General features: G+C 46.7%; 3 protein-coding genes across 5 annotated transcripts; 1 reads left to right on the top strand and 2 right to left on the bottom strand.

The window, feature by feature from the left end:
- Nucleotides 1-4,096: 4,096 nt before the first annotated feature.
- Nucleotides 4,097-31,225, bottom strand: LOC133345076 (beta-1,4 N-acetylgalactosaminyltransferase 1-like). Of its 2 annotated transcripts, none has more exons than XM_061555528.1 (11): nucleotides 30,996-31,225; nucleotides 18,736-19,020; nucleotides 17,888-18,064; nucleotides 15,696-15,802; nucleotides 15,487-15,524; nucleotides 15,052-15,232; nucleotides 14,845-14,931; nucleotides 8,897-9,084; nucleotides 8,193-8,333; nucleotides 5,730-5,967; nucleotides 4,097-5,330 (listed from the first exon to the last, which is right to left on the bottom strand). In XM_061555528.1, exons 1-11 carry the CDS (start codon nucleotides 31,079-31,081, stop codon nucleotides 5,116-5,118), a joined length of 1,743 nt encoding a protein of 580 aa, XP_061411512.1. In that variant the 5' UTR covers nucleotides 31,082-31,225; the 3' UTR covers nucleotides 4,097-5,115. The 2 variants fall into 2 exon arrangements, with proteins under 2 accessions (XP_061411512.1, XP_061411513.1); XM_061555529.1 differs by lacking the exon at nucleotides 30,996-31,225 and adding an exon at nucleotides 26,303-26,433.
- A 19,164-nt stretch (nucleotides 31,226-50,389) lies between these two features.
- LOC133345075 (serine/threonine-protein kinase tousled-like 2) lies at nucleotides 50,390-63,851 on the top strand. 2 transcript variants are annotated; one of them, XM_061555527.1, is made up of 21 exons: nucleotides 50,390-50,647; nucleotides 52,180-52,259; nucleotides 53,526-53,600; nucleotides 53,857-53,932; nucleotides 54,054-54,097; nucleotides 54,192-54,284; nucleotides 54,459-54,560; nucleotides 55,044-55,136; nucleotides 55,282-55,392; nucleotides 56,969-57,105; nucleotides 57,375-57,560; nucleotides 57,732-57,798; nucleotides 58,140-58,237; nucleotides 58,492-58,573; nucleotides 59,242-59,333; nucleotides 59,422-59,511; nucleotides 59,660-59,829; nucleotides 60,100-60,238; nucleotides 60,349-60,460; nucleotides 61,629-61,736; nucleotides 62,144-63,851. In XM_061555527.1, exons 2-21 carry the CDS (start codon nucleotides 52,185-52,187, stop codon nucleotides 62,312-62,314), a joined length of 2,121 nt encoding a protein of 706 aa, XP_061411511.1. In that variant the 5' UTR covers nucleotides 50,390-50,647; nucleotides 52,180-52,184; the 3' UTR covers nucleotides 62,315-63,851. The 2 variants fall into 2 exon arrangements, with proteins under 2 accessions (XP_061411511.1, XP_061411510.1); XM_061555526.1 differs by having other exon boundaries at nucleotides 50,391-50,647; nucleotides 53,523-53,600; nucleotides 62,144-63,849.
- Nucleotides 63,852-64,400: 549 nt separating this feature from the next.
- Nucleotides 64,401-140,932, bottom strand: LOC133345074 (fibronectin-like). The gene is given in 56 exon segments (XM_061555524.1): nucleotides 64,401-65,064; nucleotides 66,417-66,532; nucleotides 70,525-70,631; nucleotides 70,903-71,028; nucleotides 78,506-78,676; nucleotides 79,382-79,520; nucleotides 83,732-83,898; nucleotides 85,818-85,907; nucleotides 87,192-87,225; nucleotides 87,227-87,372; nucleotides 91,050-91,137; nucleotides 93,086-93,276; nucleotides 94,713-95,189; nucleotides 95,747-95,860; nucleotides 96,264-96,467; nucleotides 96,738-96,911; nucleotides 98,946-99,056; nucleotides 100,058-100,226; nucleotides 100,940-101,034; nucleotides 101,147-101,230; nucleotides 102,542-102,689; nucleotides 103,642-103,733; nucleotides 104,584-104,643; nucleotides 105,010-105,084; nucleotides 105,560-105,728; nucleotides 105,863-105,957; nucleotides 106,439-106,735; nucleotides 107,088-107,319; nucleotides 107,321-107,376; nucleotides 107,946-108,035; nucleotides 108,180-108,365; nucleotides 108,769-108,849; nucleotides 109,874-110,045; nucleotides 113,641-113,732; nucleotides 114,563-114,715; nucleotides 115,211-115,381; nucleotides 115,495-115,584; nucleotides 116,338-116,529; nucleotides 117,711-117,980; nucleotides 118,742-118,828; nucleotides 119,414-119,674; nucleotides 120,867-121,166; nucleotides 123,723-123,902; nucleotides 124,601-124,690; nucleotides 125,103-125,271; nucleotides 125,809-125,930; nucleotides 127,970-128,113; nucleotides 128,601-128,729; nucleotides 129,205-129,384; nucleotides 129,744-129,923; nucleotides 130,516-130,842; nucleotides 131,142-131,342; nucleotides 131,696-131,881; nucleotides 133,791-133,916; nucleotides 138,978-139,599; nucleotides 140,864-140,932. Coding segments are annotated over 54 exon segments (8,739 nt in total). The 5' UTR covers nucleotides 139,534-139,599; nucleotides 140,864-140,932; the 3' UTR covers nucleotides 64,401-65,064; nucleotides 66,417-66,439.
- Between the last annotated feature and the right edge of the window lie 3,247 nt (nucleotides 140,933-144,179).

Raw genomic sequence — 144,179 nt, 5'->3', positions numbered from 1 at the left:
AAAGTCGTAATTTTATCCACTGCTGGATAAAGGCCTCCTCACATTGTTTCCATCCCTCACAGTTCTGTATCTCACTTCTGCGCATGGTCTGATCCGTTGGGCATGTTCTCTCCTTTGCCTGCCATTCCATTACTAGTCTTATCCATCATCCATCATTCCATATGGTTGTATGTTCTGCCCCTAAGCCCATGTACTCTTCTAAAGTCAACAAGTTGACATTGTTTATCAATGGTGGAAGTGGGGAACTTCAGTGCTTGTTGCCACTCCCGCTCTCAAGGTATCTTTCTTTCATCTTCATTTACTTTACATTTCGGTTGTTTTTTTATTACTCTTTAAGTTACCAGTTGTTATTCTTATGTTGTATTTTTATTTATTATGTTTAATCACCATTCAGCTCCGTGGCCTTCCTTTAGTATTGGCATATGCAGCCTGCTCTTGCCTCAAGGCATCCAGACATGTACAATTACATATGTAGTGGTAATGATGGAGACTCAGTCTTCTCTGGAGGCAACACATTTATTTATAACAACTATAACGGTAACACAAGGTCCCTGGCACAAAGGGGTATTAGCGCCATCCTCCCAATACCTTGGGGAGGTATAGCCTCTGGGCTAGTGTGTCCTAATCACTGGGACCACTTACTCTATATATGTAGTGGTTTAACGCGCACCAAGGGGGGTAATTGTAAACACGTGTGGGCTGGGAACAGTGGGGTCGTACCTGGACAGGCTGGTGTTGCTGGGGGACAACGGAGGAGATGGAGACGGCCCGTTAGGCAATTATGGATGCAGGGCAGTAATTGGCCGGTTGTTGTTGTCAGGGACAGGGTGGTGCCTCTAAGTCTGGGAATGGGGACAGGTGACGCCGGGGTGCGGGGTGTTAGGGGGGACGCCAGTAATTAATTGGAAATTAATAGGGACGGGCATAAATACAGGAGAGTCAGAGTGAGACGGGGAGTTGTGCTGGGAGCTGGACGGAGTCAGTCGGAGCAGGAGAAGAAGAAGCGTAGAGTAGCAGTGGAGTAGAAGAAGCAGTGTAGGGTAGCAGTGGAGTAGAAGAAGAAGTGTAAAGTAGCAGTAGAGTAGAAGAAGTGTAGAGTAGCAGTGGAGTATAAGAAGTGTAGAGTAGCAGTGGAGTGGAAGAAGAAGTATAGGGTAGCAGTAGAGACGGAGAAGCTGAACGAGAGAGATAGTCGGAGTGAGATGGAGAAGCCGAGAGAGAACGACAATTGGAGTGAGACGGAAAATCCGAGAGAGAGCGACGACTGGAGTGGGACGGAGAAGCAGAAAGGGGAGTCTGGAGAGACGGAGAGAGAGAGGGAGGAACGGAGCGAGCGAGGCCGGCGGAGCACGGCGAGCGAGCGCAGAACTTGCTGGAGAAAGGTGGCGAAATGTGCTGTTTGGTAAAATAAAGTGACGACAGAAAAGGAAGTTGTCCGCGTAAAGTTCAGCACTACATATATATCAACCCCCCGGCTAGGGGGACCTAGGGGAGGCTAGCTGACCCGACCCAGCCAAGGACCTCGGGCCCCGGCCACTGGCCCACTCGGTCCCGGCCCTTAGAAGGACGTCGGGGTCCTGGGGGTTCCCAGGGTCGTAGTTTAAGCTGGCTCTTCAGTCTTCAGCTTGATGACTTATATACAGTTCCCAGGATCACTCCCCTCCTGGCCACGCCTACTCTCTGGAACCTTCTGGAGGGACCTGAACTATTGTGTAATCCCCCAGCCCCCACTGGGGGCCAGCGATGTGTACCTCCAGTTGTATATCCACAATAGCTACGAAACATTGTTTACATTTTCTAAATTACTCAAGATGTGCCAAATAACTTATCAACAGTGTACAATCACAAATGACAGGAGTTCTAAACAATTTTGTATGATCTCATAATATAAGTAAACTAATTTTGTAATTCAGCATCATAATCAACAGAACGATATTTACTTTAAATCAATCTCCATGTTGCTCTAAACATCATCAGAAGGCATTTGTTAGGTTCTGTAACACACAAGGTAATTCTTAAAGAAGAGGGCTCGCATCGTACGACTGCGAGCTTCCTTGGCGTGGCGGTATCTGTTGTACTGTGCCATGTTTCCCTTCTTGGGGGCGTGGTCGATGGAGATGTCTCTGCACGTCCCCACTCTCAGCTTCCCCAGGCCATCGATAAAAACTCTGTTCAGCAACCGCCAAAAGGAGAAAACACTGAAGTTCAGTGTTAAGAGTGCAGGATGGTGACATCATCCACCAGTCGAGTGTGCGTCGCTTGTTTACAAATTTTTGAGTCTGGCGGACCCCTGGTTATTGCTGTGGGTGTGTAGTAATGATATACTGTGTACGCGCCATCTGCTTCCCAGTGAATGTTAAAGATCCATGTAGGCCAGCGGTCGGGAACCTATGGCTCGCGAGCCATATATGGCTCTTTCAGTGACGGCATATGGCTCCCAGGCAATTTTGAGTTGAAAAAATAAATAAAAATCAGTTTGGAACTGATTTTAAAATACTTGTGATATTGCTTAATAATACTGTGTCATTTTAAAGTAAACAGAAATTAGTTTTGAAGATAAATTTCACGGGTCACGCCTGCATGAAGCTCAACCTCACCACGTATGAGCCAGACTACAAGGCCATCAGCAAAACCATGCAGCACCAGAAGTCGCATTAAAAGTAAGACATATTTAATTTATTATACGTTAAAAATACTATATGGCTCTCAATGAAATATATTGAGAAAAATTTGGCTTTTATGGCTCTCCCAGTCAAAAAGGTTCCCGACCCCTGATGTAGGCCATGGTGTATTGGTGTCATGGTGCAATATTTTTCAAATTTAAAAAAATGCCAATTGGTATTACAAACAGCAATCATCGCCCCATACTGGCAGACCATTTATTTGGATAACATCAGGTGTAGCTTTAAAACCTATGTACCTTAGCTGTAACTTCATACGTGTGTAAGGGTCGTGTTGGGACACGTTGGGTTGGATGCGAACACGGAGACATGCCAAATTAATCAAACATTATATAAAGGCGGCAGGAACGCAACTGGGAAGAAGGCAGGGGGAATGGCTGAGGACTGCATGAGAGGGATGTTTCATGAAAGAAGGAGCTAGAGAAACTTTCTGGAAAAAATCTGGTGGCAGAAGATATATAAGGGGTGTGTGACGTGTGCCTGGGACTCCTGAGGAGTGCGTATGTTGTATAGTGTGAGGAATTTAAATGAAGGCCCTAGACAAAGTTCGCCACGTGTGGGCTCCCAGTTACTTGTACATAGGTTGCTCTTTCAAATGTTGTGAGTAATATAAGAACGTTTGGAAGCTTCTAATCTGTGGCATACAGTATCGATCGAATGTGCAGGTGGTGCGATGGTACTGGGGCCTACATGACAGAGGGTCATGGGCACTGGGCTATGCAGTGAGAGGAACTCGGACAGAGGACCCATGTGAACCATGTAAAGGTTTAATGGGAATTGTCCCTCTCGGCAGGTTGCCAGATATCAATTAAAGCATTATTTAGAAAGGCATTGGCCAGGCACTGATATTTTACCATCTGCTTACCAATAGGTGGTGGGCTCCTGTGGGCTGTCAATTGCTTTCAAATATTTACAGTTAATTAATATATATTAATGGTTAAATTGTGAGCAAGTTGACATTTACTTAAGTTCATAATCCTCTTTCGTTACACTTAAAAATGTAGATCTATTAATGGAAAAGCTCATGGGAAATTGAGGGGTGAGATTCATGCTTGTATATAGGACACTTTTGTGACAAACCAGACTGATGACAGTAATATAGGCCTGAACTCTAAAATGACTCCAAGATTTATATTTTGATTGGAGAGCCACCCATCATCTTAAATCACACAAAGGTACTGTGGGGATATAAAACTTTCTAAAAGCACTTGACATGTTTTATTGAATTATATTGGCATAAAGATTCATATTGATATACCACTTCATAAACAAAAACAATACAGTGTTTTGTCTTTCATTTAGTTTTAAATGTCATCTCAAGCAGCAAATTAATCATTTTAACGAGTCATAAATTATATTCCCATATAGAAAGTGAATTAATACTATAATTGCTCGTAAGTATATGCACATTTGTAAAAAAAATGTTGAGCTGTTAGAAAAAAATATTCACCATGCTTTACAAAACAGTAGTGGTTTTATTTATGTGCTATTAACTTATTCATTATGAAAAAGAGTCCCCAACATAAACAGTGAAAATTCCATCATAAGCAGCAGGGCAAAGTTGCCCCTCACACACGCCACACTAAAAGTGTTTTTTCACATGCACACTTCAAACAAAGAGATTTAAACACGATAATTGTTTTTTTACCCTTTTATCTGGCAACAAAACTGACACATTTTTTTACAAGGAGTCATGTTTGCATTGACCACAATACCTGCGGTCGGAATGCAAACAAAAAACACAACTCTGATAATGTATGCACTGTTCTTGAAAATTGGACAGTGCATACATTATCAGAGTTGTGTTTTTTGTTTGCAATGTATGCACTGTCCTTGAAAACTGGACAGTGCATACATTATCAGAGTTGTGTTTTTTGTTTGCATTCCGACCGCAGGCATTGTGGTCAATGCAAACACGACTCCTTGTAAAAAAAAGGTGTCAGTTTTGTTGCCAGATAAAAGGGTAAAAAAACAATTATCATATTTTGCTACTGGCAAAGGAGATTCCAATGGTGTAAAAGATTTAAACACATCATTAACATTCACATTTTTTTTATCCGAAATTGTTATTTTAATCAAAATAATCCAATATATTGTCCCCATTGCCCAGTAAACTAGGTGGTTGTATGGCGATTCTTTCCACTATATCTTTCCCTCACAAAAACCTCAACAAAGTCCTCATTGTGCTTAACACACATCTGTTTCGTGAACAAAAAATAATCCTCTTATTCCATTGGAGTGTTTAGTTATGACTGCTGAGTGTATATAAGAGCAACGATATCAGTTTTTTTAGGCAGACAGCTTACGTGTAAAAAACATGCCCCAAACTTGTTGTTCAGTCGGTTTAGGGACCGATTGGTAACATTTTAATATCTCATTGCTGCATCCATCCAGGCTCCTCCAGGTTCCTGGACGGATGCCTTAAAAATAGACATTAATCCTTGCTGTAGCACTTCAGGCGGTTCTTGAAGTAAAGGGAGCGGAGCATTCGCTTGAGGGCTCCGTCTGCGCCGCTAGCGTAGCGGAACTCGTTGTACTTGCGGTCGCTGTCCCCCTGAGTCCAAGGCAGCTTGATTTTGGAAGCGTGATTCACCGAAATGTCGCTGCATGAGCCCACGCGAAGCTCACCCAGCCCATCGATGAAAAACTCTAAGGTTCCGCAAATGCAGAGAAACAAAGAGGAACATAATTGCGTGTACATTTATAGTTTTCAACAGATTTTTTTTTTTACCATATAGAAAAAAGTTGATTGTTATAAAAAATATATATTTGTTGAATTAACCAAAATAAAATATTGGAGCATAATGGCATTTTCCACACAAATGGTACATTTTATGTTCATGAAATCCTAATTTTAGCTCCATCAGAAACATTACAAAAACAAACATTACCTTTAATAAGCCCAGAATTATTTGTGGGAAATTGTTACTTTAAATGTAACCGTACATGTATACATGTACGTATACTTAACACAAAATTAACGGACAATTTCCGGATCATGGGGCATTGATTTCATCGTGTTTATGCAGCGTGCGTGAGGGCCCGTGCCTGTGTGAGCCACGCGGTTGAGTTGAGGGTCGAATCCAACCCGGCGCACGTTTCTCGTGTGCGCCATGAAGAAGTTCACCACTCCGTCCGTGAGCACGCAGTTGGGTAAGCCGGCCAGCGGGTGGTAGTAACCACGGTGCTGGTGCAGACAGTACCCGTCGGGTCCTCCTGCTTGCACCTCCAGCTTGTGCTGGAACGTGGTCTGGAAGCCGGTCACCTCCCGTACTGCTCCTCCAACCTGCAAGCAGAATGGTTTGTGCATGAAACAGCACCGCAACAAATCTCATGGAACTAGCGCAAACCACGGCATACCATCACAAATGTTGACTTATGAAGAAACTATGCAAACAAATGCAAGGGCATATAACAGCAACCACCAAGTCCACTCAGCTCCACATCCTATTGTACCATATCACTCCATCTCTTCTCCAGTCGGGGTCGCGCCCATTTAGCCCCCTCTATCCAGCTGAACAAAAGCTCTTTAGGCACGCGGTGGCTGGGCATGTGGGCTACATGACCCAGCCAACGCAGCCTTGCCTGCTGGAGGAGCTCACCGATGGGACTTTATCCCGATCTTTCAAGGATTTGTGAGTTCCTCACACAATCCAGCCTGGTTAAACTCGGGATGGATAGTAGGCAGGACAGCCAAAAGGTTTCTAACCCGCTAAGATATTTCATTATGGGAGGTCCACGTTTCGCAAGAGAACTGAAGCTTCGTGTGAAGCAACAGGTAGCTTCCACAGAGCGTTACGGAGCCGAGTAAAAGATAATTCCGCTCGACTGATTCGCAGAACTCTGCTGTCAAACCACAGCCTGTCATGAGCACACTGACCAGGTACAGTATGTAAAACTCTCCACACTTTCCACAACTGCCCCATCACCAATTGGGAGTTATGGGGGTGGAGTGTCTGATGGTACAAAATACCCAGGCAGGTGCTTAGTTTTGGTGGGGCTGATGGTAAAGCCCCATCTCTTCATGGCATGCTCCAGGTACAGCAGCTGCGCCTCCAACTCCTCCTCTGAGTGAGCAGCAATCACCAGATCATCGGCATACATAACATGGTTGACCAATAGGGAGCCATCCCTTGACCGCACCTGGACGTCGATCAGCCTCCCATTATATCTGTACCAGTTGGAAATACCTCTTGGTACAGCGATCAAAGGCTTAATGAACTACATGGTCGAAATAGATGTTAAATAATGTGGGAGCCAGAGGAAATCCCTGTCGCACCCCAAGGTGAATATGGAATGGCTCCGACTCCCGGCCACGTAGTTTTACCAGGTCCTGCTCACTATCATGAAGGTCCGTAATGATTGTGAGCAGAGAGTCAGGGACTCCGAAAGCATGAAGAACAACCCAGAGGTCAGGCTTACTGATGGTATCATATGCCTTGACCAGGTCAATAAAGCAGAGATGTAGGTCTTGTTGGAATTTCCTACACCTCTGCTCTAGCAGAGGTGGGGCTCCGCAAGCCTCTCCTCAGCGTGCCTGGCAAGGCGATGTTGAATAATGCTTGCCAGGACCTTTCCCGGCACACTGAGGAGGGAGATGCCCCTGTAGTTGTTACAGTCTGCACGGTCCCCCTTCTTAAACAGGGGGACCACCAGGGCATTCTTCCAATCCTGTGAAACCAATCGAGTGGTCCAGACTTATTATGATGTCATGTAGGGCAGTCTGCAAAGGCATATACACATACACTCGCTAATTGTATGTGCATGTGTGTGCATATGGATTCTTTCATTTGTATAATTTGTAAATTACTCCAATGTAGGACCCTCTGGAAACGTGTTCCGAATCTGTGAGACGTTTTTTATTTAAATATTTTTTAAAGCAGATACCTTGCTGAGCTGTTTTCCAGGAAAATTATTTTGAAAATTTTGGCTAAACATTTTCAAAAGAAGGCAACTTAGAACGCTAGAACTTAACACAGATAGATGAGCACCCTACTTACTGTACTGCTTCCTATAGATATTTAATTGACCTGCAGTTGGATTTTTTAAACAAAGGGATTGCAATACAATTTGACACACAACAAATACGGGAGCAGGGAGCTGGGCATGCATGAGTGGGCTTGGAAGGAGGACTTTTATTGTATGACACATGGCTCATTGTGTGATCCACTAGCGCCACCTCCAGGTGACGTTCTTGCAGGTGCAGTCTATGCCACCACATCGAGCAGGTAGTTATCGGACTGATGGGAAATAATTACTTATTTAAAAAATCAACGTAGACCACATGGGTCAAAGGCGCATTTCACAGTGCCCATCTTGATTGGAAGTTCTAGTTCTGCGCCTGTACTATTGTGCAGGTTGTCACGATTATGCTATATATTTCCTGAATGAGCTCCCAGCACATAGAGTGAAACGTTGGACATCATGCCAAAGAACATGCAGTACAACCCAAACACACACACATCAGAGAGCTTGAGCAGAAAACAAAGGGGCAAGTCTGGGCAGACGCACCACGTCCAGTGAAGTCTTCTCCAGCACCTCCACCATGCGCTCCAGCTTCGTGTTCTCCGAGAAGAGGAAGTCATCATCCACCCACAACAGGTACTTGGTGCTCACCTGGGAGATGGCAAGGTTCCTGCCGGCAAACCAGCCCTGTGTGGGCAAGAGGGAGAAATGTCAGACTTTTCTGGTGACTTGCCAATTCTACTTCGCATTTTGCCATCACGAAACGTTAAACAAAGTTAATTTAAAAACAAAAATCACATTACATTAAAGTGAATTGATGCTCCAATGAGCATAGGCTAGTGATTTTAAGTTCGTGGCTCTGAGCCACTAACAAACTTGCCGGCCTGGAAAAATCATATTGTAGGGGCCAGGCTGTCCAAAGAAAGGCTCCTGTTGAATTGAAACTGGTCATCATTCTCGTGAGCACTTAAGAGTCAAAAACGTTGTCACAGCATTGCCTGGTAAAATGTCAGACGTGGTGAAGTCCAAATGAAAAAACAATTAGGCTCCAACAATTCACCCGCCTTGTAAGAACTGTAAATCATTTCATTTAAGAATCGATTCTATTTTAGCATTGTGGTGCCGCTCGTGGCTGGAGTCATCACATTAATCCATTACATAAAATAGCATTTTTAGATATATCTATTTTTACACGTGTGATTTAATGCACGTGCTTGAGAATTGTTACAACCCTAATAATCGGTGCCGACCTTCCCATAAGGCATGATGTACTGCTCCACACCCGGCTCGCGGAGCATCTCGACGTGCTCAGAGTCATCCGCCACGATGATGGTGATGTCCGGGTAGAATCTCCGGATGCTGGCAATGAGCCCCTTCAGCTTGTCGTAGCGCAAGAACGTCTTGGTTACCACCGTCACGAGGTTGCTGATATTTCCATCTGTTTTAGAAGGGTCGCAAAATTAGCCCCTAATTGTCTTTATCTAATCTCATATTTTTTAAACAAATCTTGTGATTAACTTCATATCTCGTGTTCATGCAAGTTGCATCTTATAATCGCTGTGGATGCATAGACAAGCTGGAGGGCCGCCAAGTGGTGAGTTAGTGCCAACAATTGCTCTGCAGTTCCCTATACGTTTATATTCTTTCAGTTAATAAGTGAGTATTTATAAACTAGGGGTTGTTCGGGGATGACACATGCACGCAAGGACTTGATGCTCCGTTTTGAAGTTTTAAAATGAAACATCTTTGAATTGTATTATATTTTTAATTAGATAATTGTATTTCTTCATTAAAAGCTTATATCATTTTACATCTGGAAGACTTAATTGAAAACGACATTTAGTGTGAATTTTCTCTCATCGTTAGGTAGATGGCCTTGCTGGGGGTTCGGTTCAATGCGGACTTTCACCTGTTTGGAATTGCGGGATCGAGATAAGGCGACATAGAGCTGGTCGTGCGAGAACACCGCCGTCTGCTGATCGATTCCAACGTAATCGAATGTCTGTCCCTGCACCTCCGTCGTTCATGCAGGGGGCGCGTAGGTTTGCAGCGCCCCCTGCATGAAAACGACGGAAAGTGCAGCGTTCATCACAGATAGATAAAGGTGTGCGCTTATATAAGAGTATCTTAAATACAGTATAAATGTAATTTTTTCTATGTCTGTCCGTCTGTCTGTGTGTGTTCACACGCTTGCAAAGGATTTGGCTCTCAAACGGTGGGGTTTACATAATCTGTCTATCCGTCTGTCTGTGTGTGTTCACGCGCTTGCGAGGGATTTGGCTCTCAAACGGTGGGGTTTATGTAAAAAAAAATGTGCCAGGTACCACACCGTAAGCCCCACGGTTGGCAAGCGCTATTCCTTTTCCACGTCCGTCACCTTTAAATTAGTTTAGTTAGCGATTTTGTGCGATTTTTTATATTTATATAGTTTTTCTGCCCGGCGCGGAGCAAAGCATGCAATTGCACAAGCGCAAAACACTGACAGGAGTTGTTCCTAGCAACGCACACACGATTGCTAAAAAATGTCATTCGCGTTAACAATGCTTAAAAAAAATACACAAAACACTGAGGTTCATTCTTCACAGTCGTATGTCCTCTTCTCCAAACCCCCACCCCAATGCGTGCAGTTACTGATATAAAGTCCGTAGATATTAATATTATAGCACTTGCATAGCATTATTTCAGCGCGGGTGGGGAGAGCGGTCCAGCACCCAGCATGGCAATGTGTCACCTCCTCCGGCTGGGCAATCTAGGCGAGGCCGTGGGCTCTGTACGGGACTAGGCCTCACTACAGTAATGTAATGTACACTTTTATTTAATCTTTCGCAAATAACTCAGGTTAATTGTTTACTATTATGAAACTTATAAGTTGTCAAATATTACAATAAAAATGTTTGTGTGCAGAAAACTAATATTGCATTATTAGGTTGTTAAATATTTTCTTTTTATGTGTTTTTATGATGCTGCGATGGTGTACTGCGAGTCTGTGCTGTGGCCTGCTGCCTGCTGATTAATTAACTTCAGTGCACTGGCACTCTATTGTCTATACTGCTAATGTTGCTTTTGGCCATTATGAGTGTATGCCAGTCTATTATCTGTTGCCTGCTTCTTTACCTCACTTAGTGTGCTGCCAGTCTTTCATGTCAACTATATCCTGCTTTTTCAGCTGCTGCCCGTATTGCCAGCTTTTTTATGTCGACTGTAGCAATGCTTACGTCATTGAGTCAGCGTACTAGCAGTCTATAATCTAGACTGTAGCCTGCTTCTCAACTTACCTGTGCATACTGCTGCTCTTTAATGTACATTTATTTCAGCTTATTTCTTCAATGCATTCCTTTTGTTTCCATTGCTCACGTCACGCTATTTACTGATACGTAGTACTGCGATGCTGATTAATATGTTATACTGCTAAATACGTTGGACTTTCTTAGCTACAGCCCATTGCATTTCGTCTATCGTTTTGTTACATTCGTGCTAGCATCACCCATTAAAATTTTGCTGTACCGCACCTTTACTTTCCACCAAAGCAGGGAGCACGCAGGGAGGTTCAATGCCCCAAATATTGTTGACCTTGCTTTCTTACGGTGGGTGAGGAACATTGTGAGAGAGACATTGTTCTTCCATACCAAGAAAACACCATCGCACGACTTCCTGAGACTAACAGAGCATACGATGCCCTACAATAACACATTTTCTTGTCTCAAGGCCAAGATGGGTACCACGTCAACATTCCTCCAATTACAAAGCTGCAGGACAAAGACATCCTCACAAAACTGTCTCCTATAAAACAACTTATATTCCTTCATGATTACGGACAGAGGAGGAAACCACATATTATGGTGCGCCAACCTCTTTCACCAGTATGTTGTCGATGAGTATGCCAACATTGAGAGTGAGCGCCTTCTTTACATTCAACTGAATCAAAACCGCCTGAGTGTGAACAGTATGCTCATACCTGGGACGCCATCAATGCTGAAGGAGATGCAAACGCTCAAAATGTGGGCAGATTAGTTATTTTGCCTTCATCCTTCACAGCTCCACCAAGATACATGCATGAGAAGACTCAGGATGCCATGACGTACATCAGCCAATATGGCACGCCCCATCTCTTCATCACATTCACTTGCAATCCCAAATGAAAGGAATTTCAGGTTTACCTTTATCCATACCAAAAGCCACCAGACAGACATGACATCTTAGCGAGGCTCTTAAAACTCTAAGTTTATGACCTCATGATGCTTATTACGACCAACGAAGGCGACGTCTTTGGATAGACAAGCAGTAACTTGCACACCATTGGGTGGCAAAAACGTCGTCTTCCTCATGCTCACATTTCACTATGGATGAGGGAAAAATTCATGCAAGTCACATTGACACATTTATCAGTGCTGAGCTATCCCACCCCTATCAAGACCCTACTCTTTTTCTATGTGGTCTGCAACCAAATGGTTCATGGCCCATGTGGCCAGTTCTATCCAAATGCGCCATGTATGCAAGACGACAGGTGTACCAAGAGGTATCCACCGAACTACTTGAAAGACACTCAGTCGGCCCATGATGGCTATCCTCGATATCGTCACAGTAATATTGAGCATGGTGGATTTCAAACAATGCTCACACCTGCCACTAACTCAGAAATTAAGGTTCACAACCAGTGGATCGTTCCCTACTGCCCTCTTCTGTGCAAGATCTTCCAGGCCCACTTTAATGTGACATTCTGCTATTCTAAAAAAAGCCATCAAATATGTTTGCAAATACATCAACAAAGCCTCTGACATGGCTGTCGTTGCCTTACAAAACAGAGGGGCAAAGTGTGCATGAACTAAAACTTTTTTCCAAGGAAGATACCTCAGCAAAAATGAGGCCATTTGCACATTTCTTGGCTTCCCCGTCCATGACCGTTCCCACACAGTTGTCCATTTGGCACTTCACCTCCAAAATGGTCAACGCATCTACGTCACCAAAGGAAATGCCCAACAGCAGGCCCTGGCGTTCTTTGTTTGGTGCCAAAGTGACCCATTTGCTGCCAACCTCCTCTACCATTAAGTTCCTTCCTACTATACATGGACTGCAAAAAAAAATGTAAGCGACGTGCTGCTGACGGTGAATCTGATGCCTTAGGACAAGTCTACACAGTTCATTCCAACAATCAGCAGTGCTACTTTCTCCCAATGCTTCTCCATGTTGCCAAAGGGCACAATCTTTCCAAAACCTCTAAACAGTGGAAGGAGTTGTCTGTCAAACATACAGGGATAGCTTGCAATCTTCGTGTAATTCTTGCACATGATCACCATCTTCATAAAGCTATGACAGAAGCTTCTGTCGGTCAGTCCCCTTTCCAACTTGACATTGCTCTGCTGGATAAATCTTCAAGTTTGCAGCCCATCTGAACCCCATGGGACTGTGGCAAAAATACAAAGAGGGCAATCCTCCACGGAGCTCAATAAGAAAATATAAACCTCGACGTCAACTTTTCTGATGTCATCTTCAAACAGGCCCTCGTCCTCCTTCAGGACAAACTGCACTCCATTGGTGGAAAACACCTCACGTCTATGGGACTACCAACACCCTACAGGGACAACCTGCATGCCCTTGTGAACTATGCTATAATGCTTTCGAGCTTCTTACATTTATTCGGAAAATGTACCTAAGCTGATTGATGCACAAATAGAAGCCTACACGAAAATCTTGGAAGACACTGACACTACAAATCCATTTATTTTTTCCTTTATGTACCTGCCAGTACTGGGAAGACTTTTGCTTTCAAACTGCTCCTTGCTAAGGCTCGCCAGAGAGAGAAAATTGCTCTAGCTGTGGCATCATCGGGGATTACTGTGTAAGTCGATGTGTGTATGTGAGTCGATGTGTGTGTGTTTGAGTCCATATGTGTGTGCGTTTAGGTCCATGTGTTTGTGTAAGTCGATGTGTGTCCGTGTGTGTGTGTACGTAGATTTGTATGTGTATGTGTAAGTCCAGGAATGCGTGTCAGTCCATGTGTGTGTGTCAGTCGATGTGTGTGTGTTAGTCGATGTGTTTGTGTGTGTGGGTCGATGTCTGTGTGTGTGTCTAAGTTGATGTGTGTGTGTGTCTTTTTCGCCCGGGCAACGCCAGGTACTTCCCGCTAGTAATTTATAAATGTGGGAGGAAAGTGGAGTACCTGGAGTAAACCCACACATGCGAGGGGGCGACACTATCCCAAGCAGGACAGATGATATGTCCACACTCTGCTGTACTGCATTCTGCTGGCGAGCCAGAGTATTGCACCTCGATGACCACGAAAAGGGATTTTCGCAACGTTTGTCATACAGTATTTTGCGACGATACATCAACCCTCGCCTCCACATTGAGTGAGTGTAAAGTATGTTTTATTTGTTATAGAGTGATTTTAGTGTATAGTACATTTTTATTGTGATATAATTATGCTATCGAGTGTATAATAGAGTGTAATTATTATAGTTTTCTGTCATCTATCATGCGTTATAAATGCAATCGTGATGTTATGTTGTGTATAGTACATGTTGAATATTATACTGTACTATGATGTTAGTAGGTAGGTGTACAGTGGTTTTTCTTATGCGCCAGGGCTCTAGAATCCCCTGATGAAGAATATCTACCGTTAAGAATGGTAACGTCATAAATTCAATAAAATAGTCATAGGATACCAATTCTGATGTAATTTCTGATGTAATGACAAAGCACAATGCATGGGGGCCCGTAACTCAGCATTTCCAAACTTTTAATTCTACATATCAGACCCAAAACATTCTAAACATAGTTTTTGAAAATTATTTCCTTTATTTTTGACTTCTTCAAGATATGCTACACAGACCGATAAATTATACTTAAGTGGTTATCTAAATAATATAAAAGCATGATTGCTCTCCGGTGTGTTTTCGGGTTTTACCACACGTTGTTCAATGTAAAGGTTGACACTTCGCTCCATGTGCTGGGAGCTCCGTTAGAAATTTAGTTCATTTTTCTTAACAAGCAATATGATGGCTCACTTGCACATGTCCTCTAATCCTTGTGTTTCTCCTCATATCTCAATGTAAGTCCAAGCACATGCCTCTCCATGATTCTTTACACATTTCTTGCACACAAACTCGACTATGATGGATTCATTATTTAGCAAAATATGTCCATTGACAAATATGAGAAACAGAATTGAGAACATTTTAAGCTCACAGTTGTCACTCACCAGGACCAGGGTCGTAGAGCCAGGGCAAGCTCTGGTGCGCTACAACGATCGGTATCTCAGCTCTGTGTTTCCCGCTCTCCAGCTGCACTGTAGACAGAGAGAGCGAAAAGGAGAGCAGCGCTCCAGTCAGCAGAGCGCGCCGGCACGCGAGGTCCACGGTGCCGTGGTTGGACGTTCAAGCAGGGCGTGTGTCGCTTCTTGCCATACCCATTTCGGAGGTGCCCGGCTGGTACACCGTGTTGGTGTACGTGACCGTACGCAGCTGTAGGTTGAGGTTCTCCAGGTGGGAGCTGCTCAAGGAGAGGCGTGACTCGCCCAGCCCTTCTGCCATCACCTCTCCCACCTCCGCCACTGTGTCCAGCACCCCCAGTTTCGCGGACAGCGTCACCTAGTGGGGGGGGGGGGGGGGAGGACAGGAGCCCATCAATGCACAAGGGTGACAATAAAATCTGCAATAATCTATTTTCTGACAATTTACCTTGGGAATAACATGAAGTTCTACTCGTGTGCTCACAAGTAACACTGCAACTCTTTTATGCATCACAATGGAATTTATGTTTTGAAAAACGTACAGGAACATTCAATGATCTTGGCACCTTTAGCCAGATTTTTCTGCTGACGTCATGCACGAGTAACACCAACCTTTTTCATTTCTTTGTCACCATTATGTAGTCCTAATCCTGAAAAAGAGAGATTTATTTCACGTAATTTTTTTCTTTCTGACAGATAATATTTTATACAAATGTAAATAAACTATACATATGTCTATGGATTTCACATTCATTCACATGTGTGTGCTGCTTAGATATTTGGGATTGATAGAGAACCCTGGGGTCCTCCGTGCCTCTCACCTGGTATGAGGATGGTCTGCAGTGGTGCCACCTGCAGCCCCTGGGTCGGGTAGGAGAGTGGCGAGTTGGGCTCTGCCACCAGCATCTTTTTCACGGGGAGTGAGTGCCTGTGGGGAAAATATGCAAGAGAGGAGGCTCAGTGACACGCCGACACCAGCAGCAGCTTTCCACCCAGGCAGATCAGATTTGACAACCACCTGCAAGGAATATGTTGACGTCATAACAAAAATACCAATAAGACTTGGTCCAATAGGGACTGAATCCAGATGTACCAACTGCAGACACTTACTTCACCTGGAATGGTACATTCTACAAACAAAATGAGGGTACCCCAATGGGTTCTCCCTTATCGCCAGCGGTAGCGAATGTTTTCATGGAGAAATTTGAGACAGATGCCATCCAGACATCCACCCTACGTCCTTCCCTGTGGAAGAGATACGTAGATGACACGTTTGTCATCTGGCTACATGGCCTGCCAGCACTGAACCAATTTCTCAACCGCATCAATTCCATACACCCATCTATCAACTTCACCATGGAAGTGGAAAATGATGGCAAGCTAGCATTCCTGGATGTTTTAATCAAGAATAAACCTGATGGCTCGTTGGGACACTGTCTATAGGAAGGCCACCCACATGGATGCCTATCTAAAGCCTGACTCCCACCACCATCCAGCCCAGAAGAATTCCCTCATCAAAACACTACACCATAGGGCCTGTTGCATCTCCGACCAGCACCACCTCGCCAGTGATCTGGAGCATGTACACCAAGCCCTCAGAATGAATGGATATTCTGACCGTACAATCCGCAAAGCTGTCTCCCCAGCCATGGGGAGACAACCATCTGAGGATCCAATCAAAACCATCACTTTGCCATACATTAGCAGGGGTTACCAAAAAGATCTCCAAAATCTTAAACAAACACAAGATCCAGGTTAGTATTCTTTGGTTCTTTCGGTAAAGTCACGTAGGTATAAAATAAAATAAATCACGACGTTTCAGGTGCAACACAAGCGTCGGTCATAAGCTGAGAAAGCATGGTCCGCTGCTGAGGCAGACTGTTTTAAAAGGTTTTAAATGGGTGTAGCCCAAGGGTCATAAAGAAGTGGCCGGGGCTAGTGATGTTAACGTGAGAAATTAGCATGTAACTGTAAGATAGGAGAGCGGCCTCCTCGACGAGGACACGGAAGTGGCTATGTTAATGTGAGAGATTAGCATGATGTTAATGTGAGAAATTAGCATGTTAATGTAAAATCGAAGAGTGGTGCAATCCAAAGGCATGAGAGCAACCCAAAGGGTGCAATCCAAAGGACATGTGAGCATGAGGGTACAATCCAAAGGCATGAGAGTGCAATGTAAAGGACATGTGAGCATGAGAGATCTAAGAGAGAGGCATAGAGAGAGAGACACAGAGAGTCGGAAATAACAGCTGACATAGGCAGGTAGGATGAAAACATCACAGTCAGTTAAGACTTTACCTGGTTAATAACATCCTTCCAATGCTCTTTGGGTCTTTCGGTAAAGTCACGTGACTTTACCGAAAGAACCAAAGAGTATGGATCCTTGCAGTCACGAAAACTTCAAATCTAGAATCCTTCCAATGATTGCTCATTTTGTACCCATTTTCTCGGTTGAAGTTGTCTGTGTTTATATATCTGGATAGCTTCATGAACACATCTCTGAAGATAGCCGGTAGGTTTGCAGAGTACCTCCGTCTTAGAAAAATCTATTTCGTGTGAGCCCACAGCGTTAAAACAATGATCAGCAACGGCAGAGGTATTGGTCCTACCGTGTTTCAGATCTGCCTTGTGTTCACGAACGCGGTCCGAGACATGTCGTTTCGTTTCCCCAATGTAACTGCTGCCGCAACCACAACTCAGTTTGTAGACACCAGGGTATTGCATGTCAGGAATTACATCCTTTACAGATGGGATTAAATCACGGATTTTGTGTACTGTGTTGAGCAGCCAAATACTCTAAATGCATGTTTCTAAATGTGGAAGAAAAAACTGGAGGACCGGGAGAAAAATCCACGTGACTACGGGGATAACACACAAACTCCAACTATACAGGTGTTAGGGTTAGAATCAAATCCACGACGTCCTGTATACCAGGCGAGGCAGTTAACATCTCGCCACTGTGGCACCCCCGTAACATCTAAAGCTAGTACGGAGCCTTGGTGACAGAGCACACCTGAGCGCGAAGGTCAAGTACTCCCGCTGCCGGCGCCGGCTTGTGTCCTTCAGCAGTGGCACCTCGAATGCTGCCTCCAGCTGCTGGACCTGCTTGTGGGGCAGGAGGCGGTCGAGACCCGGCACGGGCAGCAGCGGTGCGGAGCTCTCGCATGTGCACGTGTTGCTGGGCAGTAACCTGCGGGGAGCGGCACGGGAGCCGTACACGGCCAGTAACATGCAACAACCGCACGGGTCAAGTACATTTTATTCTTGCTTACACGCGTGGTGCCTTTCTGGTACAGATCTTGCCCCCTCAAAAGTGCCATTGCCACATTAATATCCATAAACAAAAACAATGAAAATTAGATACAATAATAAAACAACATATATACCATCCATAGTTTAAAATGTAAAAAAAGCCAGTTGTGGATGTGAGTTAGTTGTTATACATTGACCAGAGCCGGAGAATCACACACACCTATGTTCAAATTGTACTTGTGGGCGGTTTGACAAATGCAAAGAATACTTTTTTAAAATGTACGTTTAAGATGTTTTTTTTATCATTCTTTCATTTATATATTTGATACATATTTTTGTAAAGTTCATGATTTATCATGGATTTTTTATCAGATTTTATATACTCTACCTTAATAACAAGTGTTAGACGGGTCTTGCTTGGGACGTCTGGTAAATAACATTAATTAAAAAAACATACTTGTTGCACCAAATCCGGTAAGACATCAAATTATTTTGTCGAAAGTCGGTAACTTCCATTATTTACCAAATGCATGCTCCATCAGTCAGCACTTTAAAGCATAAGGCATGGTCAGAAGGGCATAGGGACATCAGAAACACGTGTGCACTCACGTCAGCATTTCCGACTTTATCCGGTAGGGAATGTGCAGCTCAGTCAGTTGAGGCAGGGCAGCCGCGATGCTAGACATGTGGGCGCTGTTGCTCGTCACGTCGTGTTCGCTTGCCAAGCCCACGTCTACGGGCCGCCCGAGCTGTCTGCGGCCACCCCACAGCGTGTGCAGGTTCGGACTGAAGTAGAGCAGCAGCCCGGCCAGCGTGGCCGTGAAGAGCACGCGCCGAGACAGGCGCATCTTACGCACAAGTGTCAAGTTCCACAAGCTCCCACAGGACCACCGGCTGTGGGCAAATGTTTGTGGGAAGAAGCAGAATGCGATGGGATGCAGTGTTACTGCTCATGGTCCGTTTTAGCATTAGGCAGTTGCACAAAACCCTAGAGACAAAGAGAAAAAAGCTTAAGGCTGGGGCCTTCATCCTACATTTCTAGCAATTGCTCTCACGTCCTTGAAGAGTACATTATTGCGCATTCACCATCAGACTTATTTACGAAGTGTCTCGGTGCTCAAACAAGTGTTGGAAAGGCTGATGTCCCATTAGCAGCCCAAAGTGGCATTCGTTTTTCAACTCCTGAAGCAGGACATTCCAAGTCAACCCCCTTAACAGTGGTTTGAACTCGTGACCATTCTACTGTGAGTTCAGAAGCTCGCTATAGTGCAACCCAAGTGACCGTCTTCATTGAAATTCAAATTAAGTCATTAAACATTTCACCAATTGATGAGTACTTCAAATATAATGCTATTCAATGGTCAGGGCATGGGAAACAAAGTTTGGGTTGTTGCAAAAGCCTACTGCCTCAAGTTAATAGAGAATGTGGGCAGAGGAACTACAATTGAGAAGAGAGTGTTGTCCACTGTGTGAAATCACTTATGCCAGGTGCTACCAATAGAATGCAGGTTCTGCCTCAAGGCAGGTATTTTGCTCCACGGCAGGAGTGGGGGTGTGAGTATACAGGAATTTCCTGTTTTGAGGTTGAGTTTGGTCACATGACCAGGAAGTTACGATTTGACAATCTTTCAGCCACGAGGCTGGCGTCCGTCATTACACAGAGTTCAAAATGGTGGCACACATCGTGTCCCAGTGAAGACAGCTGTAACTGTACACTGTGCGACTTTAAGAAGCATTGTCTGTACGTTCGTTTATGTTCTTATAATACTGGGAATGCTGTTATAATGTTAGAATGACCGTTATAATGCTGTAAATGCCTTTATAATGCTGTTAAATTGTTATGACAAATACGAGGCCTAGTTAACAACGAAGCCTGCAACTTGCCTTATTGTGAATGTTACTTGTAATTCAATAAGTCGAGTCAAACTTGTACCCAAGTAACTATATTGCGATCTTGAGAGCAAGGATGACGAAATGTCTCATCCACAGTTCAGTGTTATATGTAGTGCTGTACATTTGGGGTGCAGTGTGATGATTACACGATGTGCCTTTATTTAACACAGTAGCTTATTCCCTTGTATAGCTGTTCAGTACTAATGTAGGTGCCTGGTCTATCCAGGATCTATTGTTGAGTTATGTTATCTAAGACAATGTTATGGTGTTGTAGTGTTCATTCATTGTATTGATATTACCAAGTATTAACATGTACCGTATTTGTGCTGTTTTTCCATCAATTTTACCTCGCTCAATTCAGCGAATTACGTTTGGAGTCGGATGTTCACCCTGGCTCTGAAGGTTTACTGGATGCGAGGTTAACTACTCGGATAGCGGTGCAACGCAGCGCACAGCGAGGCCGAGACAATGCAAAACACCACAAATTTGGCATCCTTCATACTGCACAACTCATTTGCTTTCATGTGACGTTCGTCCACAAATTACTACTATAATAGCCCAGAAATGTCCGTAACGTACGTGACGTCACTCCGGCATGCCCCCCCCCCCTCATCTCCATATATATAAAAGCAAAGTTGTGATTATGTGTGTCTTTTCAAAATGTTTAGCGTACTTCCCGACATGCAACAAACTTGAAATTTGCCATGTGGGTACTTTCCAGACTGTACACCATGCAAAATACTTTTTTGGGGGGTGGGGGGGGGAAGCTCAATAATGCATATATTTTTTGCACGGCAAGTGAGCTGTGACGTCACATCTGTCATGTGACCCGCGCATGTGGAAGCGTAACGCATTGTAGTGTAGTGGTTAGCGCGCTGTGCTACGAACCCGGCGACCTGAGTTTGATTCCCGCTCACGGCCACCACTGGTGATGATTATTTGAACCGGTCCTGGGCCTCCCCTAGGTCGACTCAGCTTCAAACGAGTAACTGGTGTGGTGTGTAAACATCGCCACTGGGGGGACAAAGGTGGTCGGGTGTGGTGAATCCAAGTCCTGGGCAAAGCCAGGTAGTAAAGCTAGTTAATGATAAAATAATCATGAGAAGGGTGGATTTTCACACGTGGAAGAAGGTCGAGCGGAAAGATATATTTTTTCGCAAAGTCGCTTCCAATATGACGTTTCTTTACAGAAAGTGACAGCCAAAAATATATATACGCAGCATAGTGCTACATCCGTGCGTGACGTCACTGCAAAAGAGGCCCCCCCCTCTCCTCAATAATCATGAGCGGGTGGATTTTTACACTCCCACAGGTCGAGCGGAAAGACTTTTTTTTTTACGAAAATTCGCTTTAAATTGTACGTGTCTTTATTGAAAGTTAATCAAATAAATAATGATATGCTGGAACACAGTGTATTTGATGTCTTTATTTATTTTTTCAGCACTTGAAACAAAAGGTAAGTCAAATTTTTGCTTCTAAATTATGATAAAATAGATACATTTCTCCATTTTCCAGACATTGTATCGATTTCAAATGTATTACAACCCCAGCGAGCGAAAGCAGAACAAAATAAAGTATCAGAGCAGTGATTTTGAACTAAATGAAGGTGAGTTAAATGCAATGTTACAGTGACATGAAGTGATGGTCTTTTATAACACTTTTGTGCAAGAATCACTGCCATTAATACAGTAGAAGAGATTCACGCAAAATATCGTATACCAAGGTTTCATTTCAGTTAACAAAAATATATTTACGTGCAACAATTCCGGAAAAAAATTACATTCACGCAAGAAAACGTAAATGTACATCTTTAATATTACAGCTTCTGTCCTAGGACGGCCAAAAGGCTCATTTAAGGTCAGTTAAATACAGTGCTACAGTCACATGAAGTGAGGTATTTTTAATGACAAGAGTTTGTGCAAGCATCACTGCAATTAATACAGCACTACAGTTAAATGCAGTGTAGCGTTTGATGACATTATTTCGTGCAAGATTCACTACCATGAAATTTACACAAGATACTATTATACTGTGCTCAATTTTATCGTAAATATTACAGCTTCCGTCCTAGGACGGGCAAAAGGCTAGTACATAATAACAAACAGGAAGCAGAAAAGACTGCATTGCCTTGGTGAATAACAGATTTCTCTCTGATGGGACTAACAAACTTTTTCATTTAGAAGGCTGGCATGGCAATGACACTTTGTAGGGCATTCATTGATAATGTAACTCTTCAGGATGACGTTACTGTCTTCATGAAATCTCACGAGCTGTTACATTTTTTTACAAATGTATTATCATGTTTTAAGCCCTCAGCTTGTGAAGCCACAGGTGACTGCATCGATTTCCACTGAGTTTAAAGCGTTATTCTCTGCAAATTATTTGCTGATGCTGCATTGGCAGTGGTGCACAAGCACAAAGAACAAAAAAGAATCTACACTATGGGGACCTCATTTGCCAGTAAAAATATGATAATTGGTTCTTTACCCTTCTATCTGGCAACAAAACTGACACCTTTTTGCAAGGAGTCATGTTTGCATAGACCGCAATACCTGCAGTCATAATACAAACAAAAGAACATAACTCTGATAATGTGCACTGTCCTTGAAGTTGATTGGTCCACACCCGAGACAGCTTTCCTTCGAGCCTAGTCTCATATGGGTTGGACCAGATGACGCCAAAAGTGCGCCTTTTGGCGTCATCTGGTCCAACCCATATGAGACTAGGCTCGAAGGAAAGCTGTCTCGGGTGTGGACCAATCAACTTCAAGGACAGTGCACATTATCAGAGTTATGTTCTTTTGTTTGTATTATGACTGCAGGTATTGCGGTCTATGCAAACATGACTCCTTGCAAAAAGGTGTCAGTTTTGTTGCCAGATAGAAGGGTAAAGAACCAATTAACAAAAAAGAACTCGCATTCGTCAGTAATACCGCCTTAAAAGGAAAAATACAAGCGACGTTTTGGGCAATAACCCTTATATGTGCTATGAAGAGGGGCCATTACCCAAAATGCCACTTATTACGTATATTTTTTCCTTTTCAGGCAGTTTTATTGACAAATGTGTTCAGTTTTTGTTGTTTAGAGTCTAAGCACAGCGGCTTGAGGAAGCCAGCAGGGAATAACTCATGGCTCATCATGACAATGAAATGTTTAACTTCACAAAAGCATTTTTTTGGGTACATTAAGAAAAATAATAATGTCCTCACCAAGGAAATGTACAATTTGAAATAACTAGTAGCATGTGGTAGTCAGCAACATTTTTAGAGGTTAAAAAGAGGTATGCACACTGGAAAAGGTTGTGAAATGCTGTACTACAACGTTTCACAGTAGAAACATAACTGTTCAATTGTGTCGCAAGATGCATCGTAATCGTATCGTCGTAAACTGGAGACGCCTGTTATGTTTCAAAAGTTTTATTACTGAGATTTAAAAATGCATAAAACCACGATTTAATTGAATATGAATGTTTAACAAATGTTATGCACTCAAAAAAATGCTTTAAAAAATTCTGGGCAGAGTAAAGAGAAAATCACATTTGCTCCATTACAGTATGACGCTTGTGTTTTATTGTATTGTTAATTATTACACGGATTTTTTTACTCTGGGGAAAGTTTAATCGATAGAGGGTGATACAAGGAGTATATTACAGAATTCATTATTCTCCGTATTATAAAAATAACTTTTTCCCTGTAATTTAAATCACAGGTTTGGTGGGGTGGGTCTTACTTTTCTGTGCATATTATAATTCCAGTGAATGTGTTTGTTCGCCGATTCGAGATGGCATATACATACAGTGAGGGAAAAAGTATTTGATTCCCTGCTGATTTTGTACGTTTGCCCACCGACAAAGAAATTATCAGTCTATAATTTTAATGGTAGGTTTATTTGAACAGTGAGACACAGAATAACAACAACAAAATCAAGAAAAACGCATGTCAAAAATGTTATAAATAGATTTGCATTTTTTATGAGGGAAATAAGTATTTGACCCCTCTGCAAAACATGACTTAGTAGGTGGTGGAAAAACCCTTGTTGGCAATCACAGTGGTCAGACGTTTCTTGTAGTTGGCCACCAGGTTTGCGCACATCTCAGGAGGGATTTTGTCCCACTCCTCTTTGCAGATCTTCTTCAAGTCATTAAGGTTTCGAGGCTGACGTTTGGCAACTCGAACCTTCAGCTCCCTCCACAGATTTCTATGGGATTAAGGTCTGGAGACTGGCTAGGCCACTCCAGGACCTTAATGTACTTTTTCTTGAGCCACTCCTTTGTTGCCTTGGCCGTGTGTTTTGGGTCATTGTCATGCTGGAATACCCATCCACGACCCATTTTCAATGCCCTGGCTGAGGGAAGGAGGTTCTCACCCAAAATTTGACGGTACATGGCCCTGTCCATCGTCCCTTTGATGCGGTGAAGTTGTCCTGTCCCCTTAGCAGTAAAACACCCCCAAAGCATAATGTTTCCACCTCCATGTTTGACTGTGGGGATGGTGTTCTTGGGGTCATAGGCAGCATTCCTCCTCCAAACACGGCGAGTTGAGTTGATGCCAAAGAGCTTCATTTTGGTCTCGTCTGACCCCAACACTTTCACCCAGTTGTCCTCTGAATCATTCAGATGTTCATTGGCAAACTTCAGACGGGCATGTATATGTGCTTTCTTGAGCAGGGGGACCTTGCGGGCGCTGCAGGATTTCAGTCCTTCACGGCGTAGTGTGTTACCAACTGTTTTCTTGGTGACTATGGTCCCAGCTGCCTTGAGACCATTGACAAGATCCTCCCGTGTAGTTGTGGGCTGATTCCTCACCGTTCTCATGATCATTACAACTCCACGAGGTGCGATCTTGCACGGAGCCCCAGGCCGAGGGAGATTGACAGTTCTTTTGTGTTTCTTCCATTTGCGAATAATCGCACCAACTGTTGTCACCTTCTCACCAAGCTGTTTGGCGATGGTCTTGTAGCCCATTCCAGCCTTGTGTAGGTCTACAATCTTGTCCCTGAGATCCTTGGAGAGCTCTTTGGTCTTGGCCATGGTGGAGAGTTTGGAATCTGATTGATTTCTTCTGTGAACAGGTGTCTTTTATACAGGTAACAAGCTGAGATTAGGAGCACTCCCTTTAAGAGTGTGCTCCTAATCTCAGCTCGTTACCTATATAAAAGACACCTGGGAGCCAGAAATCTTTCTGATTGAGAGGGGGTCAAATACTTATTTCCCTCATTAAAATGCAAATCAATTTATAACACTTTTGACATGCGTTTTTCTGGATTTTGTTGTTGTTATTCTGTCTCTCAATGTTCAAATAAACCTACCATTAAAATGATCGACTAATGGGTCTCGAATGGGACGTTTGCCTGATATATTAGACGACGTAATGGTGTTCAGACGATCCTTTCAAGAACACCTACACTGACTGAGGTTGGTTTTCTCAGGTATCAGGGAAGCACGTTTGAAACCTAAGCCTTCTAAATTCCATCTCGCACAGCCTTCTGTCAGATACCTGGGGCAGATAGTCAGCGCAACAGGGGTGGCAACTGATCTCGAGAAGGCACAGTGTGTTAAAAAATGGCCAATCCCCGTATCCATGCCAGATGTCAGAAGATTTATAGGTTTTGTTTCCTATTACCATCGATTCATACAGGATTTTGCATCCATTGCAAAACCCCTACACGCACTCACAGCTAAAGGGCAGAAGTTCCAATGGGGTACGGAAGAGGACAGAGCTTTTAAGCCCGGCGGCTCGTGGACAACAACGCCCTAGTGCCCCCCCATAGCAACACACATAGGCCTTCACCCCAGCAGTGATTAAATAGATCACGACTGATAACAAAGCGACCCGTGCAGGCCGATGGGTCAAATACAAAGATCCTCCGTGTAACCTGTAACATACTGTTGGGGCAAGTGCTGTTAGCGAGCACCTATGAAGGCCGGCACGGCACACGAGGGGGGTGGGTGGTCCAGTACCCACGCTCGCCCGCCTTTCTCTCCCCCATAGAGGCGATGCTTACTGCACACCGCACCAGGTACCCGTTTGCGGCTGAGTCGACCAAGGGAAGGCCCAGGACCGGTATAAATAATCGTCACTTATGTTGGTGGCCGTGAGTGGGAATCCGACCTCGGGTGGCCCGGGTTCATAGCGCAGCACTAAACCGCTACACTACAACACACGCACACACATCTACAATTACACAGTCGAACAAAAAAAACGTTTACAACTCTATATGCTTAATACGCGTCTCCGCGCGGCTCCGTCGAACGAACACACTGTGGACGGATGTGAGCACCTCACCATTGATGACAGCTTTTGGAAGTCGGGCTTGCCTTTCTCGTGGGCAGAGGCGCGATTATATTTTACATAGGACTAGCAGGAAGTACCCGGCGTTGCCTGGGTCTTAAAAAAAATATAACAGCAGTGTGTACTGACTGTGGTGGTACCTGCTATGATTACAGCAGTGCATACCGACTGTGGTGGTACCTGCTACATCTTGCGACTGTATCGTAGTAATAACTGCACGCATCGGGGTGGGGGAGACATCACACAGTGAATATTTTTATAGCATTTTTAATTAACGCGAAAGAAAATGTTCCCCCCCCACCAAAGGCGCATGAGTTGGTATGGTCGGATGCGCGTGATAAAAAAATCAATATAATGTCTACTGCCTAGAGTGCTAGCATCTAGCGACTGTAAAAATGAGTAACTGCACGCATCGTGGTGGGGGGGGGGGGACCGAAGACGCGTGAGTTGGTATGGTTGTGCACGCGTCGTAAATAAATAAATGGTCAAGCGCACAAAAATCGCTAATTTAACTAATTTAACGTTGACGGAAGTGAAAAAGGAATAGCGCTTGCTGACCGCGGGGCTTACGGCGTGGTGCCTGGCTATTTTTTTCCGTATACCCCACCGTTGGAGAGCCAAGTGAGCGACCACACACAAACCCACAAACGGACAATTTTTGACTTTTATATTTCTAGAGAAGAAGAAGACTAGATAGAAGAAGACTAGAAGATAGATAAAAAAGAGAGAGAGAGAGAGAGCGCCTGCGTTGCCATACGTCTGCCGACGCTAAAGCCGTTCACTTATTAAAATGTGGCACATTAGGAATGGACCACTCTTTTAATTATTTCCTCGTGCAGCAAGGGAGTAAAGCATGGTTTTGTGAAAGTCCTTATGTGCACGTGTGTACACCAGCATGCGAGAACTGAGTTGGGACTGTGGGTGGCTGGCAGGGTTATTGATTAACCGGACTTGTACACCAGTCACAAGGTTAATGGCGACTCGGTTGAGGATTGCTGTGTGTGACACACGTGCCGTTGCATTTTACAGGTAAAAGACCCAAAGGTTGTTTTTGATCGTCATAGAATTGTTCTAGACTTGTTCTCGACTTCAGGCTTGGCTTTGAATTGTTAGTTTGTGATATATATTCAATAGGAGGTGTTTTAGCACTGTGCACTGTAAAGGATGACGCACTGTAGTTAATACTTGGAATTATCTAACCCTAATACTGTTTATTCTATAACCATGCCCATGTACCCAGAGTATGACTACTTGCAATGCTATTGAGAATAGAACACATGTATAGTAGTAAGTTGTACAATGGTGACAAGTACAGTACGTATGCTATACACATACAGTACAGGTAATGGGTGTAAGATACCGATATGAGTGGATGGTATAGACATACAGCTTAGGATTAAAGTAAGATTCGAATAGTGATGTGCAAAGGTTATTGTCAAAGACAAAGATGGTTTATCAGTAGTAGCATTGGGTTTAAGAGAAACTTTTAATGATTAACCTGACTTGTCCACCAGCCACGTGATTAATGGCGACTCGGTTGAAGATTGCTGTGCGACACACGCTGTTGCATTTTACAGATTGACCACAATAAATGTGTTTGCCCTCGATTTGGAGCACCTGCCCACGTCCTTCATTTCGAGTGTGCAACATAAATCGTGTTGTGGGTTAATACAGTGGTAGTGTGGGTAGGTAGGTCGGTCGGTAGGGGGTGGCCGCGCTGCATCCGTGACGCCTCTGCACGCGTTTTTTTGCGCAGTTGAAGGGAGCTGACGTGTGGAGTTGTAATCTGGGCTACCCTCACACCTAGTATCGCCTTAACAGACTATTGGGCAAAAGTGCTGTTAGCGAGCGGCACCCATACCTGTCAGCCCCTGTTACAGAACAATTCAGACCTTATTGGTCACCCCGTGCCCCGTCTAAATCTTAACGTTCACCATCACAAGCGAAAAACACCAAAGAAATTGACACAAAATGTGCCCGTATTGAAACGGTTGTACACCTTACGGACCTGAAAACTCAAATTTCCCTGTACACGAATACGGGGTAAACCGTGTGGGTTGACAGCTATGAGCACCTATGAAGGCCCGAACAGTACACGAGGTCGGTGTGGAGGTGGTCAACACCCACGTTACCAATGTTGGTGGCCGTGAGCGGGAATCGAACTCGGGTCGCAGGGTTCGTAGCGCAGCGCGCTGACCGCTACCACCACCCACGCACAGAGTACTTGCCTATACAGATTCACACACACAGTACATACATCACACATACTATGTATACACGTACGCGCTGTACATGCACACGTAAACAGATTCATACAGTACATACATCGATAATTATACACACACGATTCATGCATATATACACATACGCACATAAACACATGCAAACTGATGGACACATACACAGTATATAGATTCACATGCAAACTCGTACGCACACAAATAAGCATGTACGCAAATACTCAAACGCGTACACATAAACACGTGCGAACGTTACATGCGTTTGAGTGTGTACTGCGCTATGCACGTCGTAGGTGCTCGCCTCCATAGGTGCGACTCGATAACAGCACTTGCCCCAACAGTATGTTAAGGCTATAGGGGGGATCTTTGTCTTTATGCTATGAACCCGGCGGTTGCTTTGGGTCGGCATTGCGTGGAGGAGATGCACGCTGTGTGACCCTTAACCACTTCCTCCCACGCGCCCATCCTTATCGATGCCTCCCCAGCAGATTTTCCTCCGTCCAACGTCGTTTAATTTCCACGGTGTTTGTTCTACAGCGGTTCCATTATGGTCGGAATTTGACCGGAGTTGTGTAAATTTGGGTTGCAGAATCGCCTTCGCCCGATCATTGCATGGCCGAATAGTAGTTGGCTCTCTCGGTCGACGCCATCGGTGCAATGCGGACAGGGTCGTGTCTGGGCCGGGTCGTACAGCAACATGGTCGTGAGAGAGGGGGCCGGAGTTGGTGGCGTGAACATAATAAAGGACGGTGCCTCCTGCGACTACCTCGTCTTTGACTGAGTGTGTGCGCCGCAACGCCAACCACAAACACACGCCTCGACAAGGGAGAGAGAGAAAGAAGAGACCTACGACACTACACATGTTTGTTATCCAACACTGAGGTGTCATACGCTGTTTTGCTGGGAGAAGGCAATCCAGCAAAGTGTAGATCAATATAACCTGTCCCTTATGTGTGGGCAGAGCCATCTATATGGTGAATCGGGGTGACCGCCCCAGGCCTCGCGCTTTGGGGTTGGGGGGAGGGCGCTTCGACATCCCGGTTTCAGATGCAATACTTGCGGCTTAGTTTGCAGGCGTCGGGGGACCCACACAGCGTGCTTTGCCCCAGGCCCCGCACCCCCCCTCCCTATGGACGGTCCTGTATGGGGATAGTGTCATGCCCCCTCACACGCGTGCTCCAGTTTCTTCCCACATGTACGAAACACCGTTAATTGGTTGAATACATCTATAGAGGACTGCAGAGCTTGGGAAATTGTTGGTAGCGGCGGTTCACCACTGTGCTGCCTTCCAGCTTGTATGTCGTTCGGCAGCGATGATAGTAGGATGCAATTTGCATGAAAGGCGCTATGTGTCAAATTAAACTTTAGTCTTATTAATTGGTCCGGACCATCAGGGCAACTGAAGTGAACAAGCGACCTCTCAGCCTACCATTATAATTTTGTGCGATTTATGTTAGCAGCCAATGAATTCGACTCACTATGCATTGTGAGCAAGAAGACAACAGAGATCTATGTATCGAAAAAAAAACGAATTTACATGTTTGTCACGGCAGTGCCAAGCGAATTATTTAAAATAAAAAATAATCCGCTCACTAATTCCACCACGGCATTGGATCCCGATTAATAAACCCATTAAAAACACCCCACAACGATGAGACGGATGAAGTCTGCGCGTAGTGTATTGCGTTTCTACCGAATCTCGAGTCGTGAGTGACACGCCGGGCGTTGGGGGACGGGGGGAGGGGTCGGCTCGTGCGTGCCGCAAAGCGCAAGAGCGCCGCAGTGTTCACGAATTCACGGTGCGCACAATAGCAGCGCGCGGGGCGACCGGCATAACGGGCATTCCGCTGCCAGTGCGCGTAGCCTCCGGCACAATGCGAAACATTGTGGGGCTCGCGTCATGTGCGCGCGCTCAGCAATTAACGCCCCCCGTCCCGTGTCATCGCGAGGATGCGGCGCATGACAAAGGGGCCGTATGGTGGCAGGCGGCCGTGATTGCGCAGGACAGGAAAGGGCCCCTATCTCGCGCGGAGTGAATGAGCGCAGGAGGAGGAGGAGGCGGCATCCGTAGGGTCCGCGCGGTGGTGCGTGCGGTTCCCTCCACTAGCGGTGGCGAAACGTCTTTCGCAAAGGCGTGCGTACCTTGTGCGCAGACACCCATGTACGTCTGTCGTTATAAACACAAGCGCACGTGTGTGTGTGTGCCTGTCATCGTCAGCAGCCATGGTGTGTCCACTGCTATGTCGCTGTATATATTAATATGTGCAATAAATAAACGAGTATCTGCGTGTAGATGTGCTATACCGCAAACACAAAATGCGCTATCGCGCGTACACGTTTCGAATTCGTAATAAACGGCGGCGAAATGCTCCCCGTTCGTTTGTGGCACCCATCCACACGCACGAGCTCCGTGGCGCGTGTTAATGTGCGATGCGGCGCGCGGTTACCATGAGCAGAGCGGCTCCTGCAGGGCCGCGCAGACCCCAACCGACGTCGTCAGAGGAACTCGCTCCTTCATGTCCGTCTCGCACATCCTTCTCACATCCTATTCACAACGATCCTCGCATCCGCGGCAGTGCTGCATTCAATTTGCCGAACATCGACGAGTACAGCAGCAGCCAGATGAGAGTGCTTCACCCGCACAGCTTGCATTGTGTGCGTCTCACATCCCCAGCCATCCCCCCTGCTCTCCCCCCTCTCTCAACCACAAAGCCGTCCCTCCCCCATTCCCCGCCCCCTCTATCGCTCCCTCCCTTTCCACACGCGCACTCACGCTAAACAACACTCCAACAATACTACCGCCAGGAGCTAGATTCGACGGTTGGATTGTGGGGCCAGATTCCAGGGATGGATTATGGGGCTGGGTTTGAGGGTTGGATTGTGGAACTGGGTTTGAGGGTTGGATTTTGGAGCTGGGTTTGGGTGTTAGATTTTGGGACTAGGGTTGGTGGTTAGATTGTGGGGCTGGTTTTGAGGGTTTAATTTTAGGGATGGGTTTGGATTTTGGAGCTGGGTTTGGGGGTTAGATTTTGGGACTGGGGTTGGTGGTTGGATTGTGGGGCTACGTTTGAGGGTTGAATTTTAGGGATGGGTCTAAGGGTTGCATTTTGGGCCTAGGTTTTCAGGGTTAAAACGTGGGGCGAGATTTTTGTCCAGGATACTGGACATCTGTGAAAAAGAGCTTACTAGCTAATCGGATATCAACAGGATAAAAAAAGATTCTGATTTTATTCACTCGTCACTGCGATCACTTAAGCGTCAAAATGTCGTGAAAGATCTTGCAGGCACGCGACCATAAATGGCAAAGTTGCACCAGACATGTTTGCCTTTGCAGCATTCTGTAAGCCAAATGGAGGAAGCTGTCTAAATTATATTATTCAGACAAGCATGCGCCTAAAGGGACCACGAAGAGTATGTAATATATTCAAATACTGTAATACTGTATTACCAGAGATTATAATTAAGTGCATGAAGTGTTTGTTGCTCACGTGACACACTGTGTACTATATCGCAATGCCTTGTGCCAGTTTGGTCCACGTTCCGTAGAGAGTCTTTATCTCGACAATGCAGAGCTGAGGAATGTCTCGTCCCTATAAACCACTCAGGCAGCGGCAAGTATAGAATTAATTGCAGTAAATGAGCACAGCGCTTCCATATGTGGGCTAGACTTGCGCTTCATCATAATGAACTAGCAATTATGTACAGCATGAGCACACTCATAATGGGGTTCCTTGTCTTGTTTAGCAGGTAGCGCGCGTGTGTCAAATATGCAGGAAGGTAACACAATTACTTTGGGGAGCAGAATTCCAATTAGTATCTGAGTTTCGATGAAGGTCCATCCATGGAAACGTCACTTAATTTCATCACAACTGTCTTTCTTTTCGCGAGATTCACGGAACCAGTGACTTAATACCCACATTGCATCCAAGATTGTAAATTGACACCGATTGCAACTTAATTAGCAAACAACTACAATTTCCCCATTTTATATCCCCATTGCAAATAAGCATCTCTTCCTAATGGGTTCTTCATCATCATAATCAGCCATGGTCAACCCAGTGCTGGATGGTCTCCCCCACAAGCCGCCGCCAGCTATAATGATGTCGCCATGTTATTTCACCTAGCCACCTGGAGTTCTTAATAACCTGAGAATAAAAAATAAGTGATGAAGAGAATGATGAGAATATAAAGTTGCATCGAATGTTGTACAAATCGGACCCGCTGGCTGGAACAAAAACCACGGCGTTGCTGCTCAACCCTAACCCTTGTCTGCATGGCCTCAGAATGTGAACACCACCCATGCGGGGAAAAGCGACGACTGCAGCGGCTACGATGAAGAGCTATCCCATTAACCCGAACCGTAACCAACTCGCCAATCAACCACTAGAATGAGTGCCCCCAGTAAACATGCTAAGGTGGGATCAACGTTGGCATGTGGTTGGATCTGTCATGTTCGGCAGATAACTTTGGCCCATAATATAGCGAATCTTGTAAATGCCTGTCCCTCGCCCTTCCCCCACGGCCCTTGCACACAGCCCCTGAATATTGGTCAAAGTACAACATTTTCACGAAGATAGTATGCCGCCGTGGCGAGATATTATCTCCCTCGTCTAATACGCAGGAAGACGTGGGTTCGATCCAACCCTGACGCCTGTGGATTTGGAGTTTGTATGTTCACTCTTCCCCATATATATTTGACATATATGTAAAACCACTTTGATGAGCTATTATGTGTGGCCAGGTCGCCTCTGAAAAATTGCTTTACCCAGAGGAAATACATACAAACTATAGTTTATTTCTCTCGTTAAAATAACTGGTAGTTTCTTTACAAACTTTATATAATCATTTGAAACATCGAGCAAACATCCATTCCCACGTGATTCGATGCTTGTATCTTGAGCCTTAACCGATATGAATGGAAGGAACTGTTGTTGTTAAACCCACAGCAGACACACGTCAGCTTTTGTCACTTATTCGAGAACGGCGGCACCATAGCGCCACCCGCAGTCTATAGTTCTGCAATGACCGAATGCATCGCAACGAGTCACCAGATAGAACGATGTCCCATTCATAGTTCATGAACCAGAGCCAAAATTGGTACCACCTCAGGTATAGCAGCATCTTTTTCAGTGATTTGCTTGATAAACTAATAATTTCAAATGGTTGTCACATATTGGCCACACAAAATAAACTGGAACCACTAAACTCATAGCACCTCAGGTGAAACGTCTGGGCCCATTGACTATCTGTGAGTACTGCAAAAAGCATAGTACAATGAAGTTTTAAACACTGCTATTTGTGCATGTGCAAAAGGCCATCAGAAATGAATTAAGTGCATTGTGGTCTTCTTATATTAGGTCACCAAAATATATGAGCAAATATGACCAACTTACGGGCAGGAGTGATGCAGCGACAGACAACCTCTTTCGTCATCATTAGGACTCATCAGCACAGTGTAGTCACCACTCTTCGCTGCAGTGCTCAAGTGATTGTCAATGCAGTTGTTGGTACAGTATACAGTCGTCATTAGCCAGTGCTGTCCTTCATGAACAATGATACCTGCTGGCGTTATTATAATACAGCTGTTCCCAACTGGTCCAAAAATAGTTTGGGGCCGTGGGAAGTGTGGTCCGCGAAACTGTTCAGATATGTCAGACACTACGATTTAGTAGGTTTTGTTTTTATCTGTTAGCGGTGTATGGTTGTCTACGAACATGATGAGAGTTGACAGTGGCCCACAGGTAGAGCGAGGTTGGGTGCCACTGCTGCAGAGGGCCAGACGTGTTTAAATAGATAAGGAAATTGGACCCAGATGCCACTTAAGTGTTTTTTTTCTGACAATGTGACATTGTTCCTTGTTGAAATTGCTTCATGTCGTTTATACTTAAGTCTTATTCGAAAAATTGTCACGAATAATGCCGACTCAATCGCAAATCAGCCCCTATGGATTAACTGAACTTTAAACAGGCCGAAAATACTCTTTGTTCTAGAATTAAGACGGTGTATAAGCTACCGATTTTGGAAATGTACTTTCTTCAGAGCACGGAATTTTTTAGCAGTGTTGCATTGTATATTTTCTCTTTTGTGCTGCGAATAAGAGATTTTGCCCGGAATGTTCGCTCATACTGTGCAGCAAAAGTTACAGATTATCTGCTTTTAACAGTCAAGTTCATGACGATGGGGATTATATTTATAATCGTGATTTTCAATCACTGACAGCGAAGCTCCTTGCATTTGAAACTGAACACGCAAATACATTCATCCATTTATATAAATCCACATTCATATACATCTGTAGTGGCATAGTGCTGGTTGCTGGCGAAAAAGGGGAACTGCGGTGTATGGCAAGTATTGAAGTCAGCAGGCCATGATAGACACAAGAGGGGGACACTAGTAGGTTCCAGAGAGGGCAGAGCGAGGCCACGCGGAGAGTATAAGAGGGGCCCCTGTGAGGGACCTTGTGGCGGTTGCTGGAGTGGGATCCCCGGCGTGCTGTTCAAGATCATCGCCATCGTCACTGTTGTCTCGTCGCCATTGTCGCTGTCGTCTTCACTAGATATTGCGCTGCTAGATAATTGTTGTCTGTCTCGGTTCAGCGCCGTCAGTGTTAGACGGTTAGTGTATTTGGAAAGACTAGCAATCCACGTCGAGTTGTGTATAGGCGAGTGACAGTAGTGTACCCACGTAGGGTGTATATTATCCCGATGGTGTTCGTTAAATAAAAGTGCCTCCAAGCCTTATCGTCTCCGAGTTAGTCACTTCACATCCATATAAATCCACATTGTATCACTGAGAGATCGCAAAGAAACACACTGATCAGAGAACAAACATCAATCTGAGACATTGACAATTAAGACGAGTAAATGGTCTTGGACAGGAACATGTCGCAAGACGGAATGATGTCCGATTGGGCGACCAGATCAGTTCACGTGTGAGGCGTTGGACTCACCGCGTGACGTCACAAAGCGTCACCTTGATGGACGACGGCTGCCTCCTGATCATTCGAGGGCCCTAAATGGCGGCCTCATCGTGCCCCGGTGCGTTTGCACATGACGCGAAGGGATAAATGTGTGCTCAACTCGTAAAGATAATTCTCAAACTGATACCACGATGGTATAAGGCGATCGAGCAGCCTTTACGCCTTGTTTTAATGGAATGTGGCCCACCTTTATACCATCGTGTCGTTCCAGATTGCTGAAGGCTATACTGTACTGCGGTGAAGAATGTGTAGTCGATTCAGCAGTTGTTTATACAAATGTATAGGGCTTCCCCACGCAATATAAGTCGTGGGGGTTATATAACCATATTTCACCTCGCTGGTCAGTGTGGCTAGATGATGGCAGGGAGCATAGACGTTGAAGCATAGTACAGTATGCACTGCCCTCTGTAAGCCTATATCCTCAGCAAGATATTCCATTGTAAAGGGCTTGCAGCAGTCTAAATACATTACTCTATGCCGCTATTGTGCTTGTTATTACCAGACCAGTGTAAATTAAGGCGCTTGCATTTTTTTTTACATGGGCTAACCCTATACGCATAACAGGATACACAAATTAGGTGAAAACCAACAAAGTGAAACATAAATCAATGCGAAATATAAACTGAGAGGGAGCATATTCTTCGGGCACTTTACTGTGTATTGTTGAAGGCACAATGGAGTCTGATTGAAAATAACCTTGTATAGTGAAAGTCTATTGAGAGTTCCATACGTTCATTAGAGTTTATATCCTGCACCAAGAAAACCTAGACAGCACAGCCTTCCGATGGTCTTAGTCTGGTTTTAAAGAGCACACTTCTCTGACTTCGTCTAACCCTTGTATGTTATTATCCCTATTACCAAACTAGGAGAATAATACGAAAAGAAATTACAACACACAGTAATTTACCGCCATTTGTAATGATGGCATCTCCACGCCACGTCGGGTGGTGGTGCCGTGGTGGCCGCATGCCTGGACTGTAATCCACCAGTGGAGGCGAGGGTTTATGAATTACACAAACGTTGTGAAACTCCCTTCAAGTGCGCAATGAAGTTCCATACCCTGGCTTTCCAGGAGAATGCGGTACAGCAAATGTTAACGTCATCCTGTTCCATCTTCATAGATAAGTGTTGCCCCCTCCCACCTGTGGATTTTCTCCAGGTGCTCCAGTTTACTCATGTAATGCAAATACTCATCAATTGGCCAATAACAACTTAATGTATGGATGAGCGGAGAGCGGGGGGGGGGGTGACGGCTCACCGCGTGGCTGCCTTTCCACTCATCTGTGGTTCCTTGCATCTCAAGAATAATTCTCTCTATTCCACAGTGAGTTAATAATGTGCGTTACACGTTAAAATTATAAATGCAGTGCTGCATTTCATCCTTATAACGCCAGATCATGGCCTTATTTAATTTTACAATTGTATGAGAAAGAGGATATCATAGTAAAATATGATGACATTTCGATGCTTCACTTGTATGCACAAACTATCACAGCAAAGCACCCCGTGACCTGCAAATACATGGTTCAAACCTCTGCCTGGGTAAGTACATATTTTGAACAAAAGGATATGTATACTCTTTGGTTATTTCGGTAAAGTCACGTAGATAGAAAATTAATAGATCACGACGTTTCGATCGCAACACAAGCAACCGTCATCAGGTGAGACAAACACAGCAGGAGAACTGCTGACGCAGAAGAAAGAGCTGCTGCAACACGAGGTTATATAGGCTTTAGGTAGGCTCAACCCAAAGGTAAGTGGGCGGAGCTAGAGATGGAATTTGTACGTAAATGTAAGAGATTAGCATGTCAATGTGAGACGGCTCCAGCAACCAGGGGCTGTGCCAATGAGAAGGTTATCAAGAGCAACTACGAGGAGAGATCAGCATGTCAACGAGAGAGATACACATGGAGAGAGACACAGAGAGAGACACACAAAGAGACACACACAGAGAGACAACCACAGAGAGAGACACAGAGAGAGAGAGAGACCCAACCTAGAGAGACGACAACCGCCATTCACCACTAAGTGGCGGTGACGTTACCACGACGCTTGTGCCAGGCTATGTGCACCTTGAGGCCACGTGAAGAGTCGAACGCCCGCTGACATGCGGGCTACATGACCCAGCCAACGCAGCCTTGCCTGCCAGAGGAGCTCACCGATGGGACTTTGCCCACATCTTTCAAGGATTTGTGAGCTCCTCACATAATCCAGCCTGGTTAAACCCAGGATGGATTGTAGGCAGGCCAGCCTAAATGTTTCCAACCGGCGAAGATGTTCCATTAGGGGGGTCCACGTTGCGAAAGCGTAGAGAAGGGAGGGAATGACCGTGGCCGAGAAGATCTGAAGCGTCTTGCAGAGTGATAGACCAGGTAGCTTCCACGCAGCGCTACGCAACTGATGAAAATATAATGCCGCTCGACTGATTCGGAGTGAGACCTCTGCTGTTAAACCGGAGCCGGTCATGAGCACACTGACAAGGTATAGGAAACTCTCCATTCTCTCCACAATTGCCCTATCACCAATTCGGAGTTTTGGGGGTGGAGTGTCCAGTGGTACAAAATACCCAGGCAGATGCTTAGTTTTGGTGGGGCTGATGGTAAGGCCCCACCTCTTGGTGGCAAGCTCCAGGTTCAGCAGCAGCACCTCCAACTCCTCCTCTGAGTGAGCAGCAATTACCAGATCATCGGCATACATAACGTGGTTGAGCAATAGGGATCCATCCCTTGACCGCAGCCGGGCATCGATCAGCCTCCTATTGAATCTGTACCAAAATTCCTCCTGTACAGCAATTGATGGCTTCACGAACTACGTGGTCAAAATAGATGTTAAATAATGTGGGAGCCAGAGGACATCCCTGTCGCACCCCAAGGTGTACAGGGAATCGCTCTGACTCTCAGCGACATAGTTTTATCCGGGTCCGCTCACGATCATAAAGGTCCTTAATGATCGTGAGCAGAGGATCAGGGACTCCGAAAGCACGAAGAACAACCCAGAGCCCAGGCCTACTGATGGTATCATAGGCCTTGACCAGGTCAATAAAGCAGAGATGTAGGTCTTGTTGGAATTCCCTACACCTCTGCTGTAGCAGACGGACAGAAAATATGGCATCTGTGCAGGACTGCCCCTTCCTGAAACTGCATTGGGGCTCTGCAAGACTCTCCTTGCCAGGATGTTTCCCAGCACATTGAGGAGGGAAATTCCCCTGGAGTTGTTACAGTCTGTGCGGTCCCCCTTATTAAAGAGAGGGGCCACCAGGGCATCATTCCAATCCTGCGGAGCCTATACAGTGGTCCAGACTGTTGTTATGATGTCTGTGCACAAACGCAACCTCCCTCAGCATTTCGCTTGGGAGATAATCTCTGCCCAGTGCCTTTCCTGGTCTCAGACTCTGGATCGCCTTCAGTACTTCCTCAACAGATGGCACCTCAGCCAGCCACTCACAGCGGGTGACTTCCTCCTCCAATATTTGAGGCACCACAGCCTCAGCAGGGTTATCCCCACGTTGTCCCACGATGTTTTCCTGGCTGAATGATTTCCCCTCCCCCAGGACCTCAGAAATGCTCAGCAAATCTGCAAACCTCTTCCTGGGGGTCGGAGATTGGATCACCGTTCTTTCCCCTAATGATGGTAATTGGTGTGGCACTGCAGGTTACTTTCTTATGGAATTAACGAGCGATTTGTGATCGCGGGCCACTGAGGCAGACTCCATCTCCTCAGCAACCCACGACCACCCATCCTTGCAGCGCCTCACGGCTCCCCGAACCTCCAAGCGAAGGCTGTGGTAAGCCTCCTCATTCTCCGATGTGGGATGCTGTCGCCGATGAGAGTGGGCCTGTCTCTTTTTCTCAGCCAGCTTGAACACCTCCTCTGTCAGCCAGGGTCTCTGGGGAGGTCTGAACCGTGTACCCAAAGCAGCCATTGCAGCTGCATGAGCCACAGTCCTAAATCTCACCCATTGCCCCTCAACATCAGGAGGAGTGGGGGACGATGCCAACCCCAGCTGCAAATGATGATGAAATTCTCACTTGCAACTTTCATCAGCGAGCTGAGACCATGCCACTAAGGATTTGAATGGGGTCATAGGTGTACACCCACCACCAGAGTGGAAGAATGACAGGCGCATCTTACAGATGACAAGTCGATGGTCAGTGGGCTGAGCAGCTCCACGGTAGGTCCTGGTGTCAAGGACATGGGCCCGCATCCGCTGTTCTGTCACTATGTAGTCCAGCAGATGTTCTTGCTTGGACCTGGCATGCATCCATGTTGTGGTGTGGATGCGCCGATGCCGGAACAGCGTGTTGGTAATTACAAGCCCATGGGCTGCACAAAAATCTAGCAGCCTCCTGCCTTTGTTATTGAGCTGATCTGGCCCATGCCTTCCAATTACTCCAGACCAGGTGCCAGCATCATGACCAACTCGGGCATTGAAGTCACCCAACAAGATGACTCTATCCTGAGGGGCCACTTTAGCTAGCACCTGTGACAGTTGGTCATAGAAGGCATCTATCTCATCGGCCTTGCCTGCATCCCTCCACGGATGTTCGTCTTCAGTGGGAGCATAAGTAACCATGACCACGACTCCTCGCCTCTGGTTGATTGGAAGGCGAGCCCAAAGTAGCCTGGGGCTTACAGCTTCCCACACCTCACCGCCACGCTCCCACGCCCCCTTCATTATTTTATTCAAAAGATCCACACCCTGTTGTTTGGCAGTCTCCTGCCCAGAGTAGAGGACTGTCCACCCCTCATGGTAGCAGGAGCCGGAGCCGGTCAACCGAACCTCCTGAATACCACAGAGATCCAGGCGGTACCAGTCCAGCTTCCGACAGAGGAGTGGCAGTTTCTCCTCCGCAGTGAGTGTTCGAACATTCCATATGGCCACACGTAGTGGTGTTATGTTGTTTCTGGAGGAGCCCCGAGGGTAAGGATTCAGTCTCCTGGCTCTGCCAAACCCCATTTGGCAGAGCCAGGAGACATCATAGACGCCTGTCCCCCCGGGGCCTCCAGCACAAGCTTATTTATTAAATTTTGTGGCCGTGGTTTAGTGGTGATTAATTGAAGGTGGAGGGGTTACCAGCCCCTCGCACCCGTCAAGAGCCCCCATTTAGCCGCTGTGGTGTCTCCATGTGCTTGTGTCTCTATGTGTATGTCTCTCTGTGTCTGTGTCTCTTTCTCTCTGTATGTGTCTGTGTTTCTCTCTCTCTCTCTTTGCGTCTCTCTGTGTGTGTCTTTCTCTCTGTCTCTCTGTCTCCCTCTATGTGGGGGTTGTCTCTCTGTGTTGTGTCTCTGTGTCTCCGTATGTGTCCCTCTCTGTGTGGGCCTCTCTCTACGTGTGTGTCTCTCTCTCTGTGTCTCTCTCTAGGTGCATGTGTCTCTTTATGTCTCTCTCTGTGGTTATCGCTCTCGATGTGGATGTCTCTCTCTGTGGGTTGTCCCTCTGTGTCCCTCTGTCTCTCTGTGTGTCTCTCCTCGTAGTTGCCCTTGCGGGTTTTTTATTCTTGTTGCCCGGTTCTCTGATATGCTAATCTTCTCATTGGCAGACCCCTGGTTGCTGGAGCCGTCTCACATTGACATGCTAATCTCTTACATTTACGTACAAATTCCATCTCTAGCTCCGCCCACTTACCTTTGGGTTGAGCCTACCTACAGCCTATATAACCTCGTGTTGCAGCAGCTCTTTCTTCTGCGTCAGCAGTTCTCCTGCTGTGTTTGTCTCACCTGATGACGGTTGCTTGTGTTGCGATCGAAACGTCGTGATCTATTAATTTTCTATCTACGTGACTTTACCGAAAGAACCAAAGAGTATGGATTCCTGCAGTCACGAAAGCTTCAAATCAGGATGTGTATAATAATACAATCTAAGCTCTGGCCTATGGAAAATGTGCAGACAGAAGCGAAGGGTGGCTCAATATTGTTGTGACTTTTACTACTCTAAGCCTCGAACAGGTGTAATACCAATGGCCTATTTTTCCTCTGCCCATATGAGTCACGCACCGAAACGTCAGCGTATACCTACTATGTCCTTAACGCTCGTGACGTCACTCTACATAGACCAGCCCCCCTCATTAATATTCATGAGCAGGTGACATCCTCCAAATGGACACCCCTCATTAATAATCATGAGCGAGTGATGTCACTCAATATGGAGTACCCCCCCTTCTCACTAATAATCATGCGCAAGTGACGTCACTCCACATCAAACAGTCCCCCTCATTAATAATCATGAGCAGGTGATGTCCTCCAATTGACCCCCCCCCCTCATTATTACCTATGAGCCAAGAATGTCTGTGTGCAATGCTTGTGACGTCACTCCACGTCGACCAGCCCCCCTCATTAATAATTAATGAACAGGTTACGTCCTCCACATGGACCCCCCTCCTCATCAATAATCATGAGCAGGTGACGTCCTCCAAATGGACACCCCCCCCCCTTCATAATAATTAGCGGCTGACGTCACTCCACATGGGGGGCCGAGGCGCCTCCTCCCCCCTCCTCGGCGTCAACTCACAACCCTCACTACAAAGGCAGAACCCTCACGTCACGCGGTCTCCGTAACGCTGTTGAGACATCGAAGTAAAAAGGACGTCATGATGAACAAGGGATTAAAACCTTAAAATGAAATAGATCCGTGTTACCGCGCCCTTACAAATTGCACATGCATTCACGCAATGAATATCACGTCGCGGTCTGCTTTGCGTTTGCAAGTTTCAGATTTATTGCAAAACACCCTTCCTTGGACGGGCAAAAAGCTAGTTCCCAATGTTTGCACTTCGGCGGCAGTGTTAATAACGTTGGTGATGGGGCGTTTCAGTCTGTAATTTGTTCACACCTTTCTACGCCTTTAATGCATAGCTTACACTCTTTAATTATATCGATATTGTGTAAGGTAAGCAAATCTTAAAGGGGCCGTTAGATGTAGCAATGATTTGCCGAATTGATGAGTGGCCCCTGCACTGTAAAAACCGAGACTGGGGTTAATTAATGTTTAGTAAATATATAAGAGTAGCCTATACATAAAAAGAATGACTATGTGTAGTTTAGAATCACATTGAGCTGAATTCAACACCTTTCTATTAGTTATTAATTGTATTTTACTCAGTTTTGTTCAAATAAAATCAGCCATCAATAGCTGAGTAGAATTTAATTGTATTTTATCAGGAAAGTCAAAAATGCCAAAAATTGATTAATTTTACTAACCGGGAGGTTTTTGAATTTAATAACGTTACACTCCCGCCCAAACTGGAGGCATTTTTTCGCGCCACGTGCATGTCAACCATCTTCTTCCACAGACACGTTTCAGGGACCGCCGTTCTCCCAAAGGTAAGACATGTTTTATTATTTTAGCGAACATTTTTTTAACAAAGGTGTGGTAGCAGTTGAACATTGTTTTATGTTACTGCATATTACCAGCATGCCAATATCAGAATTAACTAGCACAACGTTAGGCCTTTGGAAGTCAGTCTGATTCGACTAAAAGCACGAGACTATAATTTTTGTTCCGCACACGAAAAAGTAACGTGCGTGATTAAAACTAGACTATATTCATTCGGATCACAGCGTGTACCGACCCAAAAGTCCTGTACCTGCCGTTACACCTCCAGTATATATCTCAGGTGTTTATGTACGTACAGTATGCTAACGTTAGCTAGCTTGCCACCAGTCAGTTAGCGTCACCCTTACGTTGTGGCTAGCTTGTTATGTAGTTGCTAGCTAGCTAGATGATGTGAGTGACAAGAAGTTGATGTGCTAAATGTGAGCATGAAAATTTGAATATTAAAAATAATAAGGAATTATCTTGTAAATGTGCTCCTATTGTCCTCATGTGATTAGATACCTGGTGGCCTTGCATCTGATACATGGACCTTTTTTCTGCCTCAGGTTTTTGCTTATGGAATGGAAGTGTAAGATCTGCAAGTCTTTGTCTGCCACAAAGGGAAATCTACTAAAGCATTACAGACTACAACACGCAACATTTGGTCGTGGGCAATCTCAGCCATGCCTATATGACAGTTGCCCTTGCACATTAAACACGCAGAGTGCCCTTCGCACACATTTGTCCAGACACCATTCAGATGAAGAAAGTCTACGGTCAGGAAACATCTCTGCTTTTAAGTGTTTAGTTTGCAATGCTTGTTGTTCTATAGAGAAGGACTACTTTCAGCATATTGGAAATCATCTGAAGAGCAACGAAACTGTCTTTTGTGTATTTGAAGGATGCAACTTTCAGACAAATATATACAATACATTTCTAAAACACAAAAGCAGAAGACACAAATCCTATTCTTTGAGTGATTTTAAGAAATACGTGTATGAGAGTCGCCATAATCAGACTGTTGACCATTCTGATTTACCAGAGGCCAGTGATGGTGAGGGCACTAGTTTAGATTGTGATCAGGAAAGTTCATCATACTTAGTTCTTCAAAGAATTGGCTTACTTCTGCTGAAGCTAGAAACAATCTATAATGCCTCAGTGAAGTGCATTGATGCCTTGGTTGAAGACCTTCAGTTCATTTCATCTTCAGTATCAGTTGCAGTTGTTAGAAACATACTAGATTCAACATTGAAGGTGAATAAATGCATTATTGACCAGGCCATCGTAACTGAATTGTCAGGGCAGTTGTGCAACTTCCATCCCATTAGTACAGCACTTGGAGCAGGTGGTCCACTTGGTTCGGCTTTTAAGAGAAGAAAGTATTTTAAGGTGCATTTCCAGTGTGTTGATAGCATTGAATATATTATTGATACTGAAAAGAACAAGACCTTTCAATATGTGCCTATTCTCCAGACTTTGCAGGAAGTCTTGAAGAATAAAGACATTGCAGAAATAACTTTATCCAGAAAATCAAATAGTACTGGATATATTACGTCAATTTTTGATGGAAAATCCTTCAAGCAAAACGTATTTTATGCTGGGGAAGAAACAAGACTGTCTATAATCCTTTACGTTGACGACTTTGAAGTGTGTAACCCACTAGGAACTTCGAGAAAAAAAACACAAAATAACAGCTGTTTATTGGGTTTTGGCAAATGTTCCAACAAAGTTGCAATCTGCATTAACGTCAATACGCCTAGCTTCACTTTGCAAAGCTGTTGATGTCAAACAGTTTGAATACAGAGCAGTTTTGGAACCACTCTTGAAGGATCTTGTCATTCTAGAACAGGAAGGGATTTTCATTTCCAGTGTTGGAAAAAACATTAAAGGGACAGTACATTGTGTTGTAGCTGACAATCTCGATGCACATTCTATCAGTGGACTAGTTGAATGTTTCACGGGGCCGTACATCTGTAGATTTTGTCTTGGACATTCTTCAGAGTACCAGACACACGAAGTGCAGACCGGAGTGTTTCCACCTCGGACAAAGAAGGAACATAGTTTGCATGTGCAAACTGAGAGAAAATCCAAATGTTACTCATTGCTTTGGCGTAAAGCGGTCGTGTCCATTGACTGATAAATTAAATCACTTTCATTTTGAGTCTGGGTACCCACCAGATGTACTACATGACCTTTTGGAAGGCATAGTCCCAAGGGAACTAGCATTGTGTTTTCAGATTTTCACCAAGAAGAAGTACTTCAGTTTGACTGAGCTGAACGAGTTAATAACTGAGTCTGACTGTTAAAGTTCTGCGTTATAGGCCTATACATCTGATAGGCTATCAGAGAATGCACTGCTTTGTTATTGAAAGCTATCTTTATTTTTGTTTAATGTTTCTTGGGTGTTCTAACATTGTGCTTTCTTCTGATGTGACGCTGACCTAGGCCATTGCAAGTGTTTGTTCGAAAGGAATAGATGTAAGATGCATAGAACATCTGTAGGCTGTGCTAGTTTACTTGTTAGGAAGCCATGCTTGTACTGTAATTATGCATGTTAAAAAAGATAGGTCCACCCGGATTGTGGATTATGGCTACTAGTATAAGTACAGGGAATGCAAGTCAATTCACGTGATGTTTTAATCTCTTTTAGCTATTTGAAAAACATATTGGCCCTTAGGATTTCAATTTGCGCATATAAAAAAGAAATAATATGAAAGTTTTTTTACAGATTTTTTTTAAAACATTGTCGTAATTTAAATGTGCTAAAAAGACTAAACCTTGAATCACATCCAAAAAAGTAATCTGTGCCTGTAATGCCCACAAATTATAAATACCTCCAGTATTGTATCCCTATTGTACACATACATGATTTCTGTCTTTGTTTTGTACTTGTAATATGTTGGATAAACATGTTGAGACAAAATTGCACGAATAAATGTTAACCTGCTGTTCCTTTTCATGGTTCTTATCTTTTTCATGGTGATCGGTTGACTTAATGTAAGTGAATTGTGGCACCACGAAGGCATGATATTGAGTGGATTAGAAATAGAAAAGTTATGGCAACAGACATTCAATATAAGTATTTTATTTAGTAAATCCAAATCATTTTGATCCAGATATTTAGTAAGCTTATATCAATTTCACCCAGACAATTAGTAAATGTAAATCAATTTCACCCAGATCATTAATAAATATTAATCAGATTCCACCAGATATTTAGTAAATCTAAATTACCATTGCTCAGATATTAAGTAAATATAAATCACTTTTCCTTGTAAAATCTATTTGGATTAACACAATTTTTTTTAGACTATATAACTCATCATTTGGAATCCTATTACTAAATACAACACATTTTAACTGTTGCTTTTATTACCATGTACTTATTTTTTATTATTATTTTTTAGTTAATTTATTCAACACTTTTTATTAAAAGTTGTAGTGCTTAAAATCTACTCAATTATATTACGTGTCACTTTGTTGCCATAATTTTTTTAAGTAACAATGTGTCACATTTTTTACAGTGTGTATGAAATGAGTGTTATCATAGTGAGTGCCAGTTTGTTATTTCATGGAATCACACGTAGGTTTTGTTGATTTAACGTGCACACTGTCAAATTACATGACTCAAGGTGTTTGTGGAAAACGGCACACCAAGTAGGTTTCTGACAATTTTTTGCGGATTTGAGTGTTCTCCCTTCCTTCGCATACATTTTCTCAAAGGATCCAGATTTTAATGCACATGTAAAATTATACCATTGTGTACAAACCATCATAATCAGCCATGTATATATGTTGCACTTCTTTCGCACCGTTCATAACCAATCATGCTAATCGGAGTGCGGAGGAAGGACAACAAAAAACACGAAAGCCAGTCAATCCACTGCGGGATGAAGGCCTCCCAAAACCTCTACCACCTCTCACGATCCTGCAATTTAATAGTCCACCTCACCCTTACACACACACTGATTTCACGCACATACTGTCCAGCACATCATGCCGATGTACAATTCAAAGTACATCTACTGAAACATCTCCAAAGCACAATGCGGCGCTGCTGCATCCCACATGGTCGGTTACTTTATTTAAACCCAACCATCAAAGCGAGGCAGATTTCCCCTTGGACGCTAACACGTTACGTTCTCTGAAAACATCAATATGTTTAGAATTGTTCCTTATATTGTGAGGTGGATAATCCATTGAGTGTATAGCCCAGATTTGTTTTAACACATCTGCCTGCATCATTTACGGTAAACCGTAATTCACTTAAAAGATAGAGTATATTACTGTCAAACTGGTTACTCATATCGGGAGTACACGTTAGCACAGGCAGAATAAAAGTCAACATTTTACAATGACGGTTTTCCCTTTCACTCTCCCAGTGGTAAGGGGCCATCCATTTAGTACGTACGCTTGCGTTTGGGTGATCTACTGGCAATGTACGTACGCATAGGAAACGGGGAGGATGGGGGCGGTGAAGCCTCGATAATAATTTGTCGACATCGACCTTCAAATGAGCCACAGTTCGGTTTCTTAAGCTGTCAGACAACAAGTACTACCGGGAGAAGTGGGACTGTGGGAGAGGAGTCACTTGTATGCCACCGTGCCCCTGTCACGCAGCTGTGCTTCAAGCCCGACATTGCGCGTGTTGACGAAATCCCGAGAACACGTCACCTGTTCGACTGGTTGAACACAGCGGACACCAGACAAACTTTTTAAAGGAACGCAACTTAATTATGTAATGCAGCCGGCGGTGGACTATCTGCTGAAACACGTTAATAGTATTCATCCTTGATGATCGTTTCTGCGTCGATTAAATAACGACCGTTCCATCGGATTCGGGAGGGGGGGGTGCGTCAAGCGTGCGTACGCACGTGGGGGGGGGGGGGGTCAAGTTGACAGATTTTTGCGCACCTCGTAAATGGATGGCCCCTAAGGCCCTCATATGGCCGCAGACTGACATGCAGTTCTACAATTGTCTCCCTCCGTCTTCATTCTCAAGTAACCACCGCCTCAAAATTTCCCTCTGGTCTCTAACATTCTCATCCCCTACCCTCAAGCAGAAAAATAAAAAAAATCCCACTTCTTAAAACCCTCTTAACATATACCCATATGTTTTGTTCAGCGTCTTGAGATGTGGTGGCATATGTTTTGGAAATCCAAATTGTGTTATGAGACACACATCAGTGCTCAGTGTCTCTTGTTCGATCATTATATAAGATATTGCAAAATAGATGCACACAATGCCGTATTCACCTGTGTAAATGATATAATTCTGTAATATGTAAATATGGACCTAACTATATGCATATACGAAACATTGCAGGCTTCTCAGGCAATTCTTCATCTGAGATAAGATAAAATGCCGGGAAGATGCGAGTGAAAATAAAGAATCAGAGAAAGGGCAGCAATGACATTGCTTGAATATACAGAACCAAAGATATTAATAAAAAACATAGCTTTTTTCTTCTTTCATAGAAAGACCTGAAACATGAAAAAAAAATATCCCCCTTGACCAAATCATGTACACACATACAGCTTATATGCGTTCTCTCCCATATGGAGTATCACTATCTGAACTCCCTCTTCTCTATATATTAGCAGAGCTAATTAATATAGCTCTGCTATATTACAAAAAAAACCTTTTAAAACCATCCACGTTATGCTCGTTTCACATAATTGTACTGCGCCATTAAATAGTCAGATGTAGTCGACACTTCGTCAACCCAAATTGTTTTTGTACATTACGAATGGGATGTAAAGTTAGTTATTCCATATATACAAATATAGTACATGTTAAAACCACACGCAGTGTGCACAACACACTTGATCGACGACACATAACCATCTGAAGCCTCTGTAATTGTTCGTATTTGGGCACACAAAGCATCATAGTCATCGGCAAAGAATCAGCAGCAGCAGCACGCCTGGGCACGGTGTCGAACTTGTCTGAGAGGCATCATCCATCCATCAAATCTCAACCTCATCCATCACCACCACTCGGTCTTCGTCTGCCACCATTCTCTCACCTCGCCCCCCATCCAATCAATTGCTGAACCTCCTCCAACAAGCATCTGCTCATCATCCTTCGGTGGCACATTCACCACCAAATTACCACGTCCTTTTTCGCCTTTTGCTGGACATTCTATGCTCAACCTCCTCTATTTCATCCACGTCCCACAGATTCTGATCATTGGCTGACCGCCGGCTCCTTCATCATCTCCCATCGTCTCAATCTCCATCACCCCCCCCCCCCCCCATAGCGACCCACATTGACCTTCGACCTCGACCACGTCTTCCCCACCATCAACTTAACCTCCTCCTCTTCAGCCATCCCTCTCTAATTCATCTCTAAGGTCTCCCAAGAAATTCCCCCACGCGATGGCGCGACACCCACCACAGGCGTCCCGTCGCCACCCCGGGTAATGGGCAAGAGGACGAGGAAAAAGAATAACCATAACAACAACAATAAGAAAAAGAAGAAGAGGGCGGACACTTTGATTAATAAAGGGCGGCGGTGGTGTTAGTGGACACGGCGGTGGCGGCTGCTGCTGCTGCGGCGTGCGGCAGCGATCGCGGTGACTCCTCGCCCGAGGGTCCCGTGATAACTCCATCATCAACCACCATCTACAGCTCGACCACAACAACAACCACCACCACCACCACGGGCTCGTGGCGCTGAGGGAGACTGCGACGAGGGGGGTCAAAGCAACCGGGGATCACAAGAAGACGAAGAAGAGGCGGCGGCAGCAGCAGCAGCAGCTGGGCAACACGCGGGGCGGACAGGCGGGGAAGCCGGCGACGCGCGACTTTCGCTAAGAGCACGGGACGAAGATAAGAAGGAGGAGAAGAAGAAGGGGAGGGGGGGGGGAGTTTCTGAAGGAGCTAGAAGACGAGGAGTGAAGGAGAAGGAGGAGGACGAGGTCCCCGTGGTCCCGGCCTCCGCTGCTCTCCGCACGCGGCGCCATCTTGGCCGTGGGGGCGCCCCGCGGCCCCGGGCGCCGCGGCCCCGGTGAGGCCGCCCTCGACCCCCTCGTCCTCCTCCTCCTCGACCCCCTCGTCCTCCTCCTCGACAACAGTCGTCGGGGCGGGGGAAGGCTGCCGTGCTGCTGCTGCTGTTGTTGTTGTTTTAATTGGGGGGGGGGGGGGGGTTTGGATGATCACTCAGCAGCAGCGACGGCGCATACCGATATCGGCGGCGTGACCACTGCCCCCCGCGCCGTCTCGCAGAGACATTGTTAATGTTGTTATTGTTGTTGTTACTGATTGTTTAGAACAGACTGGGCCTCGTGGCGACGAGGAGAAGAACGCACGGGAGGCGAAGTAGAGGCAGGGGCTGGTGGTGGTGGTGGAGAGGAATCCCGCAGCAACTTGACGGCCGCGGGGGGGGGGAGACGAAGCGAAAGCTCCGTGGGTTGGTGACCATTACCACAATACCACTCAGCCGGCCACAACAGTGAGAATATTTGTTGCTTTCGTGATATATTTGGAGTTGGGGGGGGGAGGGTGTTGGGTTAGGGTTGGGGTTGGGGGGGCAGCAGCAGCAGACGAAGAGGGGTGAGGGTGAGGAGCCGGCTTCCTCCCCGCCATGGGTCCACCAGCATCGTGAAGTGGACGTGAACACGAGGGGAGAGGCACGAAGACGTGAACACAAGCTCGGGGGGGGGGGGGACGAGGGGAGAGACACGAAGACGACGACGAAGAAGACGACTGGGGGGGGGCATTGCTTTCGAGGAGGACACGGGACGAAGGCAGAGGGCGGTGAGAGCTCGCATCACACCGCCTCGTCTGATGCCGCTGATTGATCGGTGAGTGCGATCACTTCGCTCTTTTGTCTCGTGGTTAGTATCTCCGTGTTTGTTATACAGCAGCAGCAGTAGCGATGGTGGTGGTGGTGGTAGCAACGATGGTGGTCAAATGTAGTCGCAGGAAGTGGCCGAGTGAGGGCGACCGGGGAGGCCGAGGCCCTCCCCAGACCGCGACCTCTCCTAGCGCCACCGCGGGGCCACCTCGGCCACGGTGACCATCCCGACAGACCCCCCCCCCCCCCATCATCCACTCCATTGCCTTACACTCCTCCCTCAAGCAATCACAACCACCACCACTCATCAGAACACCCAGCCTGTGAGCCCCGCCATCATCACCACACACACACACAGCTTGCCATCCCCTCGAATTAACCGGTGAGCCATAGGCGGCCTGGGCCCCCCTTGCCTGGGCCAGAGCCAAGTAGCCATCGTTGACCCCCTTAGGGGGCCTCGGGCAAAAGGGCGGAGGCCTCGATCTCTTCTGACCCCGACCTCCCTGCAAGCCTCGACCCTTGTGTGTCCTTCCATCGCTGCGATGTCCCCCCCCCCCCCCCCCCCATGTCGTCGTCACTTTTGCCGTGGCCGTGAGGCCCCCCCCCTGGACCACGACCCATCGTGGTCCAAGTTCAATCGATGCCGTGTGCGTGACGGACAGGGCACCCACACACTGGTTCCCATTGCTCCTCGTTGTTGTTGTTTGTTTTTGTTTTAACTTTACACGAGATGTAGTGCAACGCGCGTTAATAATGCCACTGTAGCTACCACTGTAGCAATTGTGCCATGCACACGTTGAGAGCGGTGGCATCGCCATTAAAAGCCCCCTTCTGCACTGTACGTGGTTGAAGGATAATTGGCACTTATTGAACTGTGTTGAATTGCAAGGCTATATATATTCACGCGTTACACTTGAACACGTATTTTAAAAAATGCATGTGTAAATGCGTGTGGCATTTTATGTGGGGTACAGTGTGTACAGTGCAGCATGCATACGTGCAACTTTAATTAAAGTGCACGCGTCGTACGTGTACACATGCCAGTGTCTCCAAACACTAATGCAGTTGCGTGTACTGTATTGTATACACTATGCATGGAAAAGTGTGACTGGGAGTAAAGGAAGAACGCAATGACAAGAAGATTGCGCAAGGCATGTTTGTAATAGCTCGTATATTTTTTTTATTGATGTTGCCATTGCTAGTTGACTTGTCACTGACGGCCAAGAGGACATTTGCATGAATGACTTGGCATGAAAACTAGGGGCCCTTGATGTGCAGTCGTCCACAAAAACATGGCGCCCTAATTTATTGCTGTGGTTAACTGAACTCAAGAGTATAAAAATGAAACACGCATGTCAGATTGTGTGGGTTTGCAGTGTTACGACATGCTCCATTAATTGGGGAGTGGTATTTTTCATGATGTTGTAATTGTGATTACCCATCCACTGTAAATTACCTCAATGCTTTCGTTTGCAACACTGTACTTTGTTACCTATGTAACAGTTTGACGGTAATGATTTTATTTGTGCATTTGCCAAGGTGCCATGGAAGAACTGCACAGTCTGGACCCTCGACGACAGGAGTTGCTCGAAGCCAGATTTATCGGAGGAGGATTCAAGGTACATTACACATCCCAACCTTCTGAACGTTTTGACAAACCAGCCTCATCTGATATATGGTATGCGCTGTCATGCTCACTATGCTAGTATTGGAGCCCCTGATAATGATTGCCTGCAGGTTCAAGAGACACTGATTGTCATTACATACAGTGCACTGGGAGCATCAGAATCTGGCATTGCCCTGCTCCCTGTGCCGCCATTTTATTACATCTGCACTTTAAGACAGATTTGCTTACCTCAACTCAGTGGTGCCACCACTGCTGACTCATTATTTATCCCCCAAGAAAATCAATACATGTACTACAATAGCATCCTAACCTGTACCAGCAGCATTAACTATTATAGCACTTCCCGTTGACATTGAGAACAAAGGTTAATGCGGTAGTGAATGCTAGGATGGTTTATTTTCATTGCATAAATTACCTTTCACGTACAAAACTCTTAATTAATAGAAAAACTGGCACGCACAATATCTAGAGTTAATGTTTTGCTCACGGTAGTGTGATGTGTGTGTATATATATGGGTTTGCTGCATTAAATTTCAGGGATTTTGCTCTGGTTATGTTTCTAACATGGTTACCAGAGGTGGTGGAGCTTAAACGTTAGTCCATCAGTGCTTATTATTTCCCTGATAATGCCCCCTAAAATTTACAGTAAGGAACACTATGATGTGTAGTCTACATGTAATATCCATCTCCTGTCAAAGACGATGGAGCCATGTCATTTGCAGTGTGAGTAATACGGCCTGCAGTGCAACATCAGCGGTGTGAGTTCAAAGACGTGTGTATTTGTATTGCTCTTCCAAAACAATTTTGTTCTGCCACTTTTCGCATATTCTATACTGTAATTCACTTTAATCTCCTTTAAAAAGGATATATTTACAGATATTTCATATGTATATGTATATCTCAATTTACCTTCTGAATGTATATATTGTCTTTGTGCTTGAAAGCACACAGCACAGTTCTTAAATAATGTGTTTGAAATTGCCACTGCTTAGCATTAATATATCCTGTTGGAGTGATGCAAATATGTAACAATTAAAGTGTTGATGTATGTTTCATTTGGGTGTTGAGCTGAACATTAGACCCATAAGCACTAAACAATGAAAAGAAAATCTGTTTCATCTGAAGGTACAATATGATCTAACTTGTAAGGCTTTAGGTCAGTGGAAAAAAAAATCGAAATCTCGGCTACTTAGGGTTAAGCCAGGATTTTGAAATGTTAAGTGAATTGCAATTGCCAACAATGTTTGTCTTACAGCAGACTGCACAGGTTAACAACGAAGCTTCCAACCAAAGTTTGGGGAGCCATGGCTCTCTAAGTGACAAGGAAACAGAGGTACATTGCTCATAGACAGACAGCACTATGTGTTGAAATTAAGACATTCTCAGCAGTGTGTTAAGCAATGCAAGTTGGGAAATGTTAAATTTGTTTATCATTCATTTAAAAAGATCCTTAAAAAGCTTCTTTAAGATGTTGACATATCTTCATTATAAATTTAAATAGTGTAATTTTATAAGCAATTGGGGTTTGCAGTGTGACGTTTGCTTGGTTTTAGCAGTGCTTTCTGGTTTTAATGTCTCTTTTCTCTTAGCAAACCCCTGAGAAAAAATCACAAGACAGCAGAGGGAGAAAGCGCAAAGCCGATGGTCAGAGTGATCCCAATCAAAGTAATTAACCCACAAGTCCACTAGTACAATTAAACATATACATTCACATTTTTTGGGCAATGGTATGCACATGTTTTTGGAGTTTTGCAAATTGTTAAGGGATTTTTCTTCTTTTTTACAGACAAAGGGTCTTCAAGAGGACCGAAAATAAGTGATTATTTTGAGGTGAGTTTTTAGGCACGAAAGGTGTTTATGTGGCTTGGGTTTTCGTGACCTGCATGGTTTTTTCTTTAATTGCTCTACCCTTCTTGTCATTTAGTTTGCTGCAGGAGGTGGTTCAGGAACAAGTCCGGGAAGAAGTGGCCCTGCTCTGGCCAGGATACCTTCACAACATTCTCTGTCACAGCCACCTGTAAGCACCACATCTCTTTTGCATTGTGCCAACTAAGTTCTAAATGGTAGGGCTTAATGGTTTTATTTATCATGAGGTTATACCATCTGGGCAGCTTAGAAAATACTGTACATCGTATCCAAGCAGGAAACACCATCTAATACGGTAATGGCTGTGCTTTGTTTTGCTGGGCAGATGGCCCAGGGAAGCCCACCATCATCTGCGTCTACTCTCGGGGAGCATTCTGTTGCATCACACAGACATTTCCCAGTTTGCGTCTCACAAAAGAATATCCAGGTGCGTTGGCTTTTCATTTGAAAAACCTGCAGTAGCTAAGCTGCTTCAAATCAACCCTTTTACAAAATGTACTCTAATTTTCTCTGCATTGAAAGTATTCCAATAAAATCACCCATTAAATTATGAGTTACCCATAAAACTGGGAATTAAATATGCATGCACAATTTAATTAAGACAATCAGTCGTTTTGTAAGTAGTTAATCAAAAGTCTATAATTTATATGCCTGTTTGTTACTGGCCAATATGTACTGCAGGGCAGGATAGTGAGCATCGTGAATTTGATTTTTGACAAATTTCAAAGAAAGCCATGACATTTGTCCATTTTCAATCTCAATAGGATGGCACGTATTAAAGATATGCAATAGTAAAACTAAAGTTTGGAATTTTCCACTTGACCTTTTATGAGAAAGGAAATAGTTATTGGTTATTTTACTTCATAATGTTCATGTTTATAATTGTGATTTGTGTCCCATTACTCTGTAGACTGAAATAACAATGGACAAGATAAAGATGCTGGAAAATAACCAGAGCTCAGACCTGGAAAAGAAGGAAGGGAAAATCGATGACCTCTTAAGGGTAAGTTGAGTTTAAGCTTCCTGAATCATTTCATGAATGCACTTGCCCATAGGTTTTTTTGGAAAGTCAATGTACTTTAAGTGCTAATGAGAATGTAACAAATACATATTTAAATTATCTTGACTGAATATCTGACTGTTTCTAGGTCAACTGTGACCTGAGGCGACAGATTGAGGAACAACAAAAGTTGGTGGAAAGGTACAAGGAAAGGTTAAATAAGTGTGTGGTCATGAGCAAGAAGCTTCTCATTGAAAAGGTAATAAAGAACCAAAGGATAATTAACCTGAGACAGAATTTAGATGCAAATTTAGTTGTGTGTATGGCAGATCTTGTGAGGATGAAATCGGTTAATATAGTCGCAATCATCATTGATGAATTAGTAGCCTACGTGTTTAGCACTAACTGAATGAAACATATATTTACTTGAGTGCACTACAATAGTATAACTTGTATTATCCCTGGGTAACATGAATGCCTTGGTGGGTTGCCAAACACCGTGACATCAGTGTTGTAATCGCATCAAGATTAAATTACATGTTCTAACTGTATTGTACAGGAACAAACTGACCTATTAGCCATCCTTATTGTTTTTCTATTTAAACTATAAAAAACTTTTCTTTTTATTTTACCAGGTAAGCTCCACTGAGCTATATATCTCTTTTTCAGAAGCAACCTGGAAATAAATTATAGCTCAACTAAGTGGTTCATTATGTGAAAATTTATATCAACCAAATACTCTAAACATTTATTTTTAAATGTTAAGAGAAAAACCGGAGGACCTGCAAAAATCCACGTGACCACGGGGAGAACGTGACTCTTAAAGTTGTACAGTAAAACCTTGGATTGCGAGTAACTTGGTCTGCGAGTGTTTTGCAAGACGAGCAAAGTTTTTAAATAAATATTAATTTGATAAACGAGCGAGGTCTTGCAATACGAGTAGTACGTATACGCTTTGTCTGCCGAGCGTCACGTGATCACAACTGATATACGAGTGCTTTGATATACGAGTGCTTTGGATTACAAACACATTTCCGGAATGAATTATGCTCGCAATCCAAGGTTTTACTGTATTACCTAATTTGTAAGCTAGTAAACTGGTTATCGGTATGCTGTGTAATCTGCAAGGCATATCACAAAGTATCTTTTTTTTACACCAAATATAGCTGACTTCTAGTTTCTTCTATTTTCTTCCGCATGATAAATGATGCCACAATTAGCTGTGCTTAAATTATACATTTTGAATCTATAATTTCCTAGGCAGCAGTAATTAAATCGCGACAAAAGTACACGATTGCAAGATTATTAAACTCGATGGCTGATCCATGTACAGTGCGGTATATTATACTATCATTTCCATATTTGCACGACCTAAGATACTAATTTGTGCAGCACACAACCTTTTGTTCTGACATTTTCATTACTGTAAAGTCTATTAATGTTGGTTACATTTTGGTTTCAAGTATGATCTTAAACATATCTTAATAAGGAAATGGATCCCTTAATGTAGTGTTCATACCACCTTAAATGTCAAGGATCTGCAATTTGATATTTTTGTAGAATGTTTTAGTTGCTATGTTTAGTATTTTTTTTTCTAACCATTGTAATTTATATCTCTTGTGGCACGCGAGACGACGCCATCATCCAGGACTGCACTGTAGTACTACAGGAAATGCATTACATTTGTCTGTCCTGGATAATATCTAAAACATATTTCAAATCAACACTGATGCACTGGTGAAAGTCACATATTTAACTATCAGTGGCGTTCTGCAGAACTGCTGTGCAGCATATTAGGAGTCTTGGGATGACATAGTGTTGTGACTCCCCCACAGTCAGAGCAGGAGAAGCAGGCTTGCCGGGAGAAGAGCATGCAGGACCGGCTGAGGCTCGGGCACTTTGTCACAGTGCGGCATGGGGCCACCTTCACCGAACAGTGGACGGATGGCTCAGCTTTCCAGAACCTCATCAAGTGAGCGCTGTGTGTGGTCATGAGCCAGTTAAAATAATACAGTGGACCTTGTAAATGCACTGTAGTAATTTGAAACATATACAGTGCTGGATTTTTTTATGCAATGTTTATAAAAATTACTTTGATTTATCAATAAAAGTCTTAATCAATAGAAATACTACCCTTGCTATACTAAATACACATCCCGTGGAAGTCAAGTTATCAAATGATACTGCGTGTTTTGATATAGTGTTGATGCATACCCTACACATTTTTATAATGTCACAAAGGCAGCAAGAGTGGATTAACCAGCAAAGAGAAGACATTGAGAGGCAGCGGAAGCTTCTGGCCAAACGTAAGCCACCCACTGCTGGCCACTCAGCCAGCCCAATGCCGGCTGGGGAGCAGAAGCAGCGGAAGACCAAGGCTGTTAATGGTGCTGATGAGGGCTTCCTCAAGCCTGCCACACCACAGTTGTAAGTGCATCCCTCTTTGTTTCCAAAGAATAACGCACCAAGTGGTCCGAATATGCATAACGTATGGTGAAGGGTTATATATCGTCGGTTAAATATGAGAGATATTTTGTCACAAGCTGTATTACCTTATTGACTGGATTAACACTTTACATCACATGTTTCACTAAACAGATTAACAGTTGCAGAGTATCACGAACAAGAGGAGATCTTCAAATTGAGACTGGGACACCTCAAGAAGGTGAGACTGCTTATCCTTTACGTATTTTTATTTTGCTGTCATGTCATAAGAGGTTTACACAGATATTCTAAATTATGATGTATGTATGTTGAACCTCTATCGCACCGTACATAACCAACTGTGCTAATTGCAGGCGCAGGCGAAGGACAACAAACTAAACACAAAAAGCAGTTATAAGGAAATTACTTTTCAATCTAGATTTAAAAGTGTATAGCTCTAGTGGCTTCCTAATATCAGAAGAAGAGCATTCCCGATGGCTGCAGAAACGCTATGGGTTTATTCTACATTTTTAATGTGTCTCATGTGTTCCTTTGTGTGCTTGTACGATTGCGGAAATGAAGGAGGAGGCAGAAATCCAAGCAGAGCTGGAGAGGTTGGAGCGAGTGAGAAACTTGCACATCCGGGAACTCAAACGCATTCACAATGAGGACAACTCACAGTGAGTGGCCACCGGTGTCCACAACACATACAGCACTGATGGCAACTACCACTACACTTGCAATGTCACAAGCAGCCACATTATTATTACAGGGTCTTGTTGCCGTATTATTGACACATTTCCTGCTTATCGAACATTCATAGGGAACAGGATTACATGGGTTTTATTTGCAGTATAATGTTACATGTATATGAGAATTACATTTGCAAGGTTGCTGAATGCACGTTTTGAAAGTGTATTTTTTTTCTTTTTAGGTTTAAAGATCATCCCACGTTGAATGAGCGGTATTTGCTGCTCCATCTGCTGGGTAGGGGAGGCTTCAGTGAAGTATACAAGGTATAATTTATATTTTAGAGAAAGATTTGGAAATGTTATTGAATGTTTTATTTAAAATGTTTCAGTTCAGAATTGTAGTCAATTGAAAAAGCAAAGTGATCTGATTTATTTGCACAGCAATACAAATCAAAGGTTACAATTCAGCATTGTTATTAAATGAGGAATTCTATTCACTGGCGGAGCCAATGGGGTGGCACGTGCCCCCCCAATGAGCCAATCAAAATCCCTAATTTCGATTGGATCATTGGGGTTTATTTGTAATAAATCGGCATTTTGCGACCCCCACTGCCACTGTGTAGCATGTTATTTTGTGCCAGGGACTATGAGATGATAGGACAATAGTCTTGAGTCCATCATTGGCAATAAGTAACGGCAAAGCAGTTGTAAGTGACTCAGAATTGTGCGCAGTTGCGTATATAGTACACAACTTCCCTGAAGGCATACCTTCAGCGAGCGCGATGCCGATCACGCGGTTCGAATTCGACCCTCGATCGATGGCTGCGCCATCGCCACACATGCGTCGAATAAAAAGCAAGGGGACAAATCCTTACTTACTAACAACTCGTATAATTTTTCATTGTTGGAGGGGTTGCCTCCCCTACCTGAAAATCCTGGCTCCGCCCTTGATACTATTGCAAGCTGTTTAATCAGAGTTTTCATTACATTAGGCCTTTGACTTGCAAGAGCAGAGGTACGTGGCAGTGAAAATCCATCAGCTGAACAAAAACTGGCGAGATGAAAAGAAAGAAAACTACCACAAGTAAGTCATCGGGGCATTTTCAGTTCACACATTTTAATTGTAAGGTTTGGTGACTTGATTTCATTTCCAATTCTTCTGCTTCCTCCAGACACGCTTGTCGAGAGTACAGAATACACAAGGAACTGAATCATCCAAGAATAGTCAAGCTCTATGACTACTTCTCACTGGATACAGACTCGTAAGTACAGTAGGACCGGTGATATCAGTCAATTTTTATTTATATCAGTTTGCAGACCATGTGGAGTCTCAGAAAGCATGTTAGGTTTTATGCAAAATCTCTATGCTTTAGCCCTTAGACTTAAAGACATTTATGTGTATGAGTTCAGGTTTTGCACAGTGCTGGAGTACATCGAAGGCAACGACTTGGACTTCTACTTGAAGCAGCACAAGCTCATGTCTGAGAAGGAGGCACGCTCCATCATAATGCAGATTGTCAGTGCTCTCAAATATCTCAACGAGATCAAGCCACCCATCATCCACTATGACCTGAAACCTGGTACGTAGGGTTCGAAGTTGTGAAATTGATACACAGATATAATATAATATTGTGAGACACAGTCGATATAACTTATCCCCACAATTTAGTTTTGAAATGCAGCTAATATAGACAAAATTAAGTAATTGGATAGGCCTTCACGTGCGCGATGAATGTAATTGTGGTTTTGCACACTTATTGCAATATTTTACTGCTGTACCCTTAATTTTTTTTACTAGATTTGTGGAGAATTGTGAGCCTTTTGATGTTCCATGAATTATCTCCTTTCAGGTAACATCCTTCTAGTGGATGGCAAGTCATGTGGGGAAATCAAGATCACAGACTTTGGCCTCTCCAAAATCATGGACGACGATAACTACAATGCCGTCGATGGCATGGACCTGACGTCGCAAGGAGCCGGAACATACTGGTAATGATAGCAGATGACCGCTTTATACGTTATTTGTACAATTTATGAATTTACATCACACTTTCTTCATTTGGATACAAATACTCCATATTTGTACTTCTTGTTTTCAGGTACCTGCCTCCTGAATGTTTTGTTGTGGGCAAGGAGCCACCAAAGATATCCAACAAAGTGGATGTGTGGTCTGTAGGAGTCATCTTCTACCAGTGTCTATATGGGCGAAAGGTGTGTAAAAACAAAACCTGGCATTTACATAAGTGGTACAATGGAGACTGGACGGACAGACAGCTGATCAAGTAATTGTACAGGGTGAGACAGTTGTGATGGAAGCTGCAGATGGCGAATCGGAGCCAGAAATTTGAGAAGAGAAGCGAGACAGAGATCTCTGATACTGTTTAACATGCATGTGGAGGCAATGGTGAGGGAAGTGTGGATGGAGTTTGGTGAAAGCAATAAAGTTTGGAGCCAAATGGTATAAATCGGCCAACTTTTTGATGATAATGGTCTATTCTGAAGAATGGTTACACATGCTGGTCGAACATTTTACAAAATGGTATGAGATCTTGGAATGAAAATGAATATACAGAAACAATGAAAATCGAGCAGATTGGTGGAAGCAGGTTGTTACTGGTGAGGTAGTTCATGTATCTGGGAAGTATTCTGACAATATTTGGGAGATGGTTTGAAGGAGTTGCGAGCTAGGTTTTCTGTGGCAGGTGTTAGTGGGTTCAGGAAGAAATACATCATATTGGAACAAATCGAAAGCAGAAGACCTAGAGTAGGATTATTGTCAGATGGAAAGTCTTGCTGAAGAAAGCTCTAAAAGCATGTAGGGAAATGGACAAGAGGTAGAAAAGACACTCTAACCATCTTGAATAAAGGTCTTACAAACAAAATGAGTGTGTTGCCTCCGAAACGTCGTGATTTTTTATTTTATTTTATTTTCATTAATTTGGATGTTTTACCTACGTGACTTTACCAAAAAAACCTAAGAATATAAGTGAGCAGAATTTCAAAAAAATATAAACTTGAAAGAAGAACTAGACTTTAGGCAGAGAACTCGAGAAATATCAATAAATGTACCATTACTACACGAAATAGGTCACATAAAATTTACACGTGGCAGATTTATTTACTGCAGGTGCAGGGAGCAGTTAGTATTGTGAAGTGGCCCTGCTAATGCTTATATTACCATATATTTTCCTACCTTCCCAACATCTTCACTTCCCCTCCCACACACTACCCCATCTTTCACAGCCAATGTTCAGTTAAAATGCTTCATTATGCAAAATAATCCCCCTGGTTAATACAAAGTGTACTGAAAATATTCAGACAGAGTAATACCCTTATTTCTGCTTGCCTTGTTGATTAAAATGTGCATTCTCTTTTACAGCCATTTGGCCACAATCAATCGCAGCAGGACATCCTCCAGGAGAAGACCATACTGCGAGCCACGGAGGTGCAGTTCCCCGTCAAGCCTGTGGTATCAAATGAGGCAAAGGTATGCATGTACTGCATGCTATATGACTGGATGCCATATATGGTGTGATTTATGTGAAAACTAATGAACAAGATTACTGAATATCAAGAATAGCTGGCATGTCAGTTACACTTCCATTGCCAAGCATGCGAAATTGGATCTAAGCTGTAAACCACTACAAATTATTTTCCATTTGATCATTTAACTTTGTCTTCATGGTTCTTTCGGTAAAGTCACGTAGAAGGGAAATAATAAAATAATAAAACATAATAAAATAAAATTCTCACAACGTTACGTGAGAATTTCCCTTCTACGTGACTTTACCGAAAGAACCAAGATGAATCTCTGCAAACACGAAAGCTTTAAATCGAAACATTTAACTTTGCTTCGACTGTAAAATGGACTGTGCCAACTCCCCTCACCCCCAGGCCTTCATCCGCCGCTGCCTGGCCTACCGGAAGGAGGACCGCATCGACGTGCACCAGCTGGCGGGCGACCTGTACCTCATGCCACATATTCGCAAGTCCCCAGCCAATACGAGCGCCAACACGCCCAGCTCCTCCGCTACAGCAGCATCCTCCAACAGCAACTCAAATTGACGGCATGAGGCCTCAGCGCATGCCACACGGACACGCTGCGCCCTTTGTGCTGCGCCCTCCACTCGGCACGAAGAGGACGGTGATTGGTGTGCGCAGTGCAAGACGTTGCCGAGGTGGTGGACCACTCAGTGGCAGCTGTTTTCGTGAGGACGAGCATGTGAAGACGTGTAAATTAGCGGCTTCATTTGTCCGGTGTTCCACGCCTGAAGGCGAGCCAGTAGAAACGACCTCATGGATCCTCGAGTGCTGAACGCAGCGAACTTGTCCTCGGCGCCAAAGAGCAGCCCAGGAAGAAACGTTGGAGGCATAGCTTAGCCATATGTGATGATCTAGCTTTACTACTCACAACTTGCATACATACTGTTGCTCTCCAGCTGCCGTCCCTATTTTTTTTTTAACTACGGTGGGATGTGGTAGTCGGCATATTGTACAGACTAAATGTATATTAAAGGGAAGCTTCAGACTAAAGCTGCACGTGCATGGGTAGTATAAAGAGAAACAAAAGATACTGTGTAAATTACCAACATTGACTTTTAGCTGCAAGTGAGCTAAATGAGACAAAGCTAAAAGGACGTATCACTGACATCTGTGGAATCCATTGAAATGATGTAATAAAATCACTTGAATAATAACGAAAGAAGTTGCTCTCATGCTTTAGAAACTACAAAATTCCATGTGTACAAATGTACACAGCAATGTTTTGAAGCTGGAAAGTGGTTTCCACCTGCCACACTTAAAAATGCGGTGCTTGCAGGTAAGCTACGTATGTGGCGAATTCTACACTGCACAGTGGCTAGGAATCGCTGCAGATGGGAACAGCTCTGCCAAATAAAACAAGAAACTTGCTGTTAGGTGCTGCACTTAATGTCAATGAGGGATTTTATGCAAGCAATATGTTAATTGCAAGAGCATGAATGATTTTATAATTCAGAAGAGCGCCTTTTTCGTGTGCTATGACAACTACAAACTTCGGGGGTTTTGCTGTTGATTGCTTTTGCACTGCAGCTCATACAATCGTGCCTGCCAGCCTCATGTGCTCATGAGTTGTGTGTGGGCGTTCACTACGAAAGCTCAAATCAAATTCATCAATAGTGTGTTATCCTTGATGTTTAACATTGCCGCTATATTGTACAGGTCAATGACTTTAAGAAAACCTTTTCTGCCAAGTCACTGCATGGAGCTGTGTAACGGCATGCAGCGTGTTGTATTGTTTCATTGCGAAGTGGATACATGTACGAGCGTATAACGATTTTGATTTATTGATGTTTGAACAGTGAAGCAGCATTTTTAATTCCCCTCTCCTCTGGTTTTGAGAACCACATGTTTGAGGCTGGAGGCTCCACTGCATCAGCTTTTGAATCAAAAGCGTGGGCAGTGGCGGCAGTGCCTCGACTGCCATGATTTTACATTCACTGTGAATTTCTCTAAAACGCCCTGTGTAACCAGGCGTGTAAACATTGGTTTTGATCTTCTGTTTGATGTTCACCACTTTACATAACGTTAAACAGCTGCTGCTTTGTGTGTAGGTCTGAGCTGATAAATTGACTTGTATGTCTCAGTGCACACATTTTGAAAGCTTTTGGCTTCTGTTTTGTTTTTGTAAAGGTTTCTAGTAGAATAAGTGTTTTATTAATTAAAAGGAAGTGCGGGATGGATGGATATCTTGTTGCAAAGTAATTGTGTCATTTAAAAAGGGCAGTGTGTTTTTTTAAACTACCGCAGAATTCCCTCACATTAGTGTGCCATCCAACACTTTCCGTCAGTCAGCCTATGGCTTTTCCCATGTCATTGAAAAGGAAACGGTTTCCGCCGGCTTCTTGACATTCCACACAGCATTCCGCCAGATGGCGCCACCAGACAATATCTTGCATGTGTCTGAGGCAGCAGCGCATTGCTCCAAAACACTCAAAATGAAGAGCGATTGATCAGTATGAGTGCAGCAATGTTAATAAGCATAATCTCATCACAGAAAAGAATTTTCCATTTAAAAAGTATCTCAAAGGCTGCTTAGATGAATGGTTTATGCAGTTAGGTCTGTGATAATTACCAATGGGAATGTGGAAGGATGCACAAAAGGCATTGGCAGTTGTAGTGAAGAACATTCCAAGAAAGACTGAATTTTATTCTGGAAAACTGTTTGTTTTTTGGAAGCCCAAGCAATTACATTTTATTCCCATGTTCATCCTGGGCTAATGGTAAACTGTTTATTAACACAATACTGCAATAAATTTGCAATTCTCTACATTTCATACAAGGTAGAGATATTTAAGTAAAAAAAGTACTGACATTTATACAGTTAATACATAGTGCCTACACATTAATATAATGGTAGAGATATACAACTTGCCTAATACTTTGTGTATCGAGGCTAAGGATTGAAAAAAATAACAAAATGCTATTAGTATAGCCCTACCATCGGTATTAGAATATGTAACTAATGATTAAAAGATGCAGAACCCCATTTTCAGGTAATTAAATAAAAACTAAAAACACTACAAAACCATCCTCTACATACAGAACAACCAGCCCCATGCACAATGAGAAAAGCTAATGACAAAACTGCATTGTATTCTATTCATTTTAGTAAATATGCTGGGATGATTCAAAATGAAACATCTGATTTGAGTAGAAAAAAATACAGAATAACTCATCGGCCCCAAAAGAGCCAATGTTTCAATACAGATGATCCTGAGATAGAGGTGCATGGCGGGTGTTGTATCTTGCATAACTGAGACGGCACAAGTTGATCTCTGAAAGAAAACAAACAGAAGCGTAATTAAAACATCACCATTTGGTCTAGGAAAGTATACCACTCTTACATGTGTAATGACAGGATGATACCTGTCAGCCCTGAAGTGGTAATTGTGGTTATGGGGGTATTGCGTAATGCCTCATTTTAAGGGGGGCGTATCTGGGGTAAAGGTGAAAGGCGGAGTTAGTCCAGAGGCTCCGGGAACCTGCTGTAAGGTTCTGAAAGGGGGCGTGGCCAGAGGCGGGGCTTGGTCGCGCCGGGGCGCATATAAGGGGGGCCGAACCAGAGGTTCGGATGCTGTTGCGGCTCCTGCGTGGCTGCTCGTCGTCATCGCTTCGTCTCCGACCACGTGGATGATCTTCTGCAAGACCCTCTCCGTCGCTGCGCTAGTCGGACAGCTAGCGTAACGTATGCCAAAGATGGGCTATGTGTTAGGGTCGCCTATGTGTAGCTGCGTTACGTATAGTATCGCCCCGTGTGCTCTTAATAAACAAGAAGCCTTCTACTCGACGTGTCTCGGAAGTCGCTCACTTCACATGGTTCTTAAGCTTCTTACACAAGCAAACAACATGTAAATTGTCTGTCTGAAATCTAAAACAACTGTTCTTTTGCATCAAAGCGAAGCTGTGGCTCTCTCTCTCTCTTTCTCTTGATTACCAAAAATATTAAAATGTTGCCTGAAATATGGGCATATCAGCGAATTATCCCAAATGATAGTGTCCTGCGTTAATTATGTTTTGAGGGCAGACACTGGAGGGACGCCAAGAGGAACAAAAACAAGCCCCAAATAACTATTCAAATTAAGACACCTGGGCAGGATTTTTCAACAGACCTTTAAACCAACCTCATGGAGTGGAGTTTTTACTATTTACAAAGGGATTGCGAATTTTAAGCCAAGTCCTGTCTCTGGGTATAAATAAAGTCCCGCATTCATTCAATCTTTTATATTTAAGGAAATGCATCAAATAACTGCACTTATAATATAATTCTGCCAAACAAAGCGAATGCATTAAGCTTTTCGAAAAACATAAAATATCAACAAGGTGCGATATTCACGGCAGTGGGCCACCTGTCAAAACAACATTCACTGGGCAACATGCAGCTCCACCCAGGGCATTGATACATTTCCAGGCACGTATAACAGTAATGTGCCAACGCTTTGCCGGTCACTTGGCAGCGAGAGAAAGGGGCGATGGGGGTGGCAGGGCACCACCGCTAAACTAGACACCCCCCCCACCACCCCCAAGGGTGCACTGCTGGTAACAAAGTAACTGCATTGTGTAACAGTAATGCTTGGGATACGTTCGCCGCAGTGCGTTGGCTCAGATGTATTTGCTGGAAGGCAGCAACCTTTGTGCCTCTGCTTCGCGGCGCTACTGTCGAGTCAGCTGCGCGGTGCGAGCAGAGAGAGGACCCTGCCAGGGCGGCTGTCCGGCGCGCTGTCGCTCGCAATCGCACTGCCAACCCTGCAGGAGTGAACGCATGCAAGTGGAGGATGTAGTCATTACGTACGCGCGCCGATAGTACACGCGCAAAGACGTGCGAAAATAATGGGTTCAGAAAATGACGTAAGCAGTGCGTGCGTCTGCAGATGATTTGCATGCGTGCTGTGTGTACTTGGGGGGGGGGGCATCCATTTAGTACGTACGCATGGAGGGGGGGATGGGGGGGGGTAACCCAAATATGTACGCTTGCGTATGGGGGGGGGGGTCTACTGACAATGTACGTACGCATAGGAAACGCGGGGGGGGGGGGGATGAAGCCTCGATAATAATTTGTCTACATTGGCCTTCAAATTAGTTTGATAGTCCGGCGGTGGACTGTTTGCTTAAACACGTCAATATTATTAATCCTTGATCGTTTCTGCGTGGATTAAATATCGGCCGTTCGATAGGATTCGGAGGGGGGGGGTGTAAAAAGTACGCGTGCGTACAGGGAGGGGGGGGGGGTCAAGTATTGACAGATTTTTGCGTACGTACTAAATGGATGGCCCCTTGTTGAGTGGTAACACATTTTCTTGGCGTGTGCATGGCTCCACCTGTTTATACAGAAAACCAGGTAAACACCTGTTGACTATAAGTCAATGTGTTGTCCCCCCCGCCCCGTTCTTTAAAGAGCACTGGGCGGTGTTCGTCTCCATTGGCGATCCCTGAGCGAATGGTGGAAATTCCATTCCTACATTAGGGAACGGTCTCTTCGTAGAACATTGTTCACATCCCACGAAGTTATGCTCATTCTATCCACCCTGAAGGAAAGGTGAGCTGAATTGGAACCCAGACTGAGATTTGCAATTGCCACATTCCAATTATGAGTTGAGGGAGGATTTTGCCGCCGTGCCGGCCAGGCCGATACAACAAATCTAATACACTTAAATACGAAACAGAGATCTCGCAAGCTTATGTGTGCACGTCATACGATGACAGAGGATCACATGGAAGCAGGACTGCATTATTATGCGCAGGCACGCAGTCTAGCACAAAGGGCAGCATTGTAGATGCACAAGTATGCCCATGTGTGCACAGGACAGATGTTTGCACTCAGGCATATGTTACGTGGTGAATTATCGTGTTGATTATTAATATCATTGGCAACTACTCAGGACCTGTAATAAAGGCCCTTGCAGAAAATTGGCAACAGAGCAATGTAAAATGTGAAATAACAGCTGTCAGACATAATACATCCGGACATTAAACAAATGTTCATTTTATACATTGAATGATGTTGAGTTTAAGGGTGAATTAAATGTTATTTTTCCTAAGACGAACTCTAACAATAATTGGGCACTAATGGAATGTAGAACAATTTCTGTAATTAATTGTGTACATATTGGCGACTCAGAGCTTCACATCTGGCGCTGGGTTAATTAACTCCATGTTTACACTTCCATTGTAATGTGCCGTCTAAGACTGTACAATCAAAGCCGCGCTTTCAGATGTGCTTTTGTGGTCGTCTGGAACGCTCTTCCGATATCAGGAAGCCATTGGATGCAATTTTAAATCTAGATTGAAAACTCATTTCTTTAGACCTGCTTTTTTGTGTTTAGTTTGTCCTTCCTGCGCACCTCCGATTAGCACCGTATGGTGCGAAATAAGTTCAACATCACACATACAAAGCCGCCTGTCTCCATGCCACTCGTCACAGACTGCACAATGCGACCGATCGTAAAGCTGGCCTTTGGCAGAGATGGATCAATTTGGCGTCTCTGACGAGGCTCCGTTTGTGAGGCTTTCAATGTGTTGGGCTCGAACGTAATACAAGCCTGCTTGCGCTTACATCCTCAATGAGTAACAGATCTATTTGCAATGACCCCACACGTCACTAGAGTGATCCCAGACTCTGTTATTTTGGGCGTGCTGCTTGTAATGGATAAAGAATGCAGTAACTTTATATGCATGTCGCTTGCCGAGCCGCGTTAGTCGGTGAATTACTGCAATTGTGTTCCTGTGATTAATATGGTGTGCAGTGAACACAACTGCAGTTTTCAACATACATAAGATGTTGCTTATGTTTGATAATAATTCGATATTACGTAAAAATATGTCCAAAAAGTATTTAGCACAAGAGGTGTCTTTTTGTATATGTGTGGATTGGGCCTCTCCTATTTCAAACTCAGCCTAAAGTGAGCACAGTTCAGTCGTGTTAACTTTTAATAGATTATCGCAAACATAACTCGCCCCAGAAGTCTGTAAATGACAAAGTTATATTTCGTACACACCTGTAATTTTAGGGATGCACCCAGAGATTTGGGTTCGCTAAGATAGCTACAGTGAAATACTAATGTTAACTGTAGGTTTATTTTTAATCCTTGACCATTTATAATTATACGGTGTTGAGTCGTTAATTCATCTTTCCACTGTTGAGGATTTCCATTTATAAATTCGAATTTGCAGCTGTCAAAAAGTAGCAGATGAAGTTTCTATTCCCAGCACGGCCACCACTCTTTGGTTCTTTCGGTAAAGTCACGTAGATAAAAAATTAAATAAAAAATAAATAAAAGTACATTAAATCACGACGTTTCGATTACAACAAGCAATCATCATCAGGTGTGACAACCAATCTCCACATCGGTCCTGAATTAAAGTAAAGTCACATGAACCCATACACGATGTTAAAATGCTGTTCTGTATCTGTCGATCCCGCTGTGCAAAACATCAATCAGTCTCAAACTAAATTAACCAGTGCTCATCTCTGCTGGCAGGACTGAATCAAGTGGGAATTCTACACTCCAATAGCAGGGATAACTTTCTTCGAAGTGCTACTCATTGTCAACTCTGTGGAGACGATGGACCGAGTTGACCCCCAGCTGGAATTTGACCTTGAGTCGAGAAAGAAGAAACATTTTAAAAGTAAAGTGACAACGTTATCTGTTCGCGTTTCCACCACTGGGGATTGAACCCATGGTCAATGATTTCACATATCCATAAGGATGCCCTCTTATGTTACATGTGCACCTTTTGCAAAGAGGAGCCACTTTTTCTTTGTTTTTTTTCGGTAAAGTCACGTAGGTAAAACAATCAATAAAATAAAATAAAAGAATAATTTAATTATTTACTTACGTGACTTTACCGAAAAAACCAAAGAGTATGAATCCTTGCAGTCACGAGAGCTTCAAATCTAGGAGTCACTTTATTACTCGGCTTCGCCCGGGACTTGGATTCACCACGCCCGGCCGCCAGTTACTCGTTTGAGGCCTAGTCGACCTAGGGGAGGCCCAGGACCGCTTAAAATAATCGTCACCGGTGGTGGCCGTGAGCAGGAATCGAACTCGGGTCGCTGGGTTCGTAGCGTAGCGTAGCGCGCTAACCACTACACTACAATGCGTTACGCTTCCACATGCGCGGGTCACGGGACAGATTTGACGTCACAGCTCACTTACCGTGCAAAAAATATATGCATTATTGAGCTCCCCCCCCCAAAAAATGTGTATTTTTCTAATTTTTGCATGGTGTACAGTCTGGAAAGTACCTACATGGCAAATTTAAAGTTTGTTGCATGTTGGGAAGTACGCTAAACATTTTGAACAGACACACATAATCACAACTTTGCCTTATATATGGAGATAACACCGTGTGTTTATGGCTGCACTACTGGAACCAGTTAGTGTTGATGTCGAAATCTGTAAAAGCTTAAAAACAAAGGAATATTTATAACCCTCCAGCTCTGCAAAATATGTGAATGTGACAAATCCCAAGTTGATGCAATTTATCTCGGTCACCACAAACCACTCATAATTTGTTTGGAATATGCAACCTGGATCATTTTATTTTTGAACATGTGGGTGGAACAAAACATGTTAGAACTCTTTTTAGAATGATCCAGGTGTTGGATAATGAGCTGTTTTCCAATTTTGGGTGGAAAAATACTTCAAACACATGTTATGAGGTTCTCTAACCTCACAATCCTTTACATTTCCACGCAAAAATCTTTGCAGCATTGCCTTAAAGTAGAGTGCACGTACCTCCTTCCCTCCCAGGCAGGCGCACGAGCAGGCCAAGCTCTCGTGCACCTTCTTCCAGTGCTGCCCCACCGCAAACTCCTTGCCTCCCTCGTAGCACACGCTCTCATCTAAACACAACGCGGCACAGTGAGCAGGGGCCAGGCGACTCGTCCAAAAACTCGGCGCGTTCAGGGGGCCCAACTGGGGGACAGTGTGAGGGAGAATGCAGAGGAGGGAGACATCAGCTGCGCCTTGTTTAAGTGTGGGAGGACAGACTGCAAAACGGTTCTCATGAAAGTGGTGTGGAACCCACGGGTGTAGTACACCCAACGGGAAGATTAGGACACGTGGGAGCAGACACTGACACCTGTGTGATGTTGCGCAAAGAGAGCGGCTAACCTGGTTCACAGAGTATCTCCCCACGCAGGTTGCCCAGGCACGTGCACTGGAGCTTTTGTCCCGCATGAGAGAGTTTGCTCCACTGCTCCCCGATGCGGTAGCTCTGCCGGCTGTCATAGCACCATTCTGCGGAGCAGTTACACAGGTATCGAGAACACAAGTCTCTCCAGCACCGGGGATCCGTAGCCAAGCGCCGTACTCAACGTGCACCGTGAAAAACACTTCATGTGATCATCGTACCTGCTCGTGCTGAACCTATACAAGTGTAGTGTGCTAATTCACAGACACTAGTCGGAGGAACTCTTTTATTCCGGCCTTCACAGCCTTAGGGGGATAACCACACATCGGGTTGGGATGGCCAAAATGCTGCCAGACGCCCAGACCCACAGCTTGAAGAGGGTGAAGAACACAACGACTATTTAAAAGTTTTATTATTATGTCACCTTTGAACAGTCTACTGTCCTGGACAGTCGAAAAACTCCGTGACAGCAACCACAACCCGTACAAGGGACCTTTCCGTGATACCAGGACCCCTCCACATCGAGTGCACAGAAAACAAACAAAAAATAAGAAAACTTTGCCGGCCCATCCACTACATTTTGAAACAAGAGTCCGCGGTTGTCGTAGAAACAAAACTCATTATTTATTTCCAGTGCCGTGGCGGAGAACTTTCCCAAGCACTGCTTACTTCATCTCGTGCCACATGGAGGCGGAGGCTACCACCATTTTTCTTTTGCCACTTTGCTGCCTATTTTTACCCTGTCAACCTCCACCACCCTGTCGATCAGCCTCCAGACTAGGTGGTACACCTCGGAGGGTATCATATAGGCACCCTTGATCAACCATCCACGCGCCTTCCACAGGGCTTCTCTTACCCGGGCCGGCTCCTATTCTGTAATGTACTTGTTGACCAAGGCACACAACCACCTCTGCGTCCAAGCGAGGGGCTTGCCGCACGGCAATACAGCCATCCCTCGTCTCCGCAGGAGCCATGCCAGCCTGTACCATAAATAATATGAGGCTCTCACCTGGGACTCATCGGAAAAAACAAGCGCAACGTATTACAGACAAAGATCGTGGTGAGGGCACGCGCGACATTAGGGGCGCCCCTCCCACCGTTTGCAGAGTTTTTGTACATAGTCTCCCTTTTCACCCAGTCCATCCCGCCTCCCCAGATGAACTTGAAGAACAGTGTCTCTATATTTTTGCGCCATTTGCGCACCCGGCGGGAATATGTATGCCAAATAATTGAGTGCAGGTAGTATTCACCTTCAAAACCAGGATCATTCCTTCCATTGTAAGGCTCCTGTTCGTCCACCTGGCCAGCCTGCCCTTCACCACCTTTATCTTTTCTTTCCAATTCCTTTTTGCCGAGTCCTCCCGGTAGAAGGTGACCCCCAGCACCTTAATCCCTTCTGCCTGCACTCTTATTTCTGGTGGGAGGCCCTCAAATAGCCTGGGGTCACCAAAATCATCATCTCGCTCTTGTTCACATTAATCTTGGATCCTGAGGCCAAAAGAAAACGTCTTGTGAGCTCTAGTACCTCCCACACCAAGGACACGTCCCTACAGAAAACAACGACATCATCCATGTACATAGCTACTTTTGCCTGTTCTCTGCACCCCGGGATGTGCACCCCTCTGATCCTCTGGTTATTTTTGACCACCTGGGCAAAGGGCTCCATGCACATGACGAATAAGACCGGCAGATATGGGGCATCCCTGTCTCACTCCCGACCTGATTGGTATCGCCTCCGAAAGGACCCCCTTGATCAAAAGTCTGCCAGAGAGTTTATGATATAGTTTTCGTACCCAACCTATCAATAGCTCCCCTACCCCCATGCATGCCCGCACTGAAAAAATAAATCATGCGAAATGCGATCAATTGCCTTCTCCTGGTCTAAGCTAAGGAGTCCCAGGGGCCCTCCCCCGTCTATCGTGGATTCCAGAACCTCCCTTAGTAAGACACGGTTGTTGAAATTCACCTGCCCGGGACTGCACGTCTGGTCTGTTCTTACTACCTACTCTACCACTTGCCCCAGACGTGCTGCGATGGATTTAGCTAAGATCTTATAGTCCGAGTTTAACAGGGTGATTGGGCGCCAGCTCCCAAGGTCGCTGCGGGCCCCCTTCCCCTTATATACAAGGGTTATCACCCCTCCGCTCATGGGTTCCGGTGTAACAGGCCGTAGTATACCCACAGGCCGTAGTATACCCGGGGTTAAACGGCCTAGGCTAGATTATACCCGGGTATATTATGGCCTAGGCCAAATTTTGCCGCTCTAGGCCAAATCATACCCCCATGATAGTAAGTGTTGAGCGATATATACATGAATTACTAAATTTTTCCAACATTTTATTTAAAACTGTAAACAGAGACTTTGATTGCTTCAACCAGAAAAACTTTAATAATAACCCTAACCCTAAAAATGCTTCAATTGATCAAATTGAGATTCTTACTTCCATTTATACACTTTTTAGATATTGATTGAAGTTCCTTGTCGGCTGTTCTCTGTATGGATAATTGCCTTTGAACTTTCACATGGGGCATATTCTGGCCTGGAGGGGTATGGTCTGGCCCAGTCTAGTTTAAACCCCCGGGTATAGTTTAGCCTAGGACACTTTATCCCCCCGGGGTATACTCTGGCCTGGGCCAAACTATACCCGGGTTTAATCGGGGCAGGGATTATTTTAGCCTGTTACACCGGCACTGGGCCCTCCTCCAAGATTTCTCTATACAAAACGTTACATGTCGTGTTTGATGGTGTTCCAGAATTTAATATCGAATTCAGCCGGTATTCCATCCTGCCATGGTGTTTTGTGCCGACGTAGCCCTCTTACTGCCTCTTCAGCTCCTCCATCTGAACTTGCCCATTCATTACCTCTGGAGCCTTGATCTTCTGCTCGACCTCCCCCAGGAAGAAGTCTCGGGCTTCCGCCTCCGACGTCTTACTTCCATATAGTTCTGCATAGTATTCCTGTGCTGCCCTACAATTCCCTCCGTCTGTGTCAATGTTCTGCCTCACAGCAGGAGTTTTGCCTCACGGCAGATGGGGGGGGGGGGGGGGGGGGGGCGTATGTACACAGGAATTTCCTGTTTTTATGCTAATTTTGGTCATGTGACCAGGAAGTTGCGATTTAAGATTCCCGCTCGACCACGCGGGCGTCGGCCATTACATACGTAATTCAAGATGGCGGTACACATCGCGTCCCAGTGAAGCCAACCGCAATTGTCCATTGTGGGACCTTAAGAAGCATTGTCTGCAAGTTCGTTTATGTTCTTATATTGGCAATGCTGTTATAATGTTAGAACGACCGTTATAAGGATGTAAATGCCTTTATAATGCTGTTAAATTGTTATGATAAATACGAGGCCTAGTTAACAACGAAGCCTGCAACTTTCCTTATTGTGAATGTTACTTGTAATTTAATAAGTAGAGTCAAACTTGTACCCAAGTAACTATATTGCGATCTGGAGAGCAAGGATGACAAAATGTCTCATTCATAGTGCAGTGTTATGTGTAGTACTGTACATCTGGGGTGCAGTGTGATAACACGGTGTGCCTTATGTTACACAGCAACTTATGCTCTTGTATAGCTATTCAGTGGTAATGTAGGTGCCTGCCCCCTCCAGGATCTATTGTTTAGAAACATGTTATCTGGGACAATGTTCTGGTGGTGTTCATTGTGTTGGTTTTTCCGGGTTATAACAGTTGGTCAGCCCAGTCTTGGGCTGACCAACTCTCGGATTGTGTTTTCTGTCTTCCAGCACTTAAAAAAAAGAACCATGTGCACTTTTCCCCCTCCTCCACTGCCCTAACCCGTGCCCTAAAAACGAGCTGCATAGCTTTTTCCAGCATCAAGGAGATTTTATCCCTTAGCTGCCTTACCTCGCTCATCACTGGGAAACCTTATTCCAGCAACCTATGCGCTTTTTTCAACTGATCATTCAGACCCCTCAACTCATTCCTGACACTCTTTTTCTTACCGTGTGCCTGAAAAAAACCTTTGATCTGGCTCTTAACCATTTCCCACCACTCTGTCATAGTGGCAAATCAGCACTGCAGACTTTTCCATTCCTCATACCATTTGATCAAAACCCTTGTCACCTTCTCATTTGCTAAGAGACTCGTGTTCATCCACCAAATCACTCCCCAACCTCAGTTCACCCGGAATTCGAAACCTCGCGGTACCCAGCTTGCGGTCCGAAAAAGAAAACGGTTCAGTCTCCACACTCTCCGCTTTAACTTTAGCAGAGACAAAAAGAAAATCTATTCTTGAATGCAAAGATCCCGAACTACTTGTCCAAGTAAAACCCGGGCACGTCGGGTGTCAATTAATTCGAAGTCCTTAACCAGACCACCTAGTTTCCCAGAAGAGGGGTCTATCTTCAGACTTCCGGATGCAGGAAGAACGTCTGATGGGTAGAGCGGGCAATTGAAATCCCCCCCTTTGATGACGTGCCTCCGTGTAACCAGCAGGGCCGCCATGCTATCCCACAGTTCTACTCACTCTATACTGCGTGGGGGCGTATACATTAATTAGATGAAATGCTGTTCCATCGTATGTGGCGTCTACATATTGGAGTAGGCCAGGGACCACTTCTTGGTTCTCCTGTACCTCGACGCTTCTACTTCCTAGAAGGATAACCACCCCAGTGTTCTTATTGACATTGCTCCCGAACCAGAAGCAGTGCCCGTCCCAGGACTGGTTCAGTTTTTCCCGACCGAGAGAGTACGGTAGGTGGCACTCCTGCAATAAGTATGTCTTTTTTCAAGGTTTGCAAATAATGTACCATTACTTCTCATCTGATGCTACGGAGCGTTCCATGCTCAAAAGTGTCTAGTCTGGCTCAGAAACGTCCTCCATCAGTAAGTAACAGTTTTTGTCGATCAGGTCCAGTAGGCGTTCCGCACTTCTGGGTTTTGGGGGTAACCCCCTCCCTTGGCCCATCTTTGCTGCTATTTCTTCTTTGTACGTCACCGGGTCTGTCGAAGAGCCTGACGGCTGACGTCCATGCAAGGGGGCAGATCTCGATGAGGCACTCGATGTCCTCCGTTTCCTCTTTGTTGCCCTTTTGAACGTCTCCCTCCTGTTGCCCTTCGGCTGCTCCTTTTCGTCCTCTCTCGCCTCCACCTCCTCCGCCCAGTCGGCCACGGTTGGCTCAAGGCCCGCCTCCTCCATCCCATTGGCTTTGGGCCTTCCTCCCGCCGGCTTGCGGATGTTTCCCCTTCCTCAGACGACGCTTCCCCCTCCTCCCTTTCGTCCAGCAGTGGTATTCCCGGTCTGGCCATCTCTCCACTCACATCATCCGTTGCCCGGCTGTTCGGTGCATGCTCTGACTCGGCCTCGGTCGTCCCTCTATCTCCTCCCTCAGGTCGCCTGACTCTTGTGTCCCCGGACCATATTCGCGTATGATTCCATGCAATTCCAATACAAATGATTCCCGCTTCCACAAAGATTACACTGTGCCGGGACTCTACACTATTCCACTACGTGGTCCAGCGCTTTGTAGCGGTAGCACATCCGCGCCTCACAGGCCGCTGCCAGATGGCCTCTTCCCTCACATCTCCTGCAGAGTTTGGGTTGCCCCTCGTACTACGTAGCTCCTACTACTGCCAATAAAGGGCATTCGGGATATGCTGCAGGGCCCCGTCCGCCGATATCAACCTCACCCATCACTGTCTGGCACCCGTACAGATGCCTAGAGAGTCTTGGACCCGCTTGCAACCTGACAACAATTGGCAATGCTGTCGCAACCATACCTCCACATCGTTATACAGGAAGACAATCACCATTTTCGTATCCAGTTCAAGCAGCAACAGAGGCCTCTCGCCTGCCTTTTCCTCGAACCGAGTCAGGAAACGCTGCAATAAGTTGTTAGTCTTAAAGCCAACGTCGAAAGCCTTGCTACCCGGAAAGGCTATTAAACAAAACAGGTCCATAGGCTCGACTTGTAGCATCCCCACCACCACTGTCCGTACAAAACTCGAATGGTTCATGGTCACTTCATCTGGTACGTCTTCCTTGAAGGCCACCCGAACACAGTTGTGTCACCTAGCATGGACTGGTGTGAAGCTCACCTCGGTCCACCGCGCCAACACCCCGCTCGTTCCTGGTACCGTCCTGCCCCCACAGGTTCAGCATCTACCTTAATGGTCTTGCTCCGATTGCCTTGCGCCCGCTGGCCAGCAGAGGCCTCAGTTTCCGCAGCATTCTCACTTAGGCCTGGCAGAGGCCACCTCCCTCCGCTCCAGTTCATCCGTTCCCCTTGGCAGCTGCCTCCAGGCTTCCCCCGCAGCCTGCCGCCTCCCAATCGAGGTGGCCACCGGGGCTGCATCGCCCTCCTCCAGGTAGTCATGTCACAGCCATTTCCGCATCAGCAGCAGTCGACCCGGCCCGGTCACCTTGGCTCGCCCCGACAGCAAGGTCGGTCTCCATACCCCCCGTAATTGGCAAGGCAACCTCCGGCCCGATGGCCAGGGTCCCTCGCAGGTACTCGGGCAGGTACGCAGACAGGTACACAGGCAGGCTCTCGGCTGGCAAGATGAGATCAGGACGCCGACGGCACGACGAGTTTCACTCCAGATCGCAGCAGCCCCGACTGTGAGTCGGAGCTCGCCTTATATCCTGAACAGCGTGGCCAGGCTCCACCGTCGGCCCCGCACCCCTCTGGATCCCCCAGAGGGCTCCATGCCTTGCCCACAGGTGCAACTGGTAGAACGGGCTGTTACCCCTAATTCTATTGTCTACCAATCTCCCTGCGGCACGCGCTACAGTGACTCATTCCACGTCACTACACAAGTAACTGTCATGTCACAATTCTGCAAAATATTTAAATACAGTAAGAGTAAACGTTGTTGAGGACCTTTATTTGAATTATTTATTTTGGTTTATTTATAAAAACCTCTCTGGACCCTAAAACGACAAAAGTAAGCTAATTTGTGAGGTTATTAAATGCCAAGACTCAGCAACTGCATGCCAAGTCGTGGCTAACTCCCAATGGCTGTGAGCATGCAACCATATTCTTACTCATTTGCAAAGCATTTACAGACACTAGATTTCTATTTGATAATCTGGAAATGGAATCTCTTGGTAAGACTACTGCAAGAGAACCCTTAAAACATGGACAAAATACATCTACACCACCCTTTCATCATCAGTCGTGGCCAATACACTTGTCAAGTTTAATATTGATTTATACCATTCTTATAGTTAGATTCGGAAGCCAATAATTTCATCAATGCATTACGGTCATTTTGTAATGAGGTCCATGGTATTTGATTTTCCACAATGGGGCTGCTTAGTACACACCACTCTAATATAAGCACAAGCCCAGTGAGTCTGTTTTCAGCTTCCGTGTTTTAGCTTCTATGTTCATGGTTTTGTGCCCTAGACTCTACATCCCGTGTTCTATGTGCTGGGCTCTTTACCCTACATTTTGTGTCCTGGATTCAATGTTGAGTGCTGGAGTCTGTCTCCTATGTTATTTGTCTCAAGTTCTATGTATATATATTTTATGTTGTAAGTTCTATGTCCAGCGATCTATGTCCTAGGTTCTATGTTCAGCCCTCGGGTGAGGTCCGAGCGATCGTTCACTCACTGGAGGAGTCACAGCGGACATGGCCACGTCCCTCGCCCAGGCAAGTGCACGTGAGGAGCAGCCCGTTCTGGGCGCGTTGCTCCCAGTGCTCCCCGGGGGCATACGCTGTGCCCGTGGCTCCCTCCAGGCAGCCGTCCAGGATCCTGGCCTCTCCGGCCTCTTCAGGCGTGCCTGTCAATATCATCAAGAAATCAACCCGGATTTGAACTTACAACCTTTCCTATCGTTGGTCAGCCATAACACAAGATGGTAGTCTACACTCGCATTACAAGAAGTCTCAATAGCAATGAATGCATCGATTTAATTATTGAAATGGATTTTGCTTGGGTTGCAAGCATGCAGTTGGCGCTTGTGGGAAGTAATTGTTTTCTATTTGTGCGGACGATATGCTCATGTTTCATTTAGGCTAATGGAGTGAACGAATCTATACAAAATAAACATGCAAAAATAATTATTGATTCGAGTTGTGGCTCGGAATCACAACAAAGCAACTGTATCACTGGAGCGGTGACTTGCATATTGTGCTGGGATGATTTGTCAATTTAAATCACTCCTTGACAAAATATAATGTTTGTGGTACTATCGATGACTCAGGCCCATTTATAAATGGTGGCTACCATGAGCAGCCGTGCCGAGCATGACTTGGCTGATGATGCTTAATGACATCATCAAGGCCCACCCATTACCTCCCATCCAGGGACACACATAGGAATAGAAACGAGACTCTTTTTTTTGCCCAATTACTTTTTTTGTTTGTGTAATCAAACTCATAATTGGTAGATTAATCAACAAATATAATAATCAAGACAGCCCTATTCCGGACTTTATGCACGTGATTGGGTGTCCGTGGGTGTGCCGTATGTGAGAGGGACGTGCCGGTGTTGTTCAGGCTCAGAGTCTCGTCCAGCAAGGTGCTGCGTCCGTCCAGACCCATCGCCTCCACGAGCACGCGGTAAACCGCGCCGGGCCGCAGCCCCAACAGCGTGGCTGCCTCCGCTCCCCCGGGCAGTGTTAGCTAACCGTACGGAAACAGACGAGAGATCACAAACACATAGATGCCCCACGTAGCACCAATTGTTTTTTGGGGAAAGTGCAGTTAGCGAGCACCTATCAAGTCCATTGCGGCGCATGAGGGAATTATTTGTGGCTAGTATCTTGCCTGACCACTTAACCAATGTTGAAACATCGCACAATGTAGTAATTTAAGGCTGAGTCGACCCAAGGGAGGCAAATGACTGGTTTGTATATTTCACACAGCACTGATGTTAGCGGCGGCCGGAAATTTCATTCAGGAAACCAGATTTGTCGCACAGTCTGCAAACCATTACCGCTCACTCCTCCACACTCTTACATACAAGTCATCTCATGTCAAAGACAACAACAACCGCCATTCACCACTAAGTGGCGGTGATGTCACCACGACGCTTGTGCCAGGCCATATGCACCTTGAGGCCACGTGAAGTGTCGAACGCCCGCTGGCAGGAGATCACGGTACAGAACCAGGTGCCATGGGTCGACTGACTGAGATGACTGATGCACCACCTGTGCCCCTTACTGTGCCAACTTGCTGTGCTTTAGCCACCCGGCGCTCAGCTCGTTGTTGTGAGCGTCGCTCCTCCGCCCTCCGTTGTTGTTGGAGGGCGACTGCCTCCAACTGCCCAGTAGCGTCCTTCACGAGCCTCCTCCACAGAGGCCGATCTTGACACTGCTGGTACCAGTCATCGACAAGTCCACTCAGCTCCACGTCCTCCTGTACCACATCACTCCATCTCTTCTCTAGCCCGTGCCTCGCCCATTTAGCCCCCTCAATCCGGCTGAACAAAAGCTGCTTAGGCTTGCGGTGGCTGGGCATGCGGGCTACATGAACCAGCCAACGCAGCCTTGCCTGCTGGAGGAGCTCACCGATGGGACTTTGCCTAGATCTTTCAAGGATTTGTGAGCTCCTCACACAATCCAGCCTGGTTAAACCCAGGATGGATCGTAGGCAGGCCAGCCTAAATGTTTCTAACCGGCGAAGATGCTCCATTAGGGGGGTCCATGTTTCGCAAGCATAGAGAAGGGAAGGAATGACCGTGGCCAAGAAGACCTGAAGTTTGGTGTGGAGCGACAGACCAGGTAGCTTCCACACAGCATTACGCAACCGATGAAAAGATATGACTACTCGACTGATTGGGAGTGAGACCTCTGCTGTTAAACCGGAGCCGGTTATGAGCACACTGCCCAGGTATGGGAAACTCTGCACTCTCTCCACAACTGCCTCATCATCGATTGGGAGTTGTGGGGGTGGAGTGTTCGATGGTACAAAATACCCAGGCAGGTGCTTAGTTTTGGTGGGGCTGATGGTAAGGCCCCACTTCTTAGTGGCGCGCTCCAGTTTCAGCAGCAGCGCCTCCAACTCCTCCTCTGAGTGAGCCGCAATTACCAGGTCATCGGCATACATAATGTGGTTGACCAATAGGGAGCCATCCCTATTGGTCAACCACATTATTATATCTGTACAAAATGGAAATTCCCCTGGTACAGCTATCAAAGGCTTCACGAACTATGTGGTCAAAATAGATGTTAAATAATGTGGGAGCCAGAGGACATCCCTGTCGCACCCTCAGGTGTACAGGGAATGGCTCTGACTCCCGGCCACGTAGTTTTATCTGGGCCCGCTCACCATCATGAAGGTCCTTAATGATCGTGAGCAGAGGGTCAGGGACTCCGAAAGAACGAAGAACAACCCAATGCCTAGCCCTACTGATGGTATCATAGGCCTTGACCAGGTAAATAAAGCAGAGATGTAGGTCTTGTTGGAATTCCCTAAACCTCTGCTGTAGCAGACGGACAGAAAATATGGCATCTGTGCAGGACCGCCCTTTCCTGAAACTGCATTGTGGCTCCGCAAGTCTTTCCTTGCCAGGATGTTTCCCAGCACATTGAGGAGGGAAATGCCCCTGGAGTTGCTACAGTCTGTGTGGTCCCCCTTCTTAAAAAGCCGGACCATCAGGGCATCCTTCCAATCCTGCAGAACTCATCCAGTGGTCCAGACTATTATTATGATGTCATGTAGAGCAGTCTGCGCACGAATGCTACCCTCCCTTAGCATTTTGCTTGGGAAATCATTTCTGCTCGGTGCTTTTCCTGGTCTCAGACTCTGGATTGCCTTCTGTACTTCTTCAACAGGTGGCACCTCAGCCAGCCACTCCCAGGGGGTGACGACTTCTTCCAATACTGAGGCACCGCAGCCTCAGCAGGGTCATCCCCAGTTTGCCCCATGTTTTCTAGGCTGAGGGATTTCCCCTCCCTCAAGACCTCACAGAAATGCTCAGCCAATCTGTAAACCTGTTCCTGGGTGTCGGAGATTGGATCACCGTTTTTTACCCTAGTGACGGTGATAGGTGTGGTGCTGCAAGTAACTTTTTTATGGAGCTAAAGAGTGAATTGTGATCGCAGGTTACTAAGGATGACTCCATCTCCTCAGCAACCCGCGACCACCAGCCATCCTTTCAGTGCCTCACAGCTCTCCAAACCTCCAAGCGAAGGCTACGGTAAGCCTCCTCATTCTCTGATGTGGGATGATGTAGACGGTGAGAGTGACCATGTCGCTTTGTCTCAGCAAGCCTGAACACTTCCTGTCAGCCAAAATCTCTGGGGAGGTCTGGCCCGTATACCCAACGCAGCTATTGCAGCTGCACGAGCCACAGTCCTAAACCTCGCCTATTTCATCTCGGCATCAGGAGAGGGCGGACGATTCCAACCGCAGCTGCTTGAAACTTTCATCAGCTAGCTGAGACCAGGCCACTGTGGGTTTGAATGGTGTCCTGGGTGTACACCCACCCACCGGAGTGGAAGAATGGCAGGCGCATTTTACAGGTGACAAGCCGATGGCCAGTGGGCAGATCAGCTCCACGGTAGGTCCTGGTGTCAAGGACATGGGCCCGCATCCGCTGTACCGTCACTATGTAGTCCAGCAGATTTTCTTGCTTGGACCCGGCGTGCATCCATTATGTTGTGTGGATGCGCCGATGCTGGAACAGCGTTTTGATAATTACAAGCCCATGGGCTTCACAAAAGTCTAGCAGCCTACTACCATTGTTATTGAGCTGATCTGGCCCATGTCTTCCAATCACTCCAGACCAGGTGCCAGCATCACGACCAACTTGGGTATTAAAGTCACCCAACAGCATGACTATCCTGAGGGGCCACTTTAGCTAGCGCCTGTGACAAGAGATCATAGATCACATCTGACTCATCGGCCTTGCCTACCTACATTCCTCCACTGATGTTCATCTTCAGTGGAGGCATAAATAACCACGACCACCACTCCTCACCTCTGGTTGATGGGAAGACGATCCCAAAGTAGCCTGGAGCTTACAGCTTCCTACACTTTACCGCCACGCTCCCACGTCCCCTTCATTATTTTGTTCAGAAGAGCCACTTTTTGTTATTTGGCAGTCTCCTGCCCCGAGAAGAGGACTGTTCCTCCCTCATTGTGGCAGAAACCAGAGCCGGTCCACCGGACCTCCTGAATACCACAGAGATCCAGGCGGTACTTGTCCAGCTCCTGACAGAGGAGTGTCAGCCTCTCCTCCACAGTTAGTGTTCGAACATTTCACTTGGCAACCCGCAGTGGCTTTTTGTGGTTTCTGGAGGAACCCCGAGGGTAAGGACTCAGTCTCCTGGATTCAACCAAAATGGGGTTTGGCCAGGAGACGTCAAAGACGCCTGTCCCCTCGGGGCCTCCGACACAAGCTTAGTTGGATATTTTTCACGTAGTTTTGTGGTAAATAAATTGAAGGTGGGGGGGTTACCAGCCCCTCGCACCCATCCAGAACCCCCATGCACACACACATTAGTGCACCAGGTACTCATTGCATAAATCAAATGGTGGAAGAATGCTAAAGTTACTGAGTTCACATCAGAAGCAATTGTTCAACTGATGATAATGTGTTTTTAAAAAGAAGGCATTTTGTTATAGCATTGACTATTAAACAAACATTTATGAAAAACATATTTATGATTATGGAGGCACATTCTCTCTGCCTTAGCTCTCTTTGAATCAGAACAGAAGCATGTGGCGATCATATTCTAACAGATTATTCACATTACTGGCAGTCGCTCGCATCTAGTTCATTGGCAGTGAATGACGAATGGATTCAGCGGAACCAAATTTAGTGGTTTCACAGTCATGCACGTCCTCCCAATGGCACTGCCACCACCCGCCCGTCTGTCCGTCTGCACCTTCACCACGGGGCTGCTGTCGCCGATGGGCAGGCAGGTCACGTGATGCTCTGTGCTGCCCCCACTGGGTCTCCACGTGACCGTCGTGTGAAGCTGCCCCGGGGCCGCTCCCACGTGATCACCGCGTCCATCTCGCAGGATGGTCGGGGAGGCAGCTCCCAAAAACTCTGCCACAACAACGACAACAACAACATGACAACGACAAGTGGTGCTGTATTATACACCGTCCCTTTGAAAGCCCCCTTCCCAAGTCGTATGTATGTTGAGCTTCTTTTGCACCGTACACAGCCAACCGTGCTAATCGGAGGTGCAGGGGCAGGACAACAAACACAACACAAAATATATCACCTTTTTGATTGTGTGGCATCGGAAGTAAACCGCGCCGGTTTATTACAAGTCAATGAAATGTACTGCAGAGCACGGAAATTATTTGCTTGGTGGGCTTTTATACAATTTTATTCATCACTATCATCAGTTATGTTCTATCCCCCATTGCTTGAAGCCCTCCTCACACCATTACCATCTCTCACCCCCGGTCTTGCGATGTTATAATCTATGTCACTCCTGCTAACCACCTGATCTCGATTACTCCATCTCCACAGTTGTCGTATAAAGTCGCACTCAACACACAGTGTTTTCCAAAAATTAACCATAATACCTTGCTGATTTCGTCAAGGAGCATAAACCATCACGTAAACTCTTGTCATCCTTGAAGTAGCTTTTGGCTAACCACTCAACAAAGACGGTCACTGCATCGCGTGCTTTCAGATGCGCTTTTGCGGCCTTCTGGAACGCTCTTCCGATATTATGAAGCTGCTGGAGCTATGCACTTTTAAGTCATCTAGATTGAAAACTAATTTCTTTAGAATTGCTTTTTATGTTTAGTTAGTTGTCCTTCCCCCGCACCTCCAATTTGCATGGTTGACTACGTACCGTGTGAAAGAAGTTCAACTTACATGCATATACGTCTCAGCCATTTTTTCTCCTTAGGCCGCCATTCCGTCACCAGTCTCATCTATTGGCTATCATCCCTTCCAGCGGTCTGTCCTGGCCAAGCCAACTTGTGTCTATTAACAGTCAATGATATCTCTAATTTTTACTTGCAATCCACGATCTTGCAATCCCTTATCTGTGTGTTCGTCTTCTTGTCTCTCAGTGTAATTCAACACATGCATCTCTCCATGCTTATTTGCACAATTTTTCAGCTTTTGTTCCATTATCTTCGTCAGTTTTCATTTTCATATTTCTGATCCATATTTCATTTGGGGCCATGTGCACAAATTGAAAATGCTCTAAACAAACATTTGTATTTTGATTTCCAAAATCAAATGTAGGTTCCAAAATCACTACACGCTGCTATTGTTCACTACTTTATTTAGTAATTTTAATCCTGGCCCACCTTCAATAATTCTGTTGCATTTTCCAGGTGTGTCTCTCCAACAATTATTGCTTTTTGTAGTTTATTGCATGTGACTTTGTAATGATAATTTGTATCACTTCACGTAAATTTTATTGGTAATGATGACTGTGCCTTCATAAAATCTAATATCAGAATAAGAATCTTTATTTATCCTGGAAAAACCCGATGAGCTATGAAGCTCTTTTTCACAGATGTCCAGCAGGGGTGGGTCATAAAGGTAATATGGTTCTACATTTTTGTTCATGCTTTTATTTCTCCAATCCACTTTTTTATATCTTCAAATATTGCTGTGAATCACCTTAGAGCATATATTTCCTTGACGGATTCCTCTTCTGATTTGTAGTTTATTTTTGATTTACATTGATTTATATGAATGTGGTGAGTAGTTGGGTGACTGCCACATTCCCCAATACAACTTTGAATCAACAAAAGTATGTATTTTTAAACACGAGGCAGTGCGCTCCAAAATGTTAATTCAATATAAAATATTTACAACACCAACATGAATAAGCATTGGAAAGTATCATAACATGTTTTCCACAGAGAGAGAGAACAGATGAACGGAAGCAAGTCCAGTTCTCTTCAGCATCCAGTGAATTCCGAGCCAGACCGAGCCAAAGTGGTGTGACGGAGCTGAGGAACGACGCTGTGGAGATGGAGCCTTACTTGTTGTCACGGTGATGGAGGTTGGCTGGCTTCGGGAGCCTTCTCTCATCGCATAGATGCTGATGCTGTATGTGACGCCAGGGGACAGACCTGATGGAAAATAACAACCATTCTCAATATTCAAGGAATAGGCAAATTCTACTGGTGGATTCTGGCAGTAAAAAGCAGCATGTGGTCTTGCGGCCAGATTTTCAAAGCGAATATTGGCTGCCTTGCCGCTGATACATTTTAGGAGCTGAGGGCAGTCACGGTGAACGGTGCGAAATATAAATGTTATACACATTTATACTGTACGCGATATAACCCAAAAAACCTTTATTATGGATAATATTGGTCGCGAAAGCCCATGTGCTAAACAGTGCAATGGGAGTTTGGAAAATACCAGGCAAAATTAATCCAATTTGGAAGGAGAATTTGCAGAGTGAAAATATTATCGTGTATATTATATGTAAACATTTATAGAATTTTTTATGAATAAAAGAAAATGGAATTGTATGTTTTATCATGTGGTAGAATGTGTATGAGCTCTGTCAGGTGAAATATTAAAAGTGATATGTTAATTAACAATGTTTCCATTTCAATTCAGATATCTTCAATTGAAATCCATATAATTGCATTTTTTATTTGCCTAGTATAATGCTATGTTATATTTTTAGCGCAACAACCATACATATAACTGTAGGGTTATGATCATTTACATAATAAGAGCACAACTCATACAATAGAACATTAACGACTGCTTGAATATATCTCTATTAATGTGAATGCTTTCATAGCAGATAGAAGTTATTTGAGGGTGCTTTAATATAACTCTACTAGTTGAATACATTTCTATCAAAGCGAACAGCGGTTGCCGTAATAGGAGGTAAATGGTGGTCAGGGTAACACACGTGAAATTGAGCACCCTAACAGCATGGCCTTATCAACAGGCGCCGCACACGTCTACGTGTGCAAGGGCATGTGAGTGGGTATGCATGTTGAACTTCTTTCGCGCCATACGTAGCCAACCATGCTAATCAGAGGTGCAGCACACCATTGAATGTGTGTGTTTACATGTGGGTGTAGAGCTATGTTACGAATCCAGCAACACGAGTTTGATTCCCACTGACGGCCAACACCAGTGACAATTATCTGAACCTATCCTGGGCCTCCCCTAGGTTGACTCAGCCTCAAACGAGTACCGAGTGTGATGTGAAAACATCGCCACTTGGGAGACAAAGGCGGCCAGGTGTGGTGCTGGCCATCCACCCCCTCACGTGCCGTGCCGGCCTTCATAGGTGCTCGCTAACAGCACTTGCCCCAACCGTCTGTTAAGGCTATACGGGGAATTATTTGCCTTCGTGCTTGCATGAGTGAGCAAGCGAGAGAGCACACCGGTGATTGTGCAGGCACGGAGCAGGGGGCTGAGGAAGTCGTTCGGCTGAGCGGCCCTCGTCGGAGAGCGGCGTGGCGATGAGTAGGAATGCGGAGAGACGCACGGCACGCGAGCGCCATGCCACCAGCACGGTGGAACCCGTCACACTCACGGCTCGCAGCCTGCCCGGCGCGTACAGACCTGCATCAGCAGCAAGAGCACAATCATCATCAGCAGAATCACCGTCATCAGCAGCGGGAGCATCAAGAGCAACATCATCATCAGACCATCAGCAGTAGCAGCATCAACATAATAATCAGCAGCAGCGCTAACACGTACTCGGAACTACAGTATTCCCTTGTTATTCATGAGGCATACGTTCCGGGGATGCTCGTAAATAGCAAATTTCGCGGATAATGATATTGGCCTACGAATAACGTATGCACAACCACTGCAGATGCTTCTAAAGCTTTGAGAAGCTCTCTCTCATCTCTTTATTGAATTATTTTCTCTCTCATTACTTCATCTAATCGCTTTATCTCTCAACATTTTATCTCACTTGATTAATTTCTCTCTCTTGATGTAGTCATGTAGAGTTTCATATGTGATTCACGGTTAGCCAAAATTGCAGGTAACAAGTTTGTGAATAATGAGGGAATACTGGACATGAACAAAGCTGCTCATATCCAATGGATGGACTATGAATGTCTCATGAAATGTAACTATTGAAGCTTACAATTGCAGTCTATTGTGTTTTTATTAACTCCACTACACTCAAAGATGCTATTTTATATATATTTTTCTAAATGTGCGTTGAACATTGGATATGTGTGTGTGAAAAATAGCTGCAAGTTGAATTCATATTATGATGGAAAAACACATCCAACAAGATTATGTTTCAGTGACTTACCGACGCATGTTTAGAATGAATAGTTTTAATTGTCAAAAAAAACATTTTGAAGTCACCAAAATAAATAAAATAAAATCAGAATCTGTTACAACGCCATTATTAATTGTGAGTGCAGAGACTGCCAATAACACCCCGTGATTCTGACAGTCGTTACCAACCCGGCAACGCACTCCAATAAGCCTGCCTCGACAATAGACACTTCTTCTTCTTGGTTCTTTCGGTAAAGTCACGTAGAAGGGAAGTAATAAAATAATAAAAATAAAACATAATAAAACAATTCTCACGACGTTTCGGCCACAACGCAAGCAGCCGTCCTCAGGCGAAGAATGAAGCACCACCAAGCTTGGAGCGTATATTTAAGCTGGGTTAGAGAGGGGGGAGGTGGGAAGAAGAGCGCCTAAACAAAATAATTTGCATATCAAGAGGAATTCAGCATATGGAAAATGCGTAGGAGGTGGGCGGGGGGGGTTCCAAATCAATACTATGCCCGTGCATTATGCAGGATTAGCAGCATCAAAGGGGGGGGGGGGTGAGGGGGTAGCATTAACAAAGGAAAGGAATGTTAATAGTATGTAGCTGCAGTTGCTAAACAACCACGTAAAAAACTAAAGTATAAACTGCATAACAAACTAAAGTATAAACTACATAGCATCATCAGTATACTTACTATACTCTACAATAAGTTGAGTTACGGTACCAGATCACGGATTTTAATCCGTGATCTGGTACCGTCTGTAAAAGATGTGGTTCCAGACATACAGTACCCTGGTGTCTACAAACTAAGTTGCCTCTGTGGTAGCAGTTACATTGGGGAAACCAAACGACATGTCTCGGACCGCATCCGTGAACATAAAGCTGACCTGAAACACGGTAGGACAAACACCTCAGCCGTGGCAGATCACTGTTACAACTCAGTGGGCTCACATGACATTGACTTCTCCAAGACAGAGGTTCTCTGCAAGCCATCTGGCTATCATGAGAGATTCGTTCATGAGGCAATCCACATATACAAACACAGAGACAATTTTAACCGAGAAGATGGATTCTGGCTTAGCAATCACTGGAAGGACGTAATAAACCATTTTGATACACATTAGGGTGGGTAGAATAATACATAGTGTTATATTAAAATGTATAAGGTATAGGGTGGTTTATAGCAATACAGTATGTAATTTAATGTTGGGTTTGCCTATGGCAGTATATAGTACGGTATAGACGCGTGTGATGTAAGAGAATAAAGTTTAGATGGAAGCATATTATATAATTTTTTACAACGTAGAAATTTGTTTTATGTATTACTTACTGTTAGTAACTCAACTTATTGTAGAGTATAGTAAGTATACTGATGATGCTATGTAGTTTATACTTTAGTTTGTTATGCAGTTTATACTTTCGTTTTTTACGTGGTTGTTTAGCAACTGCAGCTACATACTATTAACATTCCTTTCCTTTGTTAATGCTACCCCCTCACCCCCCCCCCCCCTTTGATGCTGCTAATCCTGCATAATGCACGGGCATAGTATTGATTTGGAACCCCCCCCCCGCCCACCTCCTACGCATTTTCCATATGCTGAATTCCTCTTGATATGCAAATTATTTTGTTTAGGCGCTCTTCTTCCCACCTCCCCCCCTCTAACCCAGCTTAAATATACGCTCCAAGCTTGGTGGTGCTTCATTCTTCGCCTGAGGACGGCTGCTTGCGTTGTGGCCGAAACGTCGTGAGAATTGTTTTATTATGTTTTATTTTTATTATTTTATTACTTCCCTTCTACGTGACTTTACCGAAAGAACCAAGAAGATGAATCCCTGCAGTCACGAAAGCTTTAAATCGAAAAATAGACACTTCTGTTCAGCAAGGCCTTGAGTTATATATAGATTAAGCTGGACCCTTCCAATACGCTTTCCACTCACAAATGTCACTACAAATCGCACCCTCCTTCTGCCACATTCCTTCAGGGGGAACGTAATGGGCAGAGGTAAAGCTGCAGCCCTGCAATTTCTTGCTCATGCCACTGCTGTTGGAAGGGCCTCCACTACTGTGGAGTTCTAGAGAGCCTTTCTACAGGGATACGTTTGCCTTCACGTTGGCCAAACGTTATGGAAGAGGTGGGAATACCCACAATTTACCTCATCACACGTGACCTGCCGATCGACTACCCGTCAAGTATAAACACAACATACATACACACACACTGCTGAGTGGACAGAAGCAGGGATATTTAATAAATGTGCCCATCGTTGCAAGGGAAAGAGCTGGCTTTAAACCACAGAGTGAGTGTTTTTGTTTAGCGTGCCAAGTCCGTGCTGGCAACAAAAGTCCACACTGAATCGGACCTCATAGGCCATGATAATTAATCTTAACATCGTGTGCCGAGGCCTGGGGCCCAAATCGCGTCCAGAAGCAGGGGTCACTCGGCCCTGCCTCTGCAAAGGAAACATTCTGGGAAAGGTTTGGAGAATGCAATCTTAAATTTATAAGTCATGAGGCCCCCTCGGCAGCGAACGCCAAAAAGTGTCCGGGTGTCTCGGAGGTCAGCGTGCCGAGCAGGCACCGCTGATATCCTGGGTTTGAATTCAGGCAGCTGCCTGTGGTTATAACTGTGCTCACGAGTATAGTGAGTTGATAATATCAGCCTAGTCACCAATGACTGCAGAAAAATATATATAAAATGTGCCTATTCACTGAATTGGGCTAATTACAGCTATGAGAATAAACATTATTGGTTTGACTGTCACGTGACAGGCATTACACTCTTCTGCAAGGTGGATTTGCCCCTACTGTGTGAACCAGAGGTCACTTGGATATAATCTCAGGGGTTTTGTCATTTTCACTTCCTCGTATTGTTCTCCAACATGAATGGCTGCACTTCTCTGTAAGAGACTCTTGACATCACACTGATAGCATAATCGTGATAAAATTGGAGAAAAAGACAAAACACAAATCTAATTTCTTCCACTCAGTGCTTACTTGCTTGTGTTTTCTGGAATGCCTGCAGTGACTTGCTGGCCAGGTAGTTCTTCAAGGCATACACGGACACCTCGTACTCGGTCTGAGCCTGGGGAAGGATGTTAGAATTGTTACTCAAAAGCTGCTGTTGCTGCGAGAGCAGGCAAGTCACACTAAGTGTCTGCCTTTCATGTGGATCGTTAGCAACCATCATCATCTCCAACGCAATGTGCAACTCACCAGTTATAACATACATCTAAACATGCTACTTCCAAAACACAGTTAAAGATGAATCTGCTTTGAACCAGTGGTATTACATAATCTTTATTTGGAAGAAAGTCAAAACCAAAGCTCCTTGGCTGGTGCTCATTTCCATTGGCGGATCCAAGCCAGGAGTTAATATTCCATATTCCTATGATGGGGGCCAGTTTATCCATAGGGACACCAATGTTGACTTCCTAATAAATAGGTACTCATTTTATAATTGCCAGAGGAATGATGGGTGACACAATAGAAACTAAAAGGTAAAGTACAATGAGGAAATGACCTGCATGAATGTGATAAGTTAACTGTGCCCTCCTCTGCCATCACATATACCTGGGTTAATGGGATTGGCACGAATCTGTAAGAGTTGTAAATACTGAAACCTTTCCATGGCCATTTCCACGAAGGCAGCGTGTACCCAGTCCAAAGAAGTTACATTTATATTTTATTCCCTTCAGATAATAAAAAGTGCAGCTTTCCAGTCAACTGGGATCCATCTATACTTCATGTGCATTTAATAAAAGTCCGTCAACTGGTATTGTGTTCACTTTTGATCAGAACACAAAAATATGGTATACAGTGTGTTTTCATATCCATCAAGTTGATGAAAATGGGCCTGAGTTCATGCTTCATGCTTACGTTTAAATAGTCTATGCATTTCTGATAGGTCCGGCATTCCAAAAAAAAGCAGCTTCTGTTCGATGTTTTTCTACAGGAGAAAGTGGAAATTTTGGAAACGTGTATGCCAGCCCTCGCTGCAAGGGCTACAAAAAAGGTCGTGTGGGGTTGCGAATACTGGCAGGTTGGTAGAGTGCTATGGCTCGCTGCGCTCACAGGCCACGGGCGATGGCGGGGGCAGTGCCTCTAGAACGACGCGTAGTCCCGGGCAAATCAACGCTAAAATGCTGTGATTGAAGCTGCACACCAGCACGCCCTCTTACGAGGACACGCGTGTGTTTGTAATCAAGCGGTGGAATGTGCCGTGTTGGTTGTGTGATGGAAAGTGTTTTGCTTTCAAAAGTCATTGCTGCCACTTCTGACCTAGATAGCAACTCTTTGATGTCTACAGAATATTGTTTGGCACGATCCTTCAGGAACTGAATATTGCAGTTCCAAAAACACATGGAATGTAACGTCAGACATGTCGCACAACATACGGTAACAACTCCAATATACATCGAAACTGTATTCTAACTTGTACAAGATGACAGAAGCCCAATGTTGAGCTTTCTGGAGTATTTGGGTTAGCTTTGTTAGAAGGCGCATATTAAGGCGACTATGGTGCATGAGGGGTGGTGTCTCCAGCACTACGTATGGCCACCATTGTCTATCCAGTCTTGATGTTTGTACATTGCTCCAGGTATTCATTTATGGAAGGACAAGGACTGGGTCATATATCACTTGCCACTGATGTTAACCATGGCCGGGAATCAAACTCAGGTCAGTGGGTTTGTTTCCACAGTACAGGAACCACTATGCCACTGCTCCCTAGTGACACACACACACACAGAACCATGATAATAAGAATCAAATCACACTCACTGCACTACAAGACGTATGACCAGGGCTTCATTGTAGCCGAGTTTGTTTGGGTCAGCGAGCCAGAAAATATTTCTGCACCCGGCACACTATATCGAGCATACCTCTCCATGGGTGTGGCTATTAGTCGTGTGCCACCGCCCCAAAATGTGTTCTTAGAGAACGACCTGGAAAACATCCAGTGAGAAATTAAGCCCTGCTTAAGGCATCCCCGATGTCTGCGATGAGAAGTGCCCTGCCAGGCATGGCCTCACCAGGAGCCCATTGATGATGGTGGTGGTGACTTTGGGGCTCTGGCTCCTCTCCAGCGTGGGGCCTTTGCGGTCGCGCGGCATAAGCACCACGCGGAATCCCGTGAGCTCCACACCAACAGGCGCCGCCCACGACACCGTGAGGCCGGACGCCGTCACAAAGTGGAACTGCAGGTCCGTGGGTGCGGGGATCGCTGGGGACACGATGCAGGTGGAGAGACTGAACAGAGTGCGCTCGTCTCCAAGGCAAACACGTTAAACACAACGAGGTGTGGCCCTGTGAGTCGCCTAGAAGTCCCACAAACTATTCGAACGCTCATGTTACAGCCGCGTAGTCAAGACACCTGGCCGGTGGCTCAAAGCCTTGAAATGGACATGTTCATGCACATAGCCAATACCTGCCTGACAGTGGTCCAATCTGAGCAGCCGCCCCGAATTCAATTAATAAACTTAATTTACAACATGGCAACAGACTAAAGTGAAAAGAGCTTAGTGGGCTCAGCCTTGTCACAAATTATTGCATGGAAAATAAATGTAATATCTGATTTCATACTCAAGTAAATCTAGCCAAGTTCATGTATAATGCATATGTACCAGTGTGGTTGTGTTACTAATAAATGGTGCATATATTCGCACTACTTAAACCTTGTGAATGTTGCTGGGTCGCGGTTGGCTAGGATAAATGAGTGGTACATTAGGCTACACCAGGGGTCGGCAACCAAAATAACAAGAAGAGCCATTTCTTTCCAATTCGGTACAAAATTCAGTATTTCAAGAGCCGCAATGCATCTGAGTACATACGTACTCATCGACAAGAAGCAGCCCGTAAAGAGCCGCATGCGGCTCCGGAGCCGTAGGTTGCCGACCCCTGGGCTACACCCTTCGTCAAATACAGGTTCGGCAGGCACGCGATTCAATTGCCAGAGTCACATGACCACTGGACAAGATATATTCCCTAAGAAATTAGAAAATAGGGAGACCTGTGTCAGGGGGCCAATCGTGACGCCAGTACGTTGATATTACAGATCCGTTGGTGTACCGGTGTGTTGGGAGCCAGACGAATAAACAGATGCCATTTTGGACCCTGGTCGACCTCTCAGAAAGTCCTTGTGGCGCACGTGGCCGGTGTTGGGAGCAATAGCGAGTCGTGTCACAGTTGACAAAGAGGATCATGCAGCAGAACCAAGGAAAACGATGCAGAGTGCTTATTGATGACCACCCTATGTCCTCGATAACGATCATGGTCAGTAAAGATCAAGGTACAGTGGGCACGGGTCACACATACTACACCAGTGTCTTGCGATACTCCTCTTTTTACAGAGCATGAAGGGGACATCGTTTATTGTTGAACAAGGCCACTGAAGAAGAGACACGCAGTGAAGTCACCAGGTTTAGCGACACCATCTTCTGGAACATTCCCTCACGCGATGTGAGGCTCCATTGACTGAAGAAACTCCATAAATATGTTTCTTTGCCTCAAACTATGCCCCCAATAATAGCACAAATGGGACGCATTTCGGATGGGATGAATATAGGATGGGTGGAATATAGGTTTGGGTAAGTGTGCAATACAATGAAAACAACAATATAAAAACAAATCCCACAAAAATTAATCTGAAGAGGAAGGTACCTGTGACTTGGCAGCCGGTGAGGGGAATACTCTCGTCTTGGCCGTACGTGGCGTAGACACGCACGGTATACTCCAGGCCGGGCGTTAGCCCTGTGATGTTCGCCTCCTCCACGTCGCCGCTGAAGAGGATGAGGGCGACCCCTTCGGGCACCGCGACGACCTCTGACCCGAGCTCCATTTCCCCTTGCTTCAGGGACGACACCGGCACCACCGAGCGTTCGCCCAGAGCGGCGAGGATGCCGATCTCGTTGTATGGACCGCGGGAGCTGGGCGGCCACGCGCGGTCCACGTCGGGCGGCAGAGTGGACGAGGGGCCAACGCGCACTCGGGGCGCGTGCGGGAATTCCCGCGTGCCTTCGTTGGAACTCTCGTAGGTGATGCGGTAGCTTGAGACGCGGCCCTCTGGAGGCTCCCACTGCACCAGCACCCAGGTCTCCGCCACTTGCAGGAACTCAAGCCCCCGGGGGCTGTCCACTTCTGGTAGGGGGGCATAGCAAGGTGGGGTGGGGGGGGGCACGTGTCTCTGCGGATTCGTTCTGATCAACCTCGCAGCTGTTTGCACTTTGACGCCGATGTCTTTGGCCGTGGCTCTGCGCTGTAAGCATTGTGATGTTCAAGGCATGAGCTGACAGCTTCTGAATATAGGAGTGGATAACGTTGGCAATACTAAAAAAAAATTGCCAAAATACGCAAAATAATACCTTGCTTGAAAAAGAGTAAATAATTAACGATATGCATAGTTGTTCGTTAGATTAAAGGCCTCCCCACTCAACGTCATTCATGGGGGTTGTTTAACCATACTTTACTAGATTGGTCAATAAAGGCTAGTGAAGAGAGACCCCTGGACCAGTTCAGATATGATGAGCCACTTATGTCACCCATGGCAGGGAATTGAACGTGGGTAACGGGTTCATAGTGCATTCACTGTGTCACTGCTCCACCCCCAAAAAAACTAAAAGTCTCAATTTGGCTGGATAAAACAATCAAATGATATAACAATTTCTGATAATAAATGTTAAACGAGGCAGACTTACTGGTGGTGAACGTGAGTGTAGTGGGCTCGCTGTCCTGGTTGTGTCTCCTGGCACAGACACTTATGACATACTCCATGGTGGGCACGAGCTTCGTGATCGTCACGTCGGTCTCGCCTGGAGGAATGGCAAACGTCGAGGGCAGGACCCATCGGAGGACAATTTTGCTCACGCACAGAATCGAGTCAGCAACTGGAGACAAACAAATCATTTTACAAAAACTACTTTTAAGAGAAGAAAATAACCCCAAGGCACTGAGACAATAAATAAGCGCACCACATGGGAATCGCTTTATACTGTAGATCTCAAGTAAAGTAAACAGCAGTTACTTTGACAAACGTCAGCGGGAGTGAACAGTAAGCAATGCAGCAGCTTTTTATTTATTGCCGTGTTTTTATTGATGTAAGTGGAGTAATTGCCATTTATTTTGAGCGAATGCCTAGTGCGGCGAGCACCATCCACTTCTCCACACGCGCGGATGCATTCCCACCACCGAGATGGGGTGGTGGGGGTTTCTCACCACGGGAGAGGTCCATGGAAATGGGTTCCCCGACTCCGTGCTGCTGCTCGATGGAGCTCACAGCTCCATCATTCCCAGCCGGGTGCGTTGTCGGGGTGCACGTGAGAAGGTAGCCTAAGATGGGGGCGCGGCATGGGTTCCAGCGCACGCGGATGCTGGACTCGGTTAGATCCAGTATCTGCATGTCCGATGGTTGGTCCACACCTGGGCAGACATGGGCAGTGAGCATGGGTCGCGGACACCCCTAAGACACTGGTCTTACGTACACAAATAAACACAAAGATCACCCTAAATGCTTTAATAGACTGTTGGGGAAAGTGCTGTTAGCGAAAGCCAGAAAGGTAAACGACGGGGTGTGTGACCAGCACCTTGCCCGACTGCCTTTGTCTCCCAAAAGGCTCTGACATACTGATAAATACACACACACGCATACACCTGCAGAATTACACACGCAGTGATGGAGGAGGCAGCTACCAAGGTAGTGGACGATGGAGACGGGCTGGGAGGACAGCATAGGCCCCCCATGCTGCTGCTGCCCATAGGTGGCGCGGATGCTCACGTTGTACTCCTGCGCCGTGGCCAGGCCCTGCAGCGTTGCTCTGCTGCTGGAGCCCGGAACGAGCAGCTCCCGCACCTCCTCTCTGCCACCTGGCGGAGAGGACCACAGCCGACGAGGCGGCGGGGAGAGGGATGAAGGAGACGAAAGGGATGAGGGGGGCAAGAAGGATGGACATTTAACAACAGGTGACACTCCTGAGAATGACCCTGTGCCCACATAAGCACGGCACAAAAGTAGAACCCATGAGCATGAAAACCTGATTTTAAGTGCCACGTTTTATTACCCTGCTAATTATGAATACAGTACGGATTTTAACACCCAAGCAATATGATTGTCTATTAAGCCTAAATGAGGGGTGGAGGGGGCAAGTGCTGAGTGAGAGTCTGTTCAGGCTGGTACAGCACTCAAGGTGCCACACAAATTCAGATGCCTGCTTTATCTCCCCTGTCCTAATGATGATGAATAGACCACACCAACAACTTAATTAAAGCTGAGTTGACTCAGAGGAGGATTAAGCCACATTGAGATACCACTTTACCACTGGTGCTGTGCATGGCTAGGAATTTAATCCAAGTCGCTGGGATTGCAGTGTAGCGTGAGAACCATTAGAGTATCATTGCCTTGTTTCTCATGTATGTATGTATGTGTAGTGTCTTCAAAAATTACTCACACCGACATGTTGTAACAAGTCACCTGCTTACACTTTATTTCACCTGTTCTTGCGCCAGTTATAGGCACTCCTATAACTATCTGTACGGTCACATATACTTGAATTCTCCCCGCTCGTATCTATTCTGCACCTCACTTATCTTGCACTCAGCAACTCTGCTCTCAGCGACTCCGCACACAGCAGCCCCACACTCAGCGACTGCACACAGCAACTTCGCACTCAGCGACTCCGCACACAGCGACTTCGCACTCAGCAACTCTGCATCTCCACCGCTGCTCTCACCGACGCTCCCTCAGACCCGCTCACCCATCTGTCCCGGGCGGGGGGTTCAGCTAACACCCGCCCGGCGACTGCATGAGGTTTGAGGTCCCGCTGACGGCTGGAGTGGCAGCGGCGAGATGTCTTTACTCTTGGTTCCCGGGCAACAACCCCCCTCCGCTTACGCACACTCCCCTTATACATCCTCCCTCATTCCGAGTCCTCACGTCCTCATGTGGCTCTCTCTCAAGCTGGCGCCATTTGTCCCATTAATCCCTTATCATCACCCCCCATCTCCCATCTCTTTGACGCCAACCTCCGGTCACAGCGCACCCTCCTGTTTGACCACGGTTGCACCCGCTTCTCCGCTTAATTAATTGCGAGTTGTCGGTGCAAACCTCATTTTGCAACGCACGCACCTGTTCGTCCTCAGTTGCACCCGCTTAATAGCGCGCACCGCGTATATCTCTCCTCTACATATGTATGTTGAAACCTCTTTTGCACCATACATAGCCAACAGTGCTAATCACAAATGGCAACTCGCTTATACATATCCGCAGACGAACACTTGCTGTTCTCTGTTCAGCACTTAATGTGCATTGGAGTAGTGCTTCTTAACAGTCCTCTTGGCCACCCCAGGCCCACCTTTTCGTGACCACCAATCTCTTCGATTAAAAATATTAATTAAGACACTGCACACTGCATGCACCCAATGATTGGTAATCACAGAAATGTGGTGTGGAGGGGGGGGGTCACGTAGACTACAGTTACTAAACTAAACTTTTATTTTATCAGATAAGGTCTACTGAGCTATATAACTCTTTTTCAGAAGTGACCTAGCCATGAATAATTGGTCAAAGAAGTGGCTTATGTAGAAATTTATAGCACCCAAATACTCTAAAGACATTTTGATTTTAAATGTGGATTTAAAAAAACGGAGGACCCGGAGATAATCCATGCGACCACAGGGAAAACATGTAAACTCCAAATATACAGGCGTAAGTGTTCGGATCGAACCCACGATCTCCTGCATACCAGGCGAGGTAGTTAAAATTTCGCTACTGTGGCTCCCTGAGTTGAGAAACACCACATTTAGAGGGATCCAGATTTACACATTTCTGACACAGTGATAACTTTACAGGGCTGAGCCCGACTCTCATGTCTGTGACGCTGCCACAGCGCGAGCGCTACTCACTCAGAGGTGTGCACGTCACGGTGTAGTGGTCAACGGGGGCCGAGGGCTGGTACCAGGTCAGGGTGAGGCTGGAGGGCGACTCCCCGGCGACCTCCAGGCTTAACGGAGACACTGTGACGATAGCGCAGGGAGAACATTACAGGGCATCGTGTTCATAAGTCATTCAAAATATACCTATAACCTTAGCTTGATAGCGGTATAGGTGTATTTTTTATCATCATGTGTTTGGTGAAGTGTTTTCAGCCTGTGCATTGAAGAGTATGCGGTCACATTTAGACGCAATAGCAATCCTAATTATATAACATTGATTGTACTACATAGAGTAGTGACACACTCAAGAAAATGTAAGCAACAAGGTGTTTGGGTGGCTCAGAAGTCAGAGCTCTTAGATGGCACCATAAAGGTCTTGAGTTCCAATCTGGGTTTTGGCCCCTGTATTTACACCTGGCTCTCAGGTGTAGTAAGTCGATGGAATCAGCCCGCCCATCAATAGATGTTGTTGTTTTTTATCTTCATAGCATTATTCTAGTTCTTATTTTGAAATATTTTTTAATCAAGTCTATTGAAGGGATTTCACAAGATGTTAAGTGGCATAATTCAGGGAAGTTCGCCAACATAAAGTGGTGCACATCTCACAGAGCGATCTATGGGCATTCTTCCCTTCAAGACGCCGACAGAGCAACCGGAAATGCGCTCTGCGCTCCACAGGAGTGCACAAACACATTATGTCGCACTCATTACAAAGCTCTTGCCACAAATGAACCACAATACCTTTCTGATTTCGTCAAGAGGAATAAACCATCACGCCTACTCTCGTCATCCTCGCAGCAGCTTTTGGCTAGCCATCGAACAAAGATGGTCACCACATCGCACGCTTTCAGATGCGCGTCTGCGGCCGTCTGGAATGCTCTTCCTTCCGATATTAGTAAGACACTTGAGCAATGCACTTTTAAATCTAGATTGAAAATTAATTTCTTTAAAACTGCTTTTAATGTTTAGTTTATTGTCCTTCCTCCGCACCTCCAATTACCACGGTTGGTTACGTACGGTGCAAAAGAAGTTCAACATACATACAGCCCTAACGATTGCCGCCCGGCAGCGATGCGACTCACGTGTGGTGACACGTTTGACGACGGGGGTTCCCCGCTGGACGCCGTGGAGCAGGATGATGATGGTGAGCGTGTACTCCACACCGGGGGACAGCTCAGGCAGCAGCAGCTCCCCCGAATCGGAGCTCAGCTCGAGGGGGTCCGCGCTCCCCTCGCTTGGCACCAGCAGCACCTGTACAGTTCCATGACAAATTTGCATGCTCCGGATTATAATACGTTACAGTTTACAAAGCGCGGCATGGACAGGGGTGAGCAACCAATTAGACGGCGTGGGTTCTGTAAACGAATCTTGTTTGCTGCGGCGGTGAATTCTCATGTGTGTTGAACTTTTTTCGAAACGTACGTAGCCAACCGCGGAGGTGTGGAGGAAGGACAACAAACTAAAAACAAAGCAGTTCTAATCTCGTCAGAACGGATTATGACGTTTTAGTAAAATATACAAACGAAGCGCGCCATTCGTAAATTCAGGGCGTGTGACTGCCATGTGCCTGCGTATATGACTGTCGTGAGCTCGCATCTCAACAAAACAGACCCTTTGTTTATAACAGAAGACCTGGTTTAAACACAAGAATGAAAGCCATGCAGATAAAAATAGACAAAACTCCACCATTGATAACAATAAAAAAGGAATAAGAACACAATTATAGAAGTAAAAATGTCTGGCGGCCCTAAGACAGTGGTTGAAATTCCACATTTCAAATTGCTGGGAGCAGTCCCACTTGGAATGATAAAATAGTGGTCCTCATTTTATCATTCCCAGAGGGATGTTTGGCTATGTCGTCAACCCTTGACCGAGATTTGAACTCGCGGACTGCCGATAGTGATTCGAGTGCTCGAAGCACAGTGTCAGCCAGACAGATGATGGAGGTTTAACTGCGACATCACCTTGATAACCAGCCCAGGAAATGAGTTCCACGAGATTGTGATGGACGTCTCTGTCGTGTGAACCTTGAAGTCCGGGTCGTGTTTCACCTGCACCTCTGTGAAACAGGAAGAGGTCGAAAATTAAAACAACGAGGTGTACGAGGATGGCTGGCACACCTCCAACTCAAGTAGCTGCCCGCGAGTCCTGGGGCGTGCGTGCGGGCTTGCCTGGCATATTTGTGGTGAAGGTCGGAGGGACGCTGTTAAACCACTTGGCAAAGTCCTCGCCCAACGCTGCTTGATGTATTGAATCTGCCACAAGAAAGTTCTGATGTTGGTTTTACAAAACAACAATCGCCAATTATAACATGGGAATAACAGAAACTGGGTGTGGCGGTGCAACGCCCGTGACTCAGACACTTAGAGAGCCGATTGGCTTTGTGTGAGACAGCCACCAGCACGGCGAGTGAGGTGCTTACAAAACCGCAAACAGACTGGTAGCAAGTTTTAGTATTGTCCTCCTGTCCTTTTAGTTTTCTCCAGTTTCTTCTCACACACATACTTAAAATAGGAATTGGGTAACCTTTCTAAGCAGGACCCTCCTGAAAAAGGACTTTGAGGTTTTCCTGGGAAAATAAATAATCATAAATGTTACTGATTTCATGTTTTTTATTATATACTAGCTTTACTAGCCGGCTTCGCCCGGGACTTGGATTCTTGTCTTGGATTAATACATGGCCTACGTGGAGGGTTGGGGGGGGGGTGCGTGACGTCAGCAGGCACACTGTGTAACGTTACCGCATGCGAGTGACATCACAGATGTGACATCACAGATGTGATGTCACCGCTCACTTGTGCAATATATATCCATTATTGCGACCCCCCCCACCCCCAAATAGAAAAGTCTATTTTTATACTTTTTGCATTGTGTACAGTCTGAAAACTACCCGTATGCCAAATTTCAAGTGTATTGCATGTTGGAAAGTAAACATTTCGAACAGACACAAATATTAACAAATTTCCCTTTTATATCTTTAGCATTTGTTCTAATATGAAGACATCTCCAATGTAATTGCAAAAGTACATGTTATACTTTCTCACAAGAACAGGACACAGTCCATAGGCACATGAATGGACGACCTAATTCATTAAACACGACATCTGCAATTTCCCATGTGACACAGTTGTTTTTGTTTTGATTTCTATTCACTTCCTGGCTGTACTTTATTGCATTTGTTTAACTTTTGTCAATTTGATGATCCAGGTCACTCTTGCAATCGAGAAGAAACCCTGGTCTCCTCTTGAGTTCTCCACTGGTTGAACAAAACAACCTCTAAAACTCGAACCCACTACACGCATCGATTCACGTGCCACTCGCCCTCAAACGGCGACGTCACCGGCTGTGCTCGCGGACCCTGACCATGCCGCGGTGTGCCAGCGGAAGCTGCGCCGAGGTGGGCGATGTACTCGAGCCTGGCTCCCCTTCCTAGGAAACTGCACAACTCACGCCCAGGCGCCCACATCGCACGGACGAGCGCCCAGTGGTCTGCATGCCCGACGCAGCCGACACCACCGCTGCCGCCTGGCACCGCACGGCAACCCGGCGCCTTGGCGATGGCTCACGAGTTTTGACGCGCGTCTCGACGGGGGGTCCCCGCTGGACGCCGTGGAGCAGGACGACAATGGTGAGCGTGTACTCCACGCCTGGGGACAGGCCCGAAAGCAGTAGCTCCCCTGAGTCGGAGGTGAACTCCTTGTCCAACAGCCGCACCTAGACTCGGCAAAAGATTGAGGGACAACAAGGACGACCGTTGGCTCCGGTTACTGAGTCAGGTCTGCACGGCCATCCTCCGTGAGGCCGCGCTGGCACTGGATTTTCTTTTTCCAGGTATGGAGGTGCACACCTGTAACCTGGTGGGCTTAGCAAAGCATACAAAACACGCGGATGAGAATACGAAATTGAAGGTTACCACCTGCAGATGGCAGCACAACAAGTAGGTTTTCATTTATTTGTTTGAAATTTGAGCACGATCTGATTTTCTGTACGAGTTTTCTCTGTGCGCTCTGGTTTCCTCCCAAATGCAAAATTACTCAAAAAAATGGCAGACAAACATCCCAGGCAGAACCCTTCTTAAAAAAGAGTCTTGAGACTCAATGGGACATTCCTATAATATAAAATGGGCTACTGGCTTAAAAGTATTAAATTTAAAAAATAGCACAATGCACCCATTTTACATAACGAATAGCTACATATAGACACATCTCAGCCGGCGTTCGACACTTCACGTGGCATTAAAGTGCACATAGCCTGATACAAGCACCATGGTGATGTTACCGCCACTTTGTGGCGAATGGCGGTTGTTGTTGTGTGTAGGTGTGTGTGTGTGCATGCGTAGGTGTGTATGTGTGCATGTGTAGGTGTGTGCATGTGTAGGTGTGTGTGTGTACATGTGTAGGTGTGTGTGTGTGGCACAGTAGGGGGCACAGGTGGTGCATCAGCCAGTAAGTCGCACCGTGGCACCTGGGTCTGCCCCGTGACCTCCTGCCAGCAGGCGTTCGACACTTCACGTGGCCTCAAGGTGCACATGGCCTGGCACAAGCGTCGTGGTGACGTCACCGCCACTTAGTGGCGAATGGCGGTTGTTGTTGTGTGCATGTGTAGGTGTGTGCGTGTGTAGGTTCAGTATTTCTGATGCGGCGAGCGCCCACAGCGTGTGCTCTACCTTGATGCTCAGCCCCGGCACCGTTCTCCATCTGAAGACGATGCTCGACAACGTCGCTTCAATGTCAAACGTGACATTCAAGCTGGTCGCATCTGTGGGACGGGAGTAGAGGAGAGTTTCAGGTTTTCACACAGACTGTGTGTGTAATTTGTCTATCTGGCCAGGTTCTACTACGGCAGAGGACTCAAATCACGACTGTAAAGTTGCGAGTTAAAATTTTGTTTGGGAATACACGAGCCCATCATCCTTCTGCGGTCAATAAAATTGACACTGATTACCAAGAAGTCGGTGGTGCTTGTGCCAGAGTATAGAAAGATCGGCCCACACTGTGGAAAATTTGAATCGTTATCGTTGGCTCAGGGCTGCCAACAAAGAGGAGTGTAAACCACTGCTTTTCTCTGAGCCTGGTGACAGTTTCATTGATAAACGCAAGGACTGTAAGTGTGAATGTAGGATGGGACTTATAATCCCTGCATGTGCAGTTCTAGATTTCTCTGATATACTTTTTGCCTATTAATATACTCACATCTTGAACGAACTCTTGATTCACATCTTTTTCGAAACCATAAATAGTAATATCTCTAGAATAGTCATCAATAAAAAAAATTGGCAGCCCTTTGACAATCCACTGCTGGGCATTAAGGCCTTCCTATGTTCTCTCAGTCAAGGTATTTTTGCCATACTTCACGACCATGGCCAGTGTGGGTTGGTTGGATGGTTGGCTATGTATGGTGCAAAATAAGGTCTACATACATACATGGGGTACTTAGTATCAGTACAGATAAAACTTGCCACTGATTTTAGCCTTGGCTGGCAATCAAACTCGGGAAATTTGTTTCATAGCGCCGCGCGCAATCCACTGTGCCACCACTCCACTCCCACACCGTCCAGAGTGATGAACACTGGTGATGGATTAGTCTGAGTCAAAAGGTGCGTCCTCACATGCTGTCGGTGGCTTCTTGGTGGAAATGACGAACTGAGCGTTGACTTGCCGGATGAAATCTTGAGACAGACCACAGAGGACGACTCAGTTGGGGCAACCTCTTAAAATGCGTGCGAGCTCCTCTGTGTTACCGGCACAGAGTACTACACCAATGCGGCATGTAAATAATTATCAGTAAATGTACTTATTAATATATGCACACACACAACACACATGAAGACCCTTGTGCTCACGAACAGCGATGCACGCACTTTAGTACAGCGCATGCATCCAAACACAGGCGCACATTCACATTATGCAGCAAGTGTACACGCGCGCCCCGCGCGAGCAAGCGTATTGAATAGCCGTGATTAAAGAGGCACGTGGTGGGTGGGGGCGTGGAAAACGACGGCACGAGCTCGATGCGATCGTCTCACGGGACCCACCTGCGGTGACGTGCCTGTAAAGCGACGGCGCCGTCGGGAAGGCGAGGCTCTCAGGCTCGCGTTCGGAGAGCGGAACTACGGAAATAAATAAAAACACCCGGACGGTCGGAAAAGGAGACCCTGCGCGCAAACGCCGAGGAACCGAGCTGCACGGTGCAATACCTCACAGATTCACATTACTACACACGCAGTGTGTAAATAAGCGTACATACCTGTACTCAGTAATGCACACACGATACACATGGAGTTCCCGGTGCACATATACATCAATGCACAATTTCTTTGCATTAAAACGCGTGCACATGAATACACAACGCAGCAAGCGCGCACACACAGGCATGCACGTGTTGTTGCTGGTCCAACACTGGGATAGATGCCAGGGATACATCTCCCATAAAATAATGAAACACCCTGGAAAAAATTATTCCAAAACTATGGCGTTCAACCGAGTATTTTCAGACCCGGCCATTTTCAACTCAGCTACAGAACACGGAGATGAGAAGCGTGTGCGAGCTGACTCTTTGTGAATGCGCGCGACGATGCGACTCACGCGTGGCAATGTGTTTGATGATGGGGGGTCCTCGCTGGGCACCGTGGAGCAGAATGATGATGGTGAGCGTGTACTCCGTGTCGGGGGTCAGGTCTGGCAGCAGCAGCTCTCCCGAGACGGAGCTCAGCTCACGGGGGTCTCCGTCCTCCTCGCTGGGCACCAGCAGCACCTGCGGCCACAAGAAGCCAATGATTAAAAATGCAAGGCGCCAGGACCGCCACGTAATGTGGGTCATATTTCAGGTTGATGCGTTGAGATGTTGAATGAGAAGAATGTGATTTGGCGAGAAGATTTGACGAGGACCTTGATCTCCAGGCCAGGCCACCAGTCCCAGGAGATGTTGATCGTCGTCTCGTTCACCTCAATTCGGAACTCTGGCAGAAAATTGGTAGCTGCCACTGCAGAAATAAACAGCGGGATGCGTTGGATCATGGGTGTGCGATACAACTTTGTGAGAAAAATTCAAGATCACAGGTGCCAAACACAGCTTCACTTCTCATTTAAGCCAATTCCTTTTAAGACGTGAAAAAACGTTACTTTTTTTTAAAGAGAACACCTGAAAGTAACTGTTGTCCTATAAAACATAAGCGAGAAATCTTCATGCGATCAAGGGGTTCTCTCACAACAAATATTCGTCTCCCACTCAAATATGAACGTACATGTTTCTCATGCATTCCTACAAAGTTCCTATAACGAATGACAAGGAGAATGAGAATGACAACGATGACAATTGACAACACAACACCTGTGCACAGCGGTGACTTGTAGCAAAGAATTCAAGAAGGCGAGACGCCACCGCTGGCAGTGGAGCCGCCAGTGCTAGCAGAGCCCTCAGCGGTGCCCCCAATGCCACGAAACTGCTCCCCCCAGGAGACTCACGCGTGTCGATGGAGAGGGAGGCCGGTGGCCCGTGCTCCTGGCCCCGCAAGGCCGTCACCGTGATGACGTAGCGCTGCCCTGGCTGCAGGCCCTCGAGCCGGTGGCTGCTGGTGCCCGCGGGCAGCTCCTCCTCCTCCCGGTGCCTGGCGGTGCCGCCTTCGTCCTCCTCGCCTCCCGCCGCTGGGAGGCAGCGTACGCGGTACCCCGAGATGGGGCCTCCGGGCGGGGGCAGCCACTCGGCCCTGAGCGCCGTCTCCTCCACGTCCGTCACGCGCAGCTCGCGCGGCGCCGCTAGCTCTGCGTGGGGAAATTAGTTCAAAGCATCGCGGTCGTGGATAGACCATCATTTCTATTCTGTGTGTGTATTCTTATGAGGATTCAACTCTTGTTTGTTGTTATGACTTTCTGATCCTCCCCTACTGGACTTCTGGGAAAAAGAGCTTTCGAGCTCATCGGATTCCTTCCGGATAAATGAAGATTCTGATTCTGTTTGCTCCATTTTGTGTCTTCCAGAAACTAGACGGCCCTAATAAAATGCACACGTTTGAAAATATATCACTCAAAAACTACATACTTAGTGTGTGGTGCGCTGGTGTACACTACCACCACCGCAGCCATCGTCGCCACAGCCACCACCACCATGACTCACGTTGGGGTCGCCCCTCGGTGCGAGTTTGCCCCATGAGCGGGAGGCTCTCCTCGCGGCCATCCACGGAGATCACGCGCACCACGTAGTCCGTGCCGGGCTCCAGGTCGTGCAGCTCCAGCTGCGTCCGATCACCAGTCACCAGCCGCTCGTTGGCGTAGCCCGGAGCGCCGCCCTCGGGCCCGTACCTCACCCGGTAGCCCGTTATGGCGGCACGCGGTGGCTGCCACGCGACCGGTGAGCGATGAGTCCGTCACGTCCAAGAATTCTAGCTGTGTTGGAGAGTCGATGGCTGGATGGCGAGAGCGTGACATCGTGCCGAAATGCAGTGAATGTTTTGTGTGCCACTTGCTCCAGCGAACATGGAGCGGTGCTCATTTCTGCCAGCACCTGAACTGGTAATTCCACACTTCTGTGATGAGGCCAATCACTACACTTTGGTGCGTTCATTGGCACAATGAGAGATAATCCATTACAAAATGGGCCTTCATTTAGCTCCTCAAATCATTTACCTTTTTATTTCCTTTCTAGTGTAATTAGAAAAAAAACATTCTGAACATAATTTTCCAGAGGAGCACATCAATTAATTTTGGACATTTAACAAATATTGCTGCACCTCAAATGTTCGACTCCACACTATTAGTGGATGGCAGTCACCCATCCCATCAGGACACAGAGTAGGATTGCTTTATTTTACCACACCCTACTGAAGAGGCTCGTAGAAGGCAAAACTGGCTTAATGTTGTCTTGTATCATAAACACTGCAGGGAAACATTCAGGCTCAAAAGCTCACAGCATGCATAAGCAGATCACACACACGTTTTGTAATCACAGTTGGAAATGATCCACACTGCACCTCACCAGTTTTGTGCGTTCCACTCGCACCAGCGCTGAGCTGGTCTCCGTCCGCCGCGCGCACTTTCACCCGGTATTCCAGACCCGGGTGCAGCCCTTGGCGAGCGACAAAACCCCAAAAAACAAAAAAAAATTAGAAATGAAAGTTGGAGCCACTCGTGCTCACACAGAGAATTTTGTCGCGTGTGAGTGGTGGGGCCAGCAGGGGTGGGGGGGGGGGGAGCGCGCGTCGCCACACACCACCCAGATCCACGGACGTCGCGTCGCCCGCCACCACCACCTCGCGCGGCTCCGCGCTCGAGTACAGCGGCGAGTAGTGCACCACGTAGTGCGTGGGGGATGAGGGGGGCGGCACCGGCGCCCAGGACACGTGCATGGACTCGGCTCCCACGTGAGAGAAGCGCAGGTCGCTGGGATCGGCCAGCTCTGCGGGGAGAGTGGCAATGGCAGGGTAGGAAGAACCGCTTGTCAGAGTCTTTGATCTTCTTTTCTGTCCACTGGGTGATACTAGTTGGCTTATTGTGGGTAGTGTTTGTTTACATTGCATAACTGGAAACCTGTGGCTAAGCTGATCTTCCCCAAATCCATTGAAACTGGGCAGGTGGACACATTAAAGATCATGGTTAATTTAACTCCCTCAATTTCCCTTGTTCATTTCCTGTCGAGGCTTTAGACCTTTTTTTCGTCCCCTTGTTAATGACTTCCTCTTTCTCACCATAAAATAAATGCTGCGCAATGCTTCTCTACAGCGTCTTGAGATGCGGTCACTTCAAGAAACTACGTGAATCCACACAGCGCTGTATTGTACCGTGCGATGAGGTCAACTCACCGGACTGAAATTCCTCGTACAGGATGGGCTGCAGTTCTCCTCCACTGCCGTCATTCTCCTCCTCCTCTACGTAGGCAGCAGCTGGTGGAGGAAACACGGATTGACTGACAATGACGGCATAGCTAAATATCTCACGACGCCAAGGTTCAGAGGCACGCAGCTGTAGGCCATACGCGCGAGCGGCGCCAATTATTCAACCAGAGGAGCACCTCGGCTCAGAGATGTACATTCACCAGCAAGACAAGGTCAAAGTTCACAATAGCAGCACCGCCTTGAGCTGCAGTGGTGTTTATGTGCTATGGAAATGCAAAATGATTTGTTCTGTAGCGGCAGTTGTAGAGGGAAAGACTTCTCAAGCATTCACAGCAAGGTAATAATGTGCATTGTACTCCTTCTAAACACATAATAGTAGCAATTGCAATATATGAAGAAGATATAAAGGCTAAACTATGTTGTTGATACCATATGCTAATAAGCGGTGGTTTGTCATGAATCTAAAACAAACGTCTGTTATATGAAGATGCAAAACCATTCTTAAAAAGATTAGGCCTTTAATTCACTCGGTAAACTCTGCATGAACACAAAGGGAATGCATTGGAAGTTTAATATTGAAGGACTTCCATTGCACAACTCGTATTGGCAGCACAATAGGAACCGCTCCAGCTCTAGACTCAACATTCACAACAAGGATGAGGCAATGACTGCCAAAGCTGAAAAAGACAGCGACTCACCTCCCACTCAAACGAGTACAGGGGACAGGTCCATTGGTCGCTGTTTGGAATTTCCACATTCTCATAATAAGGACCAGCTGACTTCACAAATTATTGTACTTATTTGATAAATCCCAGATGAATCACCTTCCAATGAATATCCGTACACAGGGCTTCATTTCTCATGAATTATAGCGAGAGGCATACTGGATGTGGTGAGCGGGTGCTGAAATATATTCCGGATCGCTGACCCGGACAGACCCAGCTACAATTAAGCCTAACCCAATCATATCTGGTCTCCTGAAAAATGAGCCAAGGCTGAGGTCGGGCTGTTGCGTGGCCATTGGGGCTTCGAGACCCGCCATCTCCAAGGCAGCAGAAATGAACCATCGTACCAGCGGTGGTGACGTGCTTAACGATGGGGGGTCCCCGCTGGGTGCCGTGGAGTAGGATGATGATGGTGAGCGTGTACTCCGCGCGGGGGGACAGGTCCGGCAGGAGCATCAACCCGGAGTCGGAGCTCACGTAACGGGGGTCTCCACGTCCGTTGCTCGCCACAAACATCACCTGCAGGGGACGTCGCTCAGTCACGAACACGAGCTCATCGCACCAAATGCTTCTGGTGTTTAGTTTGCTGTCCTTTCCCCACACCTCTGATTAGCACGGTTGGGTATGTACAGTGCAAAATAATTTTGACATACAAAGCCGAGCCACAGAGGGGAAAAGCCACCTCGTGTAAACCCAGCAGTTAACGAAGATTAAATGTTAACCTGTTGATTGACAGGGTGCCGTGGTGGCAAGATGTTAACTGCCTCGCCTGGTATGCGGGTGGTCGTGGGTTCGAGTCCGACCCTGACGACGCCTGTGTGTTTGGAGTTTGCATGTCCCTCTCCCCGTGGTCGTGTGGATTTTTCTCCGGGTTCTCTATTCCCCCCCCCCCCCCCCCACATTTAGAAACATGCGCTAAGAGTATATTTGAAGTTTTCGTGACTGACGGGATCCATACTCTTTGGTTGTTTCGGTAAAGTCACGTAGGTATAAAATAAAATTAATTAAATCACGATGATGATCGCTTGTGTTGCAATCGAAACGTCGTGATTTAATTTATTTTATTTTATACCTACGTCACTTTACCGAAAGAACCAAAGAGTATGCGCTAAGAATATTTGGCTGCCATAAATGTTCACGTGATAAGCCCCTTCGTTGACCTATCATCATGTGGCCAGGTTGCTATTGAAAAGGAGCTATATAACTCAGTGGGCCTTATCTGCTAAAATAAATTAAAAATTGTTTAGTATTAGACTGGCGACACTGAGATTAAATTATATTTCAATGTCACATCAACGTTTGAAAAGTTGCTGAACCCCAGAGATTATCAGCATGGAAGGTGTAAAGGCGACTAAGCCAACATCATTGCCCCACGGCTTTAAAACTTATCTGGCTACAGTGAGGTTGCATTTCTTAACATTTTGTGGTGTATGCAAATATACAGTGATGAGCTCCAATGTAATAATACTTTAGTATCCTCTGTAAATTCATAGTGATAGAAAATCCATCATAAACGCTGCCAAACTGAAAACAATAAACGGGACAGTTTTATAGAAACAACTGTACGTGTGTTCGGGTATAATTAATGCCTGAGTTTATTAACGAATCCACTCTGGCCACTTCTTGTAAAAACAAAACAACGACATTGCTATAATATACACCCGAGAAGTCAGAGATGAGGGGCAAGACATTTCCACAGCAGCAGAATAAAATCAAAACCGCATGCACACGACGAATTGCATTTTCAATGCGAAATCACAACGCCACGCGGCCTTCTCTTTTTCCCCGTGAAACCTCACGCCAAGGAAAACACCAGCGCTGGAAATATGAAATGCCTTGCAACGCTCGCTGGCAGTGACAAATACGCCGCTTCCCGTCTAAATCTCAAAACGAGCACCATGTGCGGCGGCGCTCGGCAGACGCCCCCCGCCCTGCCAAGCCCTCGCGATCCCCAACGTCCAAGTGGACAGCGCCGCTACGCACTTGCACGGCAGCAAAGTGCAGCGAGAGAGGGGAGTGTGGTGAGCTTGCTTGCTGCCTTTTAACCTGCGGCGTCGCCGCTAGCGCTGAAGCCTCTTAAAAAAAAGGTACAAAGCAAAACCCGAGCTGTATCATGCGCAGAAAACTAATTTCTTGAGAACTGCTTTTGTGTTAAGTGTGTTGTCCATCCCCCGCACCTCCGATTAGCACGGTTGGCTACGTACCATGTGAAAAAACGTCAACATACATACAATCAGGGGCGGTTTCTTCATTAGGGCGATTGGGCGACGCACCACCAATGTCATTCAACCACAGAGTCACGCTAGCCGTTATTGTGCCTCTGGATATAGTCCAATCAGCGTCATGTCACGTTCTGTGGAGTACCGCCTCTTTTTGGGCGATTTCACTCTGGCTGAGAATCGCCCAGAGTGTTCCCATAGACTTACATTCAAAGATGTTTTTTTTCGAACGGTGGGCGCTGCAATACAATCTCTATGGCTTCCGGGAGGGCTCGCACTAACTGTGCTTACGTCATCATACGTAAGCACGTTTCAGTCAACAATATTATTTGTCGCCACCTAGTGGAATCTTTAATAAAATAAACTGAGTGGATTGTAATAATAGTGAGTATAGAAACAAACAAGATGTATTGTAAGAGTCACTTTATTTTTCATTAATATTAAAGAAGTGAAGTTGCCTTTACATGCTTAAGCTTTTAATTTATCCATTGCATGGGTGGACCTTATCTTTATCAATCATCCAGACATTTGCCCCCCCTGAGAGATTTTGCAGGAGCCGCTACTGCATACAATACTAATATCTTATCAATCCCGGAAGAGGGAAGGACTATGTGTAAAAACATTGTCTCGAGCAGCGTAATTATTAAGCAACTCAAAGACAATGGCACTTTGAATGTTCTGGCAAGACTTGAAGTTTTCTCAGGATGGCTACTCAATAAAGAGGATGATTACGGGAACACAAACGCAGGTGGAACCAGAGGTCGCAACCGGGTACCCGATACCCGTACCCTACCCGATACCCGGCTACCCGTACCCGGCCGGGTACGGGTACCCGTTTGCGACCCTGGTGCGGCCGGGTACGGGTACGGGTAGACCGTGAGTCACTGGTGAGTAACTGTTTGTCACTCATTTCCCAACGTCTTGTCTCTTCTCACAATTCAAGTTCCTAGAATCAACCCACCCGCGCCTGCAACATGGCTTCATCCCAGAGGTCGCAATCATGTACCCGATACCCGTACCCTACCCGTACCCGGCCGGGTACGGGTAGGGTACGGGTACGGCCGAGTACGGGTACGGGTACCCGTTTGCGACCCTGGTGCGGCCGGGTACGGGTATGGGTAAGGAATCAAAACCCGTTTGCGACCTCTGGGTGGAACCCTGCATGCAACGGTGGGAGCCTCGCACCGAGGGCAGCCACACAGAGCACTGACTTACAATTAGTGCCAAGTAGCACAGAGCTGAGCAATTATAATTATAGCAGAAATGTGAGGTGACGTTAAAATTGCACTTACATTGTTTGCAATTCATTACGAATAACACAATTCCAATTGTAACTTTCGTCAGCTCTGACGGACGGCGCTAACTTCCCTATTGGTCCACCCGCCACGCAAGGCATGCGATGTGACGTTGTTTCATCTGGCCAGGTGGTACTGTGGCAGATGGATTCACTATAAGAGTAAAGATCCCAACAGGGAATCACTTCAGCCAACTATCCCCCCAGGGGTAAGTAACAGTGTGAGAAGTAAACAGTGTGTCTCCTCTAGAGTGGCCTGTCACTCCCATGGGAATGTGAATTTTCCACCACCGGTTTAGGACTTCAAGTGGAGATGAGCGTTCATTGGAGTGTGGAGATGCAGTTGTGGTTTGGATTTTTCTGTTCTTTGTACGCAATTGGAGGCACATTCCATTCTACGAAAACAAAGGTCTAAAACGGTCAATATGTAGTCGTATTATATCACGGGAAGCGGTCATAAACAAAAAAAACAAATCAGAAAAAAGTGCACTGCATATGGTGTGAATTTAACTTGCCATTCTTGGCCACAGGGAACAGAAAAAAACCTCAGGCATGTATGCCGACTTCTGCCAGCGAGAATCATGAGAAACTCAAACAATACCTTGATCTTGAGACCTTGAATTGGGGGCCAGGAGATTACAATCATCGTGTCCTTCATCTCAAACTTGAACAAATCTTCGTTCAGCGGACGTACTGCACAGTCACACATTGCACAATGTTCTACAGGGTTAATATATTCCAATTGTACTTTTCTTTTCAAAAATGTATGCCAATGGCCAATGGCGTTTGCACAATACGTGACTCCTGTGTTGCATTCTATTATGGTCGTTTTATTATTATTGGATTGCACAGATATGTATCCTACGAATTACTTTTCAGCCTGTTATTTATCCTTGGTCTCCTTTGCAACATAGACTTATTTCTCCAATGAGTTATCAATAATAACCGAGGAAGGGTTGTAAGCCAAAACACGTTACTATTAGCCAGCAACTAAAATATGACTTTAAATTAAAAAGATATTTTAAAAATTCGTTTACAATCCTTACTGAAATATAATCATTGACATACTTCATTCCAATTCCAATTGTAATAAGAGCCTATGTCGGTTTCACGTGGTGATCGGCTTTGTTATTACACAATTAAAGACTGTTTGTTATACCTACCGTATTACTGCATGTAATATAGTTAAACTGTATTACCGTGACCCTGACCCAGCAGTGGATTGACATGAGGACCACGGGTCGTGAACCGACGCACGGATGTGCCACGGGCACGTGGTGCGCTCTTTACGCATGCACACGTGGTACGCTTTTTACGCATGCACACGTGGTACGCTTTTTACGCATGCACACGTGGTACGCGCTTTACGCATGCTCACGTGGTACGCACTTTACGCATGCTCACGCGGTACGCACTTTACGCATGCTCACGTGGTACGCACTTTACGCATGCTCACGCGGTACGCGCTTCATACATGCTCACGCGGTATGCTGTTTAGGCGTGCTAACACGGAACGCTCTTACGCGTGCTTGCGCGTCCCGTGAGCGCGCTGCTCTGCTCGGCCCCGTGCACAGCGTGAACGCTGATGATGTAGCTCCGGCCCGGCGCGAGCTCCTCCAGCATAAGCGACGTCTGATCCCGGGGGAGAACTTCCTCCCGGCTTGCTTCCCGGCGATCTGCCGAGTCATCAACCGACAATCGCACAGTAACCAACGGCTCTGAAGTTGACATTCCAACCGTTTTCACTGAATATCAATAATCTTGTCGTGATCATACTCAAAGCCAATTTAAAATGTTAATGTCAACTTTCAAGTTTTGAATAGATCACAAAGTGCAAATTTCTACTCTGAATCAATCAATTATTCTGCTGTCTTGCTTTCTCTCTCTCTAACTACTCTATATAACTGTTTCGGTGTTAGTGATAAATCTGCTCAGGATATTTGTATTTTCTGCTTGCATACAACTGGTAACACAGCTGCTTAGTTTCTGGTTTGACACCATCACCAATCTGGCCAACGTGGCACTGCACTCAACCACCATACGGCTTGCAAGTTCTAATCTCAGTCAGGGATCGACTCTATCACAAGCATTGCTTTTATTCATTGTCCAGCTCTGCGCTGGCCACTAACACAGCTCTAGCGGAGAAATAGAGAGGGAGGGAGGGATCGCACCATCGAGGTCCTCCGTGGAGCCATCCCAGATCGCCGTACGGCTCGGGTCCTCCTCAGTGGCGCAGCGCACGCGGTACCCGGACACCGCCGCCTCGGCTGGAGGCAGCCATTGCAGGTTCAGCGACGAGTCGCTCACCGTCACGATCTGCAGCTCGCGCGGCGGGTCCGGGGCTGAGGGGGACAATGCTACGATGGTCACCGCCGCCACTGACCGCGCAAACAAGGGGACTCAACGATGTGGGCGGGGGGTAGGGGTCGCGAGGTGGCGCCAGGGCGCTTCTCACCAGTCCTGTGCGTCCCCATGAGGGCGACGCTCTCATGCTCCCCCACGATGGTGTGGACGGCCACCTCGTACTCCGTCCCCGGCCGCAGCTCTAAACACCACGTGCACGCGCGCGAGAAGCACAGAAGCTGTGTTTCCTGCGTCTCACCGACATGTCAGATTTGTGCATCTGCCCGCGTGTGAGGGGCGGTAGCGGACTTATTTAGCAACCCAAGGTCGATTCCTGCCCTCTCAGCGAACATATCTGAACCAATTCTGGACCTCCCTTAGATCGATTTAGCCTTAAATAAGTAGCTGGTGCAGTGTGTCAACGTCAGCACTAGGGAGACAAAGATGGTCAGGCGCCGTCCTGGCCACACTTCGCCCTCGTGTGTCGGTTCTGGTCTTCATAGGATTTCATTAACGGCACTTGCCTCAACAGTCTATGTGCCGATAGGAATGATGGGGTGGCTGTGCAGAGCTTGAATAAAAACCCCCTGTACGCGCGCTGTTCATTCCAAGAGGCACTCCACTTTCCACTTGCATGAATACGTTCAACAAACTGGACCATATGTTACGATGAAAAAGGGTCTCGAGACCCAGGGGGGCTCTCCAGCGTAAACAAATACATTATTATAATTATTACAACACAAGTAATGGAAGTAGTGGAGCGTGGCTGGCTTGGGCCCTGGTGTAATGAATTAAATGAGGTCCACTGTCCAACTGCGCTCCCTCTTTCTAGCCCGTGCGTGGTCCCCGGTGCAGCTGCACCACCTGCACACTTGACGGCTACGCCACCGATACGCAAACGGGAATAATCAATCCCTGCATCCCGGCGCGCGTGTCGGCGGTGCCGTTCCCCTGCCTGTGAGAGTCGTTTCAGTCCCGCTCCCTTGCCCGGGCACGCGCGTCTCCTCGGGTTGCTCCCACCCGTCCACCTGGGCCGACACGACGCGGTAGAAGGAGGGAGGTTGCGGCAGCGCGGGCGCCAGCCAGGAGACACGCATCGTGTCGGGCCCCACGGATCCAAAGCGCAGGCCGGTAGGCGGAGGAACGACTGCCGCAGGAGGTGACAACGGAAGGTGATTGAGAATTGCACTAGTGGCGCGGCTGCAGCAGCAACAGCGGCGACGCGCTGTAGCACTCATGTTACCCACGGCACAACAAATCAATACTCTCGAATAGCTGCTCGACTCACGCACACAAAGCTGTGTTTCATTATACCACATTCGGTTGGCACAATGTACAGACTATATAAATTAGAGTCAAATCCGCCAGCTGCCTTTACTCAAAATGTGAAAATAAAATGTCAACCACGTTCCCCTGCTCAAGCAAACATTGGGCAGTGCTTGTTTTCGTTGGAAGTGCTGAGCTTGTGCTGTAAGATCCGTCTTTCCACACAGCTCAACTACTGAAATTTTTTCACCCAACAATGCTAAATGAAACAATTTTGGAGGGCTCCCATAATTTCCATCCCTGATGCCAGTGGCGGCTCCTGCAAAATCTCTCAGGGGGGGCGATTGTCTGGATGATTGATAAGGATAAGGTCCACCCATGCAATGGATAAATTAACAGCTTAAGCATGTAAAGGCAACTTTACTTCTTTAATATTAATGAAAAATAAAGTGACTCTTACAATACATCTTGTTTGTTTCTATACTCACTATTAATAAAATCCACTCAAGTTTCTTTTATTAAAGATTCCACTAGGTGGCGACAAATTATATTGTTGGATGAAACGTGCTTACGTATGATGACGTAAGCACGTTAGGGCGAGCCCTCCCGGAAGCCATAGAGAATGCATTGGAGCGCCCGCCGTTCGAAAAAAAACATCGTTGCATGTAAGTCTATGGGGCCACTCGGGGCGATTCTCAGCCGGAGTGAAATCGCCCAAAAAGAGGCGGTACTCCACAGAACGTGACATGAGGCTGATTGGACTATATCCAGAGGCACAGTGACAGCTAGCGTGACTCTGTGGTTGAATGACATTGGTGGTGCGTCGCCCAATCGCCCTAATAAAGAAACCGCCCCTGCCTGATGCTCTACCAACTGCGCAATACCGTTAACAAAGCAGACATGATGGGGCAAATTTTAGACTGCAGATAGGTCATAATCCTGCTCGCTATGCTGCTTCCTAACGTATGTTCTCTAACCCGTGTGTGATTTAAGTGTTTGGCGAAGTCCGCACTCCTCCTCGGTGCTGTGCATGTGCCGGACCCTGGCCCTGCCCCCCCGCACCGGGCGTGGCGACGGTGGAGACGGGGTCACTGCGGTGTCGCCCGTGCACTGTGGACACCGAAACGCGGTGAGGCACGCCGGGCTGCAGGCCAGAGCACGATGCCTTGCTCTGTCCCGGCGCCACCACCACCTCCATGCCGCCACCACGGCCACCAGCCACCTCCATCGGAGCGTCGCGCCGGATCACGACCGTCGCCTCCTCCTGCTGCTCCGGGCTTAGCCGGGGCTCCGACTCCATGGGGACGCAGGTCACCCAGAAGCCAGGCTCTTCTACGGGTAAAACAAAAACAAAGATCCCCCGTATAGCCTTCACAGACTGTTGGGGCAAGCGCTGTTAGCGAGCATTTATGTAGGCCGCCATGGCACACAAAGGAGTTGGTGGCCAGCACCACGCCCGGATGCCTTTGTCTCCCTCCTATTGGCGATGTTTACATACCGCATCAGGTACTCATTTGAGGCTGAGTCGACCTAGGGGAGGCCCAGGACCGGTTCAGATAATGGTCACTGTTGTTGGCCATGAGCGGGAATCAAACTTGGGATGCCGGGTTGGTAGCATAATGCGATGACCACGATACTACCGCTCCACACATACGAGCACACACACACAAAGTTAATGGTTTCATCCTGATGCACACGTATAGAGGTGGCATCATTGTAGTGGTAAAGTAGCAAGTGACATTCCATATTACATACACCCTAACACCGCATGTGATTAATGTCCAGGATCCAACCTATAACAGGCAGGGTTCACAGATAGAGTAGGGATTATCACGTGTATGAGACTCCCAAGCTATTGTGTTAAGAAAATAGAGGTACAGCAATCCGTGCGACTCTTCTGCATGAATAGGATCTCTGAGTACCGTGAATTCCATCTATATACAAAACACTCAATAAGGAATTGGCCAAACATCCCAAAGAGCTCTGTTGTTATTATTGTAACAGTTGTGTGCATTAGTGTCTCTATTTTTGAAACAATTTCGCCAACACTCTGAGAGGCACGGAGGTTTGTAAACGAGGTGCGGCGGAGTGACCTGGCATTTCAGGGGCGATCCAGGAGATGCGCAGTTCGCCCGTGTCTCCACGCGGCTCCACGTCGAGACCCCGCGGAGGCGGCACCGCTGCCGCCGACACAAGAGGAGAGAGTGGTGCTGCTCACGCTGGGCTCAGAGACCGGGGAGGAGGTTTTTGTGAACAAATCTGAGAGCGCTGAGTGAGCGCTCAAATGCGGCGTGTGGGATTTCTCGCCGGGTGTTGGAATACAGAGATTAATCGACGTGGCGATGATGTTGTGGAAAAAATCCAAATCAAATCCACTTTCGCTACATTATTTTCTCAGCCAGCTGTATATAATGTTTAATGTTAGCCCATTGTGGATATAAGGCTTCCCCCGCCTCACCCAGTACTCATTGCATATGTGTAGTGGAGTAACGCGTGTGGGGTTTTGCAAACAGTGTGCAGGCACGCATCAAATAAGACCACTACATATTTGTAGCCAATCTACTGCTAAATAAAAAAAAAGAATTACTGGGTTAATTATCTCTCCAGACTCGTGAAAAAGAGTCTGAAGAGACTTGGCCAAGTGGAGTTTTTTCCATGTAAATAAACAAATAACACTAACAATGAAACGAATCTGCATGATAAGCACGCAACGATGGCGGCTGCGAGTAGCAGTGGAACAGCAGTGTAACTAGAACCGGCCGTACAGGTGGTGACAAGTTTGACGATGGGGGGTCCCCGCTGGACGCCGTGGAGCAGGATGATGATGGTGAGCGTGTACTTCGCACTGGGAGTCAGGTCCGGCAGCAACAGCTCCCCTGAATCGGCGCTCAGCTCGCGAGGGTCCGCACCCCCCTCATTGAGCACCAGTAGCACCCTGACCACGAGGCCAGGCACGCTCGCCCACGAGATAGTAATGGTCGTCTCCGTCACGTCCACCTTGAAATCCGGCGTCACGAATGGTTCCACTGCGGAACATACAGAAAGGTCAGAAATGTAATTGCTGTACTATCTCCGACAGGCACCTTATTGCCCAGCAACCCTACCACTCAGCTGCTTTATTCCATATGTAGTGAGTCTAACTGAGTCGCAGATGTTATTCTTCAGCGGCAACACATTTATTGTAACACGTATATACAATAGGTAACTGCCCCTTTACCAGATACAGCCTGGGGTGGTGACCACCCAGCTAACTACACTATACATAGGAGTTATAGCTACGAAGGGTCGGACCCTCACTCGGGTCTCCGGCCACGTGTTGATGCCTCTTCAGACGTAGGACGTGGAACTTCCAGCTTGTAGAACGAAGCGACCCCGGTCCCTCTCAGGGACCCACCTTTAATCCTCCTGGGTCGGGGCCGGCTCCGCCCTCGGCCCCGCCCGCCTTTGAGAGCGTTCTAGCTCCCTCTCGAGAGCTCTCCCTGGACACGTGATCACCCCCGAGCCCCCCCACCTGGGGCCTTCTCTGTGGACACTCCAGATCATGTGCTTAAGGGGTCAACCAGAGTGCCATGGCCTGGGGCAGCCCTGTCCCTGGGCTGACATTCTCCCGCTCCCCCTTGTGGGAGCCTGCACTACACGCTATGTGCGGTGCCATCGCTATCCCAGCGCTCACCAAGCCCCGCTAGGGCTGGTACGACACCCATCTATGGGGTGTACGCGATGACGGTGCATCGCACGCCGTGCTATGCTAAGGCCAGCCTCACACAGCAACCCACACGGTGCTGTCCGCGACGTAAGTACATCGCATGCCACGGCCCTCCCGAACCGGCACCACACAGTGACATCCCCGATGTCACTACACATTCACCAACACGCCCAGTACATCTATATATATAAAAGGGAAATTTGTGAATATGTGTGTCTGTTCGAAATGTTTAGCATGCTTCCCAACATGGATATATGTTGCACGGCAAGTGAGCGGTGACGTCACATCTGCGATGTCACCCGCATGCGGCAGCGTCAGTGTGCCTGCTGACGTCACGCATGCCCCCCCCCCACCCTCCGCGTAGGCCATGTATTAATCCAAGACAAAAATCCAAGTCTCGGGCGAAGCTGGGTAGTAAAGCAATTTCAATTTTAAAAAATACCCTGCATCTGTGGATAAAAGTATTTGGGTCTGAGACCAATCCCGGATAACAGGAGTTTGCAGAGACTCACACGTGTCGATGGAGAGGGAGGCCGGTGGCCCATGCTCCCGGCCCCGCACGGCCGTCACCGTGATGATGTAGCGCTGCCCTGGCTGCAGGCCCTCCATCCGGTGGCTGCTGGTACCCGCGGGCAGCTCATCCTCCTCCTGGTGCCTGGCGGCGCCGCCCTCATCCTCCTCGCCTCCCGCCGCTGGGAGGCAGCGTACGCGGTACCCCGAGATGGGGCCTCCGGGCGGGGGCAGCCACTCGGCCCTGAGCGCCGTCTCCTCCACGGCCGTCACGCGCAGCTCGCGCGGCGCCGTAAGACGTCCTGCATGCACGGAGCCGTCTCACTTTACCGGAGCGTTTTCCACCGCTGCTTAGCAAGGTAACACCTCTGGTTAGTTTGGTTGGCTATGTACGGTGCGAAAGAAGTTCAATGTACGTATGTAACACTGCGGTCAGAGCCAGTGGCGGCACTTCGTTGAGATCATTTCGGAAGGGGGGGAAATTATTTTTGGGAATCAAAATGTATTGCATGTAAATTAAGTTAATTGTAGAAAATGAAATGCATCTAAAATGTAAACGTACATAAATAATTAGGTTTCTTTTTGGAATTTAGAAAAATCTCTAAAATTGTCCATGACAAGCAGCAGTCATCTGCAAATTGCGGAGGGCCTGGGAAATAGCATATTTTGCTCCCCTGGGTGAACCTCTGGTCAGAGCACTCAAATGTAATAAGGGAGGTCGACTTGGCCCATCAGCTCTTCAGTTCAATAAAATCAGTACCACTTTGCGGGAATTCATGGTGCTTATTTTAAGTGGAGTCTGGCCCCTGCCACAATAATGTGTAATGTCCATCGATAGCTCAGACAATCACCATACAATACTCATTTACGCATGGAGACAATAACTCTCTGTTATGTAAGAGTGAAATGAGTAATGTTTATACACCAAAATTGCTTAACTGCATAGCAAACAGAGGATCGTTTGAGCAATGGCACTATTATAAATATTACGGATGAAATCGTGCCGTTCCTCACCGGAAAAAAATAAATAAAACAAATGACACGCAAATACTCTACAGTTGACAGCGTACCACACACGCGGTGCACACGCTGAACACTGCGTCATGTGTCAGCATCACTGACGACGGTCGCTCATGACCACTTGACGCTGACACACATGGTCACTTTCTAGCGGAGCAGTGACCTGTGCAGCGCGACGTCCCGTGGAATTACTCCGTTAAATCACAGCAATCGCGCTACGTTCTATGACCCGTGCTGCGGTTAACGCACACCAACGCCTGAGGACGTGACCTGGTCCCGGAGTCGGCTGCGTGTACGTTACACCAACCCCGCGCTGTCAAATGTACGTTTTGTTGTTTCACATGTGCGCATATGCGTGGCGTCAGCACCGCTGTAAAGGCCAATGTTTTGTATAAACATGCGCGTAGCATTACGCCCGTCGCAAGCGTGCATCGGCTGGAGTCGTTTCACAAATATGTATTCCATAAGTTTTGTTCTCCTTACGATTTTCATGCTTGTTTTCAAGTCGGCTCGAAGTTTTCCGTGGAATTGTGGATCCAGACAAAAACCTCACAACTGTGTGTAACGAACGCACTAGATTTATCGATTCATCTCGCGCAGGAAGGACTCTGGGTCACGAGTCTCAAAGCCGTGCACAATTAAGACTTGACACTGGGCCAGCAGCAGACTGTTTGACGTAAATATTCAAGGTCACAAAGTCTACAAGAAAAATACCACGCTATTAAATTTTGGTCAGAGATGTCTATTAAAACCTCTGTGTGCAGCAGTTTGCTTGTGCGCAGCTTAATGTACATCTGATCTGCGCACTGGCATTAATTAGAAGCGCACGTGGCATCTTAATGATCCATGCCCTCTCAATCAGTGGTTGGGAATCGGACTCCGTACCACTTTGGGCGACCACTTATTTTGAAACGGTACAGTTTCTCTTTAAAACCACACATATCTGGTAGAGTTTATGGTGAGGACTCAAGCCATAAGATGCCTCTCAAGATTCGCTCACATTTCTGCCAGAGGAGACGTGCTTACATTAGCATGCACACATATACAGTTACACATACAGCTCATGTGTGCGTGTTTGCAAAGTAATCTTAGTAAGCACATAAGTAGGAGATCGTTTCCAAATTTGTGATTTTATATATTGAAATTGCTACACGACAGCTTATTTTAGTAAATGATATCGCAATGCTTGGCATGTTATTTTTTTGCACAGGGAAGACTTTCATGAATTAATTGAAAAATGTATGTGACTTTACCGAAAGAACCAAAGAGTAATTCCTGCAGTCACGAAAGCTTCGAATCTAGTTTGTTCCAGGCAGCTTGAGGAATCGAGCTGCGAGTCATTAGCTGGTTCACCTTGCAAGAGGTGTTGCACCAGGTTGACAAAAATGTACAACTGCAAGCAGTCGTTATAGATTGATTATATTTCTTACTCATACATCAGGTATTTCATATTTGTATGTCACACCGTGGTGTCTGCTGAGCAATCTGCCTGGGAAAAGTCGTCTAAAGCTGCAGAGAAAGTCATATATTACATTATGCACATGACAAAATAATTGTTCGCTAACATCATAAATTACATCGTAACATCCACCCATTGTCATCAATGACATTTTGTAAGTTTCTGACATTGTTGTTAAAATCCTGGCCCTATAATGTATTACATTGTTTTCATCATTGTTTATTTTTGTTATCAATGCTGTATCCATATTGTGGCCCATATCTCAATGGAAAAGTTACTTTTAGTCTCACTGGGTTTTTCCCCTGTTGAAACAAAGTGTTCATCGTGAAGGCTACTGACACAAATGGTAACCGCGTGCGTCGCTGTGAGCGTGAGTCACCGTGGGTCGAGGCCTGCAGGCTGCTGGGCCGGCTCTGCGCGTCGCCACTCACGGCGTACAGCCTCACGGTGTAGGCTTCGGCTGACACGAGATCCAGCAGCATCACGGACGTCGCGCCCGGGTGCAGCATCATCTCCTTGGGTGCCCGCCCCATGCCGGGCAGCAGCACAACGCGGTACGCTACACCAGCCAGTCACCACCACCGCCATTACCACGGGCACGGGCAGGAGATACATGAATCAGTGGCGTGTGCAATGCAAACCATCTATATATATATATACTCCTAATCCCACTGTTCGAGTCCAGACCTCAGAATCTTGTCATGCCATCCACATATGGCTTTCTTGTCTAAACCACGTAGCTTGGTGTTGCTGGACAATTTGCTCTATCGACCTTTGGGCCTGTGCTCAACCAATTTCATTTAAAACCAACCTGTTGTGTTGTATTGTTGCAACTACTGAGTGTGCAGGCAGTCCAACTGCACCCAAGCTCACATGTTGAAAGCGGGGACAAATCCTGGCCCTGGGGGCCCCGCATTTCATTGCTTGCACCAGGGCCCATGCCAACCGCAATACACGACTGCCCGTGTTTGTGACTACACTGCGCGTAAACTCACGGCTCTAAATCCTCACGGGACAAGTGCTTGTTCCTCTCTCGTGATCACTCACCTCCAACCTCACCACCACTCACCCATTGATAATCGCTCTGTCATGCAGTGTCTTAAGATAGCTGTGTTTATCCGCAACGGGAAGGCGATTTGGACTGTATTTGTATTTCACGACAGGCCTCTCAAACTCGGTGTGTGTGCACGCCATGTGAGCACACCGTGTGACCATGGTGCATGCATGTTGTGGAACGTTTGGAAGTTGAAAGGGCACCTGTAAGTTGCTCGTCCGTCCTGTCCCACCCAATCGTGATGGAAGACTCAGTCATGTCCACAACCTTCAGTCCCTCAGGCGGCTCTGGAGCTGTATATTAAATAGATTACATGGAAGTAGTATCTAAACAAGTACCAAAGAAACATAAACTACTGCTAAAGTACCATGACATTCCTAACCTGGAAGAGCATTTATATTACATGGCACTGGAGGTGGAACTAATAGAGGATGGCGAATTATCATGTTAAACACAACTTGAGAGACCACAAATTTGTCAGTAGATAGCTGTGCGGCAAGTAAGTATTTTCCTTATTTTACGGATCGTTTCGCCTCATTATCTCATGTAGATCTGCTTTCTCCTTCAATAATGAATCATGACTCATCTGACCATCTCGTATAATACCCTGGACAGGTATGGACAGGTACAAGAAATCATCATGACGACAATTAGTGTTGTGGCCGCACCATGGCCAGGGAGGTGCGGAGCCCCCAGGGTACGCACGTGGTGTGGCCGATGTGCTGAACTGGAAGCTCGTGACGTCGCGGTGCCCGTCGGGCCGGAGGGTGAACAGCTGTCCCTCGTACGTGATGCCCGGGTCGAGTCCCGTCACCACGTAACCATCCTCCTCCACCCCCAGGTCCACCTCCCGCCAGCGCGCCTCGCCGTCCTTCTGTAGAACGATGCACGGGCAAACACAGCCGGGCGTTCGCAACGCGTCGCTCGTGACCTGTATGTGTGCAAAAGTGATTTATGGCACCAGTCTTTTGGTAACAACTTCGGAACACTCTGCTGAGTAAGACCAGACATATCTCGCTCTGTAATTGGCTGAAATGATGACACGTGGATGTGGCCATGTCTGCACAGAGCTATTATCAATGACCAAGCTCTGCAAATGTTTATGGTGAGAGTCTTGGGCCCAACCAGGCATGGGTTTCACTGTTGGAGGTGCTGTTTTTTTGCTGTTAGGCGATACAGACGCTAAAGAATGCAAAAGATCAAAAACTTTAATGATGCGCATCAACCCTCAGTTATGAGGATGACACTGGATACAAGTATCGATGTGTGGACAAGGAGAGAGAGTGGTGTTCAGCGGGAGGGAACTCTGAACTTTCACAAATAGGATCGAGTCGTTCCTTATAAAAAAATAACGGGCAAAGTTTTGTAAAGTTTACATGGAGAAGACCATGCGTTGGTCCTTGACACTCACCGCCCTCCACTTGAGGTTGTAGCCGATGGCCGCGCTGCTGCTGGGGTTGATCCAGCGCACGGGGTGCGAGTGTCGGTTGGTGGGACTCTCGCTGATCATCACCTGCACCGGCTGCACCGGGTCTGCGCATAGAAAAGGTGGAGTGCGTTATGCACAAACCAGGCGCACGGAATCTCAGCGTCTCCACGCACAAAATGGTTGCCACAGATGAACCACAATACCTTGCTGATCTCGTCAAGGAGCATAAACCATCACACGAACTCTGATCATCCTCACATCGGCTTTTGGCAAGCCATTGAACAAAGACGGTCACTGCATTGCATTCTTTCAGATGCACTTCTGCGGCTGTCTGGAACGCTCTTCTTTCCGATGTTAGGAAGCTACTGGATCTCTTTACTTTTAAATCTAGACTTAAAACGAACTTCTTTAGAACTGCTTTTGTGTTGAGTTTGTTGTCCTTCCCCCACACCCCTGATTAGCACGGTTGGCTACGTACCGTGTGAAATAATTTCAACATCAACGTACATACAACGCTGCACTTAGCGGAGACGAGCAAGCAGGCGCTTTATCTCGAGAACATTCTCTCACAGATTTTACAATGGAGGTATTTATACTTTCGGCGTGCTATCCTACAACTCTGGGGTTGACTGGTTTAATCCCCTCCGTTGGCCTCTTGATATAAGCAATGTGTTTTGGATTGATTTTTCATCTGTTTACTTGGGCCATTAAACAACTTTCAGCCACATTGTAAGCAAAGTGTGTGCAGATTTACGAAACTGCCCTTGACGAGACGATGGACTTGATTAAAATGAGGCAATTGGCCCGTTGCTCAAAGAGTTTACTGCTTTCTACCAAAAATGCACTTCCACATTTCCAAACAAACAACTCTTACTCCTTGCGTGAACGAGGTTGCGACGTCAGCAGTGGCATTTTCCACAAAAAGCTGAGCATCTCTGAACCTCGGACAGTTTAACGTGCGTGCGTGCACATCATAACGAGGCCACAAGTCAGAGACTTAATATCGCAGCATAACGCGGGACTGCCTTCTGGCGCATCTACAGATCGCGAGGCCAAAATGTCTCCTCCCTCCTGCATCTGTTCTGTCTTTGTGGCCACCCCCGGGAATTACATCTAGCATCGACATGAAACACACTGGTGGTTAATACACAGAAAATACTTCATTGTCAAATACCACCCATTCTCAAAAGTAATTATTAAATAAATATGAGCACAAAGCTCCACTGCCCCTCGACAAAAGTGCGCTATTTGCGTGCGCAGTTAAACAGCGCTTACTTTTTCGAACAAAGTACAGTAATGTTTTCAAAGCCAAAATAGAGTTATGTTGAGGCGAGAGGAAACCATTACTCTTGTGATTTGAATCCCTTTTTGGCATAACAATCACTGATATTTATAGCATGGTCTCAAAACAGGTGCTGTTGATTTGCACTGCCACATTTCCAGTGTGTACAACACAGTGTCCTTATTTACGGGACACTTCCTGCCACCAATAAACTCTGGCCCAGTGCTGTGAGCAGGTCGGATTCACGATCATGAAATGGCGAGCGGTGTCGTGAACGACGCTCAGTACCTGTAAGGGTTCATAATCACCCACACCGTTCTACTGAGGAGATCTCGTGCATCGTTTATTAAGGGAACATGAGGTCTTAGCAGTACAATTGAGGAGTGCGTGCTAATTAAGACTGTGAGAGCCACAATGGCGATGCCTGTGACTTCTGTGTGCATGTAGTGCATCTGAATGTAACCGTTTGAGTGTTGAGCTACATTTTCAGCAAACTGGATTCGGTCCCGGGTCATGCACACTTCCAGTGACAACTGGCATTGAACCTGGTTTGGGCTTCCCCTTAGCCAACACAACCTGAAAATAAGTATCTATTGGGTACAAGTTCTAAATCAGCACTAAGGAGATAAAAGTGGACGGGCGGGCGTGGGTGTCACTGATCCCATTGCTGCAACATCTACCCGTGCTGGCCTTACTGGGTGCTCGCTGATAGGACGTGCACCTCCAAGCTTTCAGGATAACCAGCGGATCCGTGCGTGCGTGCATGCATGCGACGCTATCGGGGATGAGAATAATTGGTGTGTGGAACTCACAATCCGCAATGATATAAATCAAATCCGTACGGCATGCCAGGACGCTCACCCTCGGGAGGAGTCGTGCGTTTACAGTTCCACTCGCCGATGCCGTTGCCATAGCAATGGCAGCGAAACTCCAGCCCATCCACAACCTTGGCCCAGGTCTCCCCGACCTGGTGGTAGTCCCGCGAGTCCGAGTCTTGGCACTGGTCTGCACACACACACGTAAAGTACATATTTCAAAAATACGTCCAGTTTGCAAAGTGAGTGCTCGAAACAACAACTGCTGTGTGCATGAATCAGAATGAAAGCAATTTCCACCAATTGTCAGCGGTAAAATATCAAACTTTGTAAAAAAAACACACTGCAGCTGTTCTGGACATTTTTCTATCAAATGTGAGCAGAATATGCTTTATTGGCAATACATGAATGAGTGCCACTGTGTGTTTTGGAAGAAGTGCCTTACCTATAAACGTTACTTATTGGAACACGGTAGAAATCAATAACACAATACAATCTAGCATGAAAAGAGACATTGACTTTGGGACAATTATCATGGCTCCACACTGAGCTCTTTGTCTAGAGATAAACGCACATCCTGCTCAGCCCGCCCACGCTCTCACCCCGCGGACGCGACACAAAAACACAAAACCACACGGAGTGCCGCGTATCCCGCCAGGGGCGCGCGTGCCACGTACCCAGGCCGTCACACGTCCACATGCCGCGCCCACGCCCGTGGCACGTGCAGTTCATGAGGTGGCCCTCCTCGTGCCGCTTGAAGAAGCTCCTACCACTGTCGTGTAGGACCCCGTCCACGGAGCACTGGCCTGCGGGAGGCACGCACACGCCACGCACCGCCTGAACCCTCCTTGCGAGTCAAACCGCGATGATCGGACGCACAGTTTATTTTCATACTCCATAAAAAACGCAGAATTTTTTAAAGTTAATAAGCTTTAGGTGGTGCTCATTACCTGTCATGGTCTAAAGTCTTTAGTGGAAATTCCTCTTATCTATGGCAGGGAGTAAGCATTCTATATAACAATCAATGATGGGACTCACTTCAACCCTGTAGAGATAACGAAGATGGGGTTAAACTGGCCAAAATTTTAACTCAAGAATATATGGGTGACGGCCTTGCTGCCAATATGCCAGACTCAGCAATGGGAGATCAGCTACAACGCGCTGAGACAACTTTCACAGATGAAAGAGCTGCACCATGCACAGTCTGTCAGAAAGCACAATGATCCTCGGACGGACGGATGGACGGACAGACAGACGTCGTGCTGTCATGCGCAGACTCACCAAGCATGGGGCAGAAGCCGTACTTGCCATCGCCGTCGAAGTCTGCCGTGGTGGAGCACCAGAGCTCGCCATCGTCGCGCCCAACCGCCGTGCACTCGCTGTAGACGCGGCCTCCGAACGAGAAGGGCAGCGCGCAGAGTGCCCCGTGCGAGTTCCCTCCCTGCGAGGGCACCAGCATCTCTGCGTGCGCAACCGCGGAATGCAAACGCCATCATCACCATCGTCATCACCGCCGTTGTAAACATCATCATCACAATCATCCTCGCCATTTGCTTTCCAACTATGAATCTTCACATGTTCACTTATTCACTTTGTGTGTGGTCTTTCTAACGCCAATAGACAACAGATGGGTGCCATTGTGAAGATGATGGTGACGTAATTATATTTCACCATCATGATAAGTAACAGAGGTGGAGGATGATGTTGATGATGATCATGGTATGAAGAATAAAAACATTTGTATCAAAGTGACGATGAGTAATTGAGCCAGAGTTGGATGACAACAACGATGATGAAGATGATGGTGGAGAGTCTGGTACCCATTTCGTCCACGCAGTACGTGTATTTGCTGTCACGGTCGAAGTTGCTCGTGGTGCCGCACCACTGGCGCCCGTCAGTGCGGCCCCGTGCCGTGCAGCCCCACAGCGCCATCCCCTCGAACACGAAGGGGAACACGCAGGGATCCCCGTCGGCGTTCCCTCCTCGCGTATGCGCCACTCCTGCATCCGCAGCACCGCCCATCAGCTCAGACTCGCGCTCATACGGCCTCACGTCCAAGGACGATACAGAAACCTGCTGGGAAGCCCTCACAGCTGATCGATCATGGCTGATAACGACGGTGGTTCACGCGCTGCGAACCTCGTGAGTTTGTTCTAGATTTGAGGTTATCGTGACTGCAAGGATCCATACTCTTTGGTTCTTTTGGTAAAGTCACGTAGGTGAAAAAAATTGAAACAAATCACGACGTTTCGATTGCAACACAAGCAATCATCATCAGGTGTGACAACCACAGCAAGAAAAACTCGTGAGTCTGATTCCCGGTCATGGCTAATAGCCGTAGCGAGTCATTATCATCCTGTATATAACAGGCCTTCCCACCTAGGTCGATTCAGTCTGAGAAAGTGCAGTGTGCAAACATCGGCAATGGGGAGACAAAGGCGTGTTGCTGGCCATACCGTTGGCATTCGCCGAACCATCGCAGCTGCTCGCTGACATCCCTTGCCTCAACAATCTACAACGCTAACCGGGGACGGAGCGTTCATGAGTGCTCACACTGTGGATGCGTGTGCACGTGCGTCTCACTGTGTATACCTAGTGGAACACACTTGGCCTCGCCTCCCGCGGAGCAGCTGCAGATCTCGCGGTGCTGACCCTGGGCTCGCGTCCAGCGCTGGCCGCTCACGAACTCCACGCCACGGCCGAGGCGACACCGCGTGCGCCTGTCCGCACCGCCGCCCGCTTGGTCCCTGGTGACCACCTTGCGGACCCTGCCCGTGTCCGAACCCTCGGCTCCAGACTCCGCGGCCGCCTCCGGCACCGCCTCACTCCCACTGGTCGCGCGCGGTGAGGCAGCAGGACCCTCGGTGCCCACTCCCTCCTCTACCTCATCGCTCGTCACACCTCCTCCTGGAGCATTCACTGTGGTCGGGGATATTAATGATGTCATCGGCATCAATTCATTATCGTGATGATTATGATGATGATAATCACGGCAATGATGATAATTATGATCATCCCACAGTTCCATATATGTCATCATTATGATCATCTGCCAGTTCCATTGCACATCATCTGTTCACCATTTGTATACACAAGACAAGACGAGTTCCGCAATTTGTGCACACGCTCGGCGAACGCATTCTATCCTCGTCCCTGAACCATCAAAGCCGATCGTACTGCGGCCCCCTTTATCACGTTTCTTTGACTCTACCGCGCACCTTGCTGCTTGCGGCCCTGGGGATTCCCCAGGGTGGTCCGGGTCTGGTCCGGGTCTGTGCCAGGAGCTTTGCGCACGCACGTCCACTGGCCCTGCTCGTTCCCCCCACACGTGCAGAGGAGCGGCACCCCGGCCGCGTCGCGCTTCTGCCAGCGCTCCCCGGCGCGGTACGAGCGGCGAGTCGCAGCGTCGTTGCAGCGATCTGTGCAGCAGCAGGAACGGCCTCGTCAGCAGTGGCAGCAGCAACAGCGGTGGTAACAGCAGCTGCACCTCCGATTAGCACGTTTGGCAACGTACGGTGTGAAAGAAGTTCAATGTACTGTACATACAGCAGCAGTGGTGGCACATTCGGCGCTGAACTTTGTCAACGCACGGCAAAGTCGCATTGTTTATTGTTGCCATGGCAAATAACTGTGTTAGGCAAACAAACAAACAAACGTGCATACATACGTACAAACACACGAATGGACCGAGTGCCCGCAGAAAAAAAGATTTGACGGCAAAAGCAAAACTGTCGGTGCGCGGTGGCGATGTCGGTGAAACGGCGAATCTCACTGCGGGAGCTGCAGTGGATGTTGCCTTTGGAGATGCACCGGCAGTCGAGCAGCATCCACCCACGGTGGGGCCTCTCCCACGCCTGGCCCACGGAGAACCAGCGCGAGAGCGCCGTGTCGCGGCATGCGTCGCCCTCCGAGCTGCCCGCGCCTCCTCCGTGGCTGCCCTTGCCTGCCTGGGTGTCCTCTGAGTGCACACGTACGAGGGGGCGGGGGGGGGGGGACGCGGGAGGTCACCGAGCTGGACTGCCCCTCAGCATGGCAGCCAAACACCACGACTATGAAAAACGACGGTGTTGCTGCTGACCAGTTTTCCTTTGGCCTCAGTGATTGCCGTGTTAATGGGCACGAGATAACCACGAATGGGAGAAAGGGGGTCAAAAGGTGGCGTTAACGGATGGAGTTGGGGTTAGGGACATGGTTGGGGTTAGGGATGGGGTTCGGAAGAGGTTTGGGGTTAGCGTTACCGATTAAGGGTGCCAGCACTGTTTCATCGTAGTATAGTATTTTCATTACATTGTACAACTGTAATACTGCACTTTGGATTCAGGGTTAGTGGTTAATTTGAGACGAATAACCTCTAATGCAGCAAGGTCAGCTGCAGAGGTAAGTACATCGAGCGGGTTGCCGACCTACGTGTGTATATTTGTGTTATCCCATCGTTTGATTAGGATTTGTCCAGATGCTAAGAGGTTTCTTCCCACATGCTAAAATAGTCAATCTTAAATTCACCAAACATGTCCGATCAGGACGTTCCTGAAGGAGAGTCTTGAGGATGTCTTGAGTAAATAATGATAAAGGGGTGCACAACGCCAATGAAAATGGAGAAAAATTAATATATCTAAAGCCCCGAATTTTGACACTACGCGGTAGCCAACAGGAGTTCACGTCCTGGCCAATGTTTATTTTCCCGGGGTGGGGGGGGGGGTAACGGGCCACCGTAGAAGTGTATTTTGGAGGAAATCCTAGACTGGTGTAATAAAATCCATGAAGGCATTGATTTTAAATCACGTGGAGAAGGTGCTGCTCGGCGTGCTCTTCCGAGCATGCTCATAAACCCATAAAACCCCGGCTATCACTACTGCCGGTTCTGCTTCTGCTGCCCGTTCCAGTCCACTGACAACCACTCCTCATCACCGATGCCAATAAATACAAATCTGCGGAAGCCCCCGAAAATGTTCTTACAATTAAAGTCTCATGATTTGTTGATTTTAAAAAAGCTAAATAAATATAAGCGTAAAGAATTTGGGTGATTGGTTGTATTTCCATTTCAATACTTTGATTTATGTTCTTGAAAAAAATCGAAATGTATCCGCAGACTTTCATTGCTCATCATTGTTCACAGGTTCCACCTCCATCATTCTGACGTGAAAAAGTCTCACTGATCCGCAAGGCATGTTTTTTTTTTCCAGAATATTACTGGTCAAACTGTCCGACCGCTTTATTGAAATATTTTTTCCACAGAATAAATGGAAGTTTATCAAACCTACACATGCGTGGGGATAAACCCCAATCTCCACACACAGCCTGTCAGAAACCAACTTGCTATGCACACTCTTATATGCACCTCATTGCCCTGCGTTTACGTTTCTTACTCCAACAGTAGCCTCCATCTCTGCATGATCTACCAACCCCACTTCCACCACTATCTTAATTACATCTCTCGGAGTCCCAGCCTACACCACCTGGTATTCCCCGACAGCCTCCCATCTAGATACCAGACTCAAAATCTGCCTTTACTTCTTAGATCTAACAAGATTGGCTGCACTCTGAGTAATTTGTTCTTGAACAGGGCTTAATTTATCACTGAATATTTTCTGGGTCACTGGAACTCTGAAAGAAGGTAGGCAGCACGTGACTGGCAGCCACAAGCATAGTGAGATTTGTACTGGGCGTGGTGTGCCGGGCGCGGAAATATTTCCGGCTCGTCGACCCCAAACAAACCCGTCTCAACGTTAATCCCTAACCCTTAGGCACCTACACCGCGCATCCCGCCGCAGGATGTTGCAAATGACGAGTGTTGGGTGGGAGCCGAGGATGACCCGTGCTGAGTGTGCAACCGGGATATGGATGGGGGTGGGGAGGGGGGTTCTGACCCGAGCGGAGCGCCCTGCAGTGAACGCGCCGACCGCCCAGGCAGGTGCACTCGAGACGCTTGCCCTGGAACACGCGCTCCCAGCGCTCGCGTGGGGCCCACCACCTGGCCGCGTCCAGGCAGCCCCCTGTGCGTCGACACGCGGCGCAGCACACGCCCGCAACAATTTCAAACTCGCACACAACGACGGCGGCGACGACGGCCAACATTCGCGACACGGTGCTCGTGCCAGCGCGGGTGCACTTTGAGGTCGCGTCATAGATTATCGCGAAGGCGCAGGTGTTACGTGCTGGCTGACTGAGACGGCTGGTAGATAAACCACCACCACCCTGCTCCCCTCACTGTGCCACCTCGTCCGCTGCGAATTCCTGTTGCACGTCCACGCGCGCCTGACCAAATGACGCACACGCAGGCTTCTCGAACGGTTACGCGTACTACGAAGATCACCCGTGTCGCCTTTAACAGACTGTTTGAGCAAGTGCTGCTAGCGAGCACCTATGAAGGCCGACACGCCACAGGAAGGAAGGTGGCTAACACAGGACCCGGCTGTCCGTGTCTCCCCACCGCACCAAGTACACATCGAAATCTGAGTCGACCTAAGGGGTGCCCAGGACCGATTCAAATATGTGCCTCAGTTTTACTGGTCGTGAGCCGTAATCGAACTCGCAGTCCGCTAACCACTGTGCCACACACAAATACAGTAGATGCACAAAGAACAGAACCGAACATCCTTATTCACATGCCCCCTTGACCAAAGCAGTTGCACTCGTGACGCATTTATCTCTGGAGAAATTGGCAAATTATGAATATTAATATCTCAACGCACAGGCAAACCCGCACTAACCATACACTAGCATTAAGTATTTATCAGTCAACTTAACCGCTTTGCATCCCTCCGGACGTGAGTTATGGAAGCGATGGATTATGAGGCACGTCTGTTTGCCTATTTACGTGTCAAGATCGACTGCATCGGGGAGTCGAAACGGGTTGCTGGTGAATCGGGGGTCAGTGAAACGCGATGCACGCTCCACGGCCATCCAAGTGATCGCACCCTCTGGGAGTGGAGGGCCCCTGCTCGGCCACGGCTCCACTAATTAGATCGACGCAACGCACGCGGGCCGTGGGAATGCAGAATGCAGAATCTCCGAGGTCACTGGGGCAAGCCCATAGAGTAAGTGAGCCTTTGCGACGTCGCAGCGAGTTTTGAAGTCGCCTAAAGGGGATACGCGTGCTATTGTAGTACAGAGTTAGACTGATGGCCTTAAAGTAAGTTGTCTTATGGTTGTTGTTGTTGTTGTTTGACTTGCATCCCACTGGGATTTTTGCACACAGCGTTGGTGCTTTTTCTGCAATATTTTGCTGTTTTTTCTTGGATTTTTTGTTTGCACTTAGTCACATAGTCACTTTAAGATGTTTTTTTGTTCATGTTTTTGTCTTTTGTTTGTTGCGGTTGCACCCGATTCAAGAGCCGAATGGCTCACAGAGCTATACCTAATAAATGAACTTGAACTTTAAATAATGGCGTTGTACATGTACGTATTATTTAACAATGGAGTAGATTTGCATTAAGATGTTAACATACCCGATTCGTCATGCGTGTCAATGTTCATCTGTGTTTATTCTACATCGTTAATTGATGCCTTGCATTGTTATTGAAATTATTACATTTTACTCATGTATTACCCGTATAACGAACCATCGATCGTAATTGATCGTGATGATCACGGTACACGTGATCGAATCCCGCATGTACGAGTCGATTCATGTCTTGCATGTAATTTAATGGGCTCACCTTAAACCGATTGCCCCTAGAGGTCGCGACATTCCAAATAAATAGCAAACATTTAATCTATTTTTAAATACAATCAAACATCAATGGATTACAAGCGGGTGCTCTTGACAGCTCTAGCAATGTACGCACGTCTTGTAAAATGCGTTGGTCTCATTGGGCTCTAAGCTGGCTACATGAAGACTGCGAATTGTTCCAAATATTAGTTGGCCACTGTTAAAACATAAACATTGCAGCCTCGATGTGAATTCAAGAGCGACTGATGTAAAACATGCACGCCTGCGCGCAGATGCTCCACTCCACTGCAGTATTCATCTCCAGCGCCACAGGCCAGACATCCCCGGAGGCACGGTGCCAGGGACACCGGGGGCACACGTGCCGTGTTCCCACGGCCATTAGCGAGGGTGCTGGTCCAGCGCCGGCATGGATCCAGTGTCCCAGCCCACGGCGGCTGAGCTGGTCCCGCACGGGCCCCCTCTACTGAGCGGTGGTTCCCCATGCACATACTTCTCACGCTGCTCCCATCGAGGCCCTGCGCGCTCCAGGGCCACAACTTGTATTCACATTCTTTGGGTCTTTCGGAAAAGTCACGTAGAAAAAAAATTTACCCGTAAAAACAAAGTTTTTCACTATAAATCCTTTATATGCGTGGCGGCTAGAGTCCTCTCGTCCTCTGGCTTGAGATGGCTGCCACCTATGGGTCAGATGATTGCCTGCCACCATTAAGCAATTGGTAATTAAATATAATTTATTTTTTCCTAAAAAGTGTAAAATTTAGGATTCTTTTTTCACGCAAATAAATTGTCACGCACAACGAGTCTGTGTGCAAAATGTCAGCTCGATTGGATCACGGGAAGTGGGTTAAAAAACGACCGAAAAATTTGCACGGTCGTAAGCGCGCAAGCAAGCAAGCAAGTGAACTTAATATAAAGGATTTAATAACAAAAAAAACTACGAAGTTTCGATCGCAACACAAGCGGTCGTCATCAGGAAAAGGGGGTTCGCTTCTAAAGGCAAACCATTGAGAAAGGTTTGAAATGGGCGTAGCCCAAATGTCAGCAGCATGGGCGGGGCAGCTAATGTTAACGTAGGTGATGGGCAGCCACAACTCTATTCACACCCTCCCCCTCCCAACCGCCCCCGACCCCCCACCGCTACCCCTGCCCCGTGCACCGCCCGTCATCCCTGACAAACGTTCTTTAAACCCTAAAAAATTATGGCGTCAGAATATTCGAGGAATACATTCGGCCCGATTTTATTTTTCTCCGTGGGGCCATGCGAGCCCCCTAATTCGCAGCTGCCTAGTCCCTAGCCACGAAGTCCCACGCGTTTGGCGGCTCCACGTTGGAGCCATCAATTCGTGCTCCACGTCTGGCTCCATAAAGCCTCTCACAATAGAACCACGCATCCGCCCGGGCTCGAGCTCCTTTGGGCTTACAACTCGACCCGCGCGGCGACGCCACGAGCCACAAGCCGGTGAGATGTTAATGCTGATATGGACATCTGCTGCCCACGTGGCACGATCTCAAGGCGATCGCGACCTCGCCTTGAGGTGAACGGAAGAGTTTCTCGTGTGGAGCGCATCTGGGCCGGATGCAAAGTCATACGCGACCGACTCAGTTCTGTGCCAGTTCCGCGTGATTCCTTCTTTCACGGCTTTATGAGTGTCCACGCATGAAGTGCCCCTCTTAACACTGTACACATGAGGCCTTATGGGTTTTGATACACGGTATAAATGTTGATAAATGTCTGCAAAACGTATTGGATTGCGTGGAGACAATGAACTCACATGGTTACATTAAAATCTATTTTGTGCATCCTAGCTTTGTCGTTTCAAGTACATTTGAGGCTGAACTATTGTCCGAGGTGAATGCATAACTCACGAGGTTCAGAATTTCCCCGTCAGAGCAATGCGCCAGCACCACTGAGAGCATGTGCTCAGATCCGGGTTCAGTCGCTTCATGTTAAACAAGGTCCTCAGGTCTAGCGAGGTGATGGTGATCGTCTCTTGCCTGTCACAACCAATGGCTGCAGAGAAAAATCTAAAGTTTTCATTTGTTTTCACGCTTCATCTGGCTCTGATAATGAATTAACCATTGCGAGGAGACGGACACTGCATCGCGCGCTTTCAGATGCTTTCAGATGCGCTTCTGCGGCCGTCTGGAATGCTCTTGCCTCCGATATTAGGAAGCCACTGTAACTATGCACTGTAACTATGCACTTTTAAATCTAGATTGAAAACAGAATTTTTAGATCGGATTTTTGTTCATTTTTATTACGTCCTTCCCCCGTACTTCCGTTCAACACGGTTGGCTAACGTACGGTGCAAAAGAAGATCAACATAGGGACGTACTGTACATACATACACGACGAACACTCTTTGCAGAGGATACTAGAAGGATCGTTTCTCGAATGGATAAAGAGGCCGACTGAAGTAACCCGAGAAGCAAGTACATGACATCATCCTCCGGGACTCTGCTCTGACACAACAAGGCGGTGATGCACTACTCGCTGCGAGCGTTGCGAACGGAGCGCACGTGGCGTCACGCCAAGAACACACTTGAAATAAAGTTGGGGAATAAGACAAACATGTTTTGCTCACCACTTAGGTTGCGTGAACGCTGACCTTCCGCTCACGCTGACTCGGGTGTCTGACTGGTACAGTCCTATACCAGAGAGTCTACACTCGCAAGTACTACAACATCACGCACTATAGAGTGCTGTGGCAGTGTGCGCTATAGAGACGTCTAGAACAGAGCGCGTCGCACGGGCACACGTGTCGTGCACGCCCGCAAAATAATGCGCGCATTCGTTGAAGCCTCCCTGTGTCGTAATTCTGGGATTTAACGGGGATCTTCGCGGCCTCGGACACGGACACATGCGGACGAGTTCACAGTTGAACCCACCTGTGGAGATGGAGCGCCGCATACATCATCAGTACACAATTGCATTACTCTCATGATGCGCATGGCAATGTGTTCAAGAGCTCAACGCTAATGTAAAGGTCTGCTCGGTACGAGAGGGCTTCAGAAGAGTTCGTTCGTGCAGTTTTGCGATTCGTCCTCCGTTGAAGCAGCGCAAACTACAGCGGTGTATGATATGGCCCATACTATACGGTCCAGTAATCACGGTGATAGCCGAATGCAACTTGGTGATTATAAATGGCGATGGTTATTCAACCAATACGATGAAACTGATTGTGACGAGTCAGCCAATAATGATTACAATTCAACTGGCGATGATCCAGCTGATGATGCTTCAGCTGATGCCGCAGAGGGTGAATCGATTGACAACAATTAACATTGAACAAATTGATGTAATAAATAATGCTGACTCAATGACAAAACAAGACAATCGTCATCATCCACACGCTCAACAGCACGGATGCGCTCTCGTTACCCGAGCTGGAATCTGGCTCGGTCGTGGCGGCGCGGCTCTCTGTCGGGGTGAAGCGACGCTGCGCGCTCCTCGCTCGGTGGGAGGGACTCGGCGATCCTCCGGCTCCTCCGGCTCCTCCTCCCTCTCCTCTGAGCGAAGTCTTCCCTCGAGACTCCCTGAGCCGAGCCCTGGCCACTCTGGAGAGCACAGCGCCGAGCGCTCGCGATTCGGCCGACGCTAAGGGTCTCTTCACGGTCTTCCCATCGTGCCGACCCAGTGACTCTGCTGCTGCTGACGACGACGACGTTGATGCCCGTGGCCATAGTCCGTGTCGAAGCGGCTCGTCCGATAGTTGCCTCCGCGCGCTTTGTGCCCCGGGCACCACCCGCGAGCTGGTTTGAGCGCCGAGCCTCGCGGCGTGAAGGGAGCTGAGTCTGGGAGAGCGCATGGGGTGCAGCAGGGCTTGGCGCGCACCGGGAGGAGGCGGCGGCGGGGCCGCGGCGACAATCATCATCCCGGCCAGGGCGAGCGCTGAGCAGAAGAGGGGCAGCGTCTCCCGGAGCACGAGTCGCAGCATCTTCGTCTCGCGCCTTCGTCCTCGCCGCTCTCTCGCGATCTTCTCACGCCCGCGACTCCGAGACCTCTGTGCGCACGACGATTCGCACGGTTGGCTTCGTGCGGTGCGAAAGAAATTTAACTGACACGCATCTCCGTGGAAAATCGATGCCAGTGATCTTTTGCGTCGGGCCTTTAAAGTACGGTACTATAACAGGTATATAAAATGATTAACGCGATCCGATACTAAACCACGTCAGCAGAGATATTATCTCAAACGAGCTGGTGCGTGCCTGGGTCGCAATACTCAAGTCAAGTTCATTTGTTTAACTGGGTGAGAACTCCAATTCAAAAGACCCCAGCTTCGTCTCGTTTGCAAGTGACCTGGATCAACGCGACTTAGCCGCCAGTACAGTTCCTCTATCTGGACAGAGGGGGAGGGTAGCGGTGGCGAAGTGGCGTGCTATGAACACCTGGCAACTCGAGTTAGATTCCCGGCCACGTGTAACATCCGCGGTGAGTGGTATCTGAGCCATCAACTCGCACTGACCGCCAGTGGGGTGAAGTATGGTCAACGCAATCAACCCAAATGAAAGACATACAGCAGGACTGTATACATGTGTATAATTCCTCTATCGGGTATCTTCTATACTCGTTTAGTTCCATCTCTCTGATGGTCCCCTCGATATGACGTAGTTTTCTCTAGTATAGGTCCCTCTAATTAGGAATCAGTTGTAAATATAACGCGAATACTACTGGAAATGTACGGTGAAAGTTTTATATATATATAAATCTTCATCCAAGGCACGCAAGTCAGGTTTTTCATTTACACGGCAATGTGGCACTGGCAGAGCCATTCCGCAGCCAATTGTCGTCATGTACAGGTTTGATTAATTCCCTGTCTGACGATGAAGCTTGCCCAATCGCGCCAGATAAAATTGGGATTCATTTCACGTCTTAATTAACTGCAGGAGACACGAGTAACCAACTAAAGTGGGTCAAATGGAAATCATTCTGAAGGGCGGCTTATCTACTTACAAAAAATACAAACCATTACCACATTATCATCCAAATATTAAGGGGCAACAATGAAAAATAAATCACCCAGCACGAAAGACGCCGATTCGTAGGGCCCCCAATTCAACCACAATCCCACATATGGCCCTGATCACCAGTCCGTACCAATGACCTAAAATTTTCGTGCGGGATGCTTTGTAATTAAACTTAAAAAAATCCGCATAGAACCATGCGCCAGCGCACACACAAACGCTTATTTTATAATAATAATTATTATTAAACAATCGCAACTCAGCCTGAGAACAATGAAACATTCGGACAAAACGGTAACTCACCCGGAGGAACAGGCGACTGCGCGCATTGAACAAACGCCCGACTTCTCAACCCCGTGTCCCCTCCTCCTCGGGGCGAGGGGAGGCGGTCAGACGCGCTCATCACGGCGTCGCGTTATTTCGAGCGAGCAAAGCTGATGCGGGGGAGGGAGGGCCCCCTCCTTACTATGGGGTGGGGGTGGGGGGCTATGGAGCGGGTGGAGAGAGCGTGTGTTTGAGATGGAGGGGGAGATGGAGAGGAGAGGCTCGGGGAGAGTTAAGCAAGGAGCCACCCTGAACTGTGGCCTCGAGATGCACACTTCTTGGAATGGAACAATGGCTTTGTCCGGACGTGCGTGTACCACTTTTAACTTTTTAATTCTTTGAGATTATATCTCGCACGGTGTTTTGTTGTCTGTTTGGACGTTGTCAACCAAGTGACCGTTTCTTCGCATCCATACAGCGTTCAACCCCCACACTGCAAGTCACAACTATTATATTTATTCGCAATGATCTACATTATAATTCCCTCCCATCATCTATTTTCAGAAGTTGCCATTATAATATTGTTCAAATAAAGAAACGTACAAACTCTTGGTCCATTATCGAGTGCTGTTTGTTGCTGCCCGCCTTAAAATTTGGGAATTTAGTTTTGTGCTCAGCAACCATATTATTATGATCAAAGAATCTCCAACGATGAACTCGTGGTGTCCCAGGGCACCACTGGCGACTTGAGGAGGCAAGTAGAGGGAGGAAGGAAAGGAAATAGGCGCGTGGAGGCGTGGAGGAAGAGGTGGGAGCTGGAGGCGTCCCTGTAAAACCTTCAAGGTCGACCCGCCCTCTCATCCACGAGGAGGAGTACACTATTATTAGCAGAGACACAGATGATCCACGCACCCACTTCCCGCCACGTCTCGTTCACCTCTCTCTCTGCTCCACCCGAAACCATCCACTCCTCCCGTGAGGCGTATTTGCCGTGTGGACATTAGTGTACGCCAAGTGTTAGAGCAGTGTGGTCACAGTTATCTTGCGCTACCCAACCGCACCCCAGCAGCATTTACGCGGCAGGAAAATTGTGCACTGGTGTGCGTAGGGTTTATGGGTATGTGGATGAGCGATTGTGTAGGCATGTGTGTAGGTGTTTGAGTTGGTGTTTGGTCACGGGGGGAGGTGGGGCGGTTATAATTGTGTGGTTGTTTGAATGGGTACGATGTGCTTGCATGTTGGTGCTGTGAACCATCGGTTGGCGACTCGCTGGATAGGCAGCGTTTTAGGTGGCACCTGGCAAAGCCCCCCACCTCTGAAGCACTTTGACGAACTGCCGAGACGGCCAGCGCTGCTGACCGGATTGCTGCAGCTCGGTTGCCATGCAGTGTCGAAAAAGCAGCCGTAAACACAACCCCTGGACACCCCCGCCTGTGGACCGTGTCAGCCTTGCAAAATATTTTCCACAAAATAAAAAAAATAAAAACTGTGCAGATTCCTAGTTTTGTACGTATTCGTTTACTCCGCACTGCCGAGGCACAGAGACTCAGGCAGCAGAACTCACTCCGGCCTCCGCTTAGCTCGCACGAGAACAAGCGCAAGACATTCTTTTAAACTGATTATTAGGCTTTCAAACATCAAGCCCTCCCCCCTCGCACATCGTTGCACCGCGCTAAGATTCCGTGAGTTTTGTCCGTGGATGCGAGCCTTCTGACGTCTTGATAGCGATGCCTCGTGCTTTACACGTGCCTGGCAGCTATGTGAGTTTCCTGGGCAAACAAGTAGGTCAGCGGTGGTGCCCTGCCGCAGCAGCAGCAGCCATCGTAATCCGCAGCTTGACTGCGTGGAGCGCTCTTTCCAAGTAGACGCGCCAATTTCGCAATGTGTTGAAAAAAAAACAGCTGTCCTCCAGCATGGCGTCGTGTGCGTGTACACGCACAGTATCGCCAAACCCGAAGGGTACCGTATGTACGTTGAACTTCTTTCGCACCGCACGTAGCCAACCGGTGCTAATCGGAGGTGCGGCTGGACGCGCCGTTTGCCCTGCGCGTTGCGACAATTGCAGTGAGCCGGTGCTGAGAAAATAATTGTGCTGTCAAAATTAAGGGGGTGGGGGGCACACTTTCACGCCGTGACTCACGGGAGAGAATAAGTGATGGCCATAACCTGAGAAGGAAGGATGACCATCACTGCCTCCAAACATGATCTCAATACAAGGCCCGTGCCAAAGCGGACTTGGCGCGAGGACTCTGGTGCAGCCCACGGACAGGAAATTAGATCAGGAAAAACCACAGCGTGATCAGTGTAGCGAGTTTCCCCTGCATCTGGGATTCCCCAGGTCCACGATGAATGTAGGGGCCTGTGCCAGCACTTGACCAGTGACCGTGTTCACCACTCACTTCGTCACGGCGTCTGACGGAGGCAGAAAAAAAGAAGGGAAAAAAAAGCCACTCCTTTAATTGTTTTGGCATTTTCAAGTCCGACACAGGTGGGAATTCTGCTAATTTGCTACTTTCCATTGAAGCAACAAATGGAAAGGGAAATCAAGTCGTGTGTGGTGTAGAGTCAGCAGGTACCATTCTAAACGATTGCCCTCGCTGCCAAGTTTGTTATGGGATCACTGCTCGAGCGTACGTGAGCGTATTAAACAAGGCAATAATAACACTGGGCGGCGGGTGATTAACAAGCTCTGCTAATAGACCAACGGACGGCGGGAACCGCATTGGTAAGGATTTCATTGAAATGAAAATAAACTTACATTTTTAACAGGTGTTCAAGTTTTTTTTATATAAATATCAATAAAACTGGACTGACACCAACAAGTTCGCGAGCCTCAACAATAGCGCCTTGCTAATGAGGGCCAGATGTGGAAGATATGCCCCTGCATGTCTCCTTGCAAAGGGCTGACATTATATGTGTACATTTACAACTGCAGTGATTGCATTGATCTTGCGTAAGCACGATAGATTCGCTCAAAGACGATGCTTGCATGAGGTACGTCAGTGATTCGCATGTGCCATTGAGGGTAGATTGGTACTCTTAAGAAAATGAAATATGATAAACGATCAGATCAGCCATGATCCATTCACTCCGAATGAAAGCCTCAGCCCAGGGCTCACAATCCTCCATAATATAGGTTTTACTGGTAGGAACCTCCTGGTTACACCAGCCCACAGGGGATTATTGTGTCCGTCCGTCCGTCGTGCATCAAAAAATGGGAGGGGTGGGGCTGGGTGGAGGGGGGAGGGTGGGGAGGGGCTGGGTGGTGAGGGTGGAGAGGGGCTTGGTGGGGAGGGTGGGGATGGGTGGGGAGGGTGGGGCTGGGTGGGGGTGGGAGGGGTGGGGCTGGGTGGGT

This window comes from Lethenteron reissneri, chromosome 21 (assembly GCF_015708825.2).
Source record: "Lethenteron reissneri isolate LAM-NWPU_2019-01 chromosome 21, ASM1570882v1, whole genome shotgun sequence".
NCBI lineage: Eukaryota > Metazoa > Chordata > Hyperoartia > Petromyzontiformes > Petromyzontidae > Lethenteron > Lethenteron reissneri.
The sequence above is the reverse complement of the archived record's forward strand: the minus strand, read 5'-3'. Positions and strand labels throughout refer to the sequence as shown.

Bases quoted from the DNA above. Each gene is read 5' to 3' on its own strand.
- LOC133345075 (XM_061555526.1), top strand. From the start codon at position 52,185: ATGGAAGAACTGCACAGTCTGGACCCTCGACGACAGGAGTTGCTCGAA. The intron at 59,512-59,659 runs GTAAGTACAGTA...GTATGAGTTCAG, and splicing joins TTCTCACTGGATACAGACTC to GTTTTGCACAGTGCTGGAGT. The intron at 60,239-60,348 runs GTAATGATAGCA...TCTTGTTTTCAG, and splicing joins CAAGGAGCCGGAACATACTG to GTACCTGCCTCCTGAATGTT.
- LOC133345076 (XM_061555528.1), bottom strand. From the start codon at position 31,081: ATGTGCGAGACGGACATGAAGGAGCGAGTTCCTCTGACGACGTCGGTT. The intron at 18,065-18,735 runs GTGAGTGCACAC...CGCTCCCCGCAG, and splicing joins ATAAAGTCGGAAATGCTGAC to GTTACTGCCCAGCAACACGT. The intron at 14,932-15,051 runs GTATGGCAAGAA...CTCTGTCTACAG, and splicing joins GCCGGGCACCTCCGAAATGG to TGCAGCTGGAGAGCGGGAAA.